This window comes from Ambystoma mexicanum, chromosome 2q, assembly GCF_040938575.1.
Source record: "Ambystoma mexicanum isolate Mex_15411 chromosome 2q, UKY_AmexF1_1, whole genome shotgun sequence".
Classification (NCBI taxonomy): Eukaryota; Metazoa; Chordata; class Amphibia; order Caudata; family Ambystomatidae; genus Ambystoma; species Ambystoma mexicanum.
This window is the reverse complement of record NC_090924.1, coordinates 449,894,301-450,038,479: the sequence shown is the minus strand read 5'-3', so window position 1 is coordinate 450,038,479 and position 144,179 is coordinate 449,894,301. Positions and strand designations below refer to the sequence as shown.

General features: G+C 43.1%; 1 protein-coding gene across 2 annotated transcripts; it reads right to left on the bottom strand.

Annotated features, from left to right (window-relative positions):
- Positions 1-23,945: 23,945 nt before the first annotated feature.
- Positions 23,946-96,740, bottom strand: LOC138569506 (myosin-4-like). 2 transcript variants are annotated; one of them, XM_069647541.1, is made up of 40 exons: positions 96,605-96,740; positions 88,125-88,340; positions 87,871-88,014; positions 82,209-82,365; positions 82,088-82,115; positions 81,885-82,002; positions 81,701-81,793; positions 81,466-81,529; positions 81,284-81,382; positions 80,042-80,145; positions 79,810-79,948; positions 75,571-75,689; positions 75,300-75,449; positions 75,045-75,215; positions 74,657-74,963; positions 74,482-74,558; positions 74,037-74,124; positions 73,823-73,940; positions 71,889-72,012; positions 71,668-71,804; positions 71,328-71,583; positions 70,999-71,241; positions 67,622-67,798; positions 64,771-64,916; positions 63,874-63,964; positions 63,383-63,772; positions 63,170-63,296; positions 58,541-58,659; positions 56,370-56,566; positions 56,094-56,277; positions 55,086-55,251; positions 53,687-53,811; positions 53,282-53,590; positions 52,977-53,180; positions 52,756-52,881; positions 38,385-38,555; positions 38,185-38,289; positions 37,853-37,948; positions 36,926-37,060; positions 23,946-24,088 (listed from the first exon to the last, which is right to left on the bottom strand). In XM_069647541.1, the coding sequence occupies exons 2-40, from the start codon at positions 88,323-88,325 to the stop codon at positions 24,068-24,070; spliced, it is 5,826 nt and encodes a 1,941-aa protein (XP_069503642.1). In that variant the 5' UTR covers positions 88,326-88,340; positions 96,605-96,740; the 3' UTR covers positions 23,946-24,067. The 2 variants fall into 2 exon arrangements, with proteins under 2 accessions (XP_069503642.1, XP_069503641.1); XM_069647540.1 differs by lacking the exon at positions 23,946-24,088 and adding an exon at positions 25,518-32,969.
- Between the last annotated feature and the right edge of the window lie 47,439 nt (positions 96,741-144,179).

Here is a 144,179-nt window from a genome sequence, read left to right as displayed (position 1 = left end):
TAATAAATATGACTTTGCAGTGTGGCGTTGTGCTGTGCTGTATTTTCTGAAGTCCGTTTACTTGTTGATGATGTCACCTCCATTAAAAGAGAAAATGGATTTCAGGAACAGAGGTCTGTCACAAGGTAAATGTGTTGTTGCTAAGGGTGTTCAATAAAAAAAACAAAATATGACATTGTTGTGCGGTGTTGCGCTGTTCCATAATTTCTGAAGTCTGTTTCTTAGTTGACAATGTCAGGGTCATCAACAGAGAAAATGGATTTTAGGAAGCAGGGCATGGTGCTGAATTGTGCTGCTAGGTATGTGTGTTTTCTTTCTCTAATTAAACACCCCAGGTACCTGCACAGTGCTAAGGGCATCCAATTTTAAAAAAGTAACTTGCAGTGTTTTTTTTCTCAGAATTAAATAGACTTTTGTATTTATTCATTCATTTAACACTTGTAGAGCGCGAACTAATGCCCAAAGGCGTTTAGCCGATAAGGGAGGCAGTACAGCAGGAAACACAAGATACAGTAAGATGTAGGACCGATAGGCCGATCAGAACAGCTGTGTTTTCAGAGCCCTATGAAAAGAAAAGTGGCCTTCAATGGCTCGTATTGAAGGGGGAAGTAAATTCCACAGTCTCAGAGCCAGAACTGAGAAAGATCGGCCCCCTAGCCGGGCCCTCTGGTACCTCTTTACTTTTAGAAGCTGGTGGGATGCCGAGCGTAGGTTTCTAGATGGACAGTATCGTTCAATGTTTTTATTGAGTTATTCTTGACCAGTATTATACACGGCCGGTGAGTGACGCATAGCGTCTTAAAATCTATCCTTGCTGCCACTGGAAGCCAATGGAGATGCTGCAAAACCTCCGTAGACGGAGTCATCCAGGGTGCGGTTAGCACCAATCTGGCTGCTGAATGTTCTTTAACCTGCATCTGCTGAATTTGGTATTTTGGTTGCCCTAGGTAGATACCATTACTGTAGTCCAGAGACCCCATTATGGTAGAAGTAACCACCATAGTACGACCAGCAGGAGGGAGCAGGGGGGAGAACTTTCCTCAAAGTTTTGAGCTTCCCGAACCCTGTACTGCAGATTGCCGAGATCTGTCATTCTCTTGAGCCATTCGGGAGTAGCTTCACCCCCAGGCTTTTTACCGATGCACAGGCAGCAGGGCATGGGCCCGAAGAATCAGGCCAATATTGGGTGTTCCAGAGATTATTAGCCCTTTGTGGGCAGAACACCAGCACCTCTGTTTTGTTGCCATTTAATTTTAGCCAGTTGGCTGCCATCCATTTACTGATCTTGTCAAGACAGTCCTGGACGGTCATTCTGAGGGGAATCCAGCCGAAACACTAGATGTATGTCATCAGCATAAGTCTAGAGGAGGACTCGACAATCAGCAATGAGACCGTCAAGGAGACGGACATACAGAGAAGGGGGGAGAGGTCCGAGCCCTGCAAAACCCCACAAGTCAAACCCATGGTGGGTCCCAGACAGCTCTGAAAGGAAATGGTCTGAGACCGCCCTTCAAGGAATGACCCAAACCAGGCCAATAGGGAGCCAGCCACCCCTGCTTGCTCTAGTCGGGTTAGCAAAGTGAGATCATCCGCCGTATTGAAAGCCACAGAGAGATCAAGGAGAATGAGAACTCCTGACTCTCCAAGGTCCTGGCAATGAGCTTGGTCATCCAATAGCGCTATCATAACCGATTCAGTACACATAGTGGGACGGAATCCAGACTGAAAAGGATGTAAACAGTGGTTGTTTTCTAAAAATCTCGAAAACTGAGGCGTGATCACTGCCTCCATCAGTTTCATGATAGCAGGGAGAAGAGAGATGGGGCGATAGTTAGTAGCCTCCTGGGGATTTAGATAAGCTTTTTTCAAAAGGGGTGCCACAACATCATGTTTCATGGAAGCAGGGATAATCCCTTTGGCAAAGGAATATTGAAGGGTGTTTGTAAATAAAGGGATCGTCCTTTGCGGGAGTGCTTTAAGAATCCGAAGCGGGACGGCATCACATGGTGAGGCCGATTTAAGGCCGTCCAAAGCTCTCAGTACAGTTTCATCATCCACAGGATCAAGGCAGAAATTACTTAGCTGGAAAGGGGCCCGACCCTTAACAAATGCATGGTGCTAAGGGTGTTCAATTGAAAAAATATATGGCCTTGCACTGTTGTGATGTGCCGTGCCATGCCGTACTTTCTGAAGTCCATTTTCCCTGTTGATGATTTTTCATGTTCATCAACAGAGAAAAGGGATTTAGGAACTAGTATGTGGTGCTGAGATGCGCCGCAAGGTAGGTGTGTTTGTTCACCCCGCCAGGTAGGTGTGTTTTTGTCACCCAATTAAACACCCTTAGCATCTGCATCATTGTATGGGGTTCAATTAAAAAACAAATAGGACCTTGCAAAATAATCTGTAGCAGCGGGCTGAGACTGCCGGTAACAGTACTGCTGCCTCAGTTAAGGGACTCTTCACTTATTTGGGCCTTTAACTTGGGCGGGGGCGGCTACCACTTGGGTTATCCCATTGCTGTGGTGTTTAATATTAAATGTTGCCCATGCTCCACCCAGGCATTCTTAAAAGCTTCCAAAGTTGTTGCAACTAGTACTATTGCCTTCCTGCAGGTTAGAATTCTGCCTACTGGGAACCTGCATTGTCGTGGAGGGTCCAACTCTGGGACTGCAAAGGCGACACTCCCAACATTGACACCAGATGAAGTCTATGGGAGAGTCCCAGCTGATGACACAGCTGGTGATGATGGTTCTGCTTCCACCTGTGGCGTTACAGGTCCAGCATTGGGTTGCAGGGCATTGCAACCAAGGCTGATTGCCTGTTGCTAACCCCTGCTCCTGACGCAATCAATCAGTTGCCGCAAGTGATAATGGACGAGGTGGTTGATGAACGCCATGGAGCACAGGCTTTGTGCAGGAACCGTGGGAAATCCTCTCCTTTGGACCTTGCTGCATATTATACACTGTCCCTCCTCGACGTGATAGTGGAGTGTCTTTAGGTACCTTAAAGTTTTGCCAGCACAGGGAAGGTGTGAAGCTCCTACAGTGCTATTTCTTGGATGGAGCTGGCTGCTCTACCCACTCGATGTCTTCCGGATCTTCAGGGACAGTGACAAGATCGATCTCTTCATCGCCGGAGAGTGCCTTGGGGTGCCTTGTGTTGTTGCGTCGCCATCTCCAGGAAATAATCCAAAAGAAAAAGAAAAAAAATGAAAAGAAAAGAAAAGGAAAAGGATCAAAACATCGTTAAAAAGGTGATTAAAAACGTGAAACGAATATAAAACATGAAGGGGAAAAGGTTGAAATAGTGTCAGTGAGCAAATTTGGTAAAGTGTTCACTGTTTCTACCTGAATTTGTCTCCTAAGCAATGAGGAAATGGAAGGATTTCTGCAGTATATATATGTGATTTTCGATGTGTGTCTATGAACCAATCAACTCTTCAATTTCATATTGTGTACGTGCCCTTAGAACAATCTGTTTGCAGTTTTTTTGTATCTGTGAATCGCTAAGGAAAATAGTCCTTTTGTTCTATGTTTTTATTGAACTTTTTCTAAAAGAGAGTGCAATTATCAATGTTTTTGATCGTGTTTACATTTTCCCTTCACTTAAAATAGTTATTTGACAGATTAAGATGCAGTTTTTATTTTATTGGGTGACATGGGTCTTGAACTGCATTGTTGTTTAATGTACTCTTCCTCGTCTCAGTATCATCTAATAATTTGCAACATTATGAATTCTCGATTCACACAGGGCCTAATTTACAAAGCATTTTTGAATGGCACTTGCCCATTCAAAAATGCCTTTTGTAAGTCAGGCCTAAAGTGTATTCATAACTTTCCTGTTAATTCTCGATCTCAATAGTCAAAGACATAGGGCCTCATTACGAGTTTGGAGGCAGCCATGGTGCTATTAGCACCATGGCTGCCTCCAAAGTCGTGTCCAGGTCCGGGTAGCCGGGATGGGGACTTACCGGGTCATTCCAACCTTGGAGGACCCTGTATGTCCCCCATTATGAAAACCATTCCCTATTCCCATTCGAGCCCCCATAGGGCTCAATGGGAATGGGGAAGGAGCTAATGAAGGGCCCGCAAATAGCGGGCCCGTTATTAGTTCCCTTGTCCCTTAGCGGTTCCCGCTAAGGGCGGCTGGTAAAACCAGCTGGCCTTAGTGGGATCCGCTAAGGGACCTCGGAATGCAGCGTTAGGGGGTTAACGGCACCGGCATCCTTACCGGTGCCGTTAAGCCCTTACCGCCAGCCTCGTAATGAGGCCCATAGATATCGTTCATGAATCTAGATCTCATGACAGCATGTCCTTCTTCTTCCCCACAGTATTCTCTCAGTTCTCAAACTGAGAATTATTTTGGAGGGGAAAAAAAGTTCACATTTAATTATGTATTTGTTCATATTTTTTAATGTCATGCGTTTAGCTAATTAAAGCCTTTTGCATACAATATTAAATAATTCATAATTACACAAGTAAAATAAAAATGAATAACAAAATACATTTCATCAATGAAATAAGAGACATAATAACACATCCCTCATAAGTTCTTTCAAATCAATTGAAACCCATTAACAGTTAATATTTGTTGTAATCTGAATAAATAGATTAACAAAGGGATAAGGAGTAACGGCATACTTCAAATATGTGGCATGCTGGATGGAGGAACTGTCAAGTTCATTCTAGTCCTGGCAATTTCCCAGACATGTTGAAGACATGTTGAGCAGTGGCAATAACAGTCAGAGGTTAATCGGAAAATACTGTGGCCCAGAATTGGTCCGATTTGTAGCCCCCATGTGCTGCACAAAGCCTACCATAAGCCTTATCATATTGCACATTTAACCCGGTGCACCCTGTAAGAATGTTCCTGCAGGACTCCACCTTGATTCTACAGATGCAACATGTCTGCAATTCACCTGGGTCCTGGGTCCACGCCCCAATGATCTCCCGAACTGGCATAGTATGCAATCGCAAATATAACTGCCAGGCTTGTAGCAAGCGCGCCCTTTCTAAGATGCTCAGCATGGTTCTTACGATCTGAGAGAACATCAAAGTCATCACCCGATCCAATTTTTAAGATTCTTTACTTAACTCAACCAAGAAAGGGCCCGGAGTAGCCATTTCCTCAATTAGGAGACCAATATCCGCCAAATGCTTGGTAACAACATGTGTCAGGTGCAAATTAGCCAGAGTGCCTGGTCTATAGGACCTGTGTGCTTCCAATAGTGCCAATTGGGTGTTTAAAGATGGGCTGAGCTTTGCTGCAAGAATATTAATTAGGAGCTTGGTGCATTTCAGCCTCCATAATGTAGCAAGCAAAAGCACCCCCAGCTTCATTCTTATGGCCTCTACCAAAATAGTTTTGGGTAATCCCAACATAGATTTCTGGGATTTCCCCTCAAACCTGTTCAACCAAGCAGAACTAACACCAGGAGCAGTTACCCAAACAATAGGCTAGGAATGGCCGATTTGGAGTAAACCTCCAGATAGCATTCCACCGATTCACACCCTACTCTACCAATACAGGACCTGCCATTTGCGTAACACTTTCATTGACACCAACCTCCTGTAATCCATCGTAAAAGGGGTCCCAGGGAATGGGCAGCCCAGATATAAATAAGAGCTAACCCTTTCTAACTTGACCGCATCAATCCACGAATTGTATTTCACAGGTTTTTTGTTTTTTGGAGGTTGATTTTCATGTTGTTATTCTTTGCGTACTGTGAGAGGGCGTTCAGTGAGTGTTGCAAGCCCAACCTCCTCTGATCTAAGATCACTGTGGTATCCACGTAACCGATCCACGTGGTCGAATTGCCTCCTAGATGAGAGGGAAAATTAAGGCAGTGGGCAAGTGCAAGCCCCATATCAGTTACATATAGGTTAAAAAGTAGGGGTGCTAAAAGCACCCTTGCTTAAGACCTATATTAGATGCTACCGGTGGCGTAACCAATCCATCTTGGAAAAATTGCATTAGGACTGCTGTTTCCGTATATAGAGGGCAGATTAAGTAAAGTAACTGAGAATCAGTGCACGAAGCAGCTAATTTACTCCAAAGACGTTCTCGGACTACAGAGTCGAAAGCAGCCAAGTAGTTTATGAAACAGAGGTAAGGCGCACCATCTGTCTCGCTACAATCATCGGCTGTCAACACCTGAAGTGCCCAGATGGCTTGTACTGTCGAACAGCCTTTCTGGAAGCCAAGTTGTTCTGGCAGATAAAGTTCTACATTGTATAGATGTATTTAGGATGCTAAGGTTCTTCTGAGACAGAGTACGCTATTTTTGTCACTTTCAGATGTCCTTCTCCTGGCTCCCATGCATCCAAATCCTTCATAGCTATTGAAGGTGAGAGACCCCCAATAATGCAGGTAAATCACCCAACAGAGTCAATAAGAACACATCCCAGGAGGGAATGAGACCAAGTGAGTGTGATAGTAAAGGTTTTTTTTAATCTAAAATAAGGGCAAGGAGAATCTACTCTGCTCACGCCGATTCCGCTCTGCAGAAAACATGTTACATTTTGGTTATATTCACAAAAAACGTTATCATCGTGGGAAGGTCTAGGGGGCACAAGAGAGATTGGGATTGGACACTAAGGGCAGGCACCTAAAGGTGATATAGGGTCAGAGGCGGCCGATTGGCCTGAGGGCACATGATGAGATGACGTGGTGTCCAGGGTCACTCGGTCAGCTGGGCTCATCAGTCTGGTATTCCACGTTGTCTTTTATGTATCCTTTGACATCCTAGCCACGTGACATTTGCCCTTTTGGCCATGCACTCTCATTAATTCAGAACTCTGATCTGTTTGTCCAGAGGAAAGGCCTGTATCTGAGCACTTGTGAAAACAGGGTTCAAAGGTAGGTTATTTATTACTAGTCATGAATAAACTGTCTTCCACCAAATGTGATGCTTCCCTTGTTTAACCAATTCTAAATATACTGGCTAAGGGGTTGAGCTCATGGGGTCGTTGTATGGTCGGAGGTGTCCACTTGATAACAACAAAGGGGTTTCAGAATAGATGGTTGAAAAGACCAGGTCACAAAAAGGTGCATATCATTATAGACATACATTTCCTCGTGGTGGTTCAGTGATTGAATGTCCAAACATCACTAACTCTTTGTTAATCTCTTTTGACACCCAGTAGACTGGAGAGACTCAAGGCCTTCTTGCAATTTGGTTCCATGTTGCAAAAAGTAAATTAGGGCCTTTGAAACACAATTTCACATGCAGAATTTTTGCACGTGGCTTGCTGTGTTTCACTTAAGTCATACTGGTTTGTAACACACTATATTTTCCATTTAACTAGACACTCTCATTATAACAGAAGGGAAAGAATAGACCAAGAAATAAAACATATCTTTGATTTGGCATTCATTTACGTACAGGAAAGGCAGGTTGCAGCTTAGGGCCTGTGGGTTCATTGTAAACTGGAAGTGTGGCTTACTGAAAGTGAGTAACTTCTATGTTGTGTTCACAGGATATTACACATATATTTACACCTGAACCTATAAAAAGTGAGGTAGCGTGATGCGGGTGTGTACAGTTTTACATTTAGTTGTGTGTTGGACTGTTACAGACAATTACTATGAACATTTCTGCATTACAAATTAACATGTATCATGCTTTTGTCGTGGCAGGTTGGCATAGGGACTTCTAATTATACACGCGTATGCATTTGTATTGTTAATTCCTGGACCCATTACCCCACCATTAGGTTTATACGATTTCGCATACAAAAAGTGCATTGACTCTATTCATATTGAAGACGCATGACTCAATGATGTTTTTCTTTAACTGTTGGTTCTGCTCCAGGGGGCATGGGGATTATGTTTTTATGGGCAGGGTCTGCGGGGTGTGGGGCAGGTTTATAGAGACAAATAGCTTTTGCTCTGGCCCCTGCTCTGGGCTGCATCTGGGTTAGTAAGGTGGGACGGAAGGCAAAAGATACAGTGTGGATTTTGTTGCATTGTCGCAGCCAGCCTTCTCATGGGAACCGAGCAGTCGTGGAGACGGCACAGGGGAGGAGGTGGGGGGGAACTTGCTTGCTGTACGCACCTAACGGGGAGAGCTGCAGATTTGAGTGAAAACTTCAAAACTGTTTTAACATTGTAAAATGGAGTCAGAAATGTACAAAATTAAGTCTTATTCACTTCCGGCCTCACACTATTATGAGGGGTGTTACAAGGGGGTCACAGTTCCTATGGGTATTCCCGCACGAGTGCTCCAGGGCCAGTCCCCGGAACCCAAAGCAGCCGTGGCTGGGCCTACTCTGGAAGTGTATGAATAGTGGGGGGGTTCAAAATGCCCCCTCCTTCCAATCACTATGTGGATTGTAACTGCTATTATGGAAGCCTGTAAAATTCAAAACAAGGCCCCACCAACAGGAATCCATGGCCATGTGGTAAGGGCTAAAACCATGGCTGTGGCATACCAGAGGCACGTGCTGTGGGATGTAATTAGCAAAGAGGCAACCCTGGCATCCCCATCTGTCTTCTGTAAACATTACTGCCTAGATATCAGTGCTAGGTCAGATGCAGCATTTGGTCAGGTGGTGCCGAAAAATCTGATTCCTAACAGCTCCTAGGCACTTAGATTTCAGCCTCCTCACAGTTTAAATGGTGCGTTGTAATCGCCCATGCAGTATGGAGGAAAGGGACGGGATATAGGAGTAATAAAAAGTTGCTTACAGTAGTAACTGAAGTACTACTAGTCCATAGTCCCCTTACCTCCATATGACCCACCCACCATACCCCTTAATAGAAAGTTGTGAATATGGGGCGTCTCGTGTCTGATCCTACAAAAGGGACAGAGGTGAGGCACTGTTGGGCGGAGTCAACTGTGCGTGGTTTCGCCCACAGCCGCGCATCTGCGTGCTCTAAATTTAAAGGGGGAAAAGCACATTTTTGACATTTGTGATGTTTTCTTTAAGGTTATGGGTGTTAGTCCTTGCAGTGCACAGTAGTAGCGCGAGTTATGGTTGCATATCTTACCATAACTGGTGAATTTCTGGGGGGGTTTCGGTTTTACCTGTAACCATAACGTCCTTGTAACAACGTTTTTCCATTGAGTTTCATAGGTTTTTTAGTAGTGCAACTGAACCATAACATCACTTTAATAATGTTTTTAGTCATTGAATTGTATAAGTTTTTAGTAGGGCACTGTAAACAGAACGTTGCTTTAGCACAGTGTTTTCAGTAAAGGCTATAGTTTTTTTAGTAGCGTAACTTAACCATAACTTCCCTTTAACAACTCTGTGTTTTCAGAGAGTATGGACTAGAAAGTACCAAGACGAGAACGTCACTACAATGTAGTAAGCAAACTGAAGTTTGTCTACTAACTGCATAGGTGCTGCAGTAAACAATAGTAGAGAAGCATAATGTCCCATTTATTACGGAGCAATGGCAAGCACCTTACAGTGGCTGGATTTTCTCCATCCACATGGCCACTCAGGATGTGGCACGTGTAATCCTGAAAGTACTGTGGAATCTGCTACCTTTTCGTCATAGTGAGGAGGGGTGGCGGGGGAATCAATATAAAGCTGAGTAGGGGATCGGGTCTTCCAGCGTAGATGTATAACATTTTTTTAAATTTTTTTATTTGTTTTTTTATGTGCGTGCGAGCAGCTTTTTTGTTTTTTCTCTTTATCTGTTTTTCTGTTTGCCTCTCCTCACATTTTTACCACATTCTGGTCAATGCTTCTTGCACAGTGTAAAAGAAAACGGCATTGCCAATGGCGCTCAAATAAATGCCATTTCTGTGGAACCACTGCATATTTTGCGACCTCATGATCTCATAATGGGTGACAAACATGCCAGCAGTCTGCATAAATTCACACATGCTTCTGTTTATAACACACCTTCCGATCTCTGGCTGGGGAAAAATCTGCATCACTGCGTTCAGCAACCTCTTCAGGTGACGGATTAAACGTCCACATGACATGTAACCCAAATGTAGACTTCCATAGTGCACCACGACAAAGTCAACGTTCGTGGCGGAGCCCACATATCTGCAAAGGTGAACCATCCCGCCGAAACTGCAGTTACCCGGACAGCCCCAGAAATGCCCACTCCTTCCAACCTGAAATTGCCAGCAAAGCCTCTTTGCACACAACCGCTGTGTAGATGGAGCACAAAGGTATCACCTACGATAAGCACTGTGCGTCTCTCCATCTCGACCAACCTCACGACACAGTATTGAGAAGAAATGGTGCCGCCCCTTCCTGTCAACCACACCCTAAACACCTAATTGCCTATTTCCCACAATTCCATTTCCATGGCCACCATGCTCATAATGACAGGATGTGGCCGTGAGGGCCACGGGCCAGTAAAGCAGACACAATACTTCTTCCCTTTGCACAGGCATTTTTGCAGCACTCCCTCATTGGGTGCTGTCAAATGCTCAAACACGCATGCAGCAATCACATACAAAACCTCTGCATTGCACACTATCATTTCTGTACACCACTCCATATTTACCGTTAAACACTCTCAGTGCACGTTCCGTTTGATTCCAAAGCCCCTTCACCAGAAACCTCTGCTAAAGAATGCACGATTGCAGCATCCACAATGATCCTGAGGCACAGCCACCCCACCTTTGGACATTCACACAACAGTGCAGCCCTTGCCTACACCCACCACTATGGATCCATGCATGCAACCATGTGGGCAGCTAACATTATGCACAAACGTAACGTACGTAGCAGCACTTCTCCCCAACTCCCCCACACCATAAAACACCCATTCACGAAAGCGTGGTACAATTAGCCGAATCCACAAACATACCACAACCTGCACCACCCCTACCCACTGCCATTCACAAAGTATTGTGTCACTGGCAACCTAAGCACAACATCTTCACAACATTGGGCCTTCTTCAATAAATCTGCACACAGCAGAGTAACCAAGCACATATAAGCTGCACTTCAACCACACCCTCTTCCATACTCACATTACATAAACACTGTACCCTGTGCACACACTGCACAACTTCTCACTGCACCATCTCCTGCCGTACACCAAATACTGTAGCATGTTGCAACTATCACCACAACCATGGAATGCACAATACATGCTTTTCAACTCACATGTGCTGCTGTAGCACGTCTACAATGTGCTCCACACCCATTCTCCAAAAATCACCAGCCTGATGCAATGTCAAACCTGCATTGCTGCAGTGGGTTTGCTGCTTGCACACATTACCCGCACAATAATGCAACCATGCATGTCAGCATGTCAACAACTACCACTATGCATATATGCACTACTGGCATCAGCACTCCTACCTAACCTCTGCACCGCAATAGAGCTATACAGCGTAAAATGCAACAGTTACAATAATCTAAAAACATTACACTGTCTCTGGCTCCCCTACGCCCTTTCACTCACATACTATGGTCTTGCCCACTTCCACTCAGAAAGTATTGTGTCACTGCCAACCTAACCACAAAATGTTCACAACATTGCCCCTACTCCAAGCAATCTGCACACAGCACACTATCCAAGCCCATATAAGCTGCACTTCAACCATACCCTCTTCCATACTGACAGTATGCAAACACTGCACCCAGTGCCCACACTGCGTGACTTTTCACTGCACCATCTCCAACCACACACGCAAAACTTGACCATGTTCTAACAGTGACCTCACCTGCGAAACCAAACATACACGCATGGCTGCTCACTTTTGCTGCTGTATTGCGTCTGAAATGTGCTCCACAACTATTTTGTACAAGTCACCACCATCTAACTGATGCAGAGTCAAAAATGCATTACTGCCGTGGGTGTGCTCAAGCCCCAATGCACCAAATAGTCTAGGCCTTGAACACACCCACCGCAATGTAACGCCACCATGCATGTCACCATATCACCAATTACGAAAATCCACATACACACCACTGCCACCAGCACTCCTACCCAACATGCACACCGCCATGGAGCTATGCAGCAAAAAATTGCAACAGTTATCATAATGTAGACAGAAAACACTGTCTCCTGCACCCCTGTGCACTTTCATTTACATACTACGGGCGTACCCACTTCCATTCACAAAGTACAGTGTCACTGCCAACCTACCCACATACTGTTTGCAACATTGGCCCTACTCCAACCAATCTGCACACACCAGACTATGCAAGCACCACCCTCCACTGGATGCAGAGTCAGACATGCATTGCTCTGGTGGGTGGGCTTTGCGGTGGGTGTGCTGAAGTCCTAGGCTCTTGAGTGCCATGCACCCAATAGTCTAATCCTTCAACAGACCCACCGCTACTTCATGCACCCATGCATGCCACCATGTGCCCAACAACTGCAATCCATCTGCAGAGCACAGCCACCCCCGCTCCCACCCAATATATGTCATGTGCAATTCACCCCCTTCTGAAATGCACCTGCCACCACTCACCACGGAAAGAGGTCACCGCAAACAGGTCATGGCACAAGCTATCGGGCCGTTACGACAGCTGCCTCCAATCACCACACAAAGTAGTCGCCTGTCTAGGTACCCGCAAAATGGCGCAATGCGCACAAATACTGCAGGCACTCCTCCGTCTTCTTCCACCTATTTACATTTGTCAAATGAACTACTTCTCACTCCCCCACCGTTTCCCTCCCTTCTTGCCGCCAACACATGGAGTACAGTTTATATTTTCCAGACCCTTCTGCCGGCGCACTGTCCTCCGATACACCATGGCGGCATGTTGAAATGGCGCAATGCGCACAAATACTGCAGGCACTCCTCCGTCTTCTTCCACCTATTTACATTTGTCAAATGAACTACTTCTCACTCCCCCACCGTTTCCCTCCCTTCTTGCCGCCAACACATGGAGTACAGTTTATATTTTCCAGACCCTTCTGCCGGCGCACTGTCCTCCGATACACCATGGCGGCATTAGCCAATAAATTTTGACGCACAGCACGCTTCCCTCCAGCCACCCACTGGCCGCGTCCAAAGCTCTCTGACAGCATGCCGTACCGCAAGCCAATGACACTTCTGTCCGTTGAGCGAACAGGGAAATGGGTCAGCAATAAATGGGTTATGCAATTCAACAACAATGGGGCAGTAGTTGTTGGGGTCCTTTCGGTCACCCTTTTTAAAAATCCCCACAATTAGTGCTTGCCTTCAGTTGACCGGAATAAATTGCGTCGCCAAGATGTTCTGAAAAAGATGCAAAAGAACCCTCGCCTACAGATTTGATTTAAAAGTTGAATTTGACAACACACCGATTTACAGTGTTTAATAAGCTCCCTGATTGTCTCAAAAGTGAATTGTAAGCCCCAACTTTCATTGTCCTCACTATACACCAAACAATTGTTGGGACACACCCCTCCATAAAAATTTGTAAAATGGTCAATCCAAACCTTAGCTTCAATTGGCTTAGCCTGTAAAGTGGCCTGAACGCCAGGGGCTTTTATAGTAGCCCAAAATGCGCTGACATCTTTATTCCACAGCGAATAAATCATCTGCTCTGAATCCGTACAAAGCATAAGCATTTTATGGCTTTTAAGTTAATATATATATTACAGGGTCTGTGGTAGTGGTTAAGTTGCTCAACCCATAGGAAGAGCAGGCTTATACCTTAGACGTAGTTCGACGTATCCACACAAACTTTGCAAAAAAAGTATACAGACAACTCTGAATTATTTTGCAAAGTTTTGTGCGGTTTCGTCAACGGGCAGAGTTACAGGGGGTTCCCAAAACTTTAGAAATCCAGCTAGACATGCATGGAAATTGTTTTTGCTCGCACTTACAGCCCAAACCACTGAACGTATTTGCACCAAACTTGCATGAGGAGTGGTGGTCTGGTCCCGAAAGTATGATTTGGCATTTTGGTACCAATCCTTCTGGAAGTTTATTTTTAAATGGGCAGAAATTAGGGCAAAAAAAATTGTGATATCTCCATTCGGTCTGCAAACTTACTTCCTGATTTGGTGTCTGAGGACGCCGCTAAGCCAATCAGGAAGCCATGTAACCAGGGGTGTTGACAGGTCTGGAAAAGATCTGGGGCTATGCTAATTTCGGGACTGTTGTGACTCAGGGCTAGCTAGCCTTTTGGGTGTAGCCCTTGAGATTCTATCTCCCCTTCAGTGGAAAGGTGTTCCTCTCCCATTGCCAAAAGTAAGAGGAAGCTGGAGTTAATACCCTTTCTACCTCCACTGGACTCCACGAGCCAGAAGAAGTCACATTCAGCAGCAAAATCTACCTCCAAAGGTAAGGAGGAGTTTGCAAAAAACCAGGGAGGGCATTCGTCGACGGGGAAACCGTCCACGAGCGATGGGAAGGATAAAGATCCGTCGTCAGCCACACCGTCGACGAAACCCTCATCGATGACGATTACACATAAGACATCGTCTATGGTAAAATCCTCGTCATCGGATTTATCATCCACGAAACAGCCGTTGACGAAGGAAACACACCATTCGACCACGAGGCACTTGTCCACAAAACGCTCGTCCACAGAGCACTCGTCCACGGGGGAGCGACCATCCAAAACACATTTGTCGACGAAACACTCGTCGACGGGCAAAACGCATTCGTCAATGGAACTACCATCGGCGGGACGCTCGTCGACAAAGGTACCATCGACCACGACACCGTCGGCGACACCGCAAGTTCCTGCATCTACGGAGGAATTGGAGCCTGAAGCACCTCCCGCTCACGCCAAGGTGACACTTGTCATTGAGGACAGTTTCCTTGAGGCTGCTGAAGCTGCTGAACCAATGGTAGCACAAGTTTCTCCTTTGGTGGACATGGCAGAGCTTCCTGATGTACTTCTCCAGGAGGAAATATCAGATGCAGAAATGGTGGAAGAACAACCTTGTCCTTCTCCTAAGCAACACAGTCCCCCTTGGCAGCCTTCTACAGAAGAGGCCGACTATCCTCATGCCCCGATACTGATGTTGCCCATACAGAGGATCATGGATGAGTTCTATAGGCGTCAAAGGGAGCAGAGCAGACCGGCTGATTCCATAGAACCGGACACCCGTCGGAGAGACACGTCTCCAATTCCAGGCACATTAAGAAGTCCACCTCACGGGAGTAGACCTCAAAAGAGAGCACGATCACCTGAGCCTGCTCGTAGATCTAGGAGCAGGACCCACAGTGCTTCACCGACAAGGGTCCCATAATCACCATCATCGCATAGACCTCGATCTCCGGATAGGGATCCAAGAATGGCGCCGTTCTCCATTTCAGTCTCAGATTCGCAGGAGGATCCCTTTAGAGAATTCTCTGATCCAGGAGAAGGTGAGATTACACAGCTGCCTGACGCAGCCAGTGAGTGGGATGAGTACATAGTCGAGAAGCCCAGGAAGAGAGATTCCCCAGACGATGCTTCACCTCCGGATGATATGGTTTCTTTCCACACCATAATAGGCAAGGCTGTAGAATTGTTCAAAATTCAGGTTACATCAGAGGAAAAGAAATCGGTGCTTTATGAGCATAGGGACAAACGCAGGAGGACGGTGAACACCATTCCTCTCCTTGACACCATCTGGGAGTCCGGATCCAAGATCTTGTCTACGCCCTTATCTACTCCGGCTCTGGTGTCCAGACCAGAGAAGAAATATAAAGCACCCGAGTCTGCACTGCTTTGTCTGAGAGGTCACACAAAACCGCACTCGGTCATCACAGTTGCAGCTAGGAAGAAGCTTGCCAATCACTCTTCACCACTGTCAGCACCACCGGACGAGGACGGATGTAAGCTAGAAGCCATGGGCAGGAGCTTCTGCGTCGCTTACCATCAGAGCGGGTAATGCACTGGCCATGACTGCGAGATTTGATCGCGAGCTTTGGTTCTGCTCGTCCAAATTGGCTAAGCAGTTACCACCAGACTCCAGGAAGAGGCTAGATCGATAATCGCTGATAGTGAAGTAACCTCGGATCATATGATCGACGCAGCGATTGATGTGGCCGAATCAGGCTTCAGACAGATGGCCCATGGCACAGTACTCAGACAGGCCTGGATGAAGGCTACCAATTTCAGGCCTGAAGTCCAAGTGCATGCATTGGACGTGCCGTTTGATGGACAAGAGCTCTTCAGAAAGAAAATAGACGACCACCTGAAGGGAATTAAATCAGACACGGACACAGCCCGAGCCATCAGTTCTTTAAAGGGCAAGGATAAGGACCTTTGGTCTTTTCGCCCCTTTAGAGGCTCATCTTCTAAATACAGATGGTACGGCCGCTCCTCTTATGGTCAGAAGGCGCAGGCTAGCAAGTACCAAGAGAACAAGTATCAATCCTCCAACAGATACTCCCTTTGAGGCAGGCGTGGCTCTGCCCAGGAGAAGTCACAAAGCAAACAAAACTGACTATCCGATTCCCCTCAACGTCACACCCCGGTGGGGGGAAGGGTATGCCAGTTCTTCCAACGCTGGCAGTCAATTACATCGGACAAATGGGTGTTGCAGGGGGTCACACCATAGAATTTCTAGACCAGCCTCCTTCCCTGCCTCCAACTTCACGCAGGGTGCATATGTTAAGGCAGGTCATGTCCGAAGTTCAAAAACTGCTCCAGAAAGCAGTGGTAGAGCCGGTGCCGTACCCCCAGAGAGGCAAGGGTTTCTACTCCCGCTTCTTCCTCATCAAAAAGAAAAACGGTCAATGGAGACCCATCTTGGACCTGAGGGCACTCAACAAATATATCAAATGCATAACATTCAAAATGGTAGCATTGCAAGGAGTGCTTCCTTGGTTAAACAAGCACGACTTCTTGGCCACTTTAGACTTGGAGGATGCATACTTCCATATACTGATCCATCCATCTCACAGGCAGTTCCTCAGGTTCATGGTGGGAGAGTTTAATTTTCATTTTTGAGCGCTCCCGTTCAGGCTGAAATCGGCACCGAGAGTTTTCACAAAATGCTTGGCACCGTTAGCTGCAAAACTCAGGAGGACAGGAACGGAAGTCTTCCCATACTTGGACGACTGGTTAATAAAAGCATGTTCCGCCGCAAGGGCTCACTGAGCAGTTTTAAGGACTATCAACCTCCTAAAAGAGCTAGGTTTCTCCATAAACAATGCAAAGTCCTGCCCCATTCCCAGCAAGACAGTTCTCTTCCTGGGCACCGAGTTCGATACCAGCATTCCCAGGGTGAGACCATCGGCAGAAAGGGTAGCAGTGATTCTACGCTCAACCTTGTGCTTCCTGGAGAGAGAGACAACATCTGTACGCTCTTACAAATCCCTTCTGGGCATGATGTTCTCGTGCATATTCCTCATACCAAATTGCAGGCGTCGCATGAGACCGGTTCAGGAGGCCCTGGAACACCGATGGAAACAAACTCTTGGATATTGGGAGGACGTCGTCGAGATTCCATCGACGTTACACAAGGCTCTTCGATGGTGGAATGTTCTGCAGAATCTTCCACAAGGGATGCCATTTCAAGCACCGACATCGATCCTTCTGCTCAGGACGGACGCGTCATTATCAGGCTGGGGCGCTCACCTTGTGGACCTCGAAACCAAGGGCACTTGGTCGGCACAAGAGTTCCAACTCCACATCAATGTGTTAGAGCTCAGGGCCATAAGGTGGGCGCTGAAAGCTTTCCTGCCTGTGGTAGCTGGACAGGTACTTACAGTCCAGACAGAAAACACAACCTCCATGCACTACACAAACAAGCAGGGAGGCACGAGATCAGAGATCCTGTCACAAGAATCCCAACAGCTATGGGCATGGGCCTTGCACCACGGAGTGCACCACGGAGTGCAGATCAAGGCAGAGCATCTTTCAGGAGTGGACAATGTCCTAGCGGACAAACTAAGCAGAGAATACACGTTGTCTCACAAGTGGGAGCTGGACGAAAAGGAAACCCAATGGATTTTTGCCTTATGGGGCCATCTGCAGATCGATCTTTTTGCCACCAAGGACAACAAGAAGTGCCGAAGGTTCGCCTCGAGGTACCCAGAGTATCAATCAATGGGAGACGCTTTCTCAGTGGCTTGGACGGGAAAGTTCCTCTATGCCTTTCCCCCCATTCCCCTCATTGCGAGGGTACTACGCAGACTGAAGGAACAGAATTGTTCAATGTTCCTAATTGCGCCGGATTGGGCACGACAAGTCTGAAGCATCTACCCCAACGGCCCCCGATTCGCCTCAAGGCACATTAATATCTGTTGACGCAACAGAACCGCAAGGTCCTCCATCACGACCCGAGGAGCCTATCTCTCAAGGCATGGTTCCTGAGCAGGGTAAACTGATGAATCTTAAGCTACCATCAGAATGTTGGGATATCATTAGGGCCGCGAGAGACCCGTTGACACGAGTCACCTACACCAGGAAGTGGACTCGATTTTCCAAGTGATGCGAGAGATCTGCCCTTGATCCTCTCACTGTTTTGGTTGACCTAGTTCTACCCTACATATTGTGCCTAGCTACAACAGGGCTTTCATTGTCCTCCACCAAGGTCCATCTGTCAGTCATAGTGGTGTACACAACAACTCCGGAGATGCAATCCTTGCTCTCTTTGCCGGCGGTTAAAGTCTTTCTGAAAGGGCTGATGAGTACTTATCCTCCTACGCCCACGCCAGTTCCAAACTGGAGCCTGAACACCGTCTTGACAGCCCTCATGGAAGCTCCCTTCGAACCCATACACAGATGCGAAGTGAAGTTCTTGTCTTGGAAAACTGCCTTTTTGATAGCCATCACATCAGCCAGAGGGATCAGTGAGTTGCAAGCTTTGTCGTCTGAACCTCTGTTTACTTTGTTCCAGAAGGACCGCGTCATCTTAAGACCACATCCTAAGTTCCTTCCCAAGGTGCTGTCGGAGAAAACACTCACTGAGCACATTGTTTTGCCAACTTTTCTCCAGAATCACGCTTCTGAAGCAGAAAGAACATTACACTCTCTGGACGTTGCGAGAGTTTTGAAGTTTTACTTGCAGAGAACCAAGGAGTTCCGCTCCTCAAACCGACTGTTCATTGCTTTCTCTGGCCGTACCAAGGGCCAAAACATCTCTAAACAAAGTCTTGCGCGCTGGGTTTCGTCCTGCATCACCCACTGCCATCAGATGAAAGGCGACCCTCTAACTAGACCGCCATCAGCGCACTCCACCAGAGGGAGGGCGGCGTCAACAGCATTCCACGCAGGGGTGGCCTTCAAGGACATATGCAGGGCCGCCACATGGAGCACTCTGCACACGTTCGCGAAACACTACTGCCTGGCTGAAGATACCAACAAAGAAACTGCAGTTGGACAGGCAGTGCTCTGCCATCTCTTTGCATAAGATAGGACCAGCCTCCTATTCCCACCTTTCCCGGAGTATGTAACCGTTGTGTTGCTGCATGATAAAGGTTTGATCAGAAAGATGTTTTTTCTGTATTTATGCATACATGTATATGATGGTGGCATGTTTTAACTGCTTGGCATTCTATTCAAGCATCTGAATCTATGAAAGATCCAATGCTGGTGAAGTCTTAGTTATTTACCTATAACTGCATTTCTCCAGCATTGGTATCTTCCATAGATTCCCCTGAGAAGCTGCTCCTATGCTCAGCATCCATCATATTGTAGTCTCCACGGTTCAAAATCTGAAGATGGCTGCCGGGGGCAGAGCTTAAGCCCTGCCACCTCATTGGTTGGGGCCATAAAGGACCAAAGGGAGGTGGAGGGACTACACAATAGAATGGCGCATAGGCCATAATGGGCTATGTACATTCATTGCTACGTAGCAATGTGTGTATATTAAAAAAATGTTTTAGTAATTATTTTTATCACAGAGGATTCCCAGTCTGACGACGGGGAATATTCAAGCATGTGAATCTATGAAAGATACCAATGTTGGAGAAATACAGTTACAGGTAAGTAACTAAGACATCTTTGGCTTTATCACCTCCAGTCCCTCCCTAGCAATGCCTCTGCGTGTAATGTTCATGTACATCTGAAATGGCCAATGATTGATCGATTGAGAAATTAGATGTGTCAAAACCTTTGAAACGGACACCATGTTGGATTTGTGAACCACGCAAGTAGCCCACAAACATCACAGTAAAAACTTATTAAAAACAACACAACATTACACTTATCAGACAAATGAAACAATATCTAGGGAGGAAAAGGGTGATGAGGATGGGATGGGATATATCCAGAAACAGTCAGAAATCGGGTGTTTTTTTCTTCTCCTATATCTGCAAACATCTCAGGTGTTCGGGGAAATTTCTGTGATGTTCACAAACTTGACAAATGTTCGAGGACATCAATGAACATGTGTGCATTACAGGGTCAGTGAAAAGTAGTTATTAGATGGCTTATAACTTTCACAATAACAATATAGACCCAATATTGAATGTTGTTGCAAGGTTTGGTGCTATTTCGCCAAGAGGGGGCAAATTTTGAGGGGAGGTCCCAACATTTTTAGATGGCTTATAACTTTGGTACTGTTTTTACAGATCTGCACAAATGTATGCAAAATGATTAAAGACCCAACTTTGAATGGTTGTGCACTGATTTTGTCAAGAGGGGGCTAAATTGTATGGGTTCACAAAAGTTTCTAAATCAGGATAGACTTGAATGGGAAAAAAAATCTGCTTGCAACTACAGCCGTAGTGCTGGATAGATTTGCAACAAACCTGTGCAAGGGGCATTGGCAAGGACCCGAAAGTATGCTTTTGCAAATCTGTCCTGTGTTTTATTTTTTGAAAAGTGTCAAAATGTAGGTACAAAAAATAGTGATATAACTTTTGTGCCTGAGGCATAGCCTGTGGCCATGGACAGTGGCAAGATTATTAAGGCATGGCCCTGAGCAATATGGCTACTGGCCATGGCCAAAAGGGACAAGCAATGGGGTTAAAGTGGCCATTGCCAGCAGGGACTGGCTATGTGGTAACATTTTCGAATTCGGATGAGCTTGAATGGGAAAATAGATTTTGCTTGCGGATACAGCCTGAAGTGCAGGACGGGTTTGCAGCAAACTTGCACGTGGAGCATCAGCAAAGACCTGAAAGCATGCTGTTGCAAACCTGTCTTGTGTGTTATTTTTTCCAGAGTGTCAAAATGCATGTACAAAAAACAGTGGTATAACTTTGGTGCCTTGGCAGTGGGCATGGCCCTCAGCTAAGTCAAACGTCTGCTCGGATTTGCTTTTTGGGGCCTGCGAGATGGCCGATGCCCATGCCCCATGGATTGTGGACACTGACCATGGCTGCAAGCCATGAGCACTGGCCATTGGTCACATTATGGGGGTATAGTGGACACTGGACCAGATGCAGGCTAAGGGCACTGGGTAACGGGGGTGGTTTGGTGGGGCTTGGGTCATGGCGAGCCTCATGCCCTAGGCAATTCAACCATGACTTGCATCCCCAGAATGTGCTGCTGAAAATGATATACATCAGTATGCCCTGCAAAAAAGATGTTTATTAAAGGAGGTTTATAGTCCTTTCATATATGTTAAAGGAGAAATTATTAATAGCTTATATACAGTGCTGTAACATCATGAAACATTTTCACTTATGAAAAAAACCTATGAAATTCATTGAAAAGACTTTGTTAAAGGGACTTTATGGTTACAAGGTAAAATTGAAAAAAACAAAAGAAATTTGACAGTTATGGTAAGCTATGCAACCATAACTTGCGTCACGGCCATGCACTGCTAAGACTAACACGAAGGACATCAAAGATGACATCACAAATGGCATCATCAATGACATCACTGATTTTCTAACTAATGGTTTCCTAAATGTCCAGTTTAGTTGGGTTCTTGATAAACTGTTTATTTGGAACATTTCATCTAAATCCATCCAGGAAGTCAAAGGTTATTAGCCTTGCTGTAAAAATGGATCTCTGTGATTTCTTGGAAAATATTTTGCGTAATGGAGATTTGACTGAATCTATTTCACCGAAAAACGAAATTAACCTTTCACTTTTTCTACTTTTTTTTGTAATGCGGGGGGAGACCCCCCACAGACCTTCCTCACCTCTCCCTACCCTAACTTATACCCTTACCCCACCTATTATGCACTATGCATATACCACTTTACCTACCATTTTCAGTCATATAAATTTGGTCATTTCTCATTCATTAGGTAAAATTGTATTCAGTGAAATGTAGGTATACAGTAAAAAGCACCACGGTCCATATAAAGGTAATAAGGAGGCGGGGTGCCCCGTTCTCTGCAAAATATTTTAAAAGCTACGTTATGGATTTACCCCAAATCAGTCAAGACATTTAAATCAATCCTTTTTGTCCAAGTTGTTTCTTATTTGGTTCAAATCTGCCCAGCGGTTTTCGCGCTACGGCTGTTCAAAAACTGCACCTTTTCTCTGTGGGAAAATGAATGGCCTGAAAACTGTGAAACTGTGTTGTTTTGTTTTCTTAATAACATTTTTATTTTATAACGTATTGTTCCCGAAATTTGCAGTTTGGGGGGGTAGGGTGAGGTTTGACACAATACTTGTTTTGAGAATTTCATCCAAATTCAACTAGCAAGTAAAAAGTTATTAGCAATAGAACTTTGGGAAAACATGGCTGCTATTTTAGAAAATGCTGTCAGCCTCTCTACTGCAAAGCACCATCACTATCATTTTGGAAGGGGCACCCCCCTTCTCTGTCAAATATTTATGGATGCAATAACCCCAGACCTCTCCCCCTCGGAAATCGTGTCAACGCTTTGTGGCCAAGTTGTTTCATACCTGTTCCAATTCCATCCAGTGGTTTCCGCTGTGCACTAGAGCAAGAATTTGACTTTTCACTCTCTGGGACAATGAATGGGGACTAGGTTGAAATTGCGTATTTTTTTTCTTAATAATTTCTTTATTTTTTAACAGATCTTTCGAAATATGTCCACTGTGTGGGGCTGTAAGTACAATTTTGTCTGCAAAATTTCAGCCAAATTCATTGTATGTGTTAGTCATACATTTTTTGGGTTTTCTATGATACTTAATACTCAATTTATGAACTTTTTCTCATATATAAGTATATATATATATATATATATATATATATATATATATATATATATATATATATATATACATGTATACATATATACATACATGTATACATGTATATATATATATATATATATATATATATATATATATATATATATATATACATATATAGAGAGAGAGAGAGAGAGAGAGAGAGAGAGAGAGACAGTGAGAGAGAGAGAAAGAGAGAGAGAGAGAGAGATGTATACACGTTTATATAATGAATTTGTGTACGTTTAAGCTCCAGCCCTAGGATTTTACAGATGACAAAGGCCCTCTACCCATAACAAGCATTTCCATGATGGGCTTAACTGTGAGAAACCCAAAAAAATTCAAAGGCAAAAAAATAGGTCGCGTGCCATCTGAAATACATTAAAGCCAGTTTCCAAAGAAAAAAGTGTAGAAGAGTGCATATTTTATGCTTGCTTGATTCTGACAAATGTGTAGGTTACCTAATTCACAAAGATGACCTCCTCATTTCTCAAGTACCATGGACCAACGCAAAAAGTGTGATGTTCTGCCCCTTTGAATGAATTTGTGTCTCTAGCCGCCAACACTATTTTATCATGGATGGCAACCCCCAATTGCCTTTAGAGATGTGAAAAATTCCCCAAAGCCTCTCTGATTGAGGTGTACAAATGCTGCTGGAACTGATATAGCTGTTTTCCCTGTTTAAAGAAACTGCACAGAATGTTCAGATATAACCCTTCTGTAATTGTGCAGTCCCCTGCACCATCTCTAAATAAGTGCAGGGGAATGTGTGGCTTTTTCTTGTACTCTTGATCAAAATAGGGATCGGAGATGGGCACATTCTGGTCCCCTCTCGCTAGAGCGTGCATTCATGTTCGGGAGAAAAAGTGTCTGCATTGTATCCATCCTTAGTTAAATGATGCCTACTATTGCTAAAGTTTGTGAAGGCAAAACAAGTAAAAGGTTTTTGCTGCAAATTATGTTATAAGGACACGACGTACAGTGTGCTGGCTGTGAGCTACGATGTCAAAAGACCAAAAGAAGAAGACATGGTTCCTTTTGAAGCATTTATTTTTTAAGTAGACATTCATTCAACCTCATAAACACGAAAGGTCGCAAAGAATTACATTTTGAAAAATCTCAACTTCCTTTCTCATTCATTGATTGCTGCATGTTCATTCTTCGCTGTCTCCTTTCTGAAAAATAAAGTATATTTTCAAACATTGAATAAAATGGAGGAACACTTCCATCCTTGGCTGATTTCATATGGGAATATTTCTTTTTTTCATTTAATTTTGTAAAATACGATCTGGTTTGTATCAACCCTTACACATCTATGTTCGAAAAAGAAGGAAAGGTATATAAAAACAGTAAATAGGAATATGCATATCAAATAAAACTAAAAACACACATTTCACATAAAAATGTACCCTCCTGATGCCAGCATCCATTATAAATGTTTAAAAAACGGATAAATCGCCATAATCAATGACATTTGATTTCCCAAAATCAATCTTGCAAAGGTTTTCATTGCAATCATAATGTCCTTATTCACACATTTTGTAAAGACAAATCTTCTTAATACAGTTGAGGGTTTCAACAACTTTCCCTTCTTTACAAAACCGAAATACCCACTGGCTTTTTACATCTCCCTTCCTTGAACCAATAACGTGGCATGTTGGAAGTAGATTAAAACGAAATAGCATGTGAGGCAGAACCAAAGCACCATTGGAAGAAAAGTATATGAACATTTAGAGAGAGCATCTAATCAATGGATAATCATTGAATAGTTACGAAAATGTAACAACGAACAATATATTATTTGTCACTGTTGGTGTCTTAGTTGAACTATACTGATTTTGCCAAACAGCATAATCCTTTTGATTAAATAAAAAATGTTGGAACTGTATATTCCAGGCAATTATAACACTTGTCTTAATATTCGAGTTCCCCAGATAGAGAAAAGGGGTACTAAGGACAGGCATTAACATGTAAAGCCTGTCTCAATACCTTATTCTCCGATCCTGGGGGTTTACATCATTTCTGCAGGCACAGTGGAGGCATAGAACAGGATATACATATACATTATCCATGTGGATTGCTGCTAAGGCTGCACAAAATGTGTAAAAACCAATGGATTCCTATGAAATCTGCCTATGTTTAGCAATAGGTAAAAGCAGTCATATTGCATAGAAATCCATGCAAAACGTAGTGCAAAAAAGTGCTGCAGTGATTTTGCCTATTTTAACACATTCTTTATGCTGTCTCTCACTAATGTATAATATTGCTGGGAGGAGGCTCTATAGCACAGAAGTGCAAATGTTGGCAGTCCCCTCCGTGCAATTAACACTTTGGGGAAAACAAGTTTGACAGACTACTGCTGTACAGAAGTGCAGGGCTGAGTGTTGTTTAAACCACCTACTGATCCCCACATGAATACTAAACCAGCAGCAGTTCCATCCATAAAGGTAAAACAGGCACAGCCTGACAGATATATCTCCTTTTCCTCTTGTGGTAATTCGACCGAGGGCAGGCTATAATCTTCAGGAGCGATGTGAGCTAGCAGAAAGGCTTCCAAACAACAATAGTGCTGTCTTCCCAAAATAATTGAATGTCCAACCGAGGTTCTATAAAAATAGGAGACTTTAATTAAACAAAAAATATACTCAGAAAAAGGAAAAACACTATGATCCCCTCTCCCGCAAGAGACGACACAGAATATGCTATGCAGACTTTAAGATGAAAAAGTCACTGTATGTGTGAAGAGGGGGAGACAGGCAATATCTTCAGCAGCAATATCCAAGCCCAATGAAGATGTCTTTAAAAAGGTAAGGAGTGGTGTTCTTAAATGTGGGCCAGAACCACTAAAAATACATTTAAGGCTTGTTCTGGAGTCTTGGCACCATTGAGACTGGCTTCTAGGTCCTTAACAATAGGTGGAGTCTGTGTTAAGTCGATTGTTTCCAATTAATCGAGTGCTTTGAGATGGTCGAGTCAATTCAGGAGGGTCCAGCCACACGATGGGGAACAGCAACTGTTATTGGCTTAAATCAGGTGAAAAGCAGGCAGGTAATTTCCAGGGCTGCGTAGCTAAGCGGTCGACAAGGTTCAACAATGTGATGCAGTAATTCAGGAGTGATCGGCACGAAAGCTGCTGGTGTACCGGCAGGCAGTAGTCAGGTCAGTGCCTCAACAGCTCAACGGCTCAAATCGGATCAAAAAGCAGTGAGTTTCACAATCAGCTCCGGGAGGCCTGCAACAGCTCGAAAACTACTTGAAAGCGGTCAAGTCAGCTCAAAAGCAGATTGAGGTGCGGTTTCCAGGGATAACGTTAGTCCTTGTTCTGCCCTTCCCAGCCATGAATGCTGCCAGAGAGAGATCACTTGCAGGGCCTTTCACCCAAGTGAGCAGGATCCTGGTTCCAGTGTTCCGTCAGCGAGCAAGCCCTGTTCACACAGCAGTTCACCTCGAATGTTCCTCTGGGATGAGTGATGGAAGGGTCTTTTATGTTCACCTCCATGGAAGAGAACCATGGGCAGACTATACCAGGCGAAATCCTTCATCTTCTGCAGTCCAAATATGATTTGAAAGGGGTTTTTATTCCTGTTTATGCAGAACCCAGATTGCGCCCCATATTCCTCTATGTCCTGCAGGAGTGCTGGAATTGAGTGTTCGGGATGGGAGACATAGACCAGAACATCGTCCGCAAACAACGCTAATTTGTATTCTACCCCATGTCGGAGGAGCCCTCTAAATTTTGAGTTTCGCCTAATGTTTTGAGCCAGCGGCTCCATGATTAGAATGTATACAAGCGGGGAAAGGGGACCCTGACCCATCACGTGCACAACTCCCACAGACATGGGGCCTCCAAGCTGCGCAAAAAGGCATTAGATACTTAGGTATACTGATTACGAGGAACCCCCAAGAGTTATATCAGTCTAACTATAAAGCACTGTGGTCAGTGATCCAACAAGACCTGGACAGATGGGGAAAACTAAACCTCTGCTGGGCAGGTAAATTCACAGCGATTAAAATTAACATCTTGCCACAACTCCTTTTCCTTTTCCAATCTCTTCCTATTGTACTCCCCAAGGCCTTCCTGATCACGGTTCAAAAAACTCTGCTGTCTTTTCTGTGGGATAATAAATAACCACGTATTGCCTAAAAAGGGGGTTTTACCCCCTTATATAATCAATCTGTCACGTCCAAGCCTTCTGTAAGGTTCCAATCTGGGCTGCTGTGATTAGTTTATTTTACTGATGATGTCAGTCTCAAACCCATCCCATAACTGTAACTTCTCTTCTGACTACGTTAATTCTGCCCACTCTCCTGTCTGCCTTGCATCAAAGAGTCTCTAGTAATTACCACCCTTGTGTGACTTCCCTCTCGCTGGGATAGCCTGCCATAGGTCCTCTCTATTGCCCACTGTAAGTCAGATACTGTTCTCCTGGAAGGTGACACGTCTTTCCCAGGGAGAGCAAAGGCTTTGCTTGGATGAACTCAAATGGTCTGTTTGGGTGAAACTCAGTCCTATACAGTGAATACACAGAAGGCCCTGGCAGAAGGAGTCACTAGAAACCTAGCTTACAAAAGAAATACACAAATGGGTTTTGGCCATTATAACTGTAGATTGTGAGAGACCACTATGCCAAAACTAGACATGACTTATACTTAGTTATTAATCTCCCACCAGGTCCTGGCACAATTATATTATTTGGATCAGGGCTGCCTGTGGTTAAGGCAGTCCCTAGCTGTTGAAATTTGGGTTCCATCAGTCTGTTGTAGGTATGCACATGGTACTCTGTTACTGCCATGTTGCCAAACTACATGGCAGAAGCTGAGGGGTGTCAGTGGACAGGCTCAATAGAGCTACATGTTTGCACCATACTTTTGAACCTTGAGCATTATGAAAGTGTGGTCTGATTAGCAAATCTCACTCTCAGAGATAGAATTGCCAGCATCATTTTATGTCAAATATCAAAAAAGGCTAGTATGCCCTCACAGATCGCATTCCATCACAATAAGCCCTTATATATTTAATCTTTTATTGAAAGAATCTTTGTATTGATTTTCAGCATATATCAAATGAAAAAGAGGCTCACATTACAAGCAACATACTTGAGATTTTTCTTAGATGAAAGATAGTGACTGTGTAGTAGAGCTGATCGCTGTCACCTCCCAATCCCTTCGCAAAATGTGGTGCAGTATGGCTAAGGAAGATGGAGGATCTGAAAGGCAGCGCACGATACAGATATGAAGCTGCAATAAAGCAGGCAGCAGGAAGCAGTGATTTTGGAACCACAGGAAGTTAACAGACATTATTGCTGGAGGTTGGAAGTAGAGGACACTCCAAAAATGTTGGTCATGGGACAGCTCAAATGCGGCATGAAGCTGAACCACCAGCTCCGGGTCTCCTGTGTATCTGCCTCATACTAAACTGATGCATTGAGAGAATGAGACAGAGTAACTCTGATATCCTCAAACACTGCAGAGTTCTGATGTTGATTACATTAGGCATAGGATTTCTTTGAGCATCTCAGAAGGGTTAGGTAGGAAGGAGCTTGACACCTGCTTAGCTGTAACAGGCTGTATGGAAGAGGGGGTTATTGACACAAATAGTTTCTGATGAGATTCCTCCATGTATCTGCACCCCTCTTTTCCTGGTATTCTTTTGCCTTCCGTTCCCTTCTCTCACTCCGGACTTAAATTCATGAAGTCACACTAACTGAATTATAAGAGTGTAGTTTGTAGTCCCCTGTCTGACATTCGGGGTGAAGAGTGGTATATCCAGGGTTGTCTTGTGGTGCTGCCTGTTAAGCAATGCTGGACCTGGGGACAGTGAGGAGATGAACCCTTGGTTTTACCCCAGCACACCTCTGAGGTATTGCCAGGCCTTGATGCCCCAAATCTAGACCCAAAACCCTTAACTCATAATAGAAGTGTGACCTTAAAACAAAAATCCCTCCCTTGGTCAAGTGATCCCAGATTTAGGAGTTTAAAATTGACAGGTAGCTAGTTCTAAGGGAACAGGGACTGAAGAGGCTGAAGAGCAGTGAGATAAAAACTGAATGTGTGTGTGTGTGTGTGTGTGTGTGTGTCGCGCACACGCATATGTGTGGTCTATGCTGTGCAGGAATTCCTCAAATTAGAGAGCACTGTCCACAAATGAGCACTTAGATGGAACCATGGAGCATGTAACTGCACTTCAACAGTCACCTACTCGGCATGTACAGAGAAAGATTTACAATATAGCGACCAGCCTCTATGAATTCTCACACCACGGTTCTATGTAATGGAGCAGAGGCAGCAGAATGGTAGGGAAGTCACCAACGTTGATCTTTGAGACATAAAACCATACACACCTGAATGTAGTTCAGCAAAGCAATCGCTGGTGGCATGGCCAATCCCCTATAAATGGCACAAGTGGTTTCAGGAGTGTGGGTATCTGGAGAGAGTGGAGGAGTGCATCAGGACCAAATCAGATGGAAAAGAAGGTGGTGCCGGATATCATAGAAGGTAGCCACACAGAAGACGGCGGTAGAGCAGAGAGGATATGATAACTAAGGTGTAGTTGGCAATTAAGGCATTGAGGAACATCAAGGGGACGGAGGAGAGTAGAAGGAGAAGAAAGACAGTAGAAAGCAGGTGACAACCGAGGAAGAGAGTAAGGTGCAAGAGAAAGACTAGGAGGTTTAGGACCGAAAGAGACAGAGAGCAGTGGATCACGTTGGAGAAGACCTCAGAGGGAGAGAAGTGGGGAGATACGGCCAAGGAAGGGCTGTACCAGAGAGAGAGAAGGAGTAGGCAAATCAACAAGCCTCAGTAAAGGGTACTGAGGAGGGACGGGGGAACAAGCATGTGACGAAGCATCGAGAAGCTGATACAGAAGACGAGAATGGAGTACAGTGGAGAGGAAAAGAGAGAAGTACAGAAGGACACTTTAGCCTTGAGATCATCTCATTGAGTAGTCAGAGGAAAGCAGGGTTTTGGGAAGCAGTCTGGTCCCCAAATAGAGATAAGAGGTACAATAACAAGCACAGCCCTTGCACCAGCCGAAGTGGCCCAGCCCCTGGTGTAATCTCTGGGGCTTTGCATGGAAGTACTCAGCCTTCTCTTTTGCTGCTACCTATGCCTAACTTGCAGTAAGGGACTTAGGTGGAAGAGTCTACTTAAAATCTGCAAAGCAAGGAGGAGAAGCAGAAGGACCAATGTGAAGAAGCAAGGAACCACAAAAGCATTGCATGGACTCAATACCATAGACTGTGAGTGACTGAAAACTGAAAGGTACTTCTTGGACCTGATGTCAGGTTGAGAACCATTGTGTTGCACCAGGAGATCAAAGAGTTGTTCTCATCCCAATGAATCTGCATTGCTTAAAACTATAATGTATATGTTTCAGTCTCATATTCATTTTGCTTGGCTTTGTGAAAGCAACAATGGGTCAGTTTAAAGCCTAACTCAAAAACGTGTTCTCTCTAAATGGAAGGAATGTGAGAATGACAGGTCCAGTCGAGAAAAAAAGAGCGTTAACTATGGTAGAAAGTCAAAGGGCTGTACGCAGATTAGTTTCATTGAAGTAACTCTGGACTTAAAAGTTCTGGGTGAACTACAGTATTAACTGGGACCTGAAGCCTCGTTGCATCAGAGAAGTGGTAGCTCCTCAGAGGCTATAAAAGAGCATGACTTTGAGAAGAAGCCTTCACCAACAAAGGTTAGTTACATGATGGGTCCAAACAACCAGAGAAGCCCTTGCCTAGTGGTAGAAGTTGGGATTTGGAATGGTGATCTGGGAACAGTCCTTGCTGCTTGTGCAGAATAGTCAGTAATAAGGGAACTAGTAGATCCCTTGATTAATACATCCATAGAAAGATAGGTGGGTACAGGGGCCCGCAGGCGCGAACTGATTGAGGGGTGGATATAGTCTCTGTACTTCTCTGGGCTTACAACTGGGAGTACCTCTCAAAACGAATTCCTGTCCAGATAAATTGCTACATATATAAAATGGATAATGAGTAAAAGTAAAGGTGATGTAGATACTTGTTTGGTAGAGAACTCGGATTAATGCATTATAGTGAAAGGGGCAGGACTGACTGAGCAAAGAAACCAACGTGGCATTACTCTATACCTGATTTTGTAGGAAAACACTGCATTACTCTAAATGCATTAATTTCACACAACAGGCAGAAGCAGACATCCTAATAAATTCAAGGAGTGAGGACACATTTCTAAGACATAATCAGGCTATTTAATAGCAAAAAGAAGGCCAGGACACTGGAGGTGTGGATGCCGGACAGTGACAGAGGGGCATGCAGGAGAGGAACCATTTCCCCCAAACACCTTTCTGAAAAATATGAGGAAAATTAACACCACAAAAAAGAAATTGTAGGTTTGATACCAATAATTGAATGCATCCTGTTAGCCTCTATAACAGCAGTAGAGAACAATTAAACCATCCAGCTTCAGTACATCAAGGAGGAGAGGAAGGAGATGCCTGTATGAGGACAGTGTAGAGGTAAGGAGGACACTGACGGCTGATTCAAGTGATAAATGAGAAAAGGAAGATTACTGACAGAAGACAGCAACAAGATGAGTCAGTGAGGGAGTAGATGAGGTGGGGTGGTGAAAGTCAGGCAAAATAGTCTACTCTAAATTTAGAAGCAAAAGGAGAAAAGATAGAAGGTTCTACAGAATACAACTAAAAAACAGAGAACCTAACAGTGGGGCATGATGTATTACAAAACAGTGATTCCAACCAAGGTGCAATTCAACCGGGAAAAATTAAGATACCAGCTAATGAGGAAAATGGGGTTAAGGAATTTCTGAGATATGCAAGAGAAGAAAGGACTGAGAAATTTGACAGATCAGAGCAATGCTTTAAAAAGCTATGAGATGCAGTGACTAAATTGAAGCTAAATCTAGTTAAAGTTAAGGATAGGATAAAACATTTAGAGGAAAGTGAAAAGAGGGCAACTGAGCACTGGACTGTGAGTGTGCAGGAGATAGGTAGAAATGAGCAAGACCTTTGCTCTGGCTGGATCAGGTGAGAAAAGGCTGTAATTGGTTTCTTCCATAAGGAAGTGAAATGACAGAAAACCTCAAGTGCGAAGAGCACTATTATGAGAGGAGAGGAGGCTATTAATTTGAAACACGAAGTACAGAGGACTCACAGCTTTCCCACCTGTAGAAAACCAGATAGGAAAAAAGCCCTGAAAGGTACTGGTGAACTATATCACCTGGCTGAGGGCTTCACCTTTCTCGTTTGCTTCAAGACGGATAAGAATCAAAGGCAGACAGAGAATATGGTGAAAAAGGGGCCTGAACATCATGCATGACATAGGATGCATATATCCCAAAGAGGCATACCACAGTAGAATATTTAAATACTCTCCTACAACTTTAAAATGAATCCGTGGGGTGTGAGGGACAACAACAAAGGGAGTATATGCCAGGGAATGAACCGGGTGCTTGCCTTATGAAGAACAGAGTGTGGGATGCATAAAACTGGGAGTTGGTAAACACAACTCCAAAGCACATCAGCAAGGGGTGTGAATATGAGAAAAGCAAGTCTGTACAGAAATCCTAAAATGTTAGGAATAGCAAAATAAAATACGATTACACCGACAAGAAAGCCATATTTGAGAAACTCTTATACAAATGCATAAATATCTAAAATCTTTCACGTGGACTATCGTTGGGACCAGGAATTGTTTGAGAAGTACATCTTTTATGGAACCATTAAGATATTAGATATGAAATGTATATTATTATAAGAGACACACTTAAGGGGCAAAGAGGGACTTAAATGGCAGAAAACACAATGCGTGAGTGAACATATATGCAACACAAAACTTAAACATTAAGGGCAGTGCCTGCCATTCCGATTACAATAAAAAACAGGCTTACTGGTTATAGCCAGAGTGGAAGGATTTGGAGGCAGTGTCCCAATAGCCTCAGCGTATTGTCCAAATGTGGCAAGATTTCCTCCCAGGATTCTTTCATTTTGTTCTATGCCCCAGACTTGCCAGAAACGTCAAACATATTAAGTGCTCTGTTGCTTCCCAAAGCTACTTTTGACCTCTGTAATTACCCAAAATAAAAGAAATGTCGACCATCTACTATAAAACAGTGGCATTTCATCTTCCAGCATATATGAATCATGTCCCATAACAAACATATCCCAAACATTTTATAGCAATAGGACCTTTGTTGATGTGTCAGGTTTTCTCCATAGTCTTGCACTTTCCTGTTACATTCATCTTAGTATTTGCTCTGCAATCCCCATATGCCAAACCCCAAATTATCCAGCATGTCGTGTTGAACAATATCACATGTTTCAGGTGTTATTTCGAGCTAAAAGTCTCTTAAGGTTGGGCATTCTCACTGGGCATGTAAAAGAGAACCTGTACCACCACATCCTTTCTAGCACATTGGACTATTGCTGTGAGATATCTCATATAGCATATTTGGGGCTCTATAGCACCGGCTTGTACTGTACATCTAAAATGTGTAGACTGGGTGAAGATTTTGGTATCCTTGTACAAATCACCATGCATTCCTCCCCCTCCCATTGCACATTAAAATCTCTTTCCCAGGCGTGTATGTTCCCCAATTGCTCTATATATTTAAGCTTCATTAGTTCCTTAAATATTGCTGATATCAGTCCCCTCCAGTACGGTGCTCCCGGTATAATGCTTTCCATAGGTGTAAGCTCTGGATGGACGTTAGATTTATTAGAAGGGTGCATTAGCCATTGATGCAACTGGAAGTATTCCAGATGGTCAAACTCCCATACTCCAAAATCTGCTTTGCATTTCTCACAATCCTTATTCCTTCCTCCCTCAAACATCTTCCCAATTTGAGTACACCTACCCTGTTTCAAGGCCTATGGCCTTTTCTTGTAACGGCGGAGTGAAACTGATGTTCCCGTATAGCGGTGTGAAGGGCGATGGAAATGTGCCGACCCCCGGATCTTTGTGTCTTCATTCCACGTATGTCAAAGTGATATTAGTGTGTGGGTTTCACACTATCTCTGGCATGTAGCCATGGTTGCTTCCAAATGTGTTTTACAGCAACAGCTTGCTCCATAAACAGCCATGGTTCCCCAAATTCTTATTGGGTCCATTCTCCCAAAACTCTTAGCAGGGCAGCTTTGAAATAGCTTCCCACAACCGGAATACCCATACCCCCTGCTCTCTAGGTCTTAACAGAGTCTTTGGGTTAACTTGTGTATGTTTCCCTCCTCAAATATATTCGAAAAAAATATTTTGAATATGTATTAGTGGGTTCCTAGGTATAGCCATGGGGAGGGCCTAACAAAGATGACGTAGTTTAGGGATAATGATCGTTTTCAACACTGCAATGTGGCCTATCAATGTATTGTACAATTATTCCCATTTGCCTAAGTCTTGCTAAATAGAATTCAGCATTCTGGGGTAGTTACCGTTAAAACATGGCAAGAGTTTAGTAGTTAGGTTAATGGTATTTAACATATTTCTTCACCCAATGAAAAGATTACCTTTGCTCTAAAATCTCTACTTTAACTGTGAGTATTAGTTCAGCGTTAGGTTCAGAATATGTGATTTGGACATGTTAGGCTATCCAGAGTTTCTGGCTTTACGTTTATCTCTCTCCTCCAGAACAAAAGTCCCTCCATCATCATCAGCACCTCATCATCTGCCTCGTCTCTCTTATGTACACTGAAAGAAGTCCTGTAGACAGCACGAATAAAAGCGGGAACAGAGACAACCCTGTTTTGTTCCCTTTTCCAACTTGAAATCTCCAGAAAGTACCCTGTTAAATCTGGCTTTGCGGCTTGGGCTTTGGCTAATATCATTGTGATCATTTTTGGGCCAAACCCAAATCTTTCCAACACTTTCTCGAGTCTACTCGATTGAAAGCCTTCTCGGCATCTACTGCCAAGAGAATTGCCTCCAGTTTGTATCGTTGGGTCTTACGGGTTGTGTGAAGGACCTTTTTATATTGTCAAAGGTATTTCTATTTAGAATGACCTTAGCGAAAAATCCTTGTATATAATCTTGCATCTGTGTTAATCAATGCGATTGGTGTGAATGAAGCACATCATTGAGTGTCCTTTCCTGGTTTGGGAATAACAGTAATGTTCTATTCCATCATTCCCGGTGAGAACATCCCAGTATCCCTGATTTGGTTAAATAGCTCTACTAACCTAGGTGTCAATATTGAGTAGATATTTGTATTAAACGTTGCTATAAGGCCATCAGGTCCAGGTCGTTTGTTTACCGTGAGCCTCTTAAGTGCTTCTGAGACTTTCTTTATCGACATTGTGAGGTGTATGGAGCCTCTTTTTTGTTCGTTTTTTTAAGGTTTCCTTTGCCAAGTATGCCCCCTGCTGCTCAGCCGAATATTCATCTTCTGCGCAAAGGGTAGAAACTAATTCTTGAAATACTTTGTGCTTGTTCTTCTCTGTCCCTACCACTGATTCATTGTCTTTCTTTATAAGGGGTATAGATGTTTTGTTTCTTTGCTCATGCAACTGTTGTGCTAAAACTGTGCAACTTCTGTTACCACACACAAAGAAGCGATGTTTGGCTCTCATAAATGTGGCTTAGGCCTTACTTGTTGTTAGTGTGTTAAGCTGTGCTCTTACCATTGTTACTTGCCGCAGTGCCTTAGCACACCCGGTTTCTTTGTGTTCCTTCTATAGTTCGGTGGGGCTATTATGATTAAGAGCACTATACAGTAAACAAGTTGGAAGAGTGAAGAATGCCATAGAATGTTGCAACTGAAAACTGTACGAATACCTGTGGAAACCCATGTATCTAATAGTGCATCCTAAATGCTACAGAACTGTTGGGCTAAATACTGTTCAGGCCTTTGTGAGCTCAATGGTAGAAATCGCAAGAATCCAAAATGTCCTTTTTTGTCTACAAATCATGAACTCTGAAAATGCCCCATAAATCCAGATAATCTTTCAGACAGTTTATCTCATCCAATCACTTTTTCAATGAAAACCAAAAATTAAAGAATTTGTGGTAAGAAATTGTATGGCCAGGTTTGAGTTTTTGCTGAAGGGGATAGTCTCAAGTTTGAGTACTTAAATTAATTCAGATCCACCAATTTATCGAAAGGCTTTAGATGCACAAGGCGGAAGCTAAAACATCAATCCTCTTTATTAAAAATTCTGAATTGTACACAAGAAGAGACAGCAGTGCCCCAAATTATCTGATCTGAAGAAATCATTTAAGAGATGAAAAAGACACAAAGCTATAGGAGGAATTACTAATAACACTGCACACCATGATGCCCCAAGCACATGTGGAATGGCAGCACTATCTGAAAGTCTATAGTCTTTACTACACCCCCCAAGAAAGGGAATTAGATGGAAAAACTGGCTACAATCGAATGTCAGAGATGCTATAAGGAGAATTCGGATGATGTGCACATCTTAGTGGGGTCTCAAAGGTAAACATCTCCTGGACCACAGTGGCTTGGATAATCAGTGAAGTGTTAGCGAAAAAGATTGAGGTTAGTATCGAATTATTCATCTTTTGTGTACAGCAACAGAGAATTTGAAATATCACTAGAGGAAGACCACTTGTTATATTACATGATGCTGTTAGTGACTTTTCAGATTATGAAAGAGTGAGAGAGAGACAAGGTCCCAGAGGTAGTGATGTGGAATATTTGTGCGTGAAACGAGCGATGAACCTTAATACAACTGGAGGTCTGATCAGTTGTGAAAATGCAAGCATAGTGTATGTTTGTTCTCCACTGCTGTTGACATCTTCAGATTGTACAATTTGAACGAAGTCAGTCTAATTTGACAAACATAAATACATCTACTGATTGCCATACCACAAACACACAAAGCATTTCCACAGCTGGGTTTTCCTGTGGAACCTTTAATGGCTCTAAATGATGAGTTTATAAAAAAGAAGCCACATACTTCAAGACAAAGAAAGACTTGTCTTTGCTCATATTTTTTGCATAAATACTTTGTTTGGGACAAGGTAATGCACCAGGAGATGGAAAGAATAGTTTCTAGAGTATCTCACCTTGCTTCCAATATCACGACTTTTGGTCCTGAGTTTATTTACTTGTGATTCTGCAATGTCAGCTCTTTCCTGGGCTTCTTCTAGCTCGTGCTGTGTTTTCCTGAATCGTGACAGGTGTGAATTGGCTTGCTCTTCCTGGTAAAAGAAAACAATGATACAATGTACATTTGGAGGAATAAAATGATGACAGAGAAACAACTCTAAAGAACAATATGTCAGAAATGTGTAGATGAAACAGTGGGTTTTACGTTGTCACTATTATTCAGATCTTAAAGGTGTGGCAGAATGACAGGTGATGGTAAATATCCCAAAAGATCTGTAGGGACTCATACGTAGGTGTAAAGAATATTGGGGAGATACAAGGTTGTTATTGTGTTCAGGAGAAGGGATTTTAGAAGGTTATCCTTCAATAACAATTACAATTGTTAGATTCTGATGAGGGGGATTAGGACGTGGAAGGAGTGACAGTGTTTTATTGGTGGCGGTAGTTGCCAGATATGTTAGGGATTGGCCCTGTTCATCCAACACCCCACATTTCTATCACTGCACACATAGACAAGTGCAGCATTGAAGAATTAATTAGGTGATTACACCCTCCAAGTCCAAGTGGTTGCCCTGGGAGATCTCTGCTTGTTGCAAGTAGGTGGATCATTCAGTGGGCCCCCTCACCAAAGAACTGAGTGAGCGAAGGGGAGACCATAATCTCTCTCTGACAGAAGTGGCAGAATTTCATGGTAACCCATCTAATTGAAGCAATGCCTGATAGTTGAATAGGTGCTTTTAGGTTCTCACATATAGCCAACATTTTGTGAATTAAGCAAGTGGATTCTTTGACTAAAATAACTATTTAATAGTTTCAAGGTAAAATTGAGGCTGCATAAAATTATTTGCTTACAGCATTTGTTGACATTTGGTAATTTTACGTACAGTTTCCTCTGCTTGTCTCTTGTAGGCTTTAACTTTCAGTTGCAATTTGTCTGCCAGATCCTGAAGTCTCAGAACATTCTTCTTATCTTCCTCAGACTGCAAAAGAACATTCATGAACAAGTTTTAAATTGCAATGTCATGCTGATAGTTCAAATTATTGCACTGTAATTATTCAAAAAAATTCATAAGTAGGCACAACATGTATAATTTCATTTTTCTACTCATTAATTAAACAATATATTAATTATGTTAACAGTTCATTAGCCCTTTGAACAGAACAATGTATGTATGTGTTGTAAATTAACACATAAATCCAAGAAGAATTCAGTCACCTGGTATGTTAGCTCTTTAACCTTTCTCTCGTACTTGCGAACTCCTTTAATAGCTTCAACTCCACGTTTCTGTTCACATTCAAGTTCATTTTCCAGTTCGTGTACCTGTTGGGTAATTAAATGCAGTGTAATGGTAATGTCATATTAATGATGTACACCGTCCAAGCCCTCTTAGTGCGAATCCTCAGAAGTAAACTCACCCTACTCTCCAGTTTCTGGAGCTGCTTCTTTCCTCCCTTCATTGCAAGCTGCTCAGCTTCATCCAGGCGATGCTGCAGGTCCTTCACAGTCTGTTCTAAGTTCTTCTTCATTCTCTCAAGATGGGAACTTGTATCTTGTTCTTTCTTGAGCTCTTCAGCCATCATAGCAGCCTTAACATGAATACAATAATCAATGTTTTTATAGCAGTTGAGATGTGAGTGCAAGCCACAAAGAAAGCACGCAAATAAATGTATCAATGAAATGAATCCCCATACTGACCTGCAATGCTCTTTTGTCTTTCATCATGTCACGAAGCATATTAAATAAGGTGAAATGTATATGGAAAACCTCAATTCATGGGCACTGAGTACCGTTTCTTTCATTTAGTTTGCAGCGCAGGGCCTGTGGGTAACTGTTTTAGGTCACCAGAGAGTTCTGAATTTGTAAACTCATAGTCGATTAAAGAGTTTGGGCTGAAGAATGTAATGGCATGTTCAGTTTCTCCTCAGTTCATTTAATTAGAGACTAGAAAAACAAAGAGACTCTGAGATGCTCATTTTCTTTTGCCATAGTTGAGATGAAAACAGTTTGGGGCAGGATATCAGAAAGGGCTACAAGAAATGAAAATCAGACAATGCACTGTTTTTCCTTGTAGAATTCACCATCTTCTCAAAGGTGACCTGCACATTTCAGCAGGATGCGTGCCAGCAAAAATGTTGCGCTGGCCAGCCCCTTGCATACATTAGCATCAAGAGTAATATAGGAGAGGCTCCCAGCACCCAACTGACTGATGGGAGCGCTGTTCACAGTGACAGTCTCTTAGAGGAGTGGCACATCTCATCTTTTTCCACGAAAATATTTAGAATTTGGTCCTTTGGCTTAGTTAGTCACTCTTTGTTTGTTGTTTGTTTCACGCTACGCTATCAAACAGATTGCTAAATAGGCTTTTTTCAGACAACAGTAAATTGATGTGGTTTCTGGCTGTCCCCCGAAATGAGTTTATTTTAATTTTATGTAATTTTATTGAATTTTCGTACTGCTTTCCTCAAAGTGTGTATAGAGTTAAAAAGATGGCACACATAAATACAGCGTGAGCAAATTGATCATAAGACAATTGAAAGTAATACGAAGTAAGAAGAGTTTCAATAGGTGGAAGACAATAGATGTTAAAGGAGACCAAAGAGAAAACAAAATATCTGGTTAGGATAGATAATGGCAAAGATTGGTGGATCTGATGAAGGGGGTCGAAGAGGGGAGGAAAATTAGAAAACCTATAGTGATTATCAGAGGGTAGAGGAAGAAAGGATAAATAAATGCAGAAAATGGAATTGGGGGTTGGAACCAGAAATTAAGGAAGGAGTCGAGTGCTATGGTAAGAAGTAAGAACGAATTATAGGAAGAAACAGAGTGATAGGTTTGAAGCCACTCAATAAAAACGGTATCAGGTAATAATGTCCCTATATATATATGGTCGCCGTACATAATGTCACCGGTAAATCTTTGTGGCGAGATTATATTGGTGACCATATATATAGGGACAGGGGATGCGCGGTTGCGGGGTGTCCTCCACTCCTTGCATGTTCCATGTACTAATGTCTCCGTAAAAAACGGCAATTTTTCAGTGAAATTTTGCATGGCGACATTTTTGCGGGGACATTATCACATGGAACCATAAAAACAGTGAATATATGTGGAAGAGAAAAGAATTAAGCACAAAAATCAATGCATCATAGAACTTACAGAGAAAGCCTGCAAAACAAGAGATAACTAGAAAGAAAATAGGATAGGATAGAACATATACAGCACTGGTATAATGGCGAAAACCGAAGAGTTTTTATTGCACACAAAACGTGCTTTCAGAGATGAATGGTTACGTAGGGAAATGAAGAACAAAGATTAACAAGGAGGAATAGAGCCTGCATTAGTGAAACATGCAAAACAGCCAGATAGGTCACAATAATTGTAGTATACACATTGCATAGAGGTTGCAAGTAGGTGTAAGTTGTAGCTCTCTTTCAAAAGTGCACCAGAAGCAAGTGCTCAAGCCTGAGTGCATACAGGCGTGGATGCAGCTGGGAGGGTGAGGACCCAAACCCATCAGGCATGTTAGAGGAGGCCCTCCAGAGTGAGTGTATATTCAGATGCCAGTTTGAGGAGTCAGGGGTCTAACAGTGTAGATGAGAAGTACGGGCCACACAGGAAAAAGCGGTAGTGCCAGTGCCAATGCTAGGCTGCGTGGAATGTTCCTTGTGGCCCGTAGGTTGAGCTCCAACGTCCGCCAGATGAGTGCTCTCTTTATGTGTTGCTTTGGAGTGCATCGGAGGACGAGTGCTGTTGTCAGCAGCCCTTCTCAGTCAGCTTGAGTTGTTGGAGGGAGTGGTTTTGCTATTGCACCGTTTTTCATCTTGTACGCCGGCGAGGCATGGAGTGCCGAACCCGGAATGCATTGGTGGACAAGTGCAGTTGCCAGTAGTTGGAGGCAGGTGGGGGCATTTCTGCACCGATTTCAGACTATATTGTAAATGAAACTACTTATAATGTACAATCTTCGGAGCAAATGTTTGATGGAAGATATGCAACTTGCCAGCCCCCCACCCCCGGACCAAGTTATTTTTGAGAATCTCAATTAATCCTTTTTTCTTGATAACTCTGCATCATCAGCCAAAATGTCATCCCAGTGTAGGAACAACATTTTAGACATTTCTGGACAAAACGCTCAAGTGCCTAACTCCTCCACACGTGTTTTGTCTCATAAAACTGTAACGGACATCATGGAAATACCTGATGATGACGTTGAGAGAATTAACCCAGTATGCGATCTGGCTAGGGTCAGAGATCTGCATCCCACGACTTCTAATCCCATCATCGACGGTGAGGGGGAGTTATTAAATATAAATATAGTCCATTCGGATATTTCACCTTCAAATACTCCTGCAATACTCAAAGAATGATTGGGATATTCGCTTCTCGACAAGTATTCCATTGCTTCGAATCTAGACATAGTTATATGGGAGAGGTAGTACCTGGAGATATAACGAATTTGGGCCCTACTTCCATCTCTGCCCTGAACCGTGATCTCACATCTATGATTAATCTTTATGAGAATATTAGACTTGCGGTTAAACAGCATACCCAAATTCCTACCACTATTCAGGCTAGCCTTGATGTGCTTTTATTCAGACAAGAATTGTGGATTTTTACAAGCGAGAATAATGCCAACCAAATTGCAGAAGGTAAATATCCACCTCTTTTGGAAGCCCCTTTAAACGGTCCTCAGGAAGAACCAGGGCTTCCTCAGGTTAGTAAAACTGAATCAGTGGTTATAGTTGAGGAGTCTGTAGAAAGTGTATCAGATCTTTGCAAACTGATATCTGCTACCTCTCCCACTGTGCGGTAATCTGTCTTCGAAAGTAAAATAGCGCATAAAGAAAAGAAAACCAAAAATCAAAAAAGGAAAAAGAACCTTAACAAAAAATCATCACAAAGGTTTGTAACATTTCTAATGATTGAAGAAGCATGGCGCCATACGGCCACGCATAACTCACAATCACAAAAGAGCCAAAAAAACAAGAAGAATAGCAAAAATAGAAAAAATTGGAGCCGGGAGGTGCCTATGGAAGTGACTCCGCCTTCCTTGGTGGTGGAAATAAGTGGTAGAGCCCATCAAACTGTTATTGAGGCGAGACAGCCAGACATCTCTACCTATTTTGTGGGCTAATATTCATAAAGGAGTGGCAGCGACAAATTTACTTTTAAATATGAGCCTAGATCAAAGAAACACGCCTGTCACTTTGTCACAAGTAGAGAAATTACATATCCTGGCGGATCTTATTAAAGTGGGGAACTTTCACTAAATGAGTGAGACGGCCGGTCAGATAGCAAAGTGAGCTAAGTGCTTGCCCCTAATATCTGTGCTCATCTTCTGTGGCAGTTCGAATCCTGGCAGTTCTCAACTCAGCCTTTCATCCTTCCGAGGTCGATAAATTGATAGTAAAACTAGGTGGGACAATAATTTCTTCTGTTATTTCAGTGCTCTGAGACCTATGGGTGTGTAGTGCTGTATAAGAAATAAATAATTATTACATCCCTACTGGTCAATCGCTAATAAGAGTCTAATTGCGGCAAAGGTTGGACCCAGATGATCCTCCTTTAGCCCTAAGTGGCCCAATACAACATATAGGCCCACGGTTCTGATACTTATTGTTGAATATGTACTACAGGATAATATTAGGACATTACTTCATCGATCCAACATATTAGCACTAGTGTACGACATTCCCAAACTGAGAATCATTACCTCGCAGGATATAACACTGATTGTGTTATTGGAGGATAATCTCTTGGACTTGGTGTCACTTGAACTGTCTTCGAGAGTTACAAGAGATATGTTACTTTCTCAAACCGAAATCTTCAGGTCTATAGGATATGACATTGCACCCAATTTGGCGAACACATGGGCCCGTCCATGATACATCTACGTATGGAGAATAAGAGTAGGGGCCTTATAGGACTCGAGGACTTAAGAATCACATGCCCCCCATACGAATCGACAAACTGTTAATATTTCTAAGAGTTATTTGGGGAAGGCTGGGGAATGGTCCTGGCTCCCTGCAGCTTTAATTAACTCACAAAACAGAAACACTTAGGCTGTCATTATGAGCATGCCGGTCTGGCAAAAAGTGGTGGTAACAACGGTTACTGGCACTTTTATCGGACCGGCATACTCTGAGACTACTGGTAGGGGCAGTGAACAACCAGCAGGCCTGACCTGCAGGTAGTTCAGGCCCCTACTGGCAGATGATTCACTGAAGCACTGGCACCGTTACAAACAGTACCATTGCTTCAGTGTTCCCATTCCCATGGAGTCTGTGACTCCATGGGAATGGGAATTTACTGTTCTGTCCGTAATATCGGGCGGTGGAAACGGTAAGCTGAGGTTGCCAGTAGGCCGCCGGTATTACCGGCAGCTTACCGGCAACCTTCTAGTGAGGCCCTTAGACACGTTTAGTCCTTAACAGAGAGTGTTATTTGAAAGGGATCTCGGAACTCTGGAGGGCCCAGACAGCTGTGCTCAGATCTTTGTAATGTGCTCGGGAAGTATCATATTATTTTACTTCAAGAAGCGTGGCTTCAAAGCCAAATTTATATTTATGGTTTCCAGGTTTTTAACGAGAATGCTATTAAGGGACCTCTGCATCGACCAACGGGAGGTCTTTTGATTGCAACTAGATATTCTATAGGACATAGGGCTGGTAGAATATGGGACTCCTATCAAAACCTTTTAGCTATTGAATTTAACTTGTTGACAAGCATTGGTAATCTTTGGTTTCTTGTTTTGAATATGTATTGGAACCCTAGGAAATATAATATAGATTCCTTTTTAGAGAACATTACCATAATATTAGAGGAATGTTTTTTGAGGCCCAACCAAGGCTTTGTTTTATTGGCTGGTGACCTTAATGCTGTTCGATTTGAAGTTGTCCTGGATGAGTGGAGTGGCAATGTCGACGTCCTAACTGTAGGAAATGCGAACGGTTTGATATGGTCTACTCTCTTACAAAAGTGAGATCTTATCAAACTTAATAATAATGTGGTAGGGGATTTGGATCGGGCCGGCACTTTGCGCAGAGGGGACATTTCTTCATGCATTGATTATATTTATGAGTGCCCTGACTTGCTTAATAAGTGCCATTGGTTCAGTATTTTATATACTGATTTAGTGACCATAATATCATGTCTGCTGAATTCATGCTTGAAAGGAAAATTACAGATTCAATGGGAATCAATGAATTCATTAAATGATGCTATGCTATGGATACTTGTATAGCGCTTGCAGCTGGGGCGTCCAAGCGCTGACCATTGGTGAGGGGCTGAAGGGAGAAAAAGAGGAGAGGAAATTACCTAAATAAAAAGGTTTTCAATCCTTTCCTGAAGATGAAAAGATTATTTATGCATCAATGATCAAAATGCAACGCTGTCTACAGCTTAGTGATTGCATGCAACGACCTTCCCATTGCTCTTGAACATCTGAAGCGCCACTCAGACAAAAGTGAGTTCAGGGACGTCATTTCACCAAAATGCCAGGGGTAGTGGAAGTGACATCACATGACCCTGGACCCCTGATGACATCACAGGAAGTGATGTCATTTGACCCCCACCCCGAAGTGATATCGCGGGAAGCGATGGAACACGACCTTTCACCCGTTCACAAAACAGGAAGTGGCATCACATAGCATTGTACACTACGAAAAATATGGTTACGATATCACTATAATGTGATATGCATTTCATACAAGAATGGATCGCCATATGCATCGTTAAGATCAGTGTGTATAGGTCCATATTACCAAATTACTGTGAATGCAAGCAGACGTCCATGACCAAATGATAATGATGTGTTATTCTATAGCACTTACGCTTAAGCGCTTTATATAGAAAAAATATACACCCAATATCACCCAACCTGTGTTGGTACTCATTTATCGACCTCAGAAGGATGAAAGGCCGAGTTGAGGCATTTAAGAACAGACTAAATCAGTGACTCACCCCCTGAAGTGTGCCTGAAATAAACCTTTAATGAGTCTAGCAATTATTGTATAGAATTCTAGAAAGACACATTATTTGGTATTCCTATTCTTTCTTATTTAGGGTCAGTGCTGAAAGTGTTAGACTTGTCGCACTCCTGTTCTTATTTTTCTTCTTTTTTTTAAGGGGCCTGAACAAGAAAGCCAGCCACTCCAGAATTAAAGAGCCACATGGTGCTGGCCACAGCCCAGGAGCTTGCATTACAAAAAAAAAAGAATAATAATAACAATTCTTTTTAAAAAAAAATTTTTTAGAGGTCGCAAGGGAGATCACAGAGGTCACAAGGGAGACCTCAGAGGTCGCAGTTGCGACGTCTGGCGACCCCTAAATGACGTCCCTGAGTGATTTGTGAGACGAACGAAAAGCCTGTCGGCAGTGTTCCAGATTTTGAGCTGCGAGTATTTTACTCCCTATTTTTAAACTTTGAGAGTAAACGTCATTTTAAGAGAGTAAAAATCACTTTTCTCCTTTGCAAGAGAGTAAATGTATGTGACACCGTGCTAACGTGTGCAAATGTGCAAAAACTGTATGGAAATCATTAGTAGGCGGCAGCTTTCTGCATTGTGTCAGAATACACCTTTCATTATTTCTCTAAAGTCTGGCCATTTGATCTCTCCTATATATATTTAAATGTTTAAAACACAAAAACCTAGCCAATTACCCAGTAAAGCAAGCATGTATTGTATTGTGTGTTTTGAGGTTCGATAGCAAAATTGTCTTTTGATGTTTAATGAAAGTCCTAATTTCCTGAAGCTATTACTACCTGATGGTATGCAAATATTATGATATTTGGTCTCGGGAGGATAGCTCAGCAGCAACATGCTCGCATTGGAAGCAGGATGGCACGGAGCAACAGAGGTTTGATCCCTGGGTCCACGCTTAGAAACCTCTGGGTATTAAGCACGTTATAAATAACCTATCATATCATATATCTTATCATACAACAGTGCAGAGAGGCAAGCACTCCACGCTAAATTATATACCTAATTTCATGGTTATTTATGTAGCACTTTTGGTAAAGCGCTGTACGTAGAACATATTTATAACAATTATCACCAAACCGAAGTCGGTACTCCTTTATCGACCTCGAAAGGGTGAAAGGCTGAATTGGTCTTGCCAGGATTCGAACTTGCAACCAACAGATCATGCACAGATTGCAGCTCTCAGCCGGCTGAGCTATCTTATTGGCTAACATCCTTCAGAGGTCGGTAAACTGAGTATCGACTGAGGTTTAATAATCACAGAATTATCAAAGGGCCAGGTTTTGCTGAGTTTCTATTTCAATTACAAATGTAACTTTCATTTGTTGGTATTTGAATAGAGCTTGCACTTCCTTGAGAGTCGGGTTTTGGATGATTTAATTGTAGTATTGAAGATTTGAGAGGCTAGAACACCTGGTGTTACGACGCTCACCCTTGAGCAAAGACTCTGCTGCCACTGGCCATTTATAATAAGGTACCCCATTGACTGCAAGGTTCAATGGATGTAAACTAGACCGTGCATAGTCATCATTTTACACACTTTTTTTTTAATTGGAGTGTAAATAAAATTTTAAGTGTAAAAATGATCTTCCTCTCCATGATTATGCACACAGCACCGGAACTCTGAAAAAAACAATTGTGTAATACTGGTTTGCTTTCACTACAAAATATAAATTCTCAATTGCATCTTAGTTTTCCATCTTATTAATTATACAATCCTAAAATGCTAGGAAAATAAATAGGCACAGTGCTTCTGTACACACTGCAGCAGAAACTGAATGGAAAGAAACCTTTCCTTTTGTAATGGTGGGCAGATTCTTTGTTTGAAAGGCTTCAGAGAAATATATTCTGTTTCAGAGACTTTTATCCATGGCTTGAATTACATCCATGTAGATAAAATGAAAAGCGTTCTGGTTTCTGTCAAGTAACCTGACCTTTGCACTGCCCTCTGCTCTAAACTTGTATGTAAATGTACACAGGAAAATAATAAAGCTGTCATATTTACAAGATTTTCATGCATCAGAAGGCCTGATACGCACCTTATCTGGAGGCCTGCCTGTAGGGGAGAGTACAGTTGACATTTTCAGGATAGGTATTTATGACCAGTATTCTGGAGGGCCTTAAAGACTACTGTCAGCGTTTTGAACTGAATTCTTGCTTCTTCAGATTGGGGAAAATATGCATTTTAGAAGGTATGCAGACAACTGCACGTGCAGCAGTATTTTGATTTGTCTGCATTTTATTCAGAACATATTTAGGGACTCCTCCTCAACACCTAGGCCATCACGTCACCCCTCGTGCCACCAGTCTCACTGATCGCCACCCGCCTCTCTCCTCCCTGCCAGCTGATACAGATGTACCCCTTCTCTGTGCCCCACCCCCTGCTGTATATCCTTTCTGTTGTTACCGCTCAAAAGCGCTCCGTTATGCATCTGTAATGTTTTATGCCTCTGTAACGTGCTGCGTTGCTTCTCGAAACTAGGTCTGTGCTCAATTAATACAATAATAATGATAATGATAATAGGGTCACCGAGTAGTAGGGAGTCACCATAGTGATGGAACAAACTAATAACAGCGTGGGCGATGCTAGCTGCGTGATGCTCAGAAATGAAGGGCCTGATCTGCTTAATGATCATTGGGTAGTAGTTGGTGATAAAGACTAATTTATTTGCGCGTTAGGTCATAGACAGATGGCAGTCAAAGTAGACCTGGATTTTTCACTGAGGATAGAAATGTAATATTGACCTTGAGTTTTAATCCGATTGCTTTAGCTTAGCAATCAGGCAGATGGGTATTTTGCCTGTATTAAGGCTGAGCCAGTTTTGGTCCATCCAAAGTTCAATGCTGCTGAATGTGTTATTTATTTTCGCATGGTCTTTATCAATGCTAGAAGTGGACATACGAAAAATGTCTTGTGTATCATCAGCGTAGTTTTGAGAAGTGATATTATTATTCTGAAGCCAGTAATTTAGAGGTTTTATATACATGTTAAATAATAAGGGGGATAGGCATGCCGCTTGTGGTACTCCGCTGTCCAAAGAATATGTATTGGACTCAAATTGATCGATTTTAACTCGAACCATACGATCGAGTTAAACGATGGCAGCAGGAGTCCCAGGGAACTGTCATCATACACCCTCGCCATCTGTGTGCAGGTTTAGAAGTCATCTGTTAGGGGACCAATGCCATTGGTAGGCTAGTAGAGGTGGTTTATGCCACACAGGCAATAGATGCAGTCCTGCTATCAGCACAAGTCCTGCAGAGCTTGTCGAGACTAGACCCTGACCTTTCATCCTTCCCGAGTGCACGCTGGTGTGAGAGTGGATGGGGAGTGTACCAGTTCTTCCTGACATTGTAAAGGAGGCCCTTACTGACTACAGTAGCAAGAGTCAATGGTGGAAATGGGCACGATTTCTCCGGATTCGGAATCCAGTAATAATTGTCTCCACAGATTTCGAACCCTGGGAAACCAAAAGCCCCTGCCCATGTGCCAACCCCATAATACACTACACCTGCAGTGACTAACTGTTCCCATTGCACTCCGAGCGTTAAAGAGCTATGGTCCGGCTTGTCTTTAACCTTTTTTTTTTTTTATAACATATGCCCATTAAAGTGAAATTAACGCATGTAATTTTGAAAATGACTTTACATACAATATTGTTCCGTTTAAGTAATAGCTGGGTGAATGTGCTGAAAGAATACATGAACATTGTTACATGTAACAAAACGTTGTGGTGTTATTGCATTCACTACCCATCATTGCTAGATATCTGATTAAAACAAGTTCAAGCGAGTTTTCACTAAGTATGTACCAGGCATTTGTGTGTGTTGGCATATATTGTAAATATTTTAGGACAAAGCATAGAGGTTTTTCTTTGAAACATAATGGCCCGAATTGAATGAGGTATTTATTAGTCTAATTTACAACATTGAACTTAAAAATAAAAGAACAAATATTTTTTTTAAGGCAATATTGTAATACTGTAGCCTTAGCAACATACTATGGTCCTGCAGGGTTGATGTGAAAACTGTACAGTGGAAGATAGGAAGTGTTGCGAAAACTCAAGGTTTTAAGTCCAGTAAACAGAAATTGAAAGGCAATTGGCCGAGAAATGCCTACTTCTTGGATGAATCCCTGCTAATAAACGTTCCTTGGAAAAACTAGACTTTATCCCATGATTGCCTCTTTTATGTTCTGCAGGTATATTCTTGAAATAATGACAGCAGGGTGTCAAACCAACACTATTGCCTACAGGCAAAGAGTATATTTTAAAGCATTATAGCCCTCAGTACTAATCTGTCCCAGCCGTACCATGCAGTAGCTTTGACAGAGAAGTGTGCTGCTGAGGTTGGGTGCTTGCAGAGGACTTAATGGTCTACTAAGTCGAATGCGGCCGACAGGTCTAATAATAGGAGAAGGGCATTGATTGTTGATTGAACTGGATAGCTAATGCAGGGAGCATATTAATGATCCCAGAGAGTAACCTGGGTAATTATCACCTGTGAGATAGAGCACAGACATGACAAATCTCTCCTTGCCTAGCTTAAAACACCTCAATAGCAACATTAGGGCCCAGTAGGCACCACCTTCCAAATATGAGATGTTAGTGATGATATGTGATCATGTAGTCTTTTCTACATTTGACTTATCCTATGTCCATATTGAGATCATTTTAATTCTGCAGTTAAGACAATACATGGTATTTATATGACTAGAAGTACTATTCCTATTTGAAAGAATGCAATTTAAGCTACCCACAGAAGCAGAAGACTTCAAAGGTGTCATGGACAACGTTTTAAGGGCCCTTGAAGTCATAAGTACTACATACAAAATTAAAATACACAGCAATGTTCTGCCAAGACCATATTATAATATATGGAAATGCAATGGTTGAGCATGAATACATGCTTAGAGCTTTCCTTCAGCTGTCAAAGTCAATAGGGTTAATGGCCAAGAAGGAGAAATGTTATTTGAAAGCGTCTGTGACATCTCATGTAAAATCATGGAATAAAAAGGGCAGTCTGGATACTACTTCAAGCTAAGGATTTAGTTGAATGAACCTAAAGTCACTGCCCTCTTTTGGGGGAGTTTGCTGTTACCATGAAAAGTGCATGCAGCGAGTTATCTTTTGTTTTTAAAAGGTGTGAAATCAATATCAAGTGGCAAATGAGGAGGGTTTTAGTCGGTTGAGAAGAGGCTCTGCCAATGTACCCAAACTACATTTGTTTAGTGCATGAAACTAGCAATCATCACCACAATGCCATTAATTACACTTCTGGGGCAGTCCTCAGGTGGTTCTAAATTGAAGTGAACGTAATTTTCTCTTCACATATAGTCAAAGCATTTGAAGTAAATTACTGTACTAGATATATAAAGAAGCAATGGCTGGACCATCTCATGTTTAAGTAAATACTGTATATCTAAAGATTCACCAATAGTTTAATGTCAGATTTCAATCTTTGGTGTATTTCTTCATGACAAAGGGAGAGGCAACATAGTTACCCATATGCCAGCATTTCAAACATCGCTGTGACAGAAGAATCGTAGGAAGAGGCCTAAATTATCCGCTGTTTGGAATGCAGTATGTTTAAAGTCGGGCTGCTCAATTACACATTGGATGCTGAATGGAATTCTTGGTGGGTTTTGACTTCAGAGTTAACTGTTGACAAATGGGCAGCGTTGAAGAGTACCAGAAGGTACCATCAACATCACAGTGAGAACAAATATTTCTTTACCACATCAACACCACAAGCATCGGAGCATAACTTAAACTAGAGCCGAGAATGTATTGTTATTGGGGGGTGTCCATCAAATAAGCACCTTCAGTGTGCTGTGTCGCAACAAAAATGTAAATTGCCCATTGAGTAATGAGCCCTTTGAGAGTGCTGTGGTCAGTGCCAAAGATGTCTATAATCTGATTTAAGATAGCTATTGTCAACCATACCAATACAAGCACTGTCATCCCATTCATGAAGCATAGTTTCTCGGTGTATCCAAAGGGTACGCATACATATAACATTGGATCCAACAGAGCAATCTTATTAGCTCTTGGTTACAGTATTAACTGTTAACACAGCGGCTTTACTGAAGGTTGCCAGATTGTACCTTCAACTTCTTTGCCAGAGCAATCACTGCTTTGTTAAACAAATATCAGTAGCTTAAAAGTAAAGCATAACCAATAGAAGAGTGCATACTGATTTTTGGTAGCCAAACATGCACAGTGATGTGGACAATGTTTTAATGGGTCGCTTTTTATGTGCAACCAGTAACACAAGTCAACACACAAATGGTGGTGTACCTCTCTTGCAAGTTCGAGGGATTCCTTGTATAAAAAAAAGCACACGTCTTAAAGGACCTTTTTGGGTGCATAGCCTGTGCCAAGGTTTGCTTTCATATTTGACAATAATTACTCCAAATGGCCTTGGGTGCCTTTTGTGAACCATGCCTATGTAAGCACTGTTGTCAAATACGTGAAACGTAATGATAGATGAGTGGGAATTTCCTTCAAAGATATCTGCTTAACTTCATAGAGAAAGAGAAAGTGATTTCTGGAAAAACACTGCATTCAGCTCATAGTAACCACCCAAATCCAAAGGATTTGCAGAAGGAATTAACTGCTTTGTTTTCAAGTCGTGCATTCTTTAGAGATCTGCTGTATATGCAATATCTTTGCCACATTGAACATAACTTTCTGACCCAACCATAATGACTCAATTTAAGGTACTTTGACAGACACTTCTGCATGAAACTGTTAGGATATACTGATAGGTCAAGCTCTGGAAGACCTGATCACCCAGAGATCACACAGAACATAAAATGTTTCCATGAAAAAGACATACAATATCAGCTACTCATGAACCACAAAGAGTGACTGATTTAAAGAGTTCCATTATTTTTATACAATGGAAAGATCTGCAACATCAGCAAGCTTCTAAGTGGGAAAGATATTAACATTTTAGCAGGCAGTTGCAAAGGAAAAATAAAGAGGTTCAAAGATGAAGAAGCAATAATGCCTGAAGACTGGTTCTATACCTCTAGGCCGTGCACAAAAGGCTGCACACGCGATTGCAGCACAAAGGATCGTAATCCCTCCGGTGTAACGTTTTGTGCGCAGTCCTCTCCACTTCCTTGTCGGGGGTTACATCCCTGAACTCCCGGCTGCTATGGGGCACCTTCCATCCCTTCACCTGCTCCTGCCTCCTCCCCCACATACTTCCTCTGAGCTCTGGCCTCCAGCTGCTGAGTTCCCGGTTCCTACAGCGCTCTGCAGAGTGCGTACCGGGAAGCCCTGGGCACAGCACGGCATGCTTTTGTGTATGACCTTTTGTGACCCGGACACCCGCGTACATGCTCTGCAGACTTGAAGCGTGAAGACTAGACTTTTGCAAGTAGGGAATGGTGTGGGTGTTAAAGAACATGGAGAGGAATGTTTTGAACTTGAATGCTGAATGGGTATTCTAAAGAACAGTCATTACTGGCCTGAAAAAGTAGGGCAGGTGTTACATAGAAACACCACTAAATAAAGAGTAGCATAAGTGGTCCAAGAATCATAGCCTAAATCGTTTTTGTTGGATATTTTTTAACACAATGACAGGGCAAAGTTGTGTTATAGTCATGATTGGTTACATTTTGGAGTAAGAAAGTCTGGATGAATTAAGCAGATTGGATGTAGTAATGTGATGAATTAAATTTAGAACTGGGTTAAAGCAGCAGTTGCTATAGGAAGAAGAAACAATTGATCTATGAAAGGAAACATGTACTTTATAGTTGTTTATCTACTTCTACAAACTAGAATATACTTACATCCGTAATGGCCTTCTTGGCTTTCTCTTCAGCATTCCTGGCTTCTTGGATTGCTTCCTCCACTTCACCTTGGAGTTGGGAGCTGTCACTCTCAAGCTTCTTCTTGGTGTTGATAAGACTGGTGTTCTTTTAAAATGAAATGATTTAATTTTAATATCTGTAATAAACTGATATTTTTCCTTTTTTAACCATGGCCATTGTGCTAAAAAAAAGAACTTTACCTGAGAATGCAGAAGCTGTAGACGTTCACTTGCATCAAGAAGTTCATGCTCTGCAACTTTATGTGATCTTTCTGTCTGTTCAAGGGCGGCCCTCATTTCTTCAAGTTCAGCCTGCTGCAAATTGTTTCTTCTTTCGATGACAGCCACCTGTTCTTTTAAGTCATCTTGTCCTCGAGTAGCATCATCAAGATGAAGTTGGGCATCCTTTTCAGAAAAGAGAAAAGCTTGTAAGAGTATAGTGTCTTGCAACTAAAAACATGGGTGATATGTAGAAGTTCACTATAAAATAGTTTGGATAACAGTACCTTGAGTTGCCCTTGCACATTTTTAAGGTGCTTCTGTGCTTCTGCAGCTTGGCGGTTGGCATGGCTGAGTTGAATCTCTATTTCATTTAGATCTCCTTCCATTTTCTTCTTCAGCCTCAGAGCATCATTCCTGCTCCTGATTTCAGAATCTAATGTACCTTGAAGTGAATCCACAGCTCTCTGGTTGTTCCTCTTCAGCTGTTCAATTTCCTCATCTTTTTCCGCAATTTTTCTGTCTACCTCAGACTTGACTTGGTTCAGCTCCAGCTGGATGCGCAGGATCTTGGCTTCTTCATGTTCTAGTGATCCCTTTTATGAAACATTAATACGTTATTTATAGACAAACTAAAAAGAATCATTATTTATGATTTGCTATGCTTTTGAGAAAGTGTTTTCTTAACATACTTCAGCTTCCTCCAATGCAGCTTGGAATTCACCCTTTTCTTGTTCAATCTGTTTTTTTGCTTTTTCCAACTCATGAATAGACTTTCCTGTTTCGCCAATCTGTTCTGTAAGATCTGAGATCTCCTCTGTATGTGAAAAATATATAAATAGTAAGGAAGTTATCTGCAATAATTTAATTGTCTGGAGTTTAATTTCATAATACGTGCACCTGAAAAATAGAATCTGCATTTCAAGACCCGGTTAAAATGGATTAAGTGTTGCTTTACATTGGTAAATCCATCATCATGTCAAGTAGTGTCCTTGTTGTAGATCATCCATACAATATAATTCAAAGTGGAAAGAAGAGATTTCTAATATCTAAAGCAATGCTACACAGAAACATATTTGAAGGTGAAGGGTGACTCACTAAATGAATGACAGCAAAAGCATGCACAATGAATCCAGCATTAATATAATATTAAAACACACTGATTATCGTGTATATGTTATGTTATGTTATAATATTGTGCATTTGTATAGTGCCTTATATACCATTGGTATGATCTCAAAGCGCTGTGGGTCGAACGCCCTGGGGAATCTGTATTTAACATGATATAGACTTTTAATAATGATGTAGTTTAAGGAAGCTGAATTTCATTGTAAATGTGTTTTGATACTTTTATGGCTAACTAGCCAAAATAAAGTAAGTTGATGATAATAGTTGCGCTCCAATTAATTGAAACTGTTTCAAGTAAGTTTACAAATGAATTTTTAGGGTTTTGTATTGCTTCTTTGAACTGCTCTGTCCATCTTTTTCATTAATTATTGTTTAATTAACACTTTTCATTAAACAAATGTCTACAGGAATGATTTTCACAAAAACGAGAGTAACACATTTTTTAACAAATATGTACGGAATGATGTAATCTCAATAACATGTTTTATGTAACAGAAAATGGATTTCCTGAAAACATTTGATCAGCTCTTTTTAAAATGAAATAATTTTGATGTGTCACAATTGGGTTGGACGTTGATGTTTGGTAAATTCTAACATCTTACACATCAGTGTGATAATGATTGATTTATTTCCTTTTTGACCAAATTAATCATTACATATGCCTTAAAAAAGTGGTAGAATTGTTTGCCAAAAATGTGTTGGCAATATTTCTTGATAAAATGTATTCATTAACCAATGATTAATGATAAAGAAGGAAAATAATGTGCAGGAAAGGAGTAAAGGCGTTAAAAAAAACTGCAGAAAAAAATGTGTGTTATTTGTAATCATACTGAAAACATTTTCAATTCATTGTGTACAGCATGGAACTATTATAATGACATTGAATTAATTTCACATGATCATTCTGTAGAGCATGTTTAAACATCAATACATGAAGCCAAACTTGTTTCGGTAAAAACTTACGTTGCAGGTTCTTGTTTTCACGTTTCAAAGTTTCATTTTGGTCCAGTGACTCCTCATATGCATTCTTCATCTTGAAGATCTCAGTGCTCAAGGAACGGGCATCCTTCTGTGCTGCATCTAGCTCAGCTTGAGCTTCCTCATACTTTTGTTTCCATTCTGCCAGGACCTGTTAAGAAGCAATAATTTAATGAGTTTAACTGTGCAAATACTGAGCCTCAATCCTCACCTGTTCTCGGCTAAACCCGCTTCTGATATTTTAAAGGTGTGCTGCCAAACCTGAACACCATTTTAGTGAATAAATAACTACATTATTAATTGCGTATTTGCTGTTGGGTTGTTATCATATGTTACTCAAGCCTGGTATCTTTAAAAATATATCAAACTATTCACACCTAATGTCTTTGCGCTGTATAGGTGCATGCTTTTAATACTGTAAGTGGCATAGAAAAACAAAAATCTTTTCTTTTGTGTGCTTAAAGTGGAATGAGTAGCAGGAAGGATTTATTGATATATAGCGCACACACACCACATATTGGGTCTGATTTACAAAGGGGCGTTCAATGGAATTTTGCCATTGAAAAATGCTTTTGTAAATCAGGCCCCCTGTATTGTTTCCCTACTCATTGGTGCTCATTTCACAAGTGTTCAGGGCTAAGCCATCCTTTTGTGCACTCGAATCTGTGACCTACAAGTGCACACAGATGTCTACGGCATCTCTCTCACCCGAATGCAGTGGCATACCAGAACAGGTGCTATCAAGCTGCCAAAACACAGCACACAACTTCCCTAAACATGGCCTTGGTTTTCTCTTTAAGAACAAGTTCAAATGTGAAATCAGTGCAAATATTTGTAGCTCAAACCTACTCAAATTTTGAAGAATGTAACTTGTTCGAAGACGTCGAAATTCGGGAGATTTGTGGAAGTTACTTAGCACCAAATAGGTGAAAAACTAAAAACGTAGATGCAATATTGTTAAAGTCTTTGATTCAAAGTGTTTTCCAAGTTTACCTTATCAAAGTTCCTCTGCTTTTTGTCAAGGGATGCAGCAGCACTGTTGGCTCGTTCAACATCAATCATGAGGTCCTCCACTTCAGCTTGTAGCCTCTGCTTGGTCTTTTCCAGTGAAGCACACTTGGAATTGACAGCCTCCACCTGTTCTTCAGCATCCTGCAGTCTTTGAGCAAGCTTTTTCCTGTTATTATTGAACAAATATTGAATCTAATTATTTTCATACATCTACAATTAAATCAGCAGTGTTCATATCATTTATTGAGCATGACGTACTTGGCCTCTTCCAGTTCCTCGGTGCGCTGAATGGCATCTGTTTCATACTTGGTCCTCCATTGAGCAACTTCCCCATTGGCTTTGGACATAGCACGCTGGAGCTCTGCCTTGGCTTCCTGTTCCTCCTCATATTGCTCACGGAGCAAATCACAATCATGTCGGGCAGATTGCAAGGCATGTGCCAGCGCATTCTTGGCCTGTACGCAGAATGTGACATAGATCAACCAGATGCATGTTCACACTCTATGTAATATTATAACTCATATTTATATATACCACACATGCTTGGCAGAATATCGAGAATATTGGTAAATTATACAAGCATTTATCCTAAGTTTAACATTTATACATATTAAAATATTACAAAGTATATCATATATATATAGAGATATATAGATATCTTTAGAGATGTAATCATTAAATTGATATTAAAATGGCATTTTGCACAACTAAACAATAACATTCTTCATTCATTTTAAAGTATGTCAGTAGATGACTGACAAAAAAGTACAAACTTATATGACTTACAGACTTTCTACAAAATAAGAACACATGCTAATGACACAAAGATATCCAAGCAATTCATGAAATGATGAACAGAGAACTACATAGTATAAGACTTACAAAACATTAAAATGACAACACACAACCAGTGCTTCAACAGTTTCTTCTTGTTATCTATTTCAATAACTTTTGGATACTATCTATTTAATCAGACTGATCACGAGTTAATTTACATTTGTTTTGAACCTCCTATGTATCACAATCATGATCAGGCTGCCATTTATTGAACGTATACTCACTAGACCCTTCTCAGTGCATTCTTTTGTAGAGAAGGTCCCAACTCCTTTCATCCTAGAGTTCCCATTGCTTTTAGAAAAAACAGGCCATCCTCAGAAAGATCTCTTTTTACAAATGTTGCAAATAAAGGATGTCTGTGTCCAAATCAACTGCCATCACTTCTTGTCCCAACTTGCAGGAGGGTGATATCATTTTGAAAACTGCATAATTACTCTTAGTTTCCAATTTGGCGCTGCATACATGTATAGTAGGGTCTTTATTTTAATTCTTAAGGTCCAATGTAAATGCTTCTGAATTTGCATCACAGGTTTGCATATTGGCCAGGGGTTAATCCCCGGTTGATCCGCAGACCACTGCTGTGCTGTTGTAGTGAATTCAGCAGTCATGAAAAAACTAGAATAGTGCCAACTGGTAGAATATTGTAAGTTTAAAAGTGCATCTCCTCTTTAAATGACACCTTGTTAAACAGGTGTTTTGGTATTTTTTGTAATAGTGATACAAGTTACAATCCTTGTTAAAGTAATGGAATATTTTGTTAAGCTAAATTTAAAGCACCTGTTGTTCTAGGTCTTGTTTTACGAATTTGTACACATTTGTATACATTCAGACTCAGTTATATGTTCATTGACTTTAGTAATTTTAAATTCAATTTCAGTGGAGAAGTAGAAACAGATTGCAAAGGACACTTAATAGTTTGATTATTTGTAGCATGCTTACTAAAGGTTTTGGGCCCTTCCCTTCTATGAATCCTTAAAAGATTTTGAGACCCAGTGCCTGATTTACAAAGCGTTTGCCAATGGGATTGCGCCTTTGTAAATCAAGAAGCTCTGCCTTTAGAATCTTGAAGAGCTATCAAAACTCTTAATTTTATTTTTATTGTTATATTTTTGTATTTTAACAAATTGTTCCGTGTCCAAATGACTTTCCAAAGCAATACTAACTACATCGCCTACAAAGCACTGTCCCAATAACATGTAATATGATCGTTTTTCCAAGTCTATTTTATAGTTTATAATGAATGGGGCTTCACGATGATCTATACATCTAATGCAAATATTCTGCATTAAACCAAGTCGCTTTTTATGTTTGAATGGCTTGGAATACATTGCTTGTATAGTTCAACTGCTTTTAGGGTCCCAAGATTGTGCAGTCTAACACAAAGGTGCCTTTTTGGATATGTTTTTATTGCTGTTGAATATTCTTTATTGAAGTGTTCTCACTAAATTAAGATGGAAATATTTACACTGCAGTGTTGTATGTCAGGCTTTGAACCCATCCTTTAAAATGTATAGTCCAAACCTTGCTTGTATTATATGTGCATTCATACACTCACTGCATAAGATAAAGCCAAAAACAGTCATTCATTTTACCTTTGTTTCCTCTTCAAGCTGCCTCTTTAGTTCCTCTGTCTGCTGAGTAAAAGCTTGTTTTCCTCTAGTCAATTGCGAAATTAGAGATTCTTTTTCTTCCACCTGACGCGAGAGCTCACCTTATAGGAAAATATGTGTATGTTAAGTAATTTTGGTATATTTTCCGAAATGTGGACATTCTACTTGAGTGCATCAATGAAAGCTGTTAGTGTGATATCACATTATTTTAACATATAAACTTGTTTTAACATTGACTAAACGTAATACTTTAAAAAAAATAAATCTGATTTAGTATTGTAATGAAAATCAGGTTTTACCTCACCCGGATTTGGGAATCTTTTCATGTAACAGCATTTTCCATCTTTGTTCCTCCATTTTTAATGTGTTTTATTGCCATTCCTATGCTGCACCACCCACCTCTTACCCACGGTTCCCTTATGATGTTGATGACAAAACATGATGATTTCTTTACATTTCCAGCTCTATGGTCCTAGAACCGTCTTGCTCCCTTTGCCTGTCATCTCTATATGTATTTTTTTTTAATTTCTTTTATTAATTTTATGCAAACAAAACAACAAAAACCAAACAAGCAGCATAATCATAATAGATCCACTACACATCAAATTATCTTAATCACTGCTCCCACTACCCCTCCCGCCCCCCGTGAGCCTATTTCTCAATCTCATTCAATGTTTGGCACATGCTGCTGGGTTTCGTTCTCTTCGGAGTCAGTTGGATCTGATATTACTCCAAACAATTCTGCTATTAGCGTTTTCCAAGCCAACAGGGTGCCCGCCTCCCCCTCATCAGCCCGCTTCTTGCCATGCCACTGTTTCAGCCTCCGCCCATTTCTGCAAGTCCTTCCACCATACATCCACCCTGGGTTTGTGGCATTTCTTCCACCCCATGGCGATCCTACGTTTCGCAAGCACATACGCCAGATTTCTCAGTTTCTCAATATGCTTAAGTTTCCGTGGCCTAGGAAACCCGCCCAGTAAGCAGGCCCAGGCTGTATCTGTGACAAGAGTAACCCCTTTATCAGCCAGTTTCTGCGCCACTTCTCCCCAAAAACACCTTATGATCGGGCACGACCAAAACATATGTGTCATGTCAGCGTTCTCCAGGTTACATTTAGGACACACTTGTCTTCCAGCGTTTCGGAACTTAGATATCCTCAAAGGGGTCATGTATGCCCTGTGCATTACATACAGCTGTATTTGTTTTAATCTGGCATTTCTAGACACTTTTTTGTGGTAGCCCAGGGCACGCTCCCACACCACATCCTCTATCGGGGCCCCCACTTCGGCCTCCCAGTCCAGTCTCAGATGTGTCAAATCTTTCCCCGCCTTAGCCATCACCATCTCATACAGTCCTGAGATCTCATGCCCTCCTTCGGATATATCGTATATTGCTCCCAAAACTGCATCTGGTTCTTCTATCAAAACTGTCTCTGGCCAGGTGTTCTTAATCATCCGCACCAACCTAATGTACGTGACATATTGGCCCGTGTGTAGCCCCGCCTCTTCGTTGAGTTCTATGAACTCCTTAATGGATCCCTCTTGCCAAACATCACCTAGCGTTGCCAGCCCCACTGATTCCCAGTAGGTTCTAAAAATCACTCTCAGTTGATTATCCCCTCCTGTCAAAGCAACCAGAGGTATCTGCGGGAGGCACGGGCATGGGACTTCCATCAAACGACAAGCCCTACGCCAAATTTTCCATCCAAGCCTCAACATCGCAGGACGCCCCCTCATTTCGGTTTCAGACAGCCAAATCATCTCTTTCAAATAAAACGGGGCGCAGTCCTGTCCAAGCACCCTGTGCTCAGGGGTCACTTCATCAGAAAGCCACTTAGCCACATATTGTAACTGTCCCGCTAAATAATAAGCCTCAAAATGAGGCAGTCTAATACCTCCTTTTTCATAAAAGTTCTGCAGTTTCCAAAACGCCACTCTATTTCGGGTACCATGCCACAGGAAATCCCTACACATGCTGTTCAATTTACTGAAAAACCTCTTAGGTATTATGTATGGGATATTACTAAAGTAATGCAGGAGCCTGGGCAGAACTATCATCTTAAGTATAGCCCCCCGCCCCATCATCGCGAAGGGCAATCTTGCCCAGAACTGCATGCTGTTCCTAATTTTCTCGACGGCTACTTCCGTGTTATGTCTGTGTTCTTCTTCCACCGTGTGATATACCTCTACGCCCAAGTAACGAAAAGAGCTAGTTGCCCATGGTACCTGTAGCACCAGTAGTCTATCTACAGGGGTCCCCTTATAGCCACCTAGCGGGAATATGACAGACTTTTGGGGGTTCACCGATATGCCCGACAACTCTGCATACCTTTCCATCACTTCAAGTATGTATACGAGATTTTCTTCTGGGTATTGCAAGTACAGTAACGAATCATCTGCGTACAAGGATATCAAGTGTCGTTCCCCTCCTACCTCAATGCCTATTGCATCATACTGTGCCCTAAGGCATATTGCCAGAGGCTCCAGGGCTAAGATGTAAAGCATCGGGGACCAGGGGCACCCTTGTCTGGTGCCTCTACCAAGTTGCCATCTCTCGGATATCACCGCTCCAGTTCAGACCCTGGCAAGTGGCTCACTATATAACATCCTAGCCCACCTGATGTAGCCCGGCCCCATTCCATACCCTTCCAAAGCACCCAATAGCCATGACCACTTGACCGAATCAAAAGCTTTAACTGCATCTAGAGACACTATCGCCACCTCACCCTCGTTCTTACTACCCCAGTCAACCACCCGGTGAAGTCGCCTATGGTTGTGTGTTATGTTCCTGTTTGGGACATAACCCGTTTGATCAGGATGTATGAGTCTACCAATCACTTTCTGCAATCGATTCGCTAGGACAGCCGTGAGAATCTTGCTGTCCTGATTTAGCATCGACAAAGGCCTGTAGGAATCACATCTATGCTCCGGCTTATTGGGCTTGGGCAGCAGTATTATGATCGCCTCTCTGAGTGACTCAGGCAACCGTCCTATCTCAAACGCTTCATTAAGCATGTCTAGCATTGGGGGAAGGATTTCCTCTCTGTATACTTTATAGAATTCGCTGGGGAACCCATCTGCTCCTGGGGTCTTACAGGTAGGCAACTGCTTCACAACCTCCTCTAACTCCTCCAACGTGATTGGCTCATCTAACTCCTCCCTCTCTTCTTCACTTATCTTGGGCAGCCCTATGTCTTCTAACGTTTCAATTATCTTGCGTTGGTCACCCATCTCGTCATCTCCGTACAGCACTCTGTAATATTCCACAAATTCTTTGTTAACCCCCTCTTGCGTGGTCACCTCATCCCCGTCCTCCCTAATGATGGTCCTAATCGGAGGCCTAGGGGTCTCGCTTTTGTATAGCCAGGCCAAAAGGCGGCCTGTCTTATCTCCCCCCGCGTGCTGCCTCTCAACATATTTCCTATAATTGAGATTGCAGAGTCTTTCCCAATGCCCTGCACATTGTTGCTGTAGTTGGAGTACCAGCTCCGGGTCTACGTCACCGCTCTTCAATGCTGTTTCTAGCTCAGTTTCCGTCCTCTGCAGGTCAGCCAAGACCCCACCCTGTAACCCTCTTGACTTAGCAATAGCTGCCCCCCGCATCACCCCTTTAAAAGCTTTGCATAACGTGCCCGCGGAATCAACACTCCCAGTATTCTCTATTCTCCTCAAAGAAATTAGTAATCTCTTCCCTTATATCTTCTCTAAAGACCGGATCTTTAAGCGCCTCCGCTCAGAGGCGCCATGTAGGGATCTTCGCCCTCGGGGGGCAATATTGCCATCCGAGGATCAGGGGTGAGTGATCCGAGAGGACCCTAGCCTTATATTCGATTTGGGTAATCTCAGACATCACATCTGCTGTAGCAAAGACGTAATCGAGCCTAGTGTGCAGTTGATGCGGGGTTGAATAGTGCGAATATTGCCTCTCAGTGGGATGTTTCATCCTCCACGCATCTGTAAAGCCAAAATCAGTTAGCAGTGTCTGCAACGCTCTCGCCGCTGGGCTAGGCTTACCCACCCCGCCATCAGATCTGTCCACCACAGGATCCAACACACAATTAAAGTCCCCACCCCAGATCACTGCGCTCCCTATACACATACTAAGATTGGTACACAGGCTCTAAAGTATGCTGCTGTGTTTTGGTTGGGGGCATACGTATTTACTATGCATACCTCCCTGCTCTCCACCAGCCCTCGCAATATAGCCATCCTTCCATCAGTTTCAACTACCTCTTGTGTCGATTTGAACGGGACATGCAGTGCCATGTCATCTCTATATGTTATCTTTCCAGTTTGACTGCAAGCTCACTTTCATCATACAGTACGTGCCTATTTTTCAACTTTTATCCTGCCACTTATTTACTCATCAACGTTATTGCCAATTTAATGCAACCTTGTTTTATCTTTCAAAAAATAACTAGGTGAAAAGACACTATATACATTTAACAACTGTTTCTACTGGATGGAAAATAAAGGATTATGTGATACGTTCCATTATGTTTAAGGCAAAGATAGGATTGTTTCTGAAATAGTGCCATAGATTGTAACAGAATTTTGCCAATCATGCATATGTACAGTTTGTCATTTAAAACATTTGAAGAAAAAGATTTACCGTTTTCAGTCTGGAAGCGGGCCTTCTGTGTGCTGAGATCATTTATAAGTCGCTGATGTTCTTCATCCTTTGATTTAACCTCACTGAGTTGGTCTTCCAGTAAGCGGCTCAACTTTTCCAGGTTAGACTTTAAGGTAAGGGTGACAGCATAAGCTTGAGAATAAACAGGAGAAATACGATTTCTGATGAGTACAACATTTTGCATTCCCTTACCTTTGATTTTGAAACATTCTCCATATTGCTGGAGAGATCATCTATTTCCATCTTGAATTCGCTCTTCTCTTTCTCCAGCTTCTGTTTGACCCGCTGCAGGTTATCAATCTGTTCCCCAAGTTCTGCGACGCTGTCGGCATGCTTCTTACGCAGGGCGGCAGCGGTAGCTTCATGCTGGAGAGTGGACTCTTCCAGGTCTCGCCTAATTTTCTGGAACTCTGCTTCACGCTTCTTGTTCATTTCAATCTGGGCTGAAGTGGCTCCACCAGCTTCTTCCAGTCTTTCACTTATTTCTTCCAGTTCCCTGGAGAGATCGGACCTCTGTTTCTCAACCTTTGCCCGAGCTGCACGCTCTGCTTCGATTTCCTCCTCCAGCTCTTCAATGCGAGCCTACAAGATTAATTTCTGTAAATGTTAATTTTAAATTCTAACTTTATGATGCGTTATTAATGCAGAAGTTCAAGTTGAAAACCAGATACTCAAATTGTTACCTGAAGCTCTTTGATTTTCTTCTGTAGCTGAGCCCCCAGAGACTGCTCGTCTTCAATTTTGCTCTGCACTTGACTAAATTCAAAGTCTTTCCTAAATGTTTTTAAAATTTGTTTTAGAATGATAGTGATACTGCAACAATTGTAAATCGCTCTGAGAAAATAGGTCAACTAGCTTAGTGGTCAGGACTTTTGGTTATGACTGTGTTGTACAGAAAAGAAGAGTCGTTTCCAAATGAAACAATTATATGTGTCTAATGTTTTAAAAAGGAGCACACTAGCCTTAAAAGGTTTCATAAATGATGATGCTTACTTTAAAATATTGTGATCTACAAAGGGGGATGTGTAAACAGTGCGACTAGCCTCCTAGTAGCTTTCTGTCCATTAATACCAATTGATCAATTACCTTTAAGTCCTGCTGTAAACACCTAAGTGAAGGCTGTTAGGCACCCAATAGCCCATGAATTGTACAGTATATGAAAGTCAATTAGACCTGATGCACTGGTCAATCAGACAAATTCAAATACATCACATATTAATTGCACATTTTAAAACTGATTATAGGTTAATGCACATCAATTACATGCCGATACAAACCAATTGGTGCACGTGCATGTGTTTCACCATCATTGGTTTTGTCAGGCTAATCTCCAATGCTTTTAACAGTGTTTCCTCTTATTAAATTTGTAAATAATATTTGACGCATTTAAATTTGTCTGATTGATGCAGCACATCATGCCTAATTGTCTTTCGCATACTGTATTACTTTAAAATATATCACAGTCTGTTAAAATAAACAGATCTTGCTGTAGTTACAAGATAAAGGAATTATTGAAAGTGATACTGGGAAGCAAACTCTCAAGGAATTAAGTTATTTTTATTCTTAATTGAAACACTCACTTCTTCAACTTTTCTTCGCTTTGCTGTTTATCATTTTCAAGGTCCATCACGGTTTCCTGGGACAGCTTGAGGTCACCTTCAAGCTTCCTCTTGGATCTCTCAAGGTCCATCCGAAGTTTTTTCTCCTGTTCCAGGGAGCCTTCCAGCTGTGTATTTTAACAACAACATGACGAAAAGTGCTAGGTTATTACTGCCAATCATCTGTGCGCTTACATCTCAGATTAGAGGTTTTCAAGAAAGTGAATAAACTTTTATTTAAGATGATTTAACAATGATAAAACACTTTTATTTGTAAAATACCTGTTTCTGCACAGCACGTGTTCCTGTTATTTTCAGTATATGTACTTCAAATCATAGTTTCCTTCTTGTGATAAATATTCACAATGTATCAGCAAGAACATGAAATATTCGGTTCACGGAGCAATATCATATGAGCCAACTGCTCAGGTAAATTGGAAAATAGGATACATGTTGTTTTAGGAGCGAACAGAGTTAATCACTGAATGCACAAATCCTTTTGAATGTCCACTTTGACTTTAACAAAAAGCCTACAATTAGGGAAATGCCGCAGAATGAGCTTGTCCATTCCAAAGCACATCCTTGATGATCAGGTGGATAGGCTCAGGAATGAACTTCCCCTGCACATGACCTCAACGGGCACAGGCCATGCACAGGGGAGTCCGGGGTCTACTCAGACCGCCATCTGTCTTGGTGTGTCGTAAATAGAAACACTCATTCAAATCACCATGGTTTACATTCTGTCTCACATTTCCACCACTAAAGCAGAGGAGATGTAAAATAGCAATTTCAGGTGACAGACAATGTAAGCTCGGTCACATGAAATGCACTTCAAACGCCCATGTGCATGGTGACAGATGGCATTTTGGTGTCAGCAGGACCCTACTTGAGTGTCAATGCCTATCTGAGTGTCAGGTACAAAACAAAATGTACATTTGGAAGGTGAGCCAGATTGTGGGGCACTAGGATTTGCATCCAGAGTCCTCCCATCATACATAAACATGTATCCTCTGTGAATCATCTGTATGAGAAATACATTTTAATGTGATTTCTGAAAAGATTTCCTGCATATGCCTGATGGAAGGTGAAGGTTTTCAGAAAGTCAGATAGATCATTTTTCTAAGGAACAGACTGGTCTTCTTGTGAAAACAGTGCAGTACTGTGTTTCTGTGATAATCTAACTTTTGGAAAACATTCACCCCATCAAATGGCCATTATAGGGAAATGAAGAAAGAAAATATAAAACAAAACCAAAGGGATGATAGTTGGAAGGTTTAAAATTAATCTTAACCACTGGCATTCTAAACCTTCCATACATCACCTCTTTTGTTTGTTTGTTTGTTTGTTTGTTTATTTATTTAGTATGGTGCAAAAAACCCAGGGGTAACAGGGCGCAACAGAGAACAGGAAGGTAAGATTACGTTAAAACTTGGTTGCAGGATAAGACACACATGAATAAGAGGCATAACATTACATTGCGTGGACTGTACATATATACATATAGTTAATAAATTGCTTACATATTTACATATTTAATGTTGTACATAGAAGCAGTCAGGTTTGAGCAAGGGCATGGGCATGTGAGAGGTGCTTTGTTTTGCTTTGTCATCCAGAGTTAGACGGCTATGCCCAGACATGGGTCTTGAGCTTAATGAGCATAGAGACGCAAGCTACACCTCAATGATGATGAAGAAACATGTCTGGTGTTGCTTGTGGTCTCATGTAGAAGGGATGTGACCTAGCAGTTTGGGCTGGACTGCCCCTTTGTGGGTCCGAGCAAGCCTGAATTGCATATGGTCTTTCCCATTTCTGTAGTGACTTGGCAGGCTGAAGAACGATGGTCCGCAGGGTTGCCAGAGGTTTAAACCTTCCAGCAATCACCTCTTTTGTTTTGCAGTACTGGCTTTAAGATACAATCCTATAGGACCTACTTGTTGTCTATTGGAGCTGACAGGAATTCTGAGTAATAATATTTTTCATTGGCGCACCTGGTTGTCAAGAAGCACTTTGATAGGTTCCTCTGCCTTAATGTTCCTGGTAATGTCCTAATCCTCTGTGATTTTTGGTACAACGTCCTTTCATCGCGGGATGTTTTTTCGCGGGGTTATTTATGGTGAATTTTTTAACGAAAAAAAACATCTGATTTTTTTTGGGGCGGTTAGAAAATTATATATGAGATGTGTTTGGGAATAGATAAAAACTGAAAGGGAATTAGGATTTGGGGGGAAAGCCCCTTTCCCCAAAAAAAAACATTTGATGGGTTTTTTTCTTTAAATTCGTGGTAGAAAAAAATGCAAAAAAAATCCCGCGATGAAATGACATGGAACAGTGAATTTCTAAGTTTGCTCTTGCGGTGTTGGCTCATAGTTCCTTTAAGCCTATAGCTTCCCCAGCTGTTCTATTAGTTTTGTTTAAAAGTATCTCTTTGGTGGTCGTAACATCACTTTGATTGATCAGTGAACTATGGGCTTTCTCAGCTGAGAAGACATGCATTCTATAGTGATCAAGTGGTTCTATGGACCCTTCCTACATAGGAATACCTCTCAGTTTGACAGCAACAGCTCTTTCTGTCTAATCTATGATTGATCCTGTTTCATATTACCGCACAAAATAATTTCAAAGCAATCTTAATGTATTATGCCTTCTACAGTTCAATAGCATTATTTATTCTAAACCAGATTTGAAGTAATCTTTGCATTTCAAATCATGATGTTTTGTAAAAAGGTGACATTATTTCTTAACCTTATTAAGCATGTGTCTTTCTCAAAAAGACAGTGATTTAAAAAAAAAAATCTTGTGTCAGATGCCATCCTATTATGATTTAGATACTTACATCATCAACTTGCTGTTCCAGCTTAGTTTTGGCTTTAGTCAGAGAGCTGACTTTGTCTTCTTCTGCTTGAAGGTCATCCAGGGTTTGCTGATGAGACTCCTGAAGTGCTTTCTTCTCCTTAGACACCTTTGAGATGTTTTCATCAAGAACCGCCATTTCTTCTGTCAGGTTTTTAACCTGAAAATGTCAAATAAAAAAGTATATGTACATGAAGGTGATATGATATTTATAAACGCACAGATCACACGGAAATCTAACAGAATACACTGCATCTGGTTGCAGGGTAGTAAACAGTAAGACACACTTGACAAAAGGGGTAAGTAGAAAATAAATGTCTTAAGTGCTTTATGAAAAGTCAGCCAATTTAAAAAGAGCTTGAATGTTATAAGGGGAGGCGTTCCACAACCGAGGGCCCCACTGTAAAAAAACTTTCACCTCTTGTGATACACTTCGATTTAGAGACCTAAAACAAGAGACCATTGAAAGATCAAAGCCTGTGTGAGGGAAAATGAAGGGACATCCTATCAGCTAAATGAGAACGAGCTAAGCCATATAGTAATTTATAGATTAAACAAAGAATCTTAAACTGAACTCGCTGTTGAAGCAAAAGCCAGTGAAGAGCTTGATATGCAGTATAGACAGAAGTAAGCTTAGGGAAATTGTAAATCAAATGAACTGCTGCATTTTGAACGAATTGTAGGCTTTCCAACTGACACTCCACAATGTTGAAAAGAGCAGCAGTTACCAAGGCCAGGTCAGGTTGGAAGAGAAAAAGATGAAGCCTCTGCTGTTGCAGCAGCCTAATCTAAGAAGATTTAACAACCTCGAAATATTTTTATTAATGCTCAAATTGGCCTCCTGGTAAACTCCCACGTTTTTTACTGAGTTGGCATAACCTGAATTAGAACTCCAAGTGTCCAAAAGAAGATGATGTTTAGGGCCAAGAAAAATAAATTCAGTTTTAACGGATTTTAACAGCTATTGGTTATTCAACATCATCTGGGAGAGGGGATAGATCTAAGGGAGAGCAGATTCTTATGTACACATGGGGATCATAGGCGTAGGAATAAAACTGAAGACTCTGTTTTTTTAGGAGTGCAAACAGCTGCCTAACGTCAATATTAAAAAGAAGCAGAGAAATGGGAGAACCCTTTGTAACTCCACATGGAATGTGCCTCATGATGACTTGCTGAGTTCTGTTGGTGAGACTTGATTGAAACCAAGTCATGGCATGCGCTGAGGCTCCAGCCACTTCAGACAGATCGGAGTGAAGAATAGCATGATGAACTGCTTCAAAACCTGCCAATTAGTCCACCCTGACAAAAAGGGTCATGTGCCTATCAGCATTTGAAAGGATATAATCGTATACCATTATAAGTGTGACTTAGTGCTATGTAAAGGCCAAAACAAAATTGAAGAGGACTAAGAGGTTTGCTTTGTTCAACGTGATGTTGAAGTTGAACAGCCACAATTTTTTCCAAGCTCTTGAAGAGCCAAGGGGAGACCAGCTATGCAGCGAAAGTTATTAAAAATAGAAGGACCAAGATTGCGTTTCCTCAAACAGGTTAATGCCAGATTCCATAAGAGCAGCAGGAACCAGGCCTTATGAAAAAGGAGAGATTCATGAATTTAGTCACATAAGGGGAAAATGTATCAGAGCGGGAAAAGGTCACATATGCAGGCAGAACATTATAAGTCGCACCAGATGGAGCCTAGGAAGAGAGATAAGGTACAACCTCTCCAACTAGGACGGGTCGATACTCGAACAAACGAACAGCAATGGAAGACATGATAGCCCAGTAATGGCAATATGAAAAATGTGTTTGATGAAGATCTCTTGTTGAATATCTAAGATCTTGTCACAAAGGAAAGAGTTGAAATAATGTACTTACTCTGAGAGGAAAAGACCAAGTTGTTGATGTGACAAGAAGAAAGAATAGTATCTACTATCTTAATTAACGCTTACCTTTAAAAATGACCTTCTTATGATTCTGTATGGCTGCTTTACAATTAGCTAGAGGGAAAGCGTTTGTAGGTTTCTGCCCAGTTCTCACTTTTTTCTAACTCTTTTTGTCAAGATGTAAGAGTTTTTTAGAATTAGCTGAGGTAAAGACAGCCTAGCAGTCCTCAATATATTCAGAGCAGGACTTCATGTGCAAACAGGGAAGAAAACTGGCATAGTATCATCTAAAATCATAGACGTTTGCCTAAAGCAGAGCTTATCAAATAATCAATAAACCTACCAAGAAAGGTGGAATCATTACTAGGTGGGCAATAGCAAAGGATAGCTTTAATGGTCAGAGTAGCTGAAAGCAACAACTTCACTCAGCAAATCTGGAAGATGGTATCTCAGGCTAGCAAAGCAAAATTAGAAACTGGGAGCAAGCATACTTTTGAAAATAGTGGCTAAACCTCCTCCCGCAACATTCTTCGTGATTAAGGAAATTAATGAGATAATCAGTGTTTTTTTTAATCATCTGAAAACCAAGAGTCGGTGATCAAAAAGTTATCAAGGGCATCATCAGTGATCAAGTCAGGTAGAGTATTGCTGTTACACTCCACAGACCTCGCATTGATTAGAGCACATATTAAAGATGGAGAAGGGCAAAGGGGAAGATTAGAACAACCAGGGACTTGCCGGACAATCCTACACCTATTGATGATTAAAACTGTTCCCACAAAGAAGACCCAGTAGGTAGATTAAGAACAAGGAGTTCTCCTGTTTTGAAAGATATTTCATAAATAAGAGAATAGGGGTACAAGAAACAGAAAGCAGAACCGTTTCAAAAACCTAAATCAATGAATAGGTCAGGCTGAAAAGAGAACTCATAATTAAAAATGAACATACCCCCTGAAACCACGAGCTATAGGTGCTAAACATAGAGTCAAAGCGGCAATGCCATTCACTAAACTCTTGAACTCAGCCTCAAATAGTTTCAAACAGGCTTTATGTCAGTGCCTTTCGCTGTTGAGAGTCTTTTGAGCCTCTCTGGCGTGATAAAGTGCTTCAATCACAACCACAATGTGAGAGCACACAGAAAAATGTAGTTTAAACAAAACACAAGATCAGGAGAAATTTACGTAAGGGCTAGAAAGCCCACTAATACTACAACATCTGACAAAGAAATATTACCATCGAAGTGATCTGATAAAATGGGACAATTAAAAGGAAGTAATTAAATAGTTCAGGCTACGGCTGCTTATGTATAGTAAAAGCAGTGTAAGATCCAACTGCTCATCTTTCATCCAGGATCAGTAAATACATAATAAATAACTGCAATTAATTTTATATCATTAACATCGTAAAGTTACTTTCTGTCTTGCAGATGTCCTAATTAGGGTTTTGTATTAAATATTCATATTCATCATGTTGTTACCTTGTTTTCTGTGGCATGCTTTTCCTTCTCTACTTTGGCTAGAGTGAGCTCAAGGTCATCAATATCTTTCTTCAGCTCAGAGCATTCATCCTCCAATTTCCTCTTCTTGGCCGTCAGCTCAGCGTTACTTTCCTCCTCATCTTCAAGTCTTTCTGTCAGCTCCTTCACTTTAGATTCCAGCTGAATTTTATTTTTGATGAGCCCTTCACATCTTTCCTCTGCATCTGCTATGTTTTCACTTTCCTAATAAAATTATAACAATGGCATTTGTTTAGTTGTATACATCTAAAGCTATGTAAGTTTTTTATATTCTCTAGCTATTCTCTTACCGATTGAACCTGTAGTGCAAGATCATTCTTCTCCTGAAGGAGGGAAACCATTTTCTCCTCTAGTTCCTTCTTTCTTGCCTCAGATTTTGCCAGAGCTTCCTTTGTCTTTTCAAATTCATCCTTCATGTTCGCCATCTCTTTTTCCGTTTCAGCACTTTGCAGAAGAGGTTTAATTTTAAAGTAAAGCTTCATCCATGGCCAGGTTTTGACATTCATGAATGATCGGATATTGTACTGGATAGAATATATGGCTTCTCTGTTGAAGATATAAGTACAGAATCACTAAGCCAAATAGGCTTTTAAATGTGTTAATTCTCTGTATATTGGGTAAATACGTTACCTTCTTTCCATCATCCTCTTGAATTCTACTCTCATGAGGAAACCCCTGCAAGCAGCCTGAGTGCGGGTGATGAGCTCTGCCAGCTTTTCATCTCTCATCTCTTCTAGTGTACCCAGGAGACCAGCTTTGAAGAACACCTTCAACAAAGAAGTTGAAACATTCATAAATTGTTTTCCCTATGATGAAAACCTTCTCTTTTTCACTGCTAGATTTTTAAATACCTTTGTGTGTCCAAATCTGTACTGAGTATGATCAACATCAATGGATCCCAGCAGCTTCTCACAAGCCTTTTTGCTGTCAATAAACTGTCCTTCAGGAATAGCACTTGCATTGAGAACCTTGTATCTTAAACACACAAACAATCAGTATCAATCTAACTTGAACAGACATTGACGACTTTAAATGTAAGGCTGTGAGCAAATTTGAATTGATCCTTATCTGAATACATTGCATGAAATTCTCAAACCAAGAAACAGGAAATGCATTTTGACGAATATTGATTTTTTTATATATTAGGTTAATAATATTAGGTTAATAGGGACTACTACAAAGGATTAGGTTGCAAATTTGGTAAATTCTTTATAAACGTTTTTTCGATCGATACAGTTTTCTACATACAATATCTGAAAGGTATCTATCAATGAAACACAAAACCTTAAGACATTTCTCTGAACAGCTGTAGTATATGTAGTGGGCCTGTAACGTAAAGCCAAGTATCGATTGTTTACTACTAAACCACTGTTCTTTTCTATGTCACTGTTTTGTGCAGCATAGGCAGTTAGCTAACCCCAGTACCACAGTAGTTGTGATGTTTGTGTATCTGTCAAAACTTTGTAGGTCCTATAGAATGCAAAGAGAATGGCATTTTTAAAGGTGCCATTGAACAGTGGGATCTATACTGGCAACACCTCATCACAAAATTGTTGAATTAGCCTACATTTCCTCATTATATGGATGAGATTGCCCTCAACCATGGGGCTTTTGCTGCACATTCAGTATTGAATGGAAGTCTAGTGAATGATAAACCAGCCTGTATTTGGTAACAATTGATATGACATCAACAGGCACAGATGCAGGGCAGATGAGCGATGCAGCATAGCCCAAGAGTAGGAGACATGTTATACTGTTTAAGGAAGCCAGCAAAGCATGGGTTCCTGGATTGAGTGTCTGCCTTTGCTCCCTATGCCGACTAATACAACAAAATTCATCCAGCTATTATAATTCAGACACGCTGGCACATGCATTTCTTATAATGAGGACAGAAGAAATAGTCACCTATCAAACGTTATTTTTACTTGAAATGTGTTTTCAAATCACATTTAATCAACCAATGTGTTTTGCTCGCAGTCTCATAATAATTAAAAGTAATATTCGAGTATGGAATTACACATGTTTCTTACTTTTCAAGTAGGTGCAGGCCTGTAGGCTAGATTAGATACTCATTTGCTTTCTAAGCCACTGGGCTTGAGTGATGAGCTTGATTTACAAGTGTTGCATTGTTTGACATAACATAAGATGCATCTGTATTCTATTCCATTTACCATTCTCAGCCGGGCTTTGGTCATTTTTCCATTTAAATGTCTGTTTTTGAGAGGGTATTCTTTTATTTGAATTTACAATCCTATACCATCTCTATTGTCGACACTTCTGCCATTCTGACACTCATCTTCAAAAGCTAGTAACATGATATGTGATATACCCAGACAATTGTATGTTATGCTACAGAGTGTAGCTGATCAACCTAAAACAAAGGCAGGCACTCTTTGGACTTGGAACTTGGGCATTTTTCCTCAACGGGAGAAGTGTTTGATGTATTTCGAAAAACATGCCAATCTATAAACAAAATTCTATGGAGATATATGAATCAACAAAACTTGGAAATATGTCAATGAGGTGTTCCCTTTCATCCAATTCGTAACACTTGGAGGTTGATTACAGACCCTTAGATGAATCCCACCAGAGCGGTCTCAAAGATTTTGCAAACAGATTGTTGCATATGTTGGTCTCATTCAAGATGTTTCTTAGCAACAGTAAAAGAAGCAACCTCCACTGGCTGCCATACATAGAATACTGCAGACTTGAACTCTTGACACCTGCAATTGTATTATTCTTTAAAAACAAATGTTGCCCTCCTTTTGTACCAGTTGCTGCTTACCTCTGTTTGAAGTCGCCATAGAGGATCCTGCTTGGGAATCCCTTTCTGCAAATTCTAATGCCCTCTAACACACCATTACATCTCAACTGGTGGATCAGTAGATGGTTGTCCATGACACCTATCAGTAAAGTATCATAATTAGTTCAAAACATTATTTTAAGGAAACTCAGCAGATGATTTGTATAGGGGTTTAAGCATTTTAGAAGTGTTCTACCTGGAGTTTTCGTCTCATTTGGAATCAGGCACCGTACAAAGTGAGGATGGGTGCTCCTCAGGTTAGTCATCAGCTTGCCCAAATTTTCCTATAGTTGTGAAAAAAATCAATTTATTTTAAGAAATTCGGAGTGAAGAGCTGTACTCCCTGCCCTTATACTCTCTGTTGTTGTTATGTTGCTTTCTTTAACTTCTTCCCACCTGTATTTCTTCCTTCAACGGTCCATTTTTGCTAAATGCTACATACCTAATTCACTTACAATTGATCATGTCCTCCTACGGATTCCTCATCTTTGTTAGTCTCTACTCATTCACTTACCTGTTTACTCACTCGTTGTGAAAACTTGCAAATAAATTCCCAAACTGTCTATTCAAAAAAGTCTTAATGTTATTTATTGTACTAGCCTGCCGCCTTCTCATGGTTTATTTTACTCAGTAAAACTTACTCTGAACAAAGCAGACACCGTCTGGAAGGATCCACCCTTCTTCTTTTTTCCACCCTTCCCAGCAGAAGCAGCAGCCTCTGTCACGTGAAAGCCGAAACACATATTGTTTAAAAAAACTGCTTTTATAAATGACAGAAGAAATTGGAGATACAGTATAGTGCATGGTTGTATTTACCTGCTTCAGCAGCAGTAGCACTGTAAAGCATAGACAGCAGTTTCACAGAGGATTTCTGATACAGCTGAATTACAGAGTCATTCAATGGATCCTTATTCTTCTCCAGCCAGCCAGAGATGTTGTAATCCACAGTGCCGGCATAGTGCACCAGGGAGAAATGAGCTTCAGCCTTTCCTTTGCCTGGCTTCGGTTTCTCAAAGCACTTACACTTGCCCAGATGCTGGTCGTACAGCTTGTTCTTGAAGGAGGTGTCTGTGGACTTGGGGAACATGCACTCCTCTTCAAGGATGGAGAAGATCCCCATGGGCTAAAATATAAACAATATCTATTAATCTTGGCTATTGCACTGAAGGATATTTACTCCACTACCCATTCTCAAGTGGCCCACCTTCTCAATAAGCTCAATGCAAGCAGCTAGATCCATCCCGAAGTCAATGAACTCCCAGTCAATGCCTTCCTTCTTGTATTCCTCTTGTTCCAGGACAAACATGTGGTGGTTAAAGAACTGTTGCAGTTTCTCATTGGTAAAGTTGATGCACAGCTGCTCTAAGCTGTTGAACTAAAAACAACATTATTTTGATATTTGGTATAATCATTATATCTCCATGATATTGCAGTGCTGTATATAATATCTTAAACTTACATCAAAGATCTCAAAGCCGGCAATATCCAGGACACCAATGTAGTACTGTCGGGCTTGTTTGGTGTCCAGCTGTTGATTGATACGAATCACCATCCACAAGAAGAGCTTCTCATATATAGACTTGGAGAGGGCACCAATGGAGTTATACACCTGGTGGAGAAAAGATTACAGTTATGACGGGATAGTACTGTGCATGCCTTCATGTGCATATGTTAATGTTTATATGGGTTTTATTTTTGGAATTATATGAACTAAAGCAATATAAATTTACCTGCTGGACAGTTTGCCCCTTTGTAACATATTCATTCCCGACCTTCACTCGTGGGTAGCATAGTGCTTTAAGCAAGTCAGCTGAGTTCAGACCCATTAGATACGCGATTTTGTCAGCAACTGAAAACAAATAAATAGTTTTTTAGGAAGATGCAATGCAGTATTAATAATGTTTCATACTTACAGCTTTACTTTTCATCAACCTTGTTACTTTTTTAACATTCAGACACTTTTTGTACCTAGCAGTATATTCAGGCCAGGATTCTGAAAGACTGATGTAGCCCAAGACCAAGATCTGCTAGAATTGGTGCCTGGATCCGATCGCAATAAAAGTATTTTTTCTAGAGCGATATTTGGATTGATTAACTTTTCACTTACCACCAATAGTTAATTATGCGGCCACTGATACAAGACTTTCATTAAGCGGACAAGTGACATGATACAAAATCTCCTTGAAATAAAAGTTTTAACCAAAAGTAGCAATTAGAGAATAGAGGAATTTCACTGATTTGATTAATATTGCATCATCATATCAATATCATTATATATCCACACCAAATAAAATTAGTAAAATGCATCTATAAAATGAACAATGTAGTTGTGTTGCACCTGCTGAGCCTGACCCATTGTTCATATGTTTAAGGATGGGTACTCGTAAGATTAAATACCCTTGCACCAAAACAGAAAGGCATTTTTTGGTATCATGTGCGAAGAACTATAGAAAGAGTTATGGTGGGGCGTGGATGCATAGTCTTAGCCATGGGTATTGTCAACAGGAAAACAGGTTTAAGCAAAACTCTCAATATAGTTGGTGTGACTTCGTTTGGGATGTTGAGCACAGTTTTAGTGTCTGTCTCTTGAGAATGGTAAAGACATATTGAGACATTATATGCGCACTGTCAAAATTAAGCATTGTGTAAATCACGTGAATTTTAACGAGAGGCTCAATAATCTTAGCATGAGTTACACTAAAGAGAAGGGATGGCAATGTGATAGAAACGTGTGCCTTTATATCAGCAACATCATACAACCTCTCTGCATTCCCACCACAGCTCAGGTTTTGAGCTGCTATGAGATATTGTCAAAAATCTGAGTACGCTCTACCTGCAAGACTACCATTATTTGTCAAGCCACCTCCCTAGTTATTATTGGTGTGTATTTTTATACTGGCCTTCTCGCGTTATTTTGTTTGTGAGTTAGGTGCGTTGTCTGCTGAAAGGTGCACAAATTGATATTGTCAAAGTAAACTGTTATTAGTTAGGCAATGATTGCTGTAATAACATACGTTAAGTGTTTTCTATGGTGTGCAGTCATAATGTCGACATCAATAATGTCGACAGTCAAAATGTCGACAAATTAATGTCGAAAATCAATAATGTCGACATACAAAAATGTCGACATTTTACATTAATGTCGACATTTTTTCGAAATGTTGTATAAATAAATATATATTTATTGTTGTGTTGTATGTGTTGAGTATGAGGGGTGGGGGGTGGCAGGGGGTATTGGGTGAGAGGGGTTGGGGGGGACATCCCCATAGTAAATGATATTCTTTTTATTTATTTGTTTATTTATTTATTGAATAATAAATAAATAAATATATAATTACTATGTGTTGGGAATGAGGGTGAGAGGGTGGTTGGGGGGGTGTGGGGGGGTGTCAGGGGGGTGTTGGGTGAGGGGGGGTTGGGGGGGGACCCCCCCATAGTAAATTAGACTCTTTTTGGTTATTTATTTATTGAAAAAATAAATAAATAAATAATTAGATTGTGTTGAGTATGAGGGGTGAGAGGGTGGTTAGGGGGTGTGGTGGGGTGGCAGGGGGGTGTTGGGTGAGGGGGGGGTTGGGGGGGGACCCCCCCATAGTAAATGATACTTTTTGTTGGTTATTTATTTATTGAATAAATAAATAAATAATTAGAATGTGTTGCATATGAGGGGTGGGAGGGTGGTGGTGTGGGGTGTGGGGGGGTTGCAGGAGGGTGTTGGGTGAGGTGTTGATAGTGTTAAGGGTTTATAGTCATATTGTCGAAAAAAAAATGTCGACATTTTTTTTCGACATTATGACTTTTTACATTAAAAGTATAGAATGTCGACATTATTATTTTCGACATTATTTTTTCGACATTTTTGTCTGTCGACATTTTTTTGTCGACATTATGACTATAAACCGTTTTCTATACCTGACATTGTTATGTTGGTTGCAACATGAGTCTATACTGGCACAATCTATTTAATGGTAATTCACAATTATATTACCAACCATCATTGCAGATTTAACTTGCATAGTTGTATTATGCCTCAATATAAAATACAGCTTATTTGTGTAATTGAGTGACCAATGTTTAAGAACAAACTTCCTAGAACTTAGCAAAAAACGAAATATACGAGGTGGGATAGCTGGTTCAAGAGTCTTTCGATGTGAAGTGGTTGACAAACCGTACATTAAATCTAGATTTGGTCACCAAATTAACCACATGTACAAACAATATACTTAAAGGCAGCATTATTTGTTAGTTTACTTTTAATGTAATTTTGTGCTATGAAGAAATCACAACTTAAGTAGTCTTAGAGCACCTAGGCTTGTCCGAAATGTGGCATATTGTGCTATCAGCCAAGGTTTCCAGATGGCATTCTGTGAGGAAAGGTAAGTGGGGAGGTAGTGGAGGAAGAGAAAAAGGGAGTAGCCCAGGACGAATAGAGAACCACGTGAGCTAGTTGGTAGAATAGAGAGGGCTAATGTTTGTGGAGGTTTGGGTGCAATATGCACAAACAAGCCTGGAACGAGAAAGAATTGCACATAAAATTAAGAGTAAGTTCAAAGATGCCTCGCGAAAAGGGAGAATTTACTTGAGTGTCGGTTTCATATAGAACCTTGCAAAGTGAAGTGTATGGCCCTGTGATGGATTCAAAATGAGATCAAACAACCCCTTTGAAGCATGTCATCTTTTATTGCCAGGTAGTATATTTTATTCCTCCCAGAAAACAAACTCAAGAATGGTAGTTCTGGGACTGCAAAGTCCATTGACTAAGAATTGCCAAGTAAAGAATGGACTCTATTCAAGGCGAATGAAGATGGAGACCAACAGAGTAGGAAGGGAGAGATTGGACGGATGTCGGTCCTTCTGTGTGGAGTCTATCTGGCACTCTTTTGTGTGAAATGCTTTACGGCTGGGAACACGTCCTTGGCTCAGCAGATGTCAAGCTTTGAAGCTTCCACATTGCCAGGGTGTCATTGTGAGTTTGGGAATGTTAAAACCATGCACAAGGGAACAGGACTGAAAACCCCTTCTACTCATATACCTAGGCCACGAACGGCCTGTCCTATGGACAGGAAGGCTGGAGGGAACTGTAAGCACTTTTTTAAATGAGAGTGGGTTTTGAACTATGACTTCTGTGAGAGCACAGCTCTGAACCAAGCTTCATGGAAGTTCTGGAGGCCTTGTAGGAGCTTTATGGGGATGGTCGTAGTCCTGTCGGTATGGGAGGCAGGATTCCTCTTGTTCTGGGGCTCGGTACTTCTGGTAGTTAATCTGCATAAACCAGCTTGTCTACCCTTCTCAACTTGGGTTGCAGTTACCTTGTTCTGTTAAATGAGGGCAGCATGGGGATCTTAGTTCCAACAGGGGATGTGAAGTGTAGCTTACTGTGAAGCTCAACTTTGGGCATCATGAAACTTTTCATGAACTGACTGCCACTCATGTGTACCATTTATGTATGTATATTGGTGTTTTGTGAAGTGTACCTGGTCAGCTTTTGGCTGCATCAAAGCGGGTCAGCCTTGTACGGAGCAACATGACAAAACACAACAAAATATAAGAGGGCATAACATAGCATTGCCAGCTAGTATAGCAAAAATGTCCCTTGTCAAGAGTGCCTGCAGTTAGTATGTGTGTTCTTTGTTTACATTATAGTGTTTTATTACGTATGTGAAATGTAATGAAAATGAATAATTTATACTGTGTATGTGTGGTAATGTTCCCTGAACCCATTGCACTTACAGTAAAATAATGAATTTCAGTAAATTACTTATTCATTTCTAGTGTATAAAGTATTATATGCCCATTCATTTTTATACTGTGCCCTCAGTGTCCTCTTCACCTGTAGTTTTACCCCTTTTGGTTTTTTCAATGCTTTGTACTTGTTTGTTTTAGCCTCATTGCATTTGCTCCTTTTGAAATGTAAACCCCTGTTTTTACTCTTATGACATAATGCCCAATAGTTGTCTTGTAAGTCTCACCGTCTGTGCCATCGGGCTCGGCCTGTTCTTCACGCTGTTTCTGCTTGAATTTCATGTTTCCGTGGTGCATCACTGCACCGGTCATCTTGTAGATGCCGATCTTTTCATCTGCATTGAACCCCAGAATATCAATGGCACCCTGTCAAGCAAGAGGTGGAATTGAAGGTTACGTTAGCTAAACTGACAGTTCCTTTTTGTTATAAAGACGTTTGAACTTCATCATATAACTTACATCAGTAGCCAAAAGCTCCTCTACGTCATCGATACTCTTAACCACAATCTCCCCCTGGCTGATGGATGGGAAGTCATACGGGTTGGTGGTAATGAGAAGCATTTCTGTGAAACAATGCCATCCAGTTAGTATCTGTAGAATGCTACAATAGTCCTCGTCAAATTATATGAATGACGTAAAATACACAATAAAACAAATTCATGCGTTGTACTTCAGTCAAACAACTTGATATGAATCTATGAGAAGCTCAGTAATGAAAGGTGGTGTTCCTCAAATGTTGATTCAGAACTTTATATTTTCCAAATTAAAATCAAACTATTGCTTTGTGTGCATCTGCTACTTTTCATGAAGATATTCTGATGAAAGGAAGAAGAATAAACAACAAGCTTGTTTTCTTTTACTAAGTGTTTTTAAATAAATAATCTATTGGGTTCTGTATTTAGCATTGGCTGAGTATGTATTTAACTATGCAAAATTCATCTGAAATCAAAATATGCCAGTACATGATGAATCCCTATTTGTATTAAGCAAATTCCTACACTGAGGAAAAGTGTGGGGAAAATATTCATAAGACCGTTTGGAACCTTCATCTAAAGTGTTGACACACTTCTGTCCTATTAAGTTCCTCTCCATTCCCCACCCTTTTCCTTCACATTTCTGGAGGAACTAGTAGGATGCTAGTATTACAATCGGTTGCTACATATAGGAATCTTCTTCCCATTGGGAGGAAAATAGGATGTTCTGCAACATCTTTGTTGTTTGGACTTTACTGTACAATCCTAAAATGTCCCAGGCACAGATACACGGCTTCTATGTTAGGGGTGTACATATATACATATCTCTGCTGTTATCGCTGTCTTCCAAATATTTCACATCGCAACATATTGTGAGACTGGCCCTATGGTTGCTGACAATTGCAGGAACCTTTGTCAAAGTTAGGATGGTTAATACTTTAACAATTGTGATGCAATCAGCTGCACTCAGGATATTTTCTATTACAATGCAGTGCCTAAGAAATGTAGGAGCTAATGGGCATGCATACTTCATTAGCTGTATCTGCCAGGTGACCCTTTTTCTGCTTTGTGAGCACATTTGTTGATAACTCTACATTTGTCTTTCTCTGTATCCATCACAGCAATAAAATAGTTTCTTTTAAGAACTCCATATGCAATAATTCCTCTACTTGTGCGTAACCTCTTTTGGGGTGTGTGGTTAGATACATGAGACATAGTTGAAACTTACCAACAAGTTCTGGCTTTTTGTTGGTCATGATCTGATAGAAGATGTGGTAGCTCCTCTCAGCTGAAAGCTGGAATGTTACTCTGGATTTTTCCAGCAGGTCTGAAATATAAACCATTTACGATGTGTAAACATGAGAATGTGTTTTAAGAACATTTACTAAGGTATTTACAGGTATTTCTTACATGTTTCAATATCTGCAGAAGCCAGTTTCCCTGTGGTTCCAAAATGGATTCTGATAAATTTACCCTAAAGTGTGAACAGAACCAACAGTGAATTCAGGTTTAAACCAAGTGTTGATTAATATGTATTACACACTAAAGAACACATATAGGGTCTGATTCACAGAAGCGTTTTATAATGGCATAATACCATTTGAAAATGCTCTGTGAATCAGGCCCATGGAGTCAAAAGACTTACAAAACGGGATGAGTTGTCATTCCTCACAGTCTTGGCATTACCGAAGGCTTCCAGCAGAGGGTTGGCCTGGATGATTTGATCCTCCAGAGTTCCCTAGAAGTGGCAGAGTTATCTGTGAATGTACTGGTTTCACACAGAATTCTGTGAAAACTACACAATGTTAAAACATGCAGAATTAACAAACCTGCAGCTTGTTGGACATGGCTGGGGAGTCCTTTTTCTTATCACCAGCCACTGCAATTGTTGCAAAGTACTGGATGACACGCTTGGTGTTCACAGTCTTTCCGGCTCCAGATTCGCCACTACAGTTGTAGAGAACACAATTAATATTCTTGAACAACAGACTTAGAATACACAAGGACACTCTATTGAAAGATTTGTACTTACGTAATCAGGACAGACTGATTTTCACGATCTAAGGAGAGAAAAGTGTTTTATATAACAGGGTTATTTAATGGTATTTTAACGTCTTTACTAACTATTATTTTACAAAAGGGAGTCACTTTACCTGTCAACATGAACTGATAGGCATTGTCAGAAATGGAGAAGATGTGAGGTGGGGCCTCCTGGCGCTTCTTGCCTCTGTAGGCATTGACCACCTCGGGATTGTACACTGGCAGCCACTTGTAGGGATTAACAGTGGCACAGAAAAGACCAGAGTATGTCTGAAATGAAAGGCATTTGTTAAGACACGTTGCTGTCCTTTATCTGTTCTGTTATAGTCGATATATGATCTATAATTGTTAACATGACAAACATGGTTGCAAAGTTAACTACTCTTGATCTCTGTTTACCTTGAAAGAAAACCTCGCCAGCATGTATTGGGCAAATCTTACACAATTTAGAATGGACACAAGGGCAAAACAACCACATCAAATATGATAATGGAAAGTTTAAGGCAGTAATGAGAAATTGTAAATAACAATAATGCAAACAATGCTAGAAAAACAGTAACATGATGCATTAGGCAAATCAGAATACGGGGACCCTAGATCAGTAGTATTGATTATATTTGATGTTTTGTGGTGCAACCTTTCTGTCAATATTAAATAGTGAATTAACGTTGTGGTCAGATTTGAAGTACTTCACTTAGCTTGCCATTCCAATACTCACCAGAGAGGGATCAATAACTGCTATCAAAGTATTGTTTTTTGGTATTCATTTGGGTTACAGTCCTCGCCACTCATTTTATGCTGAGCCCCAATTGAGTAAAACGCATAATGTGGCCGCCAAATACTGGAACTGCTAATGTGTTCTCATTAAGGCAGCTGCAACTCTCCTATTTAATAGAGTCTTGCAACCCCCAGACATCCTTCTGCCATCCCCACTCGAGTGGCTAGTCTCACAGTTTGAAGACGATTGTATCAGACCATTACTAGTAAGCCTCTTTATGGCTGAATTCTTTTACCATTGACTGTTTTAGTATTTCTTGTGATTTCATTTACCAATAGCAAATTTACATTTCATGATAAACTCCTCAGTTGTTGCATTTTTTATAGTTTTCTTTGTTGACACCAAAATAACACTACTTTCTAAATAACCTTTAGAAACTTTAAAGTGATTTTGTTCCTCTGCTTATATGTTTTATGCAACCCCATGATACAGTTTCCTTCTTAGTACTACAGTTCTTAGTTCTACAGTTTTTCTGTCTTCACGACCGCCCTATCCCGCACCTGCTCTCATGTTGGTTGGAAGCTTTGATTCTGCCCTACTGAGAGCATTGAGTGATCTTTAAACATCAAGGACTGTTCGGAAATAAGTATGTTTTGATGTAAATTGTGCTGAACAGAGAATCTACCTGCAACAGTGAGCAAAATGTGCATATCTGGGTGATTCACATTCTGCTTCTCTTTGTATTCTCTATTCATCTTCTACTTTCTACTTCACCTCTCATTCACCTCTCATTTCACATTCTTTTATTTTAGTGGCCCCTAAAGTATGGAATGTCTCTCACCACATATTGGTTTATCCCTACTCTACTGAACTTCTAATCGTGTCTCTAATCAGGTCTCCTCTTTTCCCACTGTGGTGTAATGTCTAAAAAGTAGTTGTTCTCATTTTCATGCTGCTGCTGGCATTATGTATTTTGTTACTATTGTTGTATTGATGCATCTATTTCTTAAAATATTGCACAGAGCTCTAGGGTAAAATGTTATAGTGACAACCTTTTTGCAGACAATAGTGCAACTCTTTAGGTTGGGTAGAGAGCTGTAGAATATTACTTGTAAGAGCTTTTTTGTTTGCATGGTGCTTGATACATAGTTGTCTTTTCAATGTTGAGCTGCCTTAACTATTAATAACTCTTGTGGTTAGTTATGCTGCTTGGTACATTGCTATTTTTCACCTTTGTTCTACATTGCAATTTCTACACTGTGCGTTATTGGCTTTGCGTTTTATTTGTCTTTGGCTGCCACTGATAGTGTAGTTAATGACTAAAGTAACATAAACTGCCAGAATACACTATGGTTAAATAATGTTTGCATTATTTTATAGGAGAACATGTTTGCTTATAGAGCTTAATTTTTGCAAGATGTTTTACAAAGCTGCACTCTCTCTAAATATATATGGGCCAGATTTTAAAAAAAGTGTTTTTGAATGGGAAACACCCATTGAAAAAACTGTTGTTAATCAGGAACATATATGAATGTATATATATGTATACAGAGAGAGTGGGGGAGAAGGAGAGAGTTATAGGAAGAGGGAGAGGTAGCTATAATTTGAACATTGTCAGACTTAGGTTTACCATGTTTATTCTCACACCGTTTTCCAACTACTCAACACAAACAAGGCTACACAGTAAATGGGACCATATCAGTTTGGAATACATTATGAAATGTAATGATTGACCGTTCACATTGATGTTGTGTCTATAATGACACAAATTGGCAAGGCCTATTGGTCTGCAAATGTAGAGGATAATCTTTATTTGTCCTTTGGGAACTTTACAAAACAATCTATCCCTCTACATATAAACGCCAGACCTTTTGGCTTTCCCGCTGCTTTTATTTGGTTCCAATGGATAGTTTCAATGTACTTTTCAGTGTACTGTCTTCTGATAAGTGTGAAATAAGAGTAACGCCTTTCTGATGGCCACACACACACACATTGTGTAATCAAATGAAGTGATATGTGCTGCAGGGGAAAATGTATCAAATGTGGACAGATTTATAATGTCTATGGGCCTCATTACAACCGTGGCGGTAGCCGGCCTGTAAAGCAGGCACGGCTGGCGCCGGATTTGCATTTTTTCCGGCACCCGTGAATGGGCAAGAACCGGGTCAAGCCGAGTTAGGCAGACCGGGTAATTGCCCATTTTCGGGTGCCGGAATCAAGGTCCTCCTCATCCCCATTCCGCCCCATAGGACTGAATGGGAATGGGGACGCGGATGCACCGGCACATTCAGAGTTGTGCCGGTGCATCCGACGTGCTGTGCTCTTGGGTGCCTGTCAGCCTGCCAGGAAAAACCTGGCGGGCTGACAGGCAGCCGTGACCACAACACGTAGTATGGCGGTCCGGGAAATGCGGTACCGGCATGCTTACCGGTACCATAGTTCCCAGACCGCCAGGGTCATAATCAGGTCCTATGTCATGATATAATGGTAATCTGGGACAATGTCAAAACCCAAAGCATCTGTGCCCCTTTACAGCAGCTTATAATGCCTTTGCAATGCATTGTACGTTATTGCCCTGTTTCAAAATGTATTGTGCCTACATTGATGGTGAGGGGCAGTATGATTTATTAACACACAGGGTAGAATGTTCATGGCACTGCAGCCCTTCAGATTTCTTTAATGAAGGTTTTAACTCCTATTACAGCACAGAACAATCGACGGACAAAGAGTAGAATTCCTAAATAAGAAAATAACCGACCAACAGGACCACTCATATCAAGCAACGACATTCGCTTGGAACCCAAAGCCTACAATAAAAGAACATTCGGAGGATCATCTTTTTCTCACCTGGCAGCAATAACCTGGAATGACCTACCAAAAACATTTTTAACAAAAGGGATCCTTTGGAATTCAGGAAACTACTCAAAACTTGGCTCTTTGCTTCAGAACCAGAAGGAAATGACTAGGGAGCATGCACCCAACGGGAAACAAGAACCTTAAGGAGTAATCCATGGCCCTAACTTAATCATCCCTAACCAGAGGGCGGGTGAAGGACCCCCCAGCAACCCATGTCTACAGAGGAGACTTAGGTAGGTAAGGACCCCCCAAGGGATAGGCAGGAGTGACCAGAACCCTCTATCACAATCATCCCCAACCCAGGCCGGGGAACACGCCAGCATCAGCCAGGTAGACATACCACTAGAGTAACACAGAGGAAAACTGCCACTCCTCAACATGCCCACCAACTAAGTGGACAAACTACCACACCAAACACACAGGATAATCATAGATGCTAAGCACAGAAACTCAAAGACAAAGAGGTAAGGAAAACCTGCTAACCCAACTCTAAAACCTCAACTTTCCGCATACGCTTCCCATACAGAAACTCACACAACCACATCTGTGCACAGCAATACGCACGCACTTCACCACACTACAACAGACTAACAACACATAACCCCTCACAACAGCACATCGCAAGTCGCACTGACCCAAAAACCACACTTAAGGTCAGCGAACGGTGCAAACCGAACTGAAGCTGCCAACAGGAAATCACAACTCTCACTTTCCTATCCCCACTATACCCTGCTAACCCACCCACTCCCCCACTTTTTCACACCTTTCTTTTCAGATCCGCCAGAGCACCTGGGGACCACTCCGGTGTTGATAGTGTGTGATACAAATATCTTTAACATTAACATTTATTTATTTAATTTGGGCATTTATAAGAGCGCACCAAGCCCGATGGCATCTGGGCGCTGGTTAAGGGGGTAGTGGAACGGACACAAGGGGGTATGCAAGGAGTCTTAGTTGAAGAGGTGAGTTTTCATCTTCTTTCTGAGGCAGCCATAGGAGGGTTCATCACAAAGGTGGTCAGGGGCTTGTTCCAGAGTGCGGGGGTACGGGTTGGGAAGCTGCCCCCCCTCCTCTTATGCGGTTGAATCTGGGGGTGACGAGGCAGTGTTTGTAGGCCGTGCATTGTGGCCTAGTTGGTTTGCACCTCGAGATTCTGGTTATCAGGTAGTAGAGGGCATTGTTCGAAAAGCACCAGTGATCAAAGGATGATATCTTGAAGTTCATCATGTCCTTGACTGGAAGCCAGCCGGAAACATGTGACAATGTTCACGGATGCTCCGCTTAGTATATCACCTTAAACACCTTTCCACTTATCATAAAATTGCCTGTGTCCCAGTTTTTCTATTTGTTTGGACTCCCTGTACTTAACTACGTCTTGTCTTCCCTGTTCATGCAAAATAGTGTATATATGCTGCTCCATATGCAAACTTCTGTATGTAGACATCAAAATCAAACTGCAATGCTACGGTGTGATCATGCTCAGTTATGACCACCCATTACATGGTTTGATTTTCAGGTGAGTGACTAGTTATTGTGTGATAGCACGCTAGTGAAAGTACTTGTTATTTTAAATTATATTTGTGCCCCTTACTGCATGACTTCCCATCAAAAGCAATATCAGCACTTTATGTTTGGTGTGAAAATATCCCTTGGAATGCAATCTTGTTACCGAGTCATTCTTTATTATTAGACTTTTGTCTTTTTTCAGGACTATACTGGCTCATATTTACTACTTACCCGTATTATTTTGTGTGACACTTGGGTGTCTTTCTATCTGCAGGGGAGAATCCAAGATCGATTTGTTGCCAGCGTTGGATACCATGGTAGCCACTGGTCTGAGACGAGACCCTTCTCGGGACAATATATAGGGATAACGTGGGAACTCTTGCTAACAGTTCTATGAATAGGTGCTTTTACTTTGCTAGTATGTTTGGCATTCTAATACTATGTGGTATATTCGCGTGACTCTAGAAGAGGTACTGCATCATTTGTATTTGTATTTATTGATTTATAAAGCACCTCACGCCAAAGCGCCGATCATCATTGATGTTACAGTCAGCTTCTAAAGAGGAAGTTATACTGCGCATAATTGTTTGCTAAGTTAGCCGAATTCGGTCATATGGTGGTCCTGGTGGAGAGCACATGTGGCCACCTAACCTCTTTGCTCCTTCAGTCTTTGGTTCAAGGCATGCAGTACTTACATAGATCATCCAGGCCGCGTATCGCTCAGCGAGATTATACAGCACAGAGGCTTCATTCAGATGGGTCATTATGACCATGTCTTCAATCTTATCGTACTTGGGAGGATTCTGAGGGTAGACCTGAGTATCTTTCACTGTTACAGTCTGAAAAGGAGCAAAGACAGGAAAGGTTTACTGTGGGGACTGGCAGAGTCGTGTGAGTGTATCATGATATATACATTTTTCAATTATTGTTCATGTGATATGCTCATTACCCTTCCATCGTCGGTCTTGACGGTGACTTTGCCACCCTCTCGGGCCGTGACGGTTCCTTTCACGTAGAGCTCTTTTTCGTCATCCACGTAACAAGTGTTCTTGGCATCAAATGGCCTGTTCTGGGCTTCAAGCCGCTCTTTGTCAGTCTTGCGCAAATACTGCGCAGCCTCCCCAAACACTGCCATTTCTGAGTCGCCCATGGTTTCAGAGTATCACTAGGAATGCAAAAGAGTTTTTATGTAATTACAAAGCAACTCAAGTCGTCATTGAGTCATTTATAAAAACAAACATAATCTATATTGCTGGTTTACGTTGGTAAAATCTAAATTTACATACATTGAAAATGATTATAGTCCACTTCAAGATGTTTCGCTACTTATAATCATTGATTTGTCCAACCTGCTTTTGTGGTGGTGGGCCTGATTTACAAAAAGAATTTCAACAGGACTTTCCCATGTTAAAACATGTTTGTGAATCAGGCCCATGATGTTTTAGTGTGAAAATGGATTGTGCCACTGTAAAATGCTTTTGTAAATCAGGCCCAATTAATTCTTGCATTCATTTGGCCACTCAGGCCACAACACATTTTCATCCGCTGCAGTGTTAAATGGAGGGGATTTTTTAAATGTGTGGTAGTGTATTGTAGCACCACTGTCATATTCATTAACGCTAGTTCTAAAATTCGACCATAATATTGTTCATTTTTTATACTACCTTTTTAGTTTGAGATAACATGCTTGCACACGATCACCTTCTAAGCCAACTAACTGGATGTGCAGTCCGTGAGCCTGATTCACAAAGGTTTTTTTTCATTGGGAAAAACGGTTTGTAAATGAGGCCGAGTGTCTCCTATTGACTTAACTAAGACTGGATGCAGGCAAGTGCAGAATCCCCTCCGAGCTCACACTGCAGAGAGGAAGCAATATGCTTCTAGACATAAATCATAAACCTGCATCTGGAGAATGCCTTGCAAACTTCTGTTTCACACACACGCAGGACGCGCTAGATTCTATGTGCTGTCTGCTCCAATCATTTTTTTGTTATTTAATCTTTTATAACGCTCTTAATACCAGAGACCAGTCTCTAAGCACGGGACGGGGATTCAAAGCTGTGTTTCTCTGTGTGGTCTTGCTTCCAAGACAAACATTTTTTTTGCCCCTGAGCTATCCTCCTGGTAATAAGTGTCATGGAACTGTTTTCTAATTATGTTCGTGCATCATTTCACTGGCTAATAAACAATAAAATGTTACTAGCACGTAAAAATACTGGTGTCTTTCGAAAATAGAAACTATTTAACATCATGCTGTTTGCAGAAATCCTATCTGACCGTTTTGCTGGCATATTCCGGCTCCTCTTGCCTAATCCAAGTCCCGTCTTTCTCCTTTTAATTTAGCATCTAGTGGCGCTTCAGTACCATTGCCTGATAAAGTCTTGTTTTAAGAAAAGTGGGGCCTGGGAATGTCTGATCAAAGCACTACAACCAGTGTAAATTATGGCCCTCTTTAATTTTCTTTGCTCTTTTGGTTTTCCTTCCTCTTCCAAAGCCTACATAGAGGGAGTCCGACTCTTATCACTATTTTAATGTTTTGTAATCGGGACAAATGGGCTGATGCTCCTACTCCTTGATTTCTAAGGGCCTGATTTTGAAAAGCGTTTTTCAGTGTGAAAATCTGATTGAAAATCGCTTTGCAAATCAGGCCCCCTGCGTTTGTAGGATAGCCTGCCTCGAGAGCAGGGGAACATCACAATCATGTTAGATTTAGGCAAGTCCTCAAAATGTATCTATTTGACTTCTGCAGGACTCCCTTTCTCTGTCTTACATTCTTATGGGCCAGTGGCATGGGGTGTAAGCTGTGTTCTATATATATATATATATCCCTTCTTCCATTGTTGATGTTTCCTTCAACATACTCCTTTTACACAGCCTAAACTTGGCTGTGCTGCTCTCAGAATGTAAACTGAGGCAGCCTTTAAATTAATATTCTGGATTGTGTTCTAGAATCTGTATTTGCGAACCCAAATAAATCAGCTTACATGGGTCTGCTTGAGCACATCTCAAGCCCATCACACAACCACACTCCTAGTACGCATGTGATTATTAGGTGGAAACTGTCTTCATTATAAAACCTCAACAGTACAGACAGAATACAACTAGCTTGCTTAATTCTGCATGTTCTCTTTAACACATCCCTTGAGTCAACATGCATCCAGAACCCCCACAAGCATTACCCTTCCCCTCATCTCTACACCTCTAACTATAAAACTCTCAGGCCCTGATTTACAAAGGAGTTTATTTAAATGAGAAAATCCCATTGAATAACGCTTTGTAAATCAGGCCCTTGCTGTTAATCTAACCCAGTACCCAAATGAACACCCTCCTCCCCCTTACACTCTCTTTTCTTTTTGCCTTGTCCTCCATAGACCATATTCTGGATACCCCTTGTGTGGGCACAATATGCCAACACCTAGACGAGCCTCTCCCCTGTGAAGCTGCTACTGTGGTGACTTTGCACTTTATAAAAGATTTCTAACATAATTGTTGTCTTCTCTTGTTCCCTAGGTGTAAGTCCCCTCATTTTTGGTTTTGCCGAATTATTGTGGTGCAAGCTACAAATTTGCCATAACCATTGTTACAAAAGAGAGAGAGCTAGGGAAATTGGGTTTTGAACTGAGAATATCTGGTTGGCATAGCAACCAGCAATGCCGTGGCACAAAATGGCCAATTTACTAAAATGTCTTTTTCCAAACTCCTCCGCCGTACTACCCAATAAGGAGCTCCCTAACAAGATTTGCTCCAATCAGCAGTTTTGTAAGAAGCAAGTCGGATGTGCTTTCCATTTCCCAGCTGTGTAGTGATTTGCCTTAGTTATTGGGCTATTTTGAGCTATTTTGCATACAATTGGGCTATTTTTTGGTTACTTTTGGCAGCAATCTTTTTCTTATTATTCTCAAGGCTACCTCTTTACTACCACCACCCCATACCCACTCTCTCTACCCACACCCCCATTCTCTCTACCCTCACCCAGCCCACTCCTGCTCTCTACCCCCCAGCAACCCCCCCCCATTTCATATGATGGTTGGGTTCTGTTTGGGTTATTTTGGGTTAAATTTGACAAGTCCTCCAGAGGCTATGTTGTTGTTCATGTTTCCTTCTCCCAACCAACTACTGCCACTCAGCCTCTCCACACACACTCTCCCCCACCCACTCATCCATCCCATGCCCCCACTTTCTCTACCCCCACCCACCCTACTCCCACTCTCTCTACCACAATCCACCCACCCTTCCCCACTCTCTCTACACCCACCCCCACTCTCTCTACCCCCACCAGCCACCCCTACCCACCCTTCCGCCACTCTCTACCACCATACACCCACCCTCCCCCACTCTCTCTATCCCACCCACACTCTCTCTACCCCCACCCATCCTACCCATACTCTCTCTATAACCCCACCCACCATACCACTCTACCCACATTCTCTCTACCCCCACCCACCCAAACCCCACTCTCGATCCCCATCCCCTCTACCCCACTCTTTCTAACCCCACCCTACCCCCACATGCTCTATACCCACCCCCACCTTACCCCCACACTCTGCACCCCTACACACTCACTGCACACCAACTCTCTCTGCCCCCAACGACCCTTCCCCCACTCTATCTACCCACACCCACCCCCCACTCTCTCTACACCCACCCCCACTCTCTCTACCCCCACCAGCCACCCCTACCCACCCTTCCGCCACACTCTACCACCATACACCCACCCTCCCCCAATCTCTCTACCCCACCCACACTCTCTCTACCCCCACCCATCCTACCCATACTCTCTCTATAACCCCACCCACCATACCACTCTACTCACACTCTCTCTACCCCCCCACCCAAACCCCACACTCGATCCCCATCCACTCTACCCCACTCTTTCTAACCCCACCCTACCCCCACATGCTCTATACCCACCCCCACCTTACCCCCACACTCTGTACCCCTACACTCTCACTGCACACCAACTCTCTCTGCCCCCAACGACCCTTCCCCCACTCTATCTACCAACACCCACCCTTCCCCCACTCTCTCTGCCCCCACCCACCCAACCCCCTCTCTCTTTACACCACCCACTCTACCCACACTTTCTCTACCCCCACCCACCATACCTGCACTCTTTCCACCCCCACCCACACAACCCCCACTCTCTCTGCCCCCACCCACCCTACCCCCACTCTCTCTATCCCACCACCCACCCTACCTTCTTATTCCCGCACCCACCCACTCTACCCCTTCCATTCCCCCACCCACCTTAGCCCTTCTATCTATGCCCTCTCATCCGTCCTCTTATACTCTCACTTTATTTCTTACCCCCTCACTCTCACTCTTTCTCACTCATAGTTCTTCTTGCTCATCGTCGATGGCTCCCTCTATCAATGGCTTCCTCCCTTGCTCTATTCCCCTTCTCATTGTTTTGCACACCTACACTCCTTATCACATCCTCCTTTGAAACTCTGCACTTTACTTCTTGCACCCTGGTGCCTATGAATGCAAAATACAAAGAACAGCAGTAAACGCCAAAACTATTAGCATTACCAATGCTTGTTTTCAATTGGAACCTTACTTCTCATCTCTCTTTGTCTCCCTATACATTGCTGATAAATTGAATATCGGATCAGGAAAGAAAGTCAACTGCTTCAAACTAGCAACATGGAAATCTGGTCCTGTTTGAACTATAACCATCAGTATTAGCGGGGGTCGAATTTGAGAAGCCCCTTTAATTTTTTAATTTTTTTAAATGTTTGCATTTATGTCAGCGCACAAAACCCTGAGGCATTTCGGTGCTAGTTACAGAAAGTGCATGGTACATTTAATGAAGTGCTAGAAAACGCATAACGGTTAGAGTCAGAATTTGTGTATGTGGGCAGACTGGCAACGCATCACCTCAAGGCTTGGACATAGGACGATTAAGTGTTGTAATGTTTCTGGTTCCTTAGTATTATGGCAAAATCTACATATATTCTGAAGAGTCTGAAGCATTTACACTTTGCCCAGGTAATTTGCTAATCATAGAGCCAGAGTTTGAGCTTGGCTCGGTTTGGATTGGCTATTAAAAGAGGTTCATCAATGTCTACCTGAGCCATTATCAGAAGGCATTGGTTCTTCCAATGCGCTTAAAGACTGGTCAGATTGATCTGCGAGAGTCTGAGCTATGTCAGGCACTAAGCTATAAGGGGCACATGAATAAAGAAGACATTTTCTGTAAAGAGCTACGGTATGCCAGAATACAATGATTTTTAATGATAGCAAGCCCAATTCATAACGTACCACTTGGATTGGGAAGCTTGATGTTAAAGTGCCTTTTTCCAGTAGTGACCTTCTAATAGATCACACTTGGCATGGTATTCTAAAAGTGTGGCTTTATCTCCATAAGTGACAATGGGAACTGCTCTGCTTGTAGAAGTTAATGTTGTGCTTTGAAGAAAATTTGCCATATTTCCGTTGAAGAATCTTATGTCTGGTTTATAGTTTCTATGGGATATCATGGACATTGGAGGTCGCACCAACCCCAAATACTTATATCACTGCAAAATTACCAGAGGATGAGCATTCATACACCATTCAAAAATGTGTTTTTATTTAGTTTAGTCTTAGACATTATGAGGCTATTGGATTTGCTGATGTTGATTGAAAGAGAGTTAGCTGCTGCATAGGACTCAAGGGAGGACAATTTCCTTTGTAGGCCTATTGGTGTTTTATCTAAAATTACTAAGTCATCCGCATACAACAGCCATGATTTGGGGAGCTTACCAATTTTAGGGGGAAATTAAATAGTTTTATTCATGTGGGGCTCCAACTCATTGGTGAAGAAATTGAAGAGAACAGAAGCTAGAGTGCAGCCTTGTTTAAGGCTGCGAAAGGCGGGAATAGGTTTAGAGAGGAGGGCTTCTTGATTCAGTTTTACTCGAATTGAGGTGTTTGAATAGAGATGAAATATCAAATTCAGAATGTAAGAGGGACACTCAGTCTTTGTTAATTTGTCCCACAGAAGAGCTCTACGTACCGAATCAAGAGCCTGTTTGAAATCTGTAAAGGCTAGGTAAACCGGTTGGGCAGAGAGAGATACATGTTTCTTTATGGCAGATAGAATTAATAAGTTGACTGAAGTGCCCAAACCCGGGACATATCCGGATTGATGAATATCTTATTGGGAAGTGGTACAAAGCCATTTTGAAAGATGTTTAAGGATTACCCGGGCAAAAATCTTGCCTGGGATGTCTAGGAGAGCTATCGGCCTGTAATTTGCAGGCATGTCCCTGTCTCCCTTCTTGAAAATGGGGATTATAATTGACTGTTTCCACGACGAGGGGATAGAACCTTTGAGCAAAATCTGGTGAAATATTTGCAGTAATGTGGACGCCCAGTGGTCTGAATGGGATTTTAACATGAGGGTATATAGACCACCTGGGCCGGGAGCCCTAGAGGTGCTCTGTTTTTTAATTTCCAACATAAACATAATGTCATCATGATTGAAGGTTAATATTTGAAGATCGTACGAGGAGGAAAGGGGAATGGGTGTTGAAGTGGTTCCCTCAGCAAATAGGTCAGTATAGTGTGTGGTCCAGGTTTGTTCGCTAACTGAATTAGTCATCGCCGGGAGTGCCATGGTATTTGTTCCGGTTCTTAGCAGTTGCCAAATCTGAGCACTAGATTTAGATGCTTATGCAGAAAGCATGGCTTCTCCATCCAGTGGTGTCTTTTTTGCTAAATGCATTCTGGACCAGTTTCTATATTTTGTCTAGATCTTTCTTAGCATAAGGACTTTGTCTACTGAGGCCCCTTTCAACACGCATCTCTGCTCCCTTCTACAAATAGTTTTAATGTTCCTAACTTCCTGATCATAGGTATGTTTATGAGAGAAGGAGGGTCGCGGCCCTCTATTGGAATGTTCTATGAAAATGTTCAGGAATGTGGTGTATGGCTCGAAGACTTGGTTCTCAGTTGGACAACAAGCGTTGGTTAAACAGGCAGTAAGATGTTGTAATTTGGATTCTGTCCAAGCTAATCGTAAAACGTTTTTGTAAATCAGGCCCTAAATCTGCTCCAAACCTTCCGACCTTTCGCAGATAGCAGTTTGATTTCACCTTATAAAATATTTCTCAACAATGGTATGTCCCACCCTTAAAATGATGAAAGGCTGAGTGAGACACATCATGTGCTCGGTTGGAGGTACTAGCCTCAAATGGCACATCCCAATAATCCACCTCATTTTACGGCCTTTAGAATGACGAAAGGTAGAGTATGACCCACCTGACATGAGGCTGACACTGACCCAGCTCTACTTGCTGGTTAACAATCATAATACTCCTTTATTGCCTTGAAAAGAGTGAAAGGCAGAGCCAGAGTACCTCCTGGCCTGACATGCGAATGCCTTTTCCCAGCCCTACTAGCCTTTCATTGAGAGGTATCTCTTTCTCTATCTGCCATGCGCTGCAGTACTATTTTTCCTCTCTGCACGCTCCTCTGTGTTGCTCTGCGTGGTTTCTCTTTTTACCCACCCTCTGCCCACATACCCTTCCGTGAGTCACCAAGATACAAAAGCCAACACTAATGTTCCTGCCCTAATGTTCTGAGTGTCTGACCCGATATTCTCAGTGCCTGCCCTGGTGCTGTGAACGCCTGCCCGGAAGTTATGAGCGCCTGCCCTAAGGTTCGTCTTCATGTATTTTATTGTATGATTTTTCCACTGCATGCCCTTAGTGGCAGCATCAGAGTGGTTTGCTGGAAGGGGGTTTAAATGCACCCTAGCTACACCAGGGGTCTGCAACCTTTCGCTCTCCAGATGTTTCGGGCAACAATGATATCTGCTTATTGACTATGCTGATTAGGGTTGATACAAGTGGTCCAAAACATCTGGAGAGCCAAAGGTTGCAGATCCCTGGTCTACACTGATGTTCTGTGTGCTTGTCATTGGGTTCGCGTTACTTGTCCTGATTGACACGTTATCTTACACTACAGAAATACATAGAAGCAACATAAGTAAAGCAAACATAAAACAAACTTTCCCGAAAACACTGCAATTGCCCTACAAAACTATAAACGCTCTCTGCACCTAGCTGCTCCTTCGTGCACCCCGCTCCACTGCCACCCGCAAATACCTCAATGCTTGTTGTAAAGAGCTGTGTATACTGGCAACTTGGCTGCGTTCACTTTTATTCTGGCTCCCTGCGTACAACTGAAAGGTGGCCACTGAGGGCCTCCCCGCAGATTACCCCCCCCCCCCCAGCCATGGCCTTGAGCATCTGAGCAGATAAGGAATCCGGGTGAATGGGGGATCTGTGAGACTGTGCGCTCTTAACCCCACAGGCCTGCTTCAGAGCTAGGGGGACCCAAGGCAGCAGGGATGGGTGGGCTGATCTGCAGCCACTGGGGGCTACTCATATAGATGCATCGTTTCATGGGGCGGCTGCTGTTTGGGATGAGGCTGCTTACCTTGCAACACCCTCCGCTTACGATACGTGTTCCCCAGTCCCCTGTGAACAGAAAGGAAATGTGTTAAGCCACAACAACGTAAATGGAGACCCCTGTAAAAAATAAGAAATGCGTTAAGCAATAAAAACATAAATAGACTCCCCTGTAAAAAAGGCATGAATGCACTGAGCAATGAAATCATAAATAGACTCGCTTTGGGGCAGGACACAGCAGGTGCGGCTGGAGATGGGGAAGCTGCGTTTGATGGCGCCTGCATATGTGTTCACACATCGTTAGACGCAAGCAGGCAGAGTTACGCCATCAATACAAGGTGACCAGCTGTGCGTTATCTAGGATTTGGCCTCAGAATAAAGCACCAAGCTGGGGCCGCTGGCATGCACGTATTCCCTAGGCAGGCATCAGTGGTCACAAGCCAAAGGCTGTGTCACTTTAAACATGGGACCGACGTCTACAAAAGGCGATGATCGAGAATCACAGACATGCTTTACCCAGCTGTCAGCTCTTCGGCGTGAGGCAGTGAGACATGACTAAAGTTCGAGGCGCGCGCGCCACGTGTTATGCAACCTTAGCGATAACACCAGGGCAATCACCCACTGGAACTTGCACTAGAAATCATACTCCCCATTGCATTGCAATGCACTCCGCAGCTGCCTCTCCAGCCAGAGGGCTTTACCCCTGTTGCGCTCAATTCCTCCTCCCAGTTCCCTATATTATATATTGGTTGCGTGCAAAGATATGTGCTCCCGAACACAAAAATGCACCAACGGAAACTGTGTGTGTCCCAAAAACATATTTACCAGTTGCCCAGTGCCCTTTTTGAACAGGAAAACCTTAAACTACACCAGATCGATGCATTTCTTATATTAACGTTTGTAAGTGGGTTTTCCGTGGCGTGGGCACATCCTTTTGAAACAGGCCCGCAAAGCTTCGGCTGACCGTGACTTTGCATAACGAAAGCACGTTGCCTTATGGATGTTTTCTATAATTGGATTCGTGCCTGTAGCGACATTCTGCCATTGTATCAAAAATTACAGTGCTTAATGTGACGTCACTTCCACAAATGCCCGTGTTGCAAATTGTAATTGTAATGGTTCATTTATAACTCTCTTAATACCCAGAGGTTTCTAAGCGCGTATCCCCGGATCACTCCACATCATCTTGATTCCATGAGTGCCTTGCCTCTGAGCTATCCTCCCGAAAGAGTACTCTGTGCAGTGAGTGTTGTGTGGATTGCCCAATGTTAAATTTAACAACTATCTTATTTTTGCATTTGACTGTCTGTAATGCCATAGATAGAAAGTATCTCCAGGCTAAAAAAGAAATCGCACTTGTCTCAGCTATATCATTTTTTTGAGATAGCCCACGGCGATGGGAGAACCCCAGTTTTTGACTACAGTATTACTGCCCACTACAGTATCCACTTTAATTAGTGATGCTTATTTGGGGTTCGTTAAAAGCCAACACAATGTACACGATGTAATTGTTTGACAGACACAAGATGCAGCGATGCTGTAAATGGATCGATTACAGAAAGTCTTTATGCCAAATTATTGGAAGACATCAATGTAATGAAAGTGAAATGGAGCAAACAAACTATGAAAGCGCATACATGAGAAAGACAGATAACGTATTCCGCACGCAGTAGATAACATCAGCAGGGTATCTACAGTTGAAATACTTACCGAAACCCTGAGGCCAAATGGCCTTCCTCCGCTCTTATATAGGAAAACAGCTGCTGATTCAGCACTTGGCTTGCCATTCCGCTTAAGGCAATCAAGTCATCGTAGCCTGAATAGCGGAATGGAACCCAACACAGCTACATTTGTATTAACCCTATAAATAGCTAGGGTAATTAAACGTGGCTATTCCAAACCAGATGCCAAGCTCCTTAGCGTGTCTCGGCGCCACGGGAGAGTAGAAGGCTGCTTTACTAGCTTCAGAAAAGGTTTTATTGCTGCACCTCGTATGCACTGAACGTACCCACAGTCTTGCTGCTGTGCTAGCTAGCGACCAATGGCGACCTTAAACTTGTATCTCTTGTCTCACAATAGTTTTCTCTGCATTGCATCCTTTGTGTCTCGTTCTTAACTTTTTTTATGGAAAAGCTCTGCTAAACCCGCCTTTGTATATTTGAGGTAATGTCAGGACGTATCATTCCTTCATACTGTATAACAAGGAATGCGATACATTGTAGCTGCAATCTGAGCATAAGACGCAATATTCAATGTTTATTTTTTCTATCTCATGATTTATTTGAAGGCCTTGTAGAATCGCCTGTAAAATATGGATAACATGAGACTGCATTGGAAAAATACTCATCCTCTTGCTCTCCTTCTTTTTCATCATGTCTTGGAAATTGTCTCGCCGAGTTCAGGCCAGGACTCCCCTCTTAAAAGCTGGTTGCCGTAACATTTTAGAGACCTGTTACTTATGCATACCACTGCATTTTCCTATCTTAGAACTCCCCCAATTGTTACCCCAATTGTTACCTCACATCCTGTACTCCTACATCCCATCCACTTTCCTTCATATTTATGGTAATTTGTCCTAGGGTGAGGGGACCAGTGCATCATGCAGAGCAGCATTTATAAAGAGAGTAGATAGGGTGCCAGCATGAATGTGCCACCGCGCACGTAATAACCCCCTCTGCATACTCGTGTCTCAAGCTTAAGTCCTTTTCTCTGTGTGAGAGTAACAGGACCATTGCGAGCAGCTCGTGAAATTTCTTTGCTACGTCATTATTTTCATCCCTTTTTCTGGCTTTTGCCTCCTGGAAAAGGCTTTAGGAGTGTGACTAATTGGACTCAGCACCACAGGAGTACAAGGACGAGCAGAGATAAAATGGCCCACTCAGCCATCACACTTCTACAAACCAAATCCAACTCAATCATAAAGGTAAAACAGGGACAGTTAAGAGATATACCTCCTTCTCCTTTTGTGGTAATGTGGTCCGAGGAAAGTCTATGCTCTTAAGAGGGGCGTGAAGGTGAACCAGTAGTGACCCAAACAACACATTATCAGAGTCCAAAATAAAGGAAATGTCCAATCAAGATTCTTCCAAAATAGATATACTTTAGTCAAACACACCATCTGCAAATAGAATAAATAGAAAACAGTGTAAAAAGAAAACACCCCGAAGGAAGAACAGAGAAGATGTTTCAACTGAACTGAAGAAAAGAAGCACTCTGAGCGTAGCTCCAAGGTGGTAGGTAAATCGCTATCCACAAAAAGAATATAATTTGGATGAAAATGGGAGTGATTGTGACCTAACCAGTCCCTAGGATCCAAGTGGGCCGAGGGGGCAGTTCAGAGTCAACAGTACCTGGATTCAGTTCTTGATGGGTTGATGGAGTTGGATCCAGTATGGAACGTAGATGCGAGCGGATCAAGCTCAGTTCAGGCATGTTGGATAGTGTCGGCAGTTTATAGTCATTACATCGAAAACAATAATGTTGAAAGTCAAAAAATAGAAAAAAAAATGTCAAAAAAAAAAGTGAAATTTCTTTTTCATTACGTTTTTTATTCGAAATGGGGGGGTTCCCCCCAAATCCCCTTTTTTACTATTTTTTTTTATTTTACCCCTTTTTTTTTACTTACTAAACCGAAAAAATACATATAAATAAAAAAATAAAACATTCAACTTTTTTTTATTTCGACATTTTGTTTTCGACATTTTTGTCTTTCGACTTGATTTTTTCGACTTTTTGACTGCACACCCGTGTGGGCCCAATCAGCAAATGGGAGTAGACTAGGAACAAAGGTGATTGCTCTGTGCAGTGGAAGGGTGGCTCCCAAGGATGCAAGTCTGGCTGGTACCAGGAATGCTTCGCAGTTGGCCAGGCCGAGTCAGGCTTTAGCCGCCGACAGGGGTTGATGAGAGAGGCCCTAGCGTTTCGATAGACGGGCGAAGGCTGTCGATGTGGTGATCTTGGGTGCGTTGATGTGCAGCTCAAAGAGGCGGCATGTCAAGGGCTAGCTGGGTCAAGCCATGGTTGTAACCCCTGTTAGAGTCGGCGATTGACCCTCCAGTGATTCGGATCGGGTCCTGGTGTTGAGCAGTTGCTTCAGGCCTAGCAGGTGAAGAGGTTTGGCTAAGATATGACGCAGTGTCAAGCTGGTTTAAAAGTACAAACTAGTTTGAAGTGGTGGAGGAACGCAACAACGTGTGCCGGCAACTTCCCTCTTCTTGCAGGTGTGGTGAATACAGAGCTTCGGCTGATCTGGCCTTGCGGGTGCTGTGAGGCCCACTTAGGGGGACTCAAGGACAGAATGTTTGCCTTCAGGGTCTGCTCTGCAAGCTCTAGGAAATTTTGGTGCAGCGTTGGCTGGTCCTGGTCCATGGCAAAAGGTCACTCTCGATTTGCCCTGCGAGTGGGTAGGGGACAGATCTTCCTTCTACCTTGAACGGTTCCTTCTTCACTTCAGGCTGAGGGCTTTGGAAATTGCAACTTTGCTAAAGGAAGTTTTGTGAGTTCTTCCAAGCAAAGCTAGCCTGCTTTAGTGCTCCAATCCCTGCTCTTCAACAGAGTGGACTTTGCTCCAGACGAAGTGGAGGGGAAAGGAAAAAGAGAGATATACACCGAGACCTAAATGGTGGAAGTCTGCTTCGAATGATTAGGGCCCTCCTGCCTATCATAATCCTGCACCCTTCCCTTCTCACCAGCGACAAAGGCTTTTAGAGATGCAGCGCCTTGGTGTCACCCTACTCCAGTTAAATGCGTGTGATCCTTTGATGCCCAGGCCCAGGACAGCTGCCTGCTGTGCAACTGTCTCAGGCAGAGGGTGTTACCTGCCCTCACAAAAAGATCAAAGGTTCCTGTCCTGCCATTTGGCAGGCTATACCCAACTGAACAGAATACTCATCACCTTCCACAGCAGAGCTGACTCACAGGAGCGGACACATCTGCGATAACAATTAGGATGTGGCGGTCATGACCATGAGTGGTGCCATGAACTATGCCTATACTCAGGCATCGCTCTATTTTAGAGATTATCATGCCACCATCATGGGTTACTTAGGATCATAAGTTTTGGTAGAGGGATGCATATCTTTAATGCAGCCCGTGCACGGCAGAGACTTGACTGTAACTGCAGCTGTCAATTGGGCAGTGACCTCTGAACCTGCTCTGTGCCACAGTTAGAGCAGGTGCTGCAAACCAGGATACTGATGTAGCAGGTCCCAGATACACACTAGGCTTTTACCATGGAACCTATGAAAGCGGAATCTTAGAAGCAGATTACCCTTTCAGAGGTGGAATTACCTGCACCATTTCTTTATTGAAGACAAATCCCAAGTCTTTGCACCCTTGCCAGATGGAAATTCCTCACTCACCCCCCAGCCAACAAGGTTGAGACTCACCCTTCTAAGGGTGTAGCTCATCGTCCTGGCGAAAGTACCGGCTATGACCATCTGCATAGGAGTTCTGCGACCCAGGTTTGTGTTGCATATCCATTATCCATGTCCAATTCCTGCAGGGATAAGGCCAACACAGTAACGTAGGGTTCTCTCCCTGAATGCCCATAAGCCACCTGAGATGTCTGTGGTCAGTTTGGACAGTAAAGTGAGACCCAAAAATGAATGAAAGGTTTCAACTTGCATACCGCCCAAACTACAGCAAAGGCGTCCTTCATATGGACTGTGTCCTCCCACGTATTCCTCATCGTTGATATACTCCAGTATCCTGCTTGCAGCTCGGAAAATTTTCATAGCAGAGGGTGCCGTGCGTTGTCGACTTTGTGCCCCTCCAAAAATCCTCCATCCGTCTTGAGTATGACATCGGTGTCAGTATAAAAGGGACGTACCGCGCCCGATGCCTCATTTCCGTTTTTCCACACAGCTGCTCAAAACGGTTAACTCGGCTCGGCGTGTATTGTAACTGCAAAGATTGTGAAAAATGTCAAAGTATATCTACTTCTACCCCAAAAATTGGGTCTCAAGAGATGTGGCGATTGTGGTTCAAAAGTGTCCATAACCGATCCACATGGGGTATGTATGTCTCTTGTGCTTGGGGTCAGGCCGCAATGTCGACGACTGTGGCTCATGCCAAAATGAATAGCAAGATTTTAAACACTGAAACAAAAACAGCCTGGCATTCGTTTTTGTTTTTCAAGTAAAGTTAAAGAGCCATGTGGAAAGGGGCATACCTGTCATTACCAATGGACAAGCAGCATTTTAATTTACAAGAGAAGGAGGAATCAAAGATCCCTGTCACATGGAAAAGAGGATTTTTAAACATTGAAAACAAAAACGGCCTGCACATGTGTGTGCAAATAAAAATGGCTTTAAAAGGCAAAAGTGAAAAATGATCACTGCTTACAGAAGAATGTCAGGAAAACAAAACATGATGTGTGAGTTGACAAAAGCAATGTATATTATGTTTCACCTACAAAACTCCAGTGACATTTGAAGAGCCACTTTGTCCTCATGAAACTCATGAAAAAAAAATGTCAGTCCAAGGCGACCCTGTTGCTGGCTGTGGGCAAAACTTTACAAGCACATCTCCCACTTCCAATCTGGGTGTAACATCTCCCGTCTAATGCCCAACTGCAATAAAAATGTCCTGCTAAAGGCGTTGAAATTCTGTGTTATCCAGACCTGCTGGCTCTGAAAGTAGGGACTTTAAAAAAAGTCCCCCCTGGCTGGAGTATGACTAATGTGTGTGAAAATGGGGGTACCCACTTCAAAGAGCAAGCTTCCAAAACAAAGAGACTGATGAAGGTACAGGCTGACCCAGTGAAAACAAATGACCTGAAGCCGAAATTTCTATTTGTCCCACAACAAGATTCACAATTAAGTTAAAAGGACTATTATCATTTAGACTTTTTCTCAGCAACCATAATGTGGATTGATTTAATTTTTGTACCATTTTTAATGTCATTTCCAGGCGATTTTGGGGATATAAAATGCATCTAACCGTGACTGTGGGAACTGTGATGGCCAGTTAAACTAGGTTTCTGGCTGATCGGAACATGTTCCAAATGTGATAGTTGTTGAGCGGATGGAAAATGTAATTAGGGATATGTTATGTTATGTTACTTGGCATCTATATTGCGCTTTATATATCATTGGTATGACCTCAAAGCGCTGGTAGGTTAAACGCCCTCGGGAACCATAGTTCAGGTCGGTAGAGAGATATAGGGCCTCATTACGAGGCTTGCGGCCACGGAATGAAGGGGGCCGGTTCGGGACCGGCCCCCTTCATTCCGTCAGGGCTGATCACAGGGTTCCCATCGCGGGACCCGGATCAGACGCCTGGTAAAACCAGGCGTGCTTTCTGGGACCCTCGAAGGGAAGAAGGAGGTAACAACGGGACACTTAAACTGTGCCCGTTGTTACCTCCATCCCCATTCCCATTGAGCCCTATTGTAAAATTGGTGATGTCATTGCTGCTCTATTAGGGGGACTGCACTAGGACAGAGGACACACACAAAAACTGGAGAGAAAAGGGAGAAAGACAGGAGGACAGAGAGAAGAGACAGAACATCAGGAAGGCTGCTGAAACTTACCATCTGAGAGCTGTAAGGAGACACCAGAGGAGATTGCTGAGAGTGCATCTGGGTGGAGCGTCTATCTCTAGGAAGGCCTCAAAGCTGACTGGGTCCTGTGGTGGGCAGCGCAAGGCCATCTTTGAGAGTGGAGTGACCAGACCCCTGCCCTATTTTTCCAGAGTGTCCTGAGATGCAGCTGGCTTTCCTGAACCTTAAACAGAGGCTTGCTATGTAAGTTGAACTAAGCCCTGGAAAACCAAAAGGTGGGGGGCCTGCTTGCCTTGAATCCTTTCCCTTAATAGTGGGTGGGGAGGTGCGGGGGCAAAACTGTGCAGATCCTTAGCCTATGTGACCAAAAATATTAATTTAATTAATTCCCCATTTGGCAGAACACTACGGGGGAAATTTTGTTAAAATCCGAAATTAACAAAGCTCACTTCCCAGTGTGTGCTGAAAACTATAGCCTATAATTTAATTGGGTAATCCTTGTTGTCCAGCTGACCCGGACTTCTTTAAGGAAGAGGGGTGTCTTTGTTCTTAAATCGGTCCAACCTGTTTATTCAGCTTCCCCAACACAGGCCTTTCAGTAAGGGGGTGTCTGAAATCCAAAATTCCCCAAAGCATTCCAATTTTTCTGGCTGAGTCCCCAACATAGACCAAAGCAAGGGGGGAGGTCTGAAAAACAAAGTGATGAATCACCCTGTGTTTATTTTAAACCAAAAGTGTGGGCAAATTCATAATTGCCATGTGTATGTGAACAAATCTTGAAATCCTTTGTCATTGATCAGTGTAATTAATTCGTGAAGTGAAATTTGCAGAAAGTAAGAATTGTGTCTGTTATTTTTAACTCACTTTTGTGATTTATTTATGCTAAGAGAAGTTGATTGTGTTGTGCCATGGATAAAGTGGTGTTTTACATTTTTGTGCTAATTTCAAGTACTTTAAATTTAAATAAATACCAATATAATTCCCATACACCGACCTGGTACTTGGCTTATTGTCATCTCAGGGGAGAGGGATCCAAGGGGCATGATATGTGTCTGAGATAGGTCTAAAAAAAGAATCTCTTAAACAGTTTGTTGCATAACCACGTGAGTGGGGAGGGAAGGAACTCCCGGTGTTGAGGGTGGCTTCTCAATAAACCGTTACAAAGTGGAGGCTCGTCCGGGATTTAGCTTCCTATTCCTGACACATGACAATTACATTGTGAAAGTCTACTCATTTTGATGCAAGTGCATTAAGGTGGAGGGAAAGTCATCTTTGGGGGTCATTACAAGTTGGATGGTAAGGGATACCGGGCACTGGTAAGGAGACCGGTGCCGGTAATCCCTTACCGCCCAATTCTGAGGTCCCTTAGCGGGAGCCTCAAAGAACGTGTGGTCTGACCACACGTCCTTTACGGGTCCTGCTAAGGGACCAGGTAGCTAATAACGGGCCCGCTATTCGCGGGCCCGTTATTAGCGCCTTCCCCATTTCCATTGAGCCCTATGGGGGCTCAAATGGGAATGGGGAATGGTTGCTTCAAGGGGGATTTACCGGGTCCTCCAGGGTCAGAATGACCCGGTAAGTCCCCATTGAACCAGACCAGACCCGGTTTTGGAGGCAGCCATGGCGCAAATAGCGCCATGGCTACCTTCAAACTCGGAATGAGAACCTTTGTTTTTGTTAAAGTGCCTCTAGGACTTGACTGCTGAGTTCCAGGGAAGTGTATAGGTAAATAATTAAGAGTGTGTAAGAATTTATTTGAGTGAGGAAATCAAGCAGGAACAGGATGAGTTTGCCCCTGAATAAAAAAAGGTTTACTAAAGTGCAAAAAGCCAATTGAGAAAATGACTACTGAACAAATTGGGAAAGACATGGAGCATCTCCTAACTAAATTATTTCTCAAAGTACAATGGGTTGAGGATGATGCAAGAAACTGGCAAACCAGAATTGTCGGGAGGTTACCTCAGTAAGCAATGATATTTGGCTTGAAGCCAGAATATTGCACAAACCATTTGAAGCATTTTATGTGACCACAACTGCTCGTGATGAACAGAGACAAATGGCTCAGCTAACTGCTCAGTTGGATTGCCATTTGCTTTTAGGGGAAGAGCTTTCCAAAATAGTGAGGGTAGTAGAATGACTCAGGCTGGAAACCTGTCACAGGCCCAGGATCTTGTTCAACAACTCAAAGCTGAGTTAAAAACACTGCAGCAAGAGAGTGCAGAGCAAGAAACACAGTTTTCTGCACTGAAAAATGCACCTAAATAGTGTGTAGAAAATCTGAGCACACTGCAACACAAGCTAAATGATCAGGCTGCTTATAATAGAATCGTTTTAGAGGACATTATCGTATTCCAATCAGAAATAAGAAAATTGAAAACTAAAAATAGGCATTAATTATCAAAGGGAGTAAAGAAAGTGCTTTGATCACACCTTATTACCGCGCCAAATAAAATTTTCAACGTGTTTCGTTTTTTAGTAAGTGCTTTTATTGGTGGCCCTTTGTGATAACACTTTTTTCGGCATTTTGACTGCCTTTTTCAAATCAGGGCAAATCTTTGTTATGTTAAAATAAATTAAACCAGGAACAATAACAAAAGAAATTCGCACACAGTTGTACAATGCACGAACAACAGAAAGATATTTGACAAATCAAGTTATGCATATTATGGACCGTAGAAAGTAGCAGTGCATAGTATGGTCATAAAGGTCCCTATTAAGATAAGATAAAAACCAAAACATAGCCATAGATAGACAGAGATTGAGGGTGGGGGATGGGGAGGGTGTGTTAGGTGAAAAAAAAGAACAAAATGACAAAGAAAGTCAAATTAATCTCAGAGAAACTCTAATGAAAAATGACCGCATCTGTGTTGTTGTACCAATTGCAAGGGGAAGTATTGTTACCCAGTTTCATCTGTCATAGACAGTATGGAGGCTAGAGCCTGTAGCAAGTTAACGGGATAAATCCCATCTGGAAGATAAGAAGGAGGGTCGGGGTAGGAGGAAGGGTGGGTAGATGGACATAGTATAATGTAAGTTAAATGTCCTGTTCAAGTCCCTACGTGCGAGTTTTGGCTGGTTAGGGTAGGGTGCGTGCGGTGAGAGCATAATTGCGACTGTGCTTGTTTACCCATTGGAATCCTTTGTCTTTCTAGCATGCACCCGTCCATTCATGGTGTGTCGTTTGGGAACATGTCCTCCAAGCAGGGGTGGACTGGCCTTTAGGGAACTCTGGAGATTTCCCGGTGGGCATCTGCACCCTGGGCCTCTTTTCTGTGGTATTTCCAAATTTTCTCATAGGAAAAGCATTGGGCTTGCTGAAAATGTGTCATATAGGGCCACTTTGAACTTTATTTCCAGGGCCTCTTTTGGTCTCCAGTAATTATTTCCAGGGCCTCTTTTAGTTCCCAGTCCAGCCCTGCCTCCAAGTCTAATCTAATGGTAAATGGTGGTAGCAGTTGTGTTAATGGCATTTTGAAGTTCCGCCTCCTATTTGCCATATGTTATGTGCCGTGAAAGCGTAGTTGCGACTGTGTTTGTTTACCCAATAGAATCATTTGTATAGCGTGCACCCGTACATTCATGTTGTGCCGTTTGGTACCATGACACCCAAGTCTTAGTCAAATGGTAAATTGCCATAGCAATTCTGTTGCTAGTATTTTAAAGTTCTGCCTCGTATTTTCTATTACATAGGTTACGAGTGATAAATGAAATTATATATACTTTTGGAGCATGCAATCGCGTTAGTGTATTAACTTGCACACATGTGCAATAATCCGTAAGAAGAGCAGGTTCTCGTGTGTGCGCAGGGATCCTGCTGCGATTGGGTGTAATGGTAGGTGGTCTTCCCACACCTCTAAGGACTTACCTGCAAAGATTTGTGCTGGTACGTCCCGCGTTGAGTAGAAAAAGGCTGCATTGCCCCTGTCTCTCAGTGTATAAAACATTTCCATGGAAACCAAATAGTCCTACCTTAGTTTGCATGTCGGTGAATCCCTGTTTTCGGCCATACTTTGGGTACATTAAGCTTGGAGGCATATACAATGTTATGTTCGAGCCCAATGTGTCATGATACTTCAATACGTACCATTAAGTACTTATTATTTACTTTTGTTGCACTAAAATTAATATACAAAAAATACGCTTGATCCCGCGTCTCAGTCCAAATTAATTGAGGCTATGTATATAATGATGGTGAAACCGATCAAGTATGTTTGCATAATAATTACAAAACAGCTTCAAAAAAATATGGGCTAAGATAATCTAATGCTGTTGTTATGTATAAGTGGAGATGTGTGCACTACAAGTGAATAAATGCCAATGCATGCTGTAAACTCGTACGTTGAGTGCTATCTCCTACATCAGTCTTTATGGCTTGTGGGAAATGTAGTTTATAGTATACTGGTAATGTGTATATGTATGATGAGATGACCCGTGAAAGGTGCTGGTTGCTGCTTAAGTCCATTACCGGTAGTGCCTGGAGAGGCATAAGGCGCTCTTCAGTGCACATAAGGGTGTATGCAAACATGGTTGATAAAATGAGTTCTTATTGTTGTTTTTCAGCACACAACATATTAATGACAATGTGTGCTGGTTACAACTAAAGTCCATTGTGGGTAGTAATTGGAGAAAAGTAAGGTGCTCGTCAGTACACATAAGGCTATATGCAACCATTGTTAGCAAAATAAGTTCTCATTACGTATCATGGTTTATCAGCACACAACACATTGTTAACAGTAGGACGTTGTTGTTGAAAACATTTAGAAATGTCTAATGGATTAGAAGTCTTATCTGGTGTTAACAGTACTAGGAAATGTTGATATATTTTCATAAGAAGTATGCTATTTCATTGTCTGTATTTAGGCCAGCTTCCACGCTTCTGAAGCGGCAGATAAGATGTGCCTCTTCTTGGCGTAGCTGCAGTTCCTGATTTCCGCCCCTTCGTCCTAGGGTTACCTTTTTTAAGCCAAGGAATTTGATGTCTTTTTTGTCATGAAGCTGATGTGAGTTCTGCCAATGGTCAGCTAAGGGTAGGTTTCGGTTTTGGCTGCCAATTGTTGAAAGATGTTCTCTGATTCTCGTCCGTAGTTCTCGGTTTGTGCTGCCAATATAGATCCGTTTGCAAATGCATATAATTGCATACACCACATTCTTGGTTCGACAGTTAATTTGTTCTTGTATCTTAATGTAAATCCCATTTGAGTCTTTAAAGGTGTCTGTGATGGCTGTCGCATACTTACACATGGAACAAGTACCACATTTACTGAAACCTGGCTTTAGTTCATCTAGCCAGGTTCTTGTTCTTGCTTTATTCAGTTCTGGTAATAGGGAGGGACTTAGACTTGTTCTAAGTGTTCTGGCTCTTCTGTAAATTATCGATGGGTGATCATGAATCAGTTCCCCAATGTGCGGATCAAGTTTAAGGAGGTACCAAATTCTTTTTAGGATCCTCTTGATTGTACGATTATTAGTACAATATGTTGTAATAAATTGAATTTTGTTGTCATGTTTGTGTTTGTCCCTCTGTGTTAAAGTTTGTAGTCTCTGTGTTTGCTGTGCTTTTGTTCAAGGTGTTTCGATGCATTTTGGCGGGTATCCCCTGGCTCTGAATCTGGTGGACAGTAGGTTACATTCGTCATTGAAATTAGTCAGGTCTGCACAGTTTCTTCTGGCTCTTATGAATTCTCCCTTAGGAATATTCCTGATCACTGGTCTATGATGGCAACTAGTGGCAAACAGTGTGGAATTCACTTCAGTCTCTTTTCGGTTTTGGTGATGAGCTGATTTCCAGATACATAAATTGTTAGATCTAAAAAAATTATCTCTGTCTTGCTGCTGGTGCCTGTAAATTCTATGCCCCAAATGTTATCATTGATTTTGAGTCTGAAGTCCTCCAAATCCTGTGGTGTACCATTCCATATAAGCAGAACGTCATCAATGTAGCGTGTCCATTTGATCACATTGTTTTTGTATGAATCAGTTGTATATACTAGCAAGTCCTCAAACGTCCCCATGACCAAATTGGCCAATGCTGGTGCATATCTTACGGCCATTGCAACGCCTCTTTTTGTTTGTAAAATTGGTTTTCGAATATGAAAATACTGTTTTCTAAAGTTGCCATAAGCATTTCTTTTATCATGCACACGTAGGGAAAATGAGATGCTGATTCATTCTTGAATGTGTAAGTGATAGTTTCCAAGGCTAGGTCGTGTCCAATTGATGTATATAAAGCCCAAACATCCCAGGTTGCAAGAAGATATGTGGGTAACCATTGTATTCCTTCCACAATATGTATGGCCGCAGTGGTGTCTTTCAAATATGCTTGTACTTCTTGGGCTTTAGGTTGCAATATGTTGTCGATATATTCTGCTAAGGGCTCAGTGGCCCAACCGATTCCGCCGAGAATTGTTCGTCCTTCTGGAATATTGGTAAAGGATTTGTGGACTTTAGGGAGGAAATAGATGGTTGGTAAAATTGGTTTGGAAACATGTAGAAAACTTCTTTCCTCGTCTGAGATGAGTCCTTGGCGGTGCCAACCTACTATTAGATTATTCAAATCTGTAATGATGTCCTTTTTAGGGTTGGTAGACAATACCTCATAACAATTAGGTGTTTGTAAGTGTTGCTTTGCCATTGTAACATAGTCTTGTCTGTCCATCACAATTATATTGCCGCCCTTGTCGGCTTCTTTGATGACTAGATCCTTGTTTGTTCTTAAAAGGTGGAGTGCCTGTTTTTCCCGTGGTGTTAAATTGTCTTGTTCTCTTTTATTGTTGCTCATTTTCCCTTGAATGTCATGAATTTTATATAGATATCATGTGACTGATTTGTGGAATGCGTCTAGCATATTGTCCGGTGGCAATTGTGTCAAAAATTTGGACTTAGGTCTAAGTTCTTTTTGGGTTAGGCTTATAGGCAAAATGTCCAATTCTGGCAAGGTTTGGTGTATTGGAAAATTGTCAGGTTCTTGCAGTGATCTGAGGAAATGTATGTTCTCCAAGTCTTCAATGGTAACTTCACTGATGTTAACTGTGTCTGTCTGTTTTGTCTGTTTGCCAACTTGTGTTGCAAAGAATTTCCTGAATTTTGGTTTTCTTACAAACTTGAAGAGATCTATATGAACTTGTGTAGGTTCCAGGTAAGAAGTAGGTGCGAAATAAAGGCCTCTTGTAACGCTCACCTGATTCCCCCGGAGGCGCAGGTCTGGCTTCGAGTGCTGATGCTTCTTCAATGGTGAAGCGCAGGACTCTGAAGATGGACAGGAAGGGCCCTCTACTCTGGCTTCTCCGGCTCGCAGGACTATTCCCCTGTGCGTGAAAAGGGAGTATTACTTACTGACTGAGTTATGCTCAAGCCTCCCACTCTCTTCCAACCCTCCACGATACCTTTCCACGATTCCCCGTGAAGTCTCACCTTAGGGTCAGGAAGGATGAGCTCTCCATCCTGCTTCTGATGCAGGGGCGCGTTGAAACCCAGTTACTTCACTGGATTGAGGATTGATGGGAGTTCAGGTAAGCTTGACTATTCAGGTAAGGCTCTGTAAAAGTTCTGTTGCAAGTTCAAAAGTCCAAGCTTAATAATAATGTTCATTGTCTTTTTGCAGCAAGCGCTAATGCTTATGTCTTTTTTCCCCTTAGGGGCCGGGGTTCGGAATGCCGGAGATATGGCGCTGACCCGAAGTGAAACGTGCAGTTCCAGTTCCAGTAAATGGCAGGTTAGTTCTGGATGAGCGCTCGGGAACTGTCTTTGCATACGCTCATTTAATGTCTTTGTCTTTTTTCCCCATAGGGGCCGGGGTCCGGAAAATGCCTGGAAGTGGCAAGACCCGAAATGAAATGGGAATGACCCAACATTATTCCCTTCCTTCTCTCACCTCTTATTCTTGTCTTTTTATCTAGGCTCTGGGAAGTGGCTGTGTATCCGGATGATCGCTGCTGAAGATGGAGGAACCCAGGAAAGGTGAGTGAAATGCAGCGCTGCAGCGATCGTAACGAAATGCTTTTAAAAATAATGTCTTCCCTTTCAAGATCGTCGGTGATGTCTCCGTGGTTCAGATTTAGCTGGTAAGGTCTCTTGTCTCCCTTTGCAGGTGACCCAGGATGCTGACAGGCGTGGCTGAAGTCCAGATGCAGGAGCTGACACGGTGAGCGTCCAGCTGCGAGGAGCAGAACAACGCGAAGCGTGAGTTGCTGATCGGGTGTGGTTTAAATAGCTTTGGAAGAAGTCCCAAGTGTGTATCCTTCCTCTGATCAGGTATGTATCCTTCTCCGACCACACCCGGGTGAAAAGTAGTCCCACAGGTAAAGTAGTTCCATTCAGGCCTCAAGAGGGCCTGGATGTGGCAGCATGGTCTGCATCAGGTAAGTGCACATTAAAACACTTGAACACATGTCTAGCTTTATGAGCCTGGCGCCTAAGGCGCCAGGACAGCGGTCCAACATGAGCCTGGCGCCTAAGGCGCCAGGACTGCGTCCAAAGGGCCCCAGCTTGGGCCCGCTGGCACTCCCCTGGGGGAAATGATGCCTGCCTCTGGGGTTGCTGGGTCGGACCTGGCTCCTTGGAGGTAGGCATCATGACACCTCTATTTAGGAGACTGATTTGGTCTTCTGTGAGTTCTGTGCTGGATAGATTCATCACCAGATCATTTATTTGGTTTTATTGGCTGCTTCTCTGGCTGCCACTCTTGTTAGTCTGTGATAATCTTCCTGACCCCCTCCTTCCTCTCCTCCGAGTAAAGGTAATGTCTTGTCTGGTGGGTTCAGTAACTGAAAACGGATTTGCTTCTGCATTTGGGTCCTGTTTCCTTTCTTGTAACGTTTTATCTGGTTGAGGAAACCATGTCCATGTCCTGTTTTGTTTACTTCTTGCGCATTATATCCATTCCCTTCTGTTCCCTCTTCCGCATCCGAACTGGCGGAGGAGGTATTAGGGGTGCTTTCCCGAGACACTGGTTTGGTAAATTTGTTATATTTCTCCTAGAAATTGTAAACTCTATCGTCATTGTAATCTCTCTCATCTCTAAAGAATTTACGCAACTTGTGCAACTTGATGTCATCTCGGTAATCTTTTAATATCTCATGCATCGTGAGATAAGTTTTTTCCTTAGTGACTTTTAATCAATTTAGCTTGAAAGAGGTCGCAGAGGTATACAGGCGATATCACAAAAAAGTTCCCTGAGTATTTCCTAATTATCAAAGGCGTTGATTCCCAAAATGACTTTGATCAGATACACCAGCAGGTAATTACTCTGAAACAACAGAGAACGCTGCTGGCTCAGGAAAAAGACCTCTTGAATCAGGATAACATCGTCCTATTACAGAGGATAAATCAGTTGGAAATTGAGGTAGAAAAGGAACAGTCAGGTTCTCAGGAACTGACCAGAATTAGAGAAGAAAGGAATGAGCTTGTAGAGCGAGTGAGGCAAATAGAAGCTGAACTGTTAGAGGCAGCAAAATGTAGGTGTAGAGGAGCAGCTGAATGCCTCTGCAGGAAGTCCCGCCCCTATTCTGCCTACATGGTGGAAACCGGAAATTGCGACATGTGCAACTCCAGCAACGGTACCCATTACACAAAGAGCATTTGAGACGAGGTATCCACTGAGAAATCCTTATATGATGTATCCCCGAAGAGATGACGGTCTACTGAGGGAGGACCCTGAACAAGGGTGAAAATGTGAGAAGGAGAGGCTGGTGACATCACAAGAAGATGAGTGTGAAGCTCTGAGAAGGACGATCGAAGAAGAAAAGGTATAGATCTTATGGAACCTGATGGCGAAGTAAAGAATTAAGAAGCCGTTCATGTGCAAAATGAAGATTGCACGTGTTCGAAGCACTGCAGAAAATACAAGTCGTTTTATAACTGTACAGATGCTGTAACGCAAGTAGGCTAAGTAATCGTAAAGACTGCCAATACGTAGTGAATTGACTGCAGGCGGTGCCGCCAATATATATATGTGTATATAGAATCTGGATATTCAATGTCACAACTTTAGTAAGCTCAGCCCGTAGAGAAAGGAGGATTTTAGCTGTGTGTGTGTGTGTCACAGCTAAGAAATAAGCCGAAGTTTGAAGATGGACCAAAGGAGAACTGCTTGGCCTGATGTCTAAGGCTAAAGGCAGCTAACACTGGTTATCAGTCCTTGAAGAACAGTGAACGTGAGAATGCTGAGGCATCTCCTTTTTAGTAAGTATACCATGAGTTCAAAGTTCTTTTATTCGAGACAATTAAATGCTATAAAATGGGTCGATTCACAATGTCTGATCACGTGAGTCCAGGATGAAAATAAAAGTGGGCATGAAGACTTGAACCTTGATAAGAACATGCTCAAATTTCCTTATATTCCCAGTGACGAGAAGCGACCACAAGGCCAAGTTCAAAGACAATCTGAATGGCAGACGGCATGTGAGAGATGTGGCTATTTGGGTGGGAAGGTACGGTCAAGTCCACCCACCAGCATCTGAGCTGCCAGCTTATGTGCAGCTAGGGAATCAAATGTTCCAGAAGGGTAAAAGCATGCCAACCAATTGTTGGAGGCCACATAACGAAGGGCATTATAGTTTTAGAGCCAATGTTGTATCGTGTTTCTAATAACTGTTGAAGATGACTTGCGTTAAGGAGGGTATAAATTGCCCACCCGACTATAGAAATCCAATCAAAATCTAATCCCTGATAGAAAGTATACTGAGATGTTCCCCTTAAGCCTATCACAATCCTAAGTAGGTTTTCTTAGTTTGCCATGTAGTATGACGGCACGTATGATGAGTTTTTGCTACAAAAGTACTGTTTTTTTATGAGATGCTTTGAGATTATGATGTGTGACGCGACGTCCGTTGACGTCCGTTATACTCCCTGTTTTAGATGATTGAAAATACTGAGACATTTGTCAACTTCCTGAGTCGGTCTTATTGCTTGGCAAGAGTTATTCTCCATTCCAGCCACTGTATAATGTGTTACCTCGATTAAAAGGACAATAAGGGGTCATAGGGATGAACAAGAGAAAGAGATTAGTCTCCTGAAGGAAATGCACACAGGTTACATGGCTCACAGAGGAAGAATGAATCACTTCAGAAGGAGGTGCAGCAAACAAAAAGGATCGGTTGTTAGCTCAGAGCAGGGTGCATGAGATTAATCAGGCCTTAGTGTCAGAATTAAAATGCCAGCTCTCTGACTACCAACAGGAAATAAATAAAGAGAGTCACAGGTGTGAGAGACTCATCTAAGAAATCGGAAATTATAAACATGACCCTAGGCACCCTGACCAATCAAGATATGGGACAAGGCCCACTGATCAAGGTGAGGAGACCTTCCCAACAGTGGCCTCATGCCAGTCATTTACATCCTCTCGTGCACAAATGGGAACCGACCTCATGCATGCCATCTACCCAGAACAGGGTGACAGGAGGCAGTTAGACTTACCCAGGCCTAGCCCAACTGATCAGGAAGGCCAGTCCCTGTCTGATATTGATGAGTATTCATCTGTTCCACACAGGAGGGAAAGTAGCCAGACCAGTGAGTCCTCGGAAGTGAGGAATAATACGGTAAGTACTTCGGACCATGAAAGCTCTTATGAGGAGAAAGTCAAGAAGTTAGATTGGCTGAAGAGGTGACTATAAAGAGACCACCTTGCCCACTTCGCTGAAGGAGAAAAGCCAGACCATCAGCCTTAGAAGGGTTTTCTAAAAACCTTTGTATATTCAGGGAAACGGGGGGAATTCCCCATACTCCATGATAGGAGGGATGAGGAAACTGGGTTCTATCCTGGGCCTGAAAGGAACTCCAGGGAGTGTGACCCTGAGAGGTCACTTTCGTCAAGGCGAGAGGAGTCCAGACTTCGTGGTTCTGGGAAATATTCCAAGTTTCACAGCGACAGGGAGCGCCTTGCAGACAGGGAAGGGAGTACCACTAGCAGCTCTGAGGCAGAAGGTGAATGGACATGCATAGGAAGAAAAAAACAGGGAAACAGAGCATGGGTTTTGTGAAAGACCCAATAAGACCATTCAAGGCCACAAAGAACTTCCTGACCCCATACTGACCCCATACTGACCCCTGAACTTTATTCACAGGCCACTATTGCATCGGCTCTTGGATTCAGTTCCTGAAATTATTAAACAAGGTGTCTGGACACAGTAAAGAATGGACTCAATGTATCCATAGAGTGGAATCTGTTTTTCTAGACAAACTAAGTAACTATTTGGTTCCAAATGGACAGGTGACTTGCACGAGAGAGGATACAAGTGAGCCCAAGGAGTTATGATAACATGCATAAATGAAGAGTGTAAGACAGCAAGGAATAGGAGTGATGATACAATATATTTTCCTTTGAAGGCATAAAGCAAGTAATCAATGAAGAATCTGTCACTTAACAAACACACTACGGGTTTAGATGTGTTGAAAGTCCTGTACCAGCTTCTAGTGTGGCACGACATTTAGGCAATAATGCACGATAAGAACGGTCTAGTGACTCTGAAGGGCAAGTTGGCTAGGACATTGCTTGGACATTTTTTAAATCATTACAACAGTATCTCTGAATAAATCACAGTGCATTAATAGGGCTAGTGAAGTAGGAGAACTCAAGAACCAACAATCGCTTGTGAATTTTCAAATCCATGTAACTGAATTCATAACGTTTAAATCTGCGATATATAACAGTTGTCATCAGCCATGGTTACAGTAAGACCAGATATTAAGACAGCATTGTGCCTATACCATATATATATGTTATGACAATAAATGTTTTGTGAACTTTCCAATCCATGCGACATAATGTAAGAAAATTGAATTTGATATATTACGGTTGTCATCTGTCATGTTTGTAAGTACATGGCTAGAACACTGTTGTGCTACATCAACCATATATGTTTTTGACATCTAGATTGGATTAAGAACATGTGCTAGTGGTAATTTCTCTGTATGTGGGGGTCTTTAGCAGCCAACCCACCACACGGCATTAACTGTGATGTTATGTGACGGGACACTATTGGTCAGGCCAAAAATATACGTGCAGCATATACACTTACAATGAGGCCATTAATATAGCCTCGGTCAGAGTACGCATGTATTAAAACATATGGCGTTGAGAATCCTTGTTTAATGATTGCAGGAACTGAATCCAAAAGCCGCTGCAGTAGGGGCCTGCAAATATAGTAGGCAGCCGTCAGGTATACACAGGAAAACACACTGCCTCGGGAACAATTGCCAATGTAGCAAGATCGGTTACCTAGTAACGGACGCACTACCACACACATCCAATCAGGTTTTACAACGTAACCGAGCCTCCTTCCCGAGTGCGCATGTGCGGAACTCGGGGAGCAGCACACAGCGTCTGAACTTCCTGCCAATACTTCTCTAATCTAACTGTAAGTAACACAAGACAATCGTTACTCTGATGTCCATGCTGTGTTGTACAACAGGCAAAGGCAGTCATCGGGCATTTACCCAATCTTTTTTAGTCAATTCGGCAGGCACTTACACCGCCTCACATAAATAGCGAGATCAGTTACCTAGCAACGGCACGCGAGGCACCTTTATTAATCGTAGAGGATCGTGCTAGCACTGCACACTCACCATGCAGCAATGATTGTAGTACATTTCCATACAATCAAGATTCAACAAAGTGACTCAGCGAGATTAATATTCTAATTGATATCAGCCAGTTCACACACAGACAGCGGGCATAGTACCGCGCCAGATAGACAAAATGGTGGCTTTTCGTAAGAAAAAGTTAGGCAACACTAACGGCACAGACATATTTCTGAATTTATGATGTTATATTTACAGAAACACTCCGTGATGATAAACATTGAAGTCATCTGTAATACGGAAGTTTGATCCTACTTGACAAGTAATAGACAAATAAGTAGTGGTGTATACAAGACACCCAACGCAAGAAATATGGCCCGAGACACTGAAAATACAAGAGCAGGTATGAACGATGCCCACATGTTGTAGCGAATTAAAACACGCATGTCGATACACCCAGCCCTTATGTCATTTTTAAAATGTTTTAATTTTTAGACTTAGCACTTAACCGAGAAAATGTATGGATGAGCAAGACAACATCAAGGTCTCCCTCTCCTCTTTACCATTCCGGAGGAAAGCATGAGAACAGCTACTACAACAACAGTAGAGATTTCACTCATGCTGGAAACACGAAAAGTGTTGACTTTAAATGTGTATTGGAATAACCGCAACACTACAAGTCACTATAAATACTAACACCTCCCACTGCGTATTCAGCATCCCACATGAGCATTACATGATTGTGCAATGTAATGTTTTGTTTTGGGTACCAAGAACATTGATTGTAAAAATTCTTGCATGTGTCAAAAACTTGAGAGCCCGCAGTAGGCCTTTTTTTTATATTTGATGACAAGTAAAATTGTGTTTTTTTGTGGAACAAATAAGTGGTGTTCTGCTAAATGAGAAATACAGAATAATTTAGCGATCTGTTTGATGTGGTGTGCAGCATACCGGCAAGTGAGAAAGAGAGGGGTAGCCCGAGTTCTTTTCAATACTTATATACTGTAGAACCCTCATGACACAGGCTCCTTGAAAACAAAAAAGAGGGTTTTTCCACCCCATTGTGTAATTTGAGCTGGAGGACCAGGATCATCATGAATGATCCACTTATAAGGCGGCCGTACTGGAAAAACTTCCCACACATAGGAACCCACATGAGGCCTGTAAAGCTGCATATAACTTGCAGTGTGGGGAAGATCAGGCGCCATGGGAGTTTGTACAGGAGTTAAAGCTGGCATTTGCTCAGACTTCCCGGCGGGTGAACACCAATAGTAGGGAGTTCATAACTACATATGTCCATTCTCTCCTAAATACGTAATGACTCAGTTGGTGCGTGATATTCATGAGCATAGGACCCTGGATTGGGTGATTGAACAGGCCACCAGGATTTATGAGGTCCAAAAGCCTGCTGAGAGTAAAAATACTGTCAAAACCCCCAAACCATATAATACCCCTACTGCTGCAAAGGTTACGGAGGTAGAAACTACCCTTCCATTGGATCTGGAGACGGGGGGAGCTAAAAGTAACCCTCCTGCCAACAATCAAAATGGAAAGCAGAAGGGACACCCCAACCCGGCCCAATCAAATGGTAGTCACGCGGGGGCCAGAACAATGATCCCTCTGACCCTGCCACCTATATAAATCCTAGGTCCAAGGGTGCTAGACCAATCCTGGGGTCTGTATACACTCCCCCGGCCCAATGGGGTGAACTAATCTAGTAAGTAGTGCCCTGGAAACTTCCCTACAAACTTCCCTCAGAAGAGAAGTATCACTCCACCTCACAATCTGAACTTTTTTCCCCAGATATCGGCCAAACCAGAACTTCCAAAACAATCCTCCTCTTTCTCCCCGGTTCCAAGGCAATAGATCCCTGAACCTGAGAGAAAGGAGATTCATCATGGAAATTTATGGGAGGAATTTCCAGTACCCGAGTAACTCTGGGAGAAGGGACATTTACCCCTTTCAGGAGCAGCAGATGTATGACTTGAGACCTCCCTACCACCCAGACAAGGTCTCGCAACTGAAGCCACAGGTACAGAATTCCCCAACACCCAGATTTGATGCCCCATAGGCGAAATGACAGCAGGAAACCTCTGACAAACCATAGGTTCCGGAGGAGGGGGCTCGGGTGGAGGGGAGATGCCAAACCCTTGAGGAAGCTTCCTTTCCCATCCAAACAGAACCCCTAAAATCAGCACAGCCTGAAAGAATCTCTTCTACCCCCAAAATGTTAGAACCGAAAGAGCAAAGGGTACATAGGAGAGGCCAAAGAAGAACCCACTTTGTGGAGGAACTCCGGATTATCCCCTTTGAAAGAGAAGAATCCCTGGAGTATTCAGGTAAGCAGACCGTCTATTTAAAAAATGTGGGGGATTCCCTCCCAAAGAAAGATGGGTCCCAAAAGATCCCAAGTGGGACAGGGTAAGTATGGAGACCGACCCAGAACCAGAAACTATTCAACCCCAAACATTTGAGCCAAACAGAAGTGAAACAGAGGGGGTGTCCTTTCTACAAAAAGATTTTGAGAAGTGTTGCCAGGTAACGGGGGACAGTCAAGGAGTCGGGGAAAAGGAGGACTCCCCAACAACTCCCATTGCGAGTTGCAAAGTTTTTTTTACAGATTCCAAAACTCTGAAACAGAAAACTGCCCAAGATCACACAGTGTCGGAGTTCAGTATTAAGAAAATGATCACTGGGCTGTCAAATAACTCACACTTTCTTTGCACCTAGGAGGAGAAAGAAGGCTGATTACATGCACCGGTTAAGGTGCCGGGTCAGTGTGAATTAACAGCTCTGGTGGATACTGGATCCCAAGCCACCCTCCTGTCAAAAAGGGCCTTTGACCAACTAAACTCAGGATGGGGGAGGGCCACCAAATTCCACTCACACCACTTCCCGGACAACTCCAAAACTTTGACAGGAATGATATTTCTTCGAAAGTACTGCGGATCTGGACATAAAAATTAGATGGCACCGGCTGAAACATCCAGTGATCGTTGTGACTCCAGAGGCCACACCTTGTTTACTGGGGAACGATCTCCTGAGGAGGTTATGTCCTCTGATCAACTGTGTAAACAAGGCCCTCTGGACTCAGACTAACCGCCCCATCAAATAAAAATTGAGTACCAATTATATAAACCTGAATGGTACCTGTCACGTAATTGATCAATGTTCTGAGAATGTAGAGTTCCATTTAAAAAATAACTAAGTCCCAGACATCACAGTCATCTCTGTCGGAGAACAAACTGGTGATGGGAACCCTTCTCCATTCTTGAAAATCAACCTTCCTCCCAGTTTTAAGTGGCAATCCACACTGGAAGGGAATACCTTAAAATTTTTCACCAGTACAAAATAAGAAGAAACCTTGACTCCTGTGAACCCAGACAAGGAAAAATCTGCTCAAAGTCTGACAGACATTCGGAAAAAGGGCGAGCAGTTGTTTTTCCATATTCAGTTAAATGGTGGGGAGGAACCAGTGCTTGCCAGAATATGCCTGAATAATGGAAGGAGCTTCATCAGCGAAGAATTATTCAGGAAACTCCCAAAAGATCAGACCTTTCCCTCATTTAAATTGATTGACAAATGGGAAGTAGGTCTGGAAACCCCAAATCCCAAACATCTCCTGCCTAGCAGGTGTATGCTAAAGATTTCCATTGGCAACAAAAGTATAGACCATAATTGTTGGGTCATGAGAGATTTCCCTTGCGCCTTTTATCTGGGAAGTGACATTCTCAACCGATTTGCAATCAATTTGGATCTATTTAATAATAAAGCCTGGTCCCGACTGGGGAGTAACCCCATGGGCTTTGACATTGAAAAAGCATTCCGGTCAGCTCAATTGCTGCCTTATGATATGATATGATAGGGTATCTATAATGCGCTTAATACCCAGAGGTTTATAAGCGCGGACTTGGGGATCGAACCTGTGTTGCTCTGTGTTGTCTTGTTCCCAAGCATGTTGCCGCTGAGCCATCCTCCCGAGACAGGATAAAGTTCAAATGCGAGAAGAGGTTAGCATCCCAGGATAAGGGCAACAATTTACTCTTACCCTCAAAATTAAGCGAGGACAGATCCTCAAACATCAGGATGCATACATAAATAAAAATTCCCATAACATTCAACAAGGTTTATAATTAAATCCGACACCTCTAGGAGACCTAGTACACAACACCATTTGAATATTGGTCGATAACAGTGACCCTCGAAGTATCACTTTGGGTGCAGACACCTTTATTGGAATAGCAGTTGATGCTCAACATTGTTTTATTGATTTAGGTAATGTAATCATGGGACCAGTCCCAAATGACTATTTCGTCATCAGCAACATTATTCCTCCAGAAAAGATTTTTCTAGGCATGGGGGAATTTCCTGGTGTACTCTTCCTGCCCATACCATGTGGAAGAGGTGACCTGTGACATTAGGAGGGAGGAGGTCGTGTTCAGAGTAAAGGACCACTACCTCGAATCCCCTGTCCAGGTCAACACCATCAAAAGAGATCTCTCCACCCAACTGGAGGATACCACTGAAATTGCTAAGCCTGAGGTCTTTCCAGGGTTCAGGCAGATGGTCAAGGAAATGATCAATGTGGCTGATGCCTGTGAGACAGAGGAGCAAAGATAAAAGCTAAAACAGATCTTTCTGGAATTCCAAGATATCCTTTCAGTGGACTCACATGACTGTGGACGCACATCCATTCATTCAACCACCATTCCCACAAACCCTGAGATGGTTCCAGTATTTGTGAAACAATGCTGGTTACCGCTTGCATCCATGGAGTCAGTCACAGAGATTATTAAGAATTTAGAATCCCGTGGGATAATTTGTTCGATCCACAGTACCTTCAACAACCCGGTACTGGGGATACTCAAACCAAACGGCCAATGGAGCCTATGTGCACACCTGATGGAGTTGAACAAACAGGTCCACATGTCAAGATGGCCCCTTCCCTACATCGTTCAGGGACTGGCCCAAATCGATGGGCCAAAGGTGTACATTGCCATTGACCTGACCAACGATTACTGGACAGAACCTGTGAGTAGGGAAGACCAGTACAAGCTTGCCTTTACCTTTGGGGATCAGCAGTACACATGGTCCCGAACCCCCTTTGGATACATAAACTCTGGCAATTAGTTCAACATCTTCCTACATAAGGCCATGCCTGATTTGGGCAAAAGGGGAAGCCTGGCCTATGTGGATGATGTTTTGATCAAGAGCTCAACTGTGGAGGAACATATTGAAGAAATCTGCTATGTTCTAACCCAATTGCAGAAGGCTGAAGCAAAACTGTCCTTTCAGAAGGCACTGTGGTGTAAGACCAGAGTGAACTACTTAGGGCATGAGATCACACCTGAGGGTCTTAATCCCCAGGCGAAGAAGGTGGAAGCCTTATTATAATTAAAAGACCCTACCACTCTGCGAGAATTAAGAAGCCTTCTTGAAATCACTTATTATAGTCGAAAGTTCATTGAAGACTATGCAGAGGTCACTTGATCCTTGGTCCATTTATTAAAGGCCGGAGTCAAGTCGGAGTGTGGTCCAGAACAATCCGAGACAGTTAAACAACTGAAAAGAAGCCTTTCCCAGGCTCCTTGTTTGGCTTACCCCACAAAGAACAAGTAGTTCTCCAGCATTGGATCTTTCATGGATTCACATGCTTTGAATATTCCCCGTCGTCAGGCTGGGAATCCCCGGTACATTATATAGACCCTTTCCCGTAGGAAAACTTTTTCGACGCTTATGCGTCCTATCCACCTCGTTTTGTATCATGCGTGCCCGTACCGTCAGGACGTCATGATATAAATACAGGCCCCGCCCCCGCGCTCCCTCAGATTTCAACCGTCTTTCAAAGTAGTGGGATCCTCGTGTTTTACTACTAGTGAAAACTAGGTTGTTTTGTCTGTTTCGCTTCGGCGAAGTTCAAATTCTGGAGAATTATGTCTGGAAAGGCGTTGTTTCGCCCGTGTGCAACCTGTGGCCTAAAAAAGGTTTATGAAGGAGACGGCCACATGGACTGTATCTACTGTCTCCACCCGCACCACACAGCGGATACATGTGAGATATGCCAGGGTTTCTCCCAAAAAACCCTTAAGGACCGTAAAAGAAGGCTGGTCGACTGGCTTAATGACGGAGCGGGTGCCTACCCAGCTTCGGAAGTTGGCTCCACGGCCTCCAGGAGCAAGTCGGAGCCTCCATCGAAGAAGGTACGGCCAGCAGAAATTCGCGCTGAGGACAAGCATAAGGGGAAACATGCTGGATCCTCCTCATCACATAAAAAGCCCTCCTCCTCCTCATCATCTAAGACGGAGAGGCTAGCGCTGTCAAAATCCTCCTCAGGGGACCGTCCCAGGTCTTCCATGAGTCGAGAAGCTTCAGCCGGGAAGTCGGCATCGAAATCGACGACGAAGTCTAAGGGCTCGACGACGACGACCGGCTCGTCGACCTCGGTGTCATTGACGATGCCTATTACCGCTCAAGCAGCAGCGGTTGGGATTCCTTCATCGACGGAGACTCAGTCTATGGCCTGGCTGCCTGAGGTCTATGACCCGATCCCCCCTGAGGTCTTACTGCAGCCAGACACGGCCTGCTCGGCGGAAGGGGAAGGTGACATGGTTCTGCAGCCATCGGATTTAGGCTTACGGCCTTCCACGTCGACGACGACGACGACGAGTGCGAGCGGGGGTATGGTACCTATATCATCCACGTTACTGACCCCCCAGACGGTTTTGTCTCTGGATGTGCTTAATACTCTCCAGAAGCTCCTGCAGCGGCTGGATACGCAGTTCCCTCAACCTGGGACGTCATCGTCACTTTTGTCTGTACCTTCCGTCGACGAGCAAACTTGTACGGCTCGCTCGACGACGAAACACCCATCGGCTCCCCAGGCGGTAAAAGTTCGTCCTCGAGCTCAGGAGGAGGGTGAGTTGTCGGAGTCCGACTCTATACTGGATGACTCCGGGTCAGACATCTCCTTGTCACCGTCGAGGGACCCAACATGGAATTCGGATGTAGAGTTGGAGTCTACGAGGAGCCAGACACAGCCATCTCCCCCTGATGATGTGGGAGCCTTCCATGCAATGATGGGGAAAGCTTGTTCCGAATTCGGCTTGATTCCTGAGGAGCAGAAGAAAGACTGTTTCCTTTTTGACCATATGGGTCAAAGGAGAAAATCGGTATTTGCCATCCCAATCCTTGACCACGTGTGGCAAGAAGGTCTCAAGACGATGCGCCATCCGTTCTCGGAGCCAGCCATAAAGGGACGGATCGAGAAAAAGTTTAAAGCTCCGGAGTCCACTCCGAAATGTCTAACATCACAGCCTCTGTCTGACTCGGTGGTGTCGGCGGCAGCGGCTAGGAAGGCCAGGGTCCAGCAAAAATGTTCAACGCCACCTGAAAGCGAGGCTAGAAGGCAGGACGCCTTTGGAAAAAAGGTGCTCTCGGTCGGAGCGACGACAGTAAGAACAGCCAATTCCTTAGCGATCGTGTCACGATATGATAGGGAAATGTGGCACAAACTAGCCCCTATCCTAGAACACCTGCCTGACGAACACCGGAAAGCAGCTATGTTACTGGTGCGGGATGGTGAAGAGGCCTCGAACCACGCTATTAATATCGCAGTTGACCTAGCAGAGTCTGGTTTTAAACAAATCAACCATGGAGTAGTGCTTCGTCGACAAGCGTGGCTCAAATGCACTACTTTCCGTCCTGAAGTACAGTACAAAGTCCTGGACATGCCATGCGAAGGGGAACACCTGTTTGGCGAAAAGGTTGATGAAGCGCTGAAAGAGATGAAAGAAGACACGGATACTGCTAGGTCCCTCGGCGCCCTTCAAACGGGTAGAAATTTTCGCTCTTTTCGCCCCTTCAGGGGTGCTTCTGGAAACTCCCGCTTTGGAGCCTCGAGGGACCGTGGATTTAACAGGCCCTCGTACTCTTCACAAGGGTTTAGACGAGCGTCCCAGTCGGCACGTAGAAGCAGGGACTATCAAACCTCCAGGCGGCGAGGCTCAGGTCCGTCGTCGACGAAGAACAAGCAAACCAGCAACCAATGACGGCCTTCAGAACGTCCTGGGGGGTCGAGTCTCTCATCACTTCGACCGATGGAAATGCATCACCACAGATCGATGGGTCCTAGACACAATTCGCATGGGTCATGCGCTGCAATTCAAAGACAAGCCTCCGCGTCTTCCCCCTTTATTCTCGACACAGCCCCACCTCCGAATCCTACGACAAGAGGCGGCGCTTATGTTGCGAAAAGGGGCGGTAGAAAGAGTTCCTGTGGCACAGGAAGGACAAGGAGTTTATTCCAGGTTCTTTGTTGTCAAAAAGCCAAACGGCAAATGGAGGCCCATTCTCGACCTGAGGGTACTCAACAAGTGGCTAAAGAGCCTCAAATTCAAAATGCTAAAGCTCCAAGAGGTTATCAGGTCGGTGCAACCCATGGATTATCTATCATCACTAGACCTTCAAGATGCTTATTTTCACATCCCAATACGCCCACGACACAGGAGATATTTAAGATTCGTCGTCGGGAGAAAGCATTTTCAGTTCAAGGTCCTCCCGTTCGGGCTCAAGTCCTCCCCCAGGACGTTCACCAAGTGCTTGGCCCCTATAGCGGCCCATTTAAGGAAGGATGGTCATCATGTCTATCCATATCTAGACGACTGGCTGGTCAGAGGTTCATCCAAGGAACAAACACGAGACAGTCTACGAGCCACAATGTCCATCTTACAGGAACTGGGCTTCGCAATAAACTTCAACAAGTCCTCCGTAGAGCCTTCGAGGACCTTGGTCTTTCTAGGAGCAGAGTTTCATACACACACAAGCCTGGTGAAACCATCCAGCGAAAGAATTCAGAAACTTCTAAACAAGGCGTCGGAATGGAGAGACGGTTCCAAGGTCTCAGTGCGCAAGTACATGTCCCTGCTAGGGACCATGTCGTCCTGCATTTCGTTGATAAACAACTGCCGTCTGTTTATGAGGCCTTGCCAGGAATTTCTAGCGGACCGTTGGGCGCAGAGCAGAGGTCGCTGGTCCGACAGACTGGTCGTCGACGAACAACTAGTTCAAGCACTCGGCTGGTGGAAAGTGTCTACTCATCTAACGAAAGGAATGCCTCTACTGGAACCAGAGTTCCAAAAGACGGTGGTGACGGATGCATCGCTGAGCGGATGGGGAGCTCATCTGGATACGTTACAGGTACAAGGCCAGTGGTCTTTGCAGGAGTCCTCCCTGCATATCAACCTGCTGGAACTGAGAGCAGTGCGATGGGCTCTGAAGTCTTTTCTTCCTCAACTGAAGGACTCGGTGGTGCGTGTCATGACGGACAACACCACTACGATGTTCTACTTGAGGAAACAAGGAGGGACACGTTCCAGGTCCCTATCGACGGAGGCACAGAAAATCTGGCATTGGGCCCTGCAACACAACATGCAAATCTTAGCGTTCCACCTACCAGGAGTGAGAAACGTGGAAGCCGATGCCCTCAGCAGAGAAATGAACGAAGTTCACGAATGGGTGCTGAACGACCAACAACTTCAACAAGTATTCAAGGAATGGGGACACCCTTCCATAGACCTGTTTGCAACGAAGAACAACAAAAAATGCCATCAGTACGCAAGCAGATGGCCTCAGCAGGGCTCACTGGGGGATGCGTTCTCATTCCCATGGACGAACAAATTCCTGTACGCATTCCCTCCATTTCCCCTTGTCCGGAGGACGTTGCAATGGATCCTCAGGTACCCATGTCGGGTAATTCTGGTGGCCCCATACTGGGCCAGACAGGTGTGGTTTTCAGACCTACTCCACTTAGCGGCGGCGGAACCAATGAGATTCCAGAAGACGCCCGACCTTCTGTCTCGACAGGAGGGTGTCGTTTGGCATCACGACCCGGACAGCCTCCAGTTGACGGCCTGGCTCCTGACTTCGCCGAATTTGGTCGGCTAACGATTCCGGAGGACTGTCGGCGTATCCTGCAAGCGGCAAGAGCACCTTCCACAAACGCCTCATACGCGTACAAATGGAAAAGTTTCTGTCAATGGTGTGAGGATCAACCAGGTTTGGCCCCGCAATCGATTAAGCCGGAACAGCTCCTTCCATACTTGCTGTTCTTAGCTCAAAAGGGCCTGTCGGTGTCGTCAATAAAAGTACACCTAGCAGCCATTTCCAGGTTTACTCGTCGACGGCACTCGGCACCATTGTTCAGCGACCGCCTGATTAAGCACTTCCTTAAAGGACTCTTTCGGAGTTTCCCTCCAGAGAAGAAATTTCCACCGGAGTGGAGCCTCAATCTGGTCTTAACGTCTCTTATGAAGCCTCCTTTTGAGCCAATGTCATCATCGTCTCTAAAGTTTCTGTCGTGGAAATTGGCCTTCCTGGTGGCCATCACTTCAGCCCGACGTATTTCAAAAGTTCAGGCTCTAATGGTAAACCCACCATACTTACGATTTTTCAAGACCAAGGTAGTCCTAGCCACTAACCCACAGTTCATACCAAAGGCTCCTTCGGTGTTCCATAAACACTCCTCTATTGTGTTACCTACGTTTTTTCCGGAGCCATGCTCGGGAGCGGAGCGCATGCTACACACATTAGATGTAAAAAGGGCTCTCAAGTTTTATCTTCATCGTACGCAACCGTTCAGAGAAACGAGACAGCTGTTCGTGGCCTATGGTTTGGGTGCTAGAGGAAAAGCCATTTCAAAGCAAGGACTATCAAGATGGGTGTCATCTACCATTTCGTACTGCCATTCCAGGGCAGGTAAGCCTCTTCTACGACGGCCAAGAGCTCATTCAACTAGAGCAGCGGCATCGTCGACGGCACTGTGGGCCGGAGTCCCTCTAGGGGACATCTGCATGGCGGCTACCTGGGCGGCTACACACACCTTTACCCGCCATTACTGCCTGTCGCAGCAACATGCCGAAGACACCCGGATGGGACAGGCGGTGCTTCGACACCTATTCCAATAAGGTAAGCCCCGGCTGCGGGGTTGCATCCTGTGGAATTTATAACTGTATGTGGTTCGTTTTTCCTATGTTAACTATTACTGATGTATACATGATCATAGGGAACGGCCTTTGCGAAGAAAGTATATGGGTTTGCATGCACGCCTCCTCTTGGGGGTGGTACTGCTATGTAATCTATTCAAAGCATGTGAATCCATGAAAGATCCAATGCTGGAGAAGGGAATAGTTTCTTACCTGTAACTCCATTTCTCCAGCATTGGTATCTTTCATGGATTCACATGCGCCCACCTGCCTCCCCTGATCATGCAAACCGGTTCCCCCACTACTTTGGGGGCCGAAATCTGAGGGAGCGCGGGGGCGGGGCCTGTATTTATATCATGACGTCCTGACGGTACGGGCACGCATGATACAAAACGAGGTGGATAGGACGCATAAGCGTCGAAAAAGTTTTCCTACGGGAAAGGGTCTATATAATGTACCAGGGATTCCCAGCCTGACGACGGGGAATATTCAAAGCATGTGAATCCATGAAAGATACCAATGCTGGAGAAATGGAGTTACAGGTAAGAAACTATTCCCTTCTTCTTGGAGACAGGGTTCTCAGATACTTGCCTCACAGCGGTATTGGACTAAAAGTATGACAAGTGTAACAAAGTCACATCATACGCGAGCAAGACTTTGTCCTCTGTGGAGAAAAAAATTCAATGACTGCGAGGAGGCACTTCTGGCAGCAGTGTGGGTGCTGAAAAATTACCGCCCATTCATACAGGGGGAGCACATCATTGTCAAAACTTCTCATTAAACCCTTGCAATATCTACAAAGTGACAGAATCCGGGCGGGGAACGATAGTAATACCAGAATTACTTCCCTGATTCTGTCTATGCAAGGCCTTCCTGTGGAGGTCAGATGTGGTCAAAACAAGAAGAGTGCCCTAGCGCCAAAGGGTTGGCGGACTTGCATGATTGTGCTCAAGAAAACTGTCTCAAGGACGAAAGTCTAATGACCAACAACAACATGGAGGCCTACTTAACTTCCCTCACAAGTCTATGAAGAATATAAGTGTCAGGGGGTACCCACAGTTTATGTGGATGGGTGCTCCTATCATGTTGATAGCAACGGAGAAAAATAACTGGTGGCTGGCATTGCGAATGCCTGGGTGAATGATACCCTGGAACCCTCTGCTGGTTATAAAATAGGACCCTGAAGTAGTCATGTTGCAGAGTTGATGGCTGTTTATCAAGCCATCCTCACTGCAGTGCACCACCAACTCAATGAACTGGTCATAATCACTGACTCTGATTATGTCAGGAATGTGTTTGTGGAGCACCGGATTAACTGGAAATCGAGGCATTTTTTGTGCCAACAACAAAGCCCTAAAGCATACCAAACTGATCCAGTCAATCGACTATCTGGTGGCCTCAAATGAGATGAGCATTTATTGGAAGAAGATAAGAGGTCATTCAAAGATAGGGGGGCCAGATACGACTGGGAAGGACCTGGCTGACCAGCTGGCTAAAACTGGAGCTTTACAGGTGGATTTCATGGAAACAGAATCCCTGTTGAGTGAAATCAAATTGTCAGTTGTCACCCGGTCACAAACTCGGGCTAACACTACACTCTCAACAGCCCAGTGTAGTAAAGATACCCCGGATGTAGATTTAATCACTGCACAGAAAGAGGACCCGATCATTGGGAAATGTTATCGACACATTGAAGACCCTGTAAGCTTTCCTCTAACAGAGTCGGATTATGCCGGTAAAGAGGATCTCCGGGTGTTGATGAAATTTTCCAAGTGTTCCAGATCCAAGACGGTTTGTTGGTAAGGAGAGCCTAATCTGGCTGTGACCAGTGGAAGGTACCTACCTCATTCCCAAGCCTGATGTTGAACCACGTCCATGATGTGGCCACTGCCGGTCATAGGGGGTTTTGTCACGGTTTTATTTCACGGCACACTCCAGCCAGTGACTCCTTCCCCAACAATGAATGTGGCATACAATAAAGCACTTTTTATTTTTATAAACCACAGATTCTTTTCTTGAGTAGGCCTTCAACCCGTCTCGCACCCAACCTCCACGAACAACCCGTGTCACAATGGACCAGGAATCTGGCCGGTATGTATCAATAAGATATTTATTAATTTATGATTTAATGAAGAAGGAAAATAATCAACAAACAATTTCACAGCCAGCAATGTGGTGGTAACACAAATGCACTAATCTCTACGAAACAATTAGGTTAAAATATCAAGTTACAATTCACACAATCTTTAATGGCAACACAGAAAAAGAAAGATTTTATGAACGGATAACACCCACAGTTTATCACTCCCCCCTGCAACACTCCCCCCAAACATCAGCTAACGATTCCTTTGAATAGAAGACCATGACAAAGAGTAGGAATAGAGTGAGAAAATCGAATTTGGGCTAAAGCCTACCCCTCCAAGATGGGAAGCCAGCAAAGAAAGTGAAAACCCGTTTTTGCAGCAAAAAGGCAGAATGGGATTTTGATTATTACTCACAACTGCTAGGGGACAGAATGAAAGGAAATTCGTATTGCTTACTCTTGAGGAGATAGGGAAGCTTAGAGACTACTATTCAGCACAACAGGGCAACAATAGAAACAATGTAGGAAAATTGGTTTTGGGAGGAAGCAAATGCAAAAGGGAAACATACAATGGCAAATGGAAATTCATTTTACACTGGATTTACAATGACAGGCAGCACAGGGAAGGGGTTTAGCTCAGAATAGGAAAATCATTTTTTCAATGACTAGGACAGGGACACAGAACAGATAGACTTGTAGACAAAGGTGATTGCTCTCAATGGGACTACGGTTTGAGGTTTTAATAGAACAGATGCAAATAGGAATTTGTGGGGTAATGCACACAATACACGGACAAACTCGGTTTTCATTTACAAGGAGCCTAATTCTTTTGAGGCACACTTTAATGTCTATAGAAATTAAAGAAAGACACCAGAGACAAGGTGTTTTTATTCTCGAATTTCAACCAACTTGTACCGTGAATTTCAATGGGGGAATTAATTGATTTACTTAAAAGGATGCTAAGGATTTACAGAGACACTGAGACGTTTACCAAAGGGAATATGCTAACATACACAGGCTAAAAACAGATTCTTGAATGGGAAGGTGACTGAATTAAATTGGCAATTCAGGATTTTCAATGTGGTTATCAATGGATGCAATGCTACAAAAAGGAAGGGCTTATGCAATTTAGGTCTGGGGTTTTTACTACTTACTATGTAAGCTTTAGTTTGGGATTCTGGAAAGCCAGCTGGATCTCAGGACACTCTGGCCAGCTAAGCAAGGGGTCTGGTCATTGCACTCTTCCTTGGCTTGGGATTCTGGAAAGCCAGCTGGATCTCAGGACTCTCTGGACAGCTAGGCAAGTGGTCTGGTCACTGCACTCTGCCTTGATGGTATGGTTCAGCTGCCTCCTCACCGTCCTCCTTCTCCTGTCTCCCCAGATTTTTGTGTCGCCTTTGACTTAGTACAGTCCCCCTTATATAGCACAAATAACATCACCAACTGTACAATCTAGAAGGAGTACTCTGTAATTATCCCTACCGCTCGGATAGGACAGTTTTACCGTTCCTCTCTCCATCCCCTGGCATGATTGGTTCAAGGGAAGAGAGCACCATCTGTCTATTTGCATTTATTACCGCTCTTTGTTCTCTTTGCCACTTTTTTGACAAAAACCAGTTATGTCTCATAACTTCATAATTCTACTAGGTCGTGCATATGCATTAGATATGTGGTTTTAAATGGTCATAGGGAATTAGGTAAACGAATCACCAACTTCGTATGATGAAGCATTGCCCGGTGGCACATTTTTGTCCTTTTCACAAAATGTTTAACAGTGATACATCCTTAATTGATCAAGCATGTTCCTAAGCTCATTACCCATCTTTCCACCAATTGTCATATTTGTCCCATTTTTAGATCAGCCAGAAAACCGTTCTAACTGGCCATTTCAGTTATCTGTTTAAAACTGCCTGGAAATCACATAAAAACATAGCATAAAACAAAATTATTTCTCATTCTAACTGCTGCAAAAATTCCTAAAAATGAAATAAGTCCTTTAATGTCAATTGGGAGGATCAGCCTCCCTCTGTGGGAGGGGCATTTCATCCCCCACAGCCGGAGACCAGAGATTTTCATGACCCCCCCTTTGAAGTTGTCAGTTTGTTCTTGGCAGTGCGTGCAGAAGGAGCTCACACCTCCCAGTCAGGTTTTAGCCACATTTGCTTTCTTTGAAATTTCTGAACTTCTGCCTTCAAATGTGGCAGAGCATGGAATTATGATGCCCTGAGTAACATCACATGTCATTGTGGGATTATTCACTAGTAGTTGCGAATTCCAGGGGGAAGAAGGGCTTTTAATTGAGAAGTTTCCTGCCTGAGCCCAAACTGGTTTTTCCGGTATTATGTGCCTCTTCAAATGTGACTGAAGTCTTGTGGGTGGAAACATAATGTACATTGCTTAGTCAACCCCTCCACAGCATATTTCCCTAACATTTCTGTGCGAGCAGAGCTAGCCTTTCACAAGGCTTTTTAAAGTCATTTTTCTTTTTTTTTCACACGTGTGCAAGCCGTTTTTGCGTCTAATGTTTGAAATCCTGTCTTGTATGTCAGGGGATTCTTTAATTTGTTCTTTTTTGGGTGAGTTTGCATTTGCTGTTGGTCCATTGACAAGGAGGGGTAGGCCCCCTTCCACATGGTTCTCAGATTTGACATGAATAAAAGGAAGAAGCCAAGCCGGTTTTTCGTTTGCGATGTTTTAAAGGGCAGCTGTTCAATTGAAATGGAAAGCAAAAGCTGTGTCTGGTTGTAGTGTTGACATTCTTGCTATTCTGGTGAAATAACAGCAACGCTGGTACGTTTTTGGATGCATTGCATCTTTTTTTGTCATTCAAGGGAAACAAAAGCAACCCAGGGCCATTTTTGGGTTTACAGTATTCAACTGCTTCATGTCATTCAGGTGAAACAAAAGCAACACAGGGCCGTTTTTGGATTGCAGTGTTCAACTACTTGCCACTCATGTGACAGGGAAAGCAAAGCAAAGCCGTTTTTGGTACAGTGTCTCAATTCGGTTTTTCAGTTGAAAGGGATTTCTGTTTAAGGGGTTTAAATGCACCCCACAGTTTCATACGTCATTGGAAATCTTGCACGAGGTTGCCTACTGGCCACAAATGGGCCAGGACCTTGACACCTACCCAAAGGGGAGTCTTGTGTGTGCTCAATTCCAACCCAGTTCACTCACACATAGAGCTCCCCTACAAAAAAGGGGAATGACACTGACTTGGTCAGATTTGCAAATCGATTTCATCTGGTCAGTGATTCGCTCCTCTAGAGGAAACAAGTACATGTTGACTGTGGCATGCTTGTTCACGAAGTGGGTAGAATGTCTTCCAGCCCCGAATTGTAAGGCAGAGACAATATTTAAAAAAGAAATGCCAGCTTTTCACCACACATGTAAAAATGGCTTTGCAGACAGAGGAAAAAAATGCCTGCTTTAAAAACTACAACTGTTGAATGAACCCCTGTCCTTAGCTAGCAATGTGAAGGGGATTGTGATGTGAAAATACAATGAAGGAAATGGTTCTATTTAGCAGATTTTCTTAAAATTCAGAGCCAAAATAAATACAATTAATTCAAACTTTAGTGGCTGCTGGGGCGGGGGGGGGTGGTGTCAGCCAAAAAAAATATATAGGTTTCTGCAGAGAGGATGACAGAAACAAAAGGGCCTCTCAGTAGATACTATCCTCCGAGATATTTACTAGGTTGGACAGAATCTAGTCTAGGCTGAACCCACTGACAATGGAATTTCCAGGAAAAGAATATGTGAAAAGAAAGTCACGCTTCTTTGTGATTTCCACAGGAGGCTTCAGCGGAGATCTCCATGATCCCCCTGCCATTCAGGGGGGTAGCTTGGAAGCTATTCCCAAAGATGGGGGACAAAGGACTGCCATTGGTTTCCAAAGACTATTTATGAATACAAATGTAAAGACTTTTATCTCTGCAGCAGGACTTTGTAAAAATGTAAACGTTTTGCAGTTTAAAAGTGACTTTGTGTGGTTTATAATTTGAGACATTCTTGAATTCACTGCTCTTTTGGGAATGAAATGGCAAAGACTCAGGGATTACAAGGAAAGTATCCATGATGCCATTGCGAATTTTCATATTTAGATCCACACATATGCATAAAGTTATGGAATTTTAGGCCAGACATTTCACACTGAAAAACGCAAAAAACTGGTAGAAGGGCGAAACAATGTCTCACAAGCATAAAATATGTAACCTGTTTGTGTAATTTGTTTAGATGTTTCCACTGTATAAAGGTGCCATTTAGGGCAAAACTGGATTTTAGTTAAAGTAATTGTGGGAGGTTTTGGACATTGTAAAACTTATATCATAAATCTGACATCATTCTATTGAAATCCAACAAGCTTAGAACGAAGTGTGGATTAGCACCCCTGACCAATTCAGTAGTTTAGAGGCGTGCTTAGCTAAACCTGCCCAGCCATATACTTTGATCATCTCACTATGCATTATAAATAAGAGTCCCTGACAAGACTCCAGACACACTCTTCCTGAAGTTTCTGCGCTGCGACCTGCTCCATCCAGATTCCAGACCCCACTACAAGGCCAAAACATTGCTGACCCTACTCCAGAGCCCACTGCAAAACCCAAGCATAGCTGATTCCTACTCCAGCAAGATTATTGATCCAGAAAAATCTACTAAATTCTCAAATAACAAAAGGGGAAAGCTGTGGTACCTTTTGCATCCTGAAATCAGACTGGCTTGCTAGCCACTAACTGCATGCCTGCTGCAATCCTGCCATCCAGCTGCCTTTAGTATCCATTGACCAGAATTGCCATTCCGCTGTCCTTGCCATCCGGTGACCAGAACGTCCCAGCTGTTTTCTTTTGCCAGGCGCACAGCCGTGTGGTGACCAGAACCTGTTGACAGTCCAAAAATCCCCAAACTAAAAGTGGACTGTGAGTATAATCCCTACCCCATAGAAACCCATAACCTATCTTGTCTTGCCGTTGTCCTTATCCCACTCTCTAAGCCATCCTATCCTTATCCTGATAACTTGTTAAAAACTGTTGGAAATATCTGTGCACCCTGCCCGTGACTTTCTGAAGTGCTAGCACCATTTCTTTTCAATTTTGTCTCGTGTAATCCTAAACCATTAGTCCTATTTCGAGTGATCGGACTGGTTTCCGCCAGGGTTTGGAGCGCTGGGGTGACAGGGTTGAATTTGCATGTCCATCTTTGGTGGTCTAGTCTGAATACTCTAGTTTAGAGTAAAACTGTTCTTGTCACAACTGATTTCCTTTCCTATTTCACGGCTTCATTTTGCTGAAAGCGCACCTTTTTATATCTTGCATAAGTCATCCAGTTTCATAGCTAGAGACCTATTTTCACTTCTGTAATATCCCTGTGATATACCTCTATCCTCCAACCCAAAAACTCCAAATCAGAGTATTTCACCCGTCTTTATTAAAAACCGTTTGGGTAATTTAAAGCGCGAATTAAAAAGAAATGCAACTTTTAAACTTGTCATTTGGCTGTAATCTGTTCTAGACTTTCCACTCATTTTCGAATTGTATGCCTTTTTACTGATCCATTGCCTTGTGACTGCCAGTGATAGAACTGCATGCTATTGTGATAAAACATATATATATTATAATTTAACCCCACATTAATTCATTATTTGCCATTTCCGATTGCTATTGTAGGCTTTTGTGAAGGGTTTAAAGTCTGTTTTTGTCTCTTATTCTGTGAGGGAAGGTCAGATTTTTATTCTCTCTTCTGCCTCTTATTCCTGATTACCTGCTGCTTCTTTCTATCGTCTATCGACTATTTGTGGGTTGAGGGGAACATTGCAGGGGGAAACCTTAACTTGTGTGCTATCTTTCGTAAATCAAAAAGTGCCCCTACTCCATTGTGCTGTATATATGTTCTAGGAGAAGGTTAACCAAGTGCATTGCTCACAATTTCATTGTAATTAACACCCCATTGATTGCTGCTCCATACCCAAAATGGTATGATTTCTTTTTAATTTTAAAATAAATAAATAAACAAATAAATAAATAAATATTGCATTTCACCAACCTGCCTGGTTCATAGTCCATTGTGACATGGATATTTGAAAAAGGGGGTGTGATACGAGTTGTGCACCATCTCAAATTGAATCTGCATAAAATAAGGAGAAAAGCATCTCAGTTGTGCGGTACATACTGGGCCGAGACCAAAGTGTGTGTCACCTGACTGAAATCCTTAAAATTGTTGTGGGTCCTGGACTTGAAGTCTTCCCACACTTGTGGACATGTGTGTAGTCGCGGGGTGCCACCCCCTCCGCGTTGATAGCACCCACAATGTCTGCCCAGATTTTCTTCCGTCCTTCATTGCCGATTTGTGATGGTCCGGGGAAGAGGGCATCATAATGCCCCAGGACTTGCTCCCCCAGGATGCCAACTTCCCTGGGTGAGAAGCTGACAGCCCTCTGCTTCTCTGCCGGGAGGTTGCCACTTGCCTCAGATGGTGCTGTGTCAGACATGGCAATCCCTGAGGCAGGTGTGGGTGGGCAAGGTGGGGCTGGGGCTAGGCTGTGGAGTGGTGGTATGGCAGTCTTCAGGATCAGCAGAGGTGGTCACAGCGACAGGATCACTGGCAATGGCTGATGAGCAGGCACAAAAATACAGGGCATGTGGGCAGCAGGCACACAGAGAGGGCAGGCAGCAGCATATGGCTCGTATGAGGCAGCTCGGGGCAGTTGGAGGCTGATAAATTGGCTGGTAGGCAGGAGCGTGGGTCTTCCATGTTACTCGCGTGGTATGTCGGAAACAGAGTGACTCTGCACGTGCGGAACCAGCGCGTTAGCATGGATTCAGAGGAAAGCCCCTAAGCGCGTAACTTACGTGACATGCATTGAACGTTGGGTGTGGCGTTCAGGACCGGGATAAAGTAGTGCGCAGGAGAGCATCATATGCTTGCCGAGTTATAGTGGACTGACGTGTGGACTTAGTTTCCACGCGATCTCGTCACTGCGTGCAAGCCTCTTCTTTTGGTGGGGGATTGCCTCCGCGCACACGCGCATGTACTATTGAGGCTGACATTGAATTGCGTACACATTTTGCAATCTGTCGGAGCCCCTGTGTGTCGCGTAGCCCCTTATTTAACAGCACTGTAGCATACGTGTCCATCGTGTATGTATTATTTGTGTTGCTGGGTGCCACAGCGTACTGTATTAGGTTTTTTCTTTACAAGTGGGCTGCAGAGGGGTCGCGTGCACGTTTTTTTTCATATTTGGGTTGCCTGTGCGTTACGCCTCCCGTTTACTTTTTCCCCAGGGGTTACATTGAGCCTTTGTCGTGGCCACAGGTCCCAGCACACACAAACGACACCATCTAGTGTTGGGCCAATGGGTCACTTGTCCCACTCATGTCCCTTTGGGACTCATAAACACAGGGGCCCTGGCTGGACTCAGTCCTGGCACCTTTGGCGTCAGGCTCATATAAAGAAGTGAGCAGGAACACTTTATTTCAGTGCAGGAGTGCTTTTATTTCACAAGAACTTTTCAGGTGGTGCTGAAAGCATTTATTCCAGAACGTACACTTCAGTGGGGTGTGGCTCCCTTGGCTGGGTCTTCACGTGCTGACTCAGGGAGTGGCAGGGTGTGACAGACAGGCTGAAACTAGTGGGCGTGGCTTCTGAGACTCAGCTATATAAGCAGCCCCATCCTTCAGGCTGGTGCTTCGTGTTACATTGTACCTCTGTGCAACGAGACGCTCACAGCCTTCAGGACCAGCAGCAGACTTAGCTCGTTGAATCCTGTGCTGCAACCGTTTGCTTACCTGGACTCTGGCGCTCATCTACACGGCAGCAGTCCATCTTCCTGACAACAGCCGCTTGCTTACCTGGACTTCGGCGCTCATCTACACGGCAGCAGTCCATCCTCCTGACAAAACGCAGAGCTTGATCTCGATGCCACAGCACCCGCGGTCATCATTCCAACTAAGACAAATTCCTGAAAAAAAGACAAGACAAGGTTAGAATAACTACTGACACGTAATCTTGGGTCGCGCTCCTATTAAAACCCACGCGCACCCCTATAGGTTACTTACCAATTACCAGACCACCGTAACTACTCACCTCCTATCTCCAGTACCGCTTCAACCTCTGCAGCGACCGCCGGAACCACAGCATCACCTGCATGGGGAAAGAACATAGAAAGAGACATTATACACTGAACGGACACTAGATCAAGAACAAACTTTACATATACAATTCCGAAAGTCGAAAGACTAGCAGGCGAGTGAAAACAATTGAAACACCAGCAAGAGAAGTGGATTAGCCGCAGCCGGCCTGGGCAACCACGACAGGGGACCAGTAAATGAACTCGGTCCATTAGACAAGCACCCCTGCCAGAAGCAGCAGGACGGAGAGCTTGCCATTATCATTCAACAGGTGAGACCTCCAGAGTTAGCGCATTCCCTGGGAAAGCACGTCTTGGGAGAAGAGATCTGAAGAGGGGGTCAGAGCCGTAAACTGCATACTTACAACTCTCTAATATTCACACAGGAATCGCCGCAACCATCCACATAGGCGCAGAGGGAAAAGCCAGACAAGAGAGGTTTCACCCCTGGGAGGGCTGCGACAATGGCCCAATGCCTCCACAGAGACCAGGTGAGCATGACAGCCTTGCTGGGGCACACTGGTATGTTAGACATCACGTACACTGCCCCCTCACTCAAATTGCCCAGAACAATCGATTGCTGCACCTCCCATTGCACCATTGCATCTGTGCCATGACTGGGAGGGCAACTAGTAGGAAGACAGGCAGAGGAGGCCGGGGTGGCTGAGGCACCCAAAGTGGCAGAGGCGCCCTAGGTGGCGGAGGTGTGCGAGGTGGCGGAGGTACCCGAGGTGGCAGAGGTGTGCAAGGTGGCAGAGGCACCCGTGGTGGCTGAGGTGTCCGGCCCGTGCAGGGAGAGCCAGGCCCCCCAACCAACAGGGTCAGGAAGCTGCAGGGGCAGCTGTAGTAACCGCCACCCAGCCTCCAGGTCACTCAGCCATGCCTGTGGTGCTCCCCACCCTGGTCCATGGAGACACATGGGCTATGCTATCCGTATATCGAGGGGGAAGGGAAATGCTGTGCAGCATCATGGCACCAGCACCCAGTGTCCAGATGCAGCAGTGTCATATGCTGTACGCACCCGCCAGGGTCAGGTAGCTGCAGGGGCAGCTGTAGTAAACACCACCCAGCCTCTGGGTCACTCACCCATGCCTGTGGTGCTCCTCGCCCCGGTCCACGGAGACGCAGGGGCAGATGCTATCCGTGCATTGAGGGGGCCTAGAATTCTGTGCAGCATCATGGCACAGGCACCCAGGTACAGCCACCTGCAAGGGCACCTACAGTCACACCATCAGTGTGTGATGCCACAGCCCAGGCCACCTATGGGGGCTCGAATGGGAATGGGGAATGGTTCTCAGAATGGGGACTCCAAGGTTCGAATGACCCGGTAAGTCCCTATTTCGAGAACCCGGACCCGGAATGCGGTAAGGAGGTAGCCATGGTGCTAATAGCACCATGGCTACCTGGTACCTTGTAATGAGGCCCAATGTCTGGTAAGTGGTGATGCGTGTGTGTCCAGGTCATGTCTATGTTGCTTGGATGAAGTGTGTTGGTTGTCTGGCAGTTCTGGCTGCATTAGCATGACTGTAATGGGTGAACCATGTCATGGTGGACTGACACGTGCTTGTTGACTTGCAGACTGCACACGCACAATGTGCTGCACACCGTGACGAACCCCATCACCACACCTGCTCACTCCTTCCATGTCACTCTGCCCAGGCTCTCTTGGCCCTCTTCCTGCTCCAACCTGTGATGGCGGATAGCCTGTCACAATCTTGCACTCGACACTGGCCTTCTCTCTGCACATCTCTGACGGGTCACCCTGCCAGCTGCACCTCCTCAGGGAGATTCCTCCTTTCCTCTAATTCCCCCACTAGCTCAGTGTCTCCAGAGGACTGGTCATACTTATGGTGGGGTACTGCAATTGCCTATACCCAATTTCTGTGCCTCTATTCTCTTCCCTCTGCAACTCAGCCTGACCTGGGCAGTGGGGATTGTCCTTTTGTCTTGGTGCCAGGTGTTGTGTCTCCCTAGGACTGTGATGATGGCACTGGCTCCCAGTGGCTACGACTGTTCATTGTCAATCGCTCTGCATTGACCACAGGGCCGTATGGCTCCTGGTGCCGCAGTTCCTTCAAATCCATCTTCCCAATTTGCTTCCTTCTCGTGGTATTTGATCATCCCTTTCCTACTCCCTCAGGGTCAGTTACTTCTCAGAGCAATTAGTTTGCTACAGCGTCCCTGCCTCATTGTCACTGGAGGTGAACCTTCTCTGGGTCTGGGGGCTCTTATGATCCTTCCTCATGTGTTCTGCTTTCTCTACATCCTCTCCCCTGCTGGAGTCCTGGATGACTGAGAGAATGCACTAGTCACCTGCCCACACTATGATCTCCGACACAGGCCTCTGAGCTACCAGTTGTACCCATGCACTGCCTCCATGCCATACTCCACACATTCGGTGGCTGTTAACTGTATCCCTAAAACCCTCTAGCAGCTATTGACAGCTAATGTCTGCACATACACTTCCACCAGCACACCGCATTTTCATTGATGATAATGTAGTTGTATTTATTTGGTATGCCGTTCCCATGTATTGCACTGCCCACTCCCACTTACAACCATAGGTCTCACCTTCACCATGCCTATTTACTCGTGTGATGTCAATGTGAACTGGCCTCATGGATTGGATGTGTCTGCCTTCACTCCATTCCACCACCCTTGCATCGTTGCACCATGTGACACCTGTGTGTATTGAGTTTGTGATTTACATGTCATGTCACATCCATTGTACATGGCTCTGGGACATTAGTCAGCAAGTCACATTTAATGCAGTATTGTAGATCCGACAAGGCTATGGTACGTGGCATATGTGTTTTTGCATCTGTGATGTTGGCGGATGAACTATGCCAGTCAGGTGCTCATGTGTGTAGCAGGTGCTATGCACCATGCACTACAGGTTGTATTTGGCCCTTCCACACAGGTCCATGGCTGCTTTCATGCTTGCCTTCACTTGCATTGACACTGCGTAGGTGCAGGAGTTTGTGACATGGCAGGTTGATGTGTTACATGATGACATTGTGATGCCTATGTGTGTGGTCTATGGTATTTACATGGCTCTTCATTTTTTTCCTGTCCATGTGCAGGTGATGAGGCACTGGATGCAGAAGATGAGGTGGAGAAGGAACAGAATAGTGTGCCACGACCAACCACCTGTGGAGGATGTGGTGTGGTAGCCCATGAAGTTCCACTGGTGTTACAGGCCATCCTGGCCCAAACTCAGTCTGAGTCCGCTTCTGAGGAAGCCCTAGGCTCTGGTGGTGAATCAGATATGGATACCTCTGTGGTGTAGCAGGTGAGTGCATAGACTGTGGGTGCGTGCTGTTGCATCCCAAACGTCTTGAGGGGGGACGACCCCTCACAGGGCCAGTCAGTGTCGGGACATCCATCTGTGGTGGTTACGGTTGCAGGGTTACGCTCCACAGTATTGACTCCTGGTTCTGGGGCAGCAGATCAAGGGAGGGATGCAGTCCTGCAGCCACAGATGGCGTCATCACATCAAGGGCCACGTACCCTTGACTCAGGCAGGCGTGGGGTCCACCAGCGTGGTTGCCGTGTGTTAGCTGGCAATACTGTGTGGGAGCAGTCAATGTATGCTGTTGCACAACAACAGGCTGCTGCACATGAGATGTTGGCTCAGGGCATGGTGGCCAATTCCATGATACCCCCAGCAAGACAGGTGGAGCACCAGCAGCAGGCATTGCGGTCCACATGCCGCTCACGCAGGCTGAACATGGTGGCCAGCAACAGGAGCCGAAGGGCGGAACTGATGGCTCTGCGTGCATCCTTGGCTGTGAGGGTCGGCCAACAGGGAAGCCCTGAGGTCAGAGTATAGGTCCCTCAGGACTACACTGGCTGCACTCGAGGCATCCAGCAGTAGACGCTCTGAACAGCAGATGCAACTGATGACTCGTACCATCACAGAGGAACTGCGTACATCCCGTGAGGTGTTGCATGGAGGCCTCCAGGCCATCATGTTGCAGATGCAAGCATCTCACTCCCGCATGGCCACTGCCATGGAGTACCAGACCAGGGCTATGCGTGGTTATCCTCTTTTTCCACTACCACATTCTGATGCAGCACCAGAGGGTGGCGACAGAAGCGACAGGTCTCCCACTCCATCATAGCTGTGCGCCCCATTAACCTATGGAGGGTTCTTTTTTGACATCCACACATGTGGTTGTTGATGTGCACCCTGCACCTCCTCATTCCTGCAAGGCCCCTACCCCCTCAGGTCCCCTATGGGCATTTTTGAATTGTTTTTATTAGTTTTGTGTCTATTGTGCATTTATGTGACAGTGTGTTGCTTTGTGTGGCAGCCGAGGGCATCCACTGTAGGTTCCAGCTGGTCACATAGAGGCTTGTCTCGTGTTGGTGTTTGTGCCTTGGGTCCAGACACATATGACACTCCTGTTGGCCAGTTCCATGGGCTTGCTAGGAGTGCCGCTTCTGAAAGTAACTGACACAGTGGCATTGGGCTTCCATTCTATCTGTGGGCAGTCTCAAGGCGAACCTGTGTATATACCCCGAGTGGGATTCATGATTGTTTGTCCAGTGCATGGTTGCCATCATTTTATGTTCGTACATTGAGATGCATCCTTTGTTCATGTTCCATCTTCATGAATTGCCTTGACTGTCTCAATTGTTGTTAGCCTTCATGCTGTATGCCCTTCCCTGACTCCCTTTGGTTAGCAGTGTCACATGAATTTAGAAGAGTGGAATTTAAAAGGGTGGCATGTGCAAGTCACAACACATTGAGGCACATGTGCATTTGGGTATGGTCACGGTCAGACAAATTAACTCTTGGGTCCTGTGTTTTTGATTTGTTGTACTGGCCAATTGATGTTCCTGTGTACATGATTATATTGATGAGTGAGTTATGTGTGGACTTTTTAAGTTGATCGGTGCATGCTTTGTGACAGTAGTGTTATGTGATGGCCATTTATTTCTCTTTTTAGACATTACATGCCATGGCACAGTGTGTCAAGCAGGTCATATGAACTGTGGGAGACTTTAGGTGATATACCGGCATTTAAATGTGTACTTTGTCATGCCGTTTCTGGCATACTCCATCTTCCATGTGTTCCTTTTGTGCACACCAGATTGAGATACTTTTAGTACTAAGGGATGCACCCAATGCAGCACTTCCGAGAACACATTCTTAGGGTGTTAAGGTTGGGACAGATGATTGTCCTTTTGTCATCATCAATTGTCACCTGGAATGTGCCAGGCCTGTGTGCACTCTGCAGGGGTTGGATTTTAGGTGAAAAATTGTGCCACAAGCTGGGTACGGGCAGCCTCGCCACGTGGCCTGTCCCCTCCCATGTGCAGCCGCCGTGCATGTGGTTGGGGATGTGGGGGCACCACCATGTTCACCAGTATGCCACGCCGTGTTGCAACATT

Coding starts and splice junctions, on each gene's coding strand:
- LOC138569506 (XM_069647540.1), bottom strand. CDS start 88,325: ATGGGCGACTCAGAAATGGCAGTGTTTGGGGAGGCTGCGCAGTATTTG. Junction 71,584..71,667: donor AAGAGGATGATGGAAAGAAG/GTAACGTATTTA, acceptor TATCTTCAACAG/AGAAGCCATATATTCTATCC. Junction 55,252..56,093: donor AGCAGAGGAACTTTGATAAG/GTAAACTTGGAA, acceptor GCTTCTTAACAG/GTCCTGGCAGAATGGAAACA.